The sequence below is a fragment of the Narcine bancroftii genome, chromosome 5 (assembly GCF_036971445.1).
Source record: "Narcine bancroftii isolate sNarBan1 chromosome 5, sNarBan1.hap1, whole genome shotgun sequence".
NCBI lineage: Eukaryota > Metazoa > Chordata > Chondrichthyes > Torpediniformes > Narcinidae > Narcine > Narcine bancroftii.
The window spans coordinates 196,937,453-197,081,631 of NC_091473.1; the positions used below are offsets into that span (position 1 = coordinate 196,937,453).

Here is a 144,179-nt window from a genome sequence, read left to right on the forward strand (position 1 = left end):
TGCTGTTCTGTTTCCTGCTGCCTGTTCCTTTTTTGTCTAGAGTCCTGAGCCCTAAGGCGGGCCTGGCATTGTTGTTCTGTTTTGTGCTTCCTGCTCCTTGCATGTCTGGAAGCATCAACAGCGAGGGACGAGACTAATGTTCCTCTGCTATATCTTGCTTTCTCCTTTATCTAACTCTATCGGCTTGTGAAGAGCTTCTGCGAATGTTGCCTCACATTTTTGTGCCCATTTGAACTGGGTTTTGTTTCCAAATGTACATCGACATACAGCACTGTATCTAATTGAGGTGTCCCCAGTGCAAGTTCAATGTTTTTTATTTTTGAACTTCATATGACCTTAAAGGTTAAATTCAACATGGTCATGACATTCAACATCAAATGTTATCCCTGACTGAACTTCCTTGGACATTTTTAGAGTGCTCCATATTGATTTGCCTGGAGAACAGTCTTACATGCACAAATAGACATTAGATTATGTGACAATCCTGAAAAAGGAACCTTTCAAATATGCCCTGGATCAGTGATGTGACAGGTTGAAAGAGCCTCACGGTGTCCAACCCTGCTGTTCTGCACCCTGTACATCCCTGGTGGCGCAGACAAGTTTGGCACCAGTGCATCCCACCAACTGAGCAAAGAAGACACCGGCGCTTTTGGCCGTTGATCAGGAAACGACAAGGCATAATGTTGGACAAAGTTCAAGAATATGAACAGCCATCTTTCTCAGGACATCAACAAGACCAAGGAGCTTCTTGTGGGCTTTCAGGAGGGGTGGCAAGAGACCAGGCACCTGTTCGCATGATGGGACGGCAGTGGTGTGTCAGTGCCTTCGGGTCCATCGGAATCCACACTTTGGGAGGACCGTTCCTAGAGTCTGCACATTGAGCCCACTGTGAGGCCCACCAACACCTCCCCTTTCTCAGATGTCTGGGGAAATTTGGCACATTTTAAAATGATCAAATCTTCCCAGATGTGCTGTGGAAAATGTATTGACTGGTTGCATCACAGCCTGATTTGAAAACTCGAGCGATCAGGAACGCACAAGGTCTCAAAGAATGCCAGACCTCACTGGCTCAGACCTCCCGTCCACTGAAGGCGTCTCCATGAGGCGCTGCTTCAAGTTGGCTGCCGACGAGGAGTCACGTGATGGAGTCGTGGCCGGTAGGGGAACTCCAGTCCTCTCCAGAAAAGTAAAAAAGGTAGATAAAAAACAAAGTCACTAACACAGAAACCATAACAAATTGAAAGTGAAAGTGTGGAGAAAATGGCAGCAAAGAAAGAAAAACCAAAAACAATGGGAAGAAAAGAAGAAGGAAGGACGTCGGAGGAGGAAGGTGAAGGCCTTACTGGTACGAGGAGGCCCACTGTGGAGAGAGAAGCCCGCTCCCTGAGGTCAGTGGAAACCCCGAACTCAGGACTACAAAGATGGCTCACAGAGTCAAACAAAAGTGCGCAACCGCGCATGCGCGAGGATGCACAAAACAAAAACAACACTGACGGGAGGGGGGACCAGCTGAGGAGTAAATCTCCATAGCCGAAACAGACAAGTATAACACAACAGCAAGACTCTCAACAGGAAAGCATAGAAAACAACGGGAACAAGAAGGAAGAGAATAAAAATAGGAAATCAAAGAAACAACAGATGACCAACCCAGAGGAAGAAGACCAACACCAAGACACTTCTAATAAAAATAAGAAGAACCAAAATACCCAACAAAATAAAACAAACAACTCAACAAGAAAACCAGAAGACCCCTCCATAAATCTTCGTCCGCGAAGCCAAGCCAAAGAAGAAGAAAGGACACAGATCCTGGAGTGGACTCAGAAGAAGAAGAGGAAGAACACAGAGAAATGGAAGATGAAGGGAAGGGCAAGACAATGGATATTTTTTTTAAAGAATATATGGAATCAGTAAAAGAATGGCAGTCACAAGAATTCAGTGAAATAAAAAGAAGAGTAAAAAGTACAGAAGAAAGTGAATAGATTAGAGATGATCATGTCAGATATAGGAAAAAGAGTGGACAAGGTGGAAGAACGAGAAACAGCCGTAGAAATGGAAGTAGATGACTTTAAAAAGAAATTAGAAGAATCTGATAAAAAAGTTAAAGAGACACAAGAGCTGTTAGCTCAGAAGATAGATATAATGGAAAATTATAATAGAAGAAACAATACAAAGATAGTGGGCCTTAAGGAAGATGAAGAAGGCAAAAATATGAAAGAATTTATAAAAGAATGGATCCCCAGGGTCCTAGGAAGACCAGAATTACAGGAAGAAATGGAAATAGAAAGGGCACACAGAACATTAGTCCCTAAACCACAACCACAACAAAAACCAAGATCCATTCGAGTAAAATTCCTAAGATATACAACAAGAGAAAATATATTGGAGAAGGCAATGAAGAAAATAAGAGAAGACAAAAAACCACTGGAATACAAGGGTCAAAAATTTTTTTTCTATCCAGATATAAGTTTTGAACTCCTGAAGAAGAGGAAGGAGTTTAATGCAGCAAAAATGACCCTATGGAAAAAAGGTTATAAATTTATGTTAAAATACCCAGCGTTACTTAAAATAGTTATTCCGGGGCAGCAAAGCAAACTATTCTCGGATCCGGAAGAAGCACAAAAATTTGCAGAACAACTACAAAACAGACAGAGATGAAGAGATGTATCAAGAACAAAAATGACAATAAACTAGATATGTATATATATTTAAAAATAGAGTATAAGTAAGAACTAAGAAGGGAAAGAAAGGGAAGAAAGGAAGTAAGGAGGGAATTAAGAGAGTGACCTTTGTTATATATGAAGATTAAAATCTTTTCTGGGGTGAGTGGGTGGGGAGAATAACAGTCACTGCGAATTCAGTTGACGCTTGCAAGCAGATTCGCAAATCCAAATGGAGAGGGGAGATGTGGTTGTCCAACAAGGGACAAAGGGCAACACAGAAAGGGGAGGGACTATTGGGGTTAAAGGAATTTTAGATATGAGAATAGTTGAAATATTTTATGTTTTAGAAATGTTGTCTTATAATGTGTTCAAAAAAAGAAAGCAGAAATGGATAAGAAGGGAAGGTGGTGATGAGGAAACGGAAAGGAAAGATAAACAAAGTATGATATGACTATGTTGAACTATATGACTTTAAATATTAATGGAATACATAACCAAATCAAAAGGAAGAAACTGTTAAATTTACTGAAAAAAGAAAAAATTGATATAGCATTCGTACAAGAAACACATCTAACTGAAATGGAACACAAGAAATTAAAGAGAGATTGGATAGGACATGTAACAGCAGCATCATATAATTCAAAAGCCAGAGGAGTAGCTATATTAATCAATAAAAATGTACCAATCAAAATAGAAGAGGAAATAATAGATCCAGCAGGGAGATATGTAATGATAAAATGTCAGATATATTCAGAATTTTGGAATTTACTCAATGTATACTCAACTAATGAAGAAGATCAAAAATTTATGCAAGATATCTTTTTGAAGATTGCAGATACGCAAGGGAACATACGAATAGGAGGGGATTTTAACCTTAATTTGGACTCAAACATGGATAAAAATGGAAAAAAAACTAACAGAAAGAACAAAGTAACCAAATTTATAATTAAATCGATGCAAGAAATGCAACTTTTGGATATATGGGGGAACCAACACCCAAAGGAAAATAAATATTCATATTATTCGGGTAAACATACTCAAGGATAGACCTATTCCTGTTATCAGCCCACATTCAAGGGAGAGTTAGGAAAACGGAATATAAAGCTAGACTATTATCGGATCACTCACCCCTGTTTTTGGCAATAGATCTAGAGGACATCCCACCAAGAATGTATACACGGAGATTAAACTCCATGCTACTTCAAAGACAGGATTTTAGATAATTCATTGAACGACAATTAAAATGTACTTTGAAATAAATACGGAATCAGTGAAAGATAAGTTTATACTATGGGACTCAATGAAAGCGTTCATCAGAGGGCAAATAATAAGTTATGTAACTAAGATGAAGAAGGACTACAATTGGGAAACAGAACAGTTGGAACGGGAAATAACAAATACAGAAAAAGAATTAGCAATAAAGGAAGATACAACTAAAAGAAGAGAATTGGCAGATAAAAAAATAAAATATGAAACACTACAAACATATAAGGTGGAAAAGAACATAATGAAGACAAAACAGAAATATTATGAACTAGGAGAAAAAACACACAAAATTCTAGCGTGGCAGCTTAAGACAGAACAAACTAAAAGAATGGTATTGGCATCAAGGAAAAAGGACAAGCAAATTACATATAATCCAACGGAGATCAATGAAAACTTCAGGGAATTCTATGAGCAACTATATCAAACTGAAAACGAAGGGAAAGAAGACAAAATAGATTAATTTCTAACTAAAATTGAACTACCGAAATTACAAACAGAGGAGCAAAATAAATTTAAAAAACCATTTGAAATAGAAGAATTACAGGAGATAATAAAAAAAACTACCGAACAATAAAACACCAGGAGAGGATGGATTCCCAATAGAATTCTACAAAACATTTAAAGACTTATTAATTCCTCCCCTTCTGGAAGTAATCAACCAGATTGATAAAACACAAAGCATACCAGATTCATGCAAAACAGCAATAATTACACTAATACCAAAGACAGGGAAAGATCCATTAGCACCAGCGTCATATAGACCAATATCTCTACTTAACACAGATTATAAGATAAAAGCTAAAGTATTAGCAAACAGATTGGCCGATTATGTACCAAAAATAGTAAATCTAGACCAAACTGGATTTATTAAAAAAAGACGAACAACGGACAATATCTGTAAATTTATTAACTTAATTCATGCAGTAGAAGGAAATAAAACTCCAACAGTAGCGGTTGCTTTAGACGCAGAGAAGGCCTTTGACAGAGTAGAATGGAATTATTTATTCGAAGTACTACAAAAATTCAGCTTACCAGAGAAATATATTAATTGGATTAAAGCATTAAATAAGGGCCCATGGGCGAAAGTGACAGTAAATGGATATATATCAAAACAATTTAACTTGAGTAGATCAACAAGGCAGGGATGTCCACTATCTCCCTCACTGTTCATGTAAGCTATAGAACCACTAGCAGAACTGATAAGAACAGAAAATAAAATAAGAGGGATAAAAATAAGAGAAGGAATATAAAATCAGTCTATTTGCAGATGACGTTATAATATACTTAACAGAACCAGAAATATCAATAAAAGAATTACATAGGAAATTGAAGGAATATGGAGAAGTGCAAGATCAATGCAAATAAAAGTGAAGCAATGCCAATGAATAATGCGGATTTCACAAAGTTTAAGAAAGAATCACCATCTAGATGGCAAACACAAGCAATGTGATACCTAGGTATACAACTAAATAAAAATCTTGGCCATCTTTCTAAACTAAATTATCATCCATTAATGAAAAAATTACAAGACGACTTAGAGCATTGGAAAGACTTACCACTAACACTGATAGGAAGGATAAACTGTATTAAAATTAACATTTTCCCAAGGATACAATACCTATTTCAGTCATTACCAATTCACCTAACAGAGAGATTCTTCAAGGAGCTAAAGAAAATAATAAGGAAATTCTTATGGAAAGGGGGGAAACTGAGGATAGCACTAGATAAATTAACAGAATGGTACAAACAAGGAGGCTTACAACTACCAAACTTTAAGAATTATTATAGAGCCGCACAATTAAGATACCTATCAGATTTTTATCAAACAAGGGAAAAACCAGATTGGACCAGATTAGAACTAGATAAAATAGGAGAGAAGATACCTGAACATATACTATATAAATGGGATGAAAAATTGTTGCAACATAGGGAATTCACCGGTATTGCATCATCTGCTCAACATTTGGAAGAAGATTCATGTAGAAAGGAATAAAACAAATTACCAACTACCAAAACTAATATTGATGCAAAATCAGCTAATCCCTTTTACAATAGATAACCTTTCCTTTAGAGAATGGGAGAGAAAAGGGATCAAAAGAATAGAAAATTGTTTTTCAGGAAATAAATTATTATCCTTTGAACAAATGAAGGATAAATATAATATAACTCATGATACAATGTTTGCATACCACCAACTGAAAACCTACTTGAAGGACAATTTGGGAAACAGTCTGAGGTTATCAGAGGGAAGTAATTTTGAATATGTGATTACAGACACAATGATAATTAAAAAATTTATAACAAACATGTACATCAAACTGCAAGAAAAGGAGAACGAGGAAACAAACGGTAAACCTAAACAAAAATGGGAACAAGATCTAAACATAAAGATAAAGAATGAAACATGGGAAAAACTATGCTCCGGAACTATGAGAAGTACAATAAACACGAGGTTACGCATGATACAATATAACTGGATACACAGGCTATACATCACTCCTCAAAAGTTAAATAAATGGGACCCAACAGTATCAGACAGATGTTTTCACTGTAAAAAGGAAATGGGAACAATAATTCATGCAATTTGGACATGTGAGAAAATGAAAAAATTTTGGGAAAATCTAAACCAGATATTAAATAAAATCACAAAAAGCAATATACCAAAAAACCCAGAGATCTTCCTCCTAAGCAATATAAGAAATAAAGAATTTGGACTCGATTTGGATGGAGCACAAAAAAGATTTGTTATGATAGCCCTAGCTGTAGCAAAAAAATGTATTATGTCAACCTGGAAATTAGAAGACAACTTGAGAATACAACAATGGTACATAGAAATGAATAAATGTATTCCATTAGAAAAAATAACATATAATTTAAGAAATAAAATCACAATATTCAAACAAATATGGGAGCGATACATGAAACACAATAGAGAAATCCTACCGTGGACTTCCACCACCAAAAATGACAGAAGGAGAAGATAACGAAAAGAACTGACTCAGTAAAATTTCTTGTTTATTTTTATTAAGTGACAACATTGTTTAACGGGTTTAATGTATCTTATCGATTGAACTTTAAATAAATGGGAAAGGGAGTGAGGGAGGGAGGAGGGAAAAAGGGGGAGAAAATGACACTATATATATACAAGAGATAAAATGTCTGTCTGTATCTTGGTCAATATGGTTTATAGTGTGAAAAATAAAAAATTTAAAAAAGATGGCTGCCGACATCATAAAGGGGCCCATATCACCCTGGTCACAATCTCGGTTCACTGTTACCTTCGGGAATTAGGTATGGATGCCTGAAACTGACACCTCTCAGTTCAAGGACAGTTTATCCAAAAGCTCTTGAACCTCGCCGTTCGACCCTCACCATGAGAGATGTCTGAACTGAAATGGCACATTTTGTTCTTGCAGAAACTGTAACTGTGAACATTTTTCAATCCATCTTATTTATTACCCTCTTTCCATCCTGGAGTAATTAAATGTTTTCTGTTGTACTTGCTTCATTTACACATCTGTTTGGCTGCAGCAAGAAAGCATTTTGGACCCACTGTGCTGACATGAATGCTTTATCACCTATGGAGTGTATGATGGGACGGTGTGGAGGGAGCTCCACTCTGTCTTACCCCGGGAGTGTGTGATGGGATGGTGTGGAGGGAGCTTCACTCTGTGTCTGACCCCAGGAGTGTGTGATGGGATGGTGTGGAAGGAGCTCCACTCTGTGTCTTACCCTGGGAGTGTGTGATGGGACGGTGTGGAGGGAGTTCCACTCTGTGTCTGACCCCAGGAGTGGAAGATGGGACAGTGTGGAGGGAGCTTCACTCTGTGTCTGAACCCGGGAGTGTGTGATGGGACAGTGCGGAGGGAGCTTCACTCTATGTCTGACCCCGGGAGTGAGTGATGGGATGGTGCAGAGGGAGCTTCATTGTGTCTGACCCCAGAAGTAGAAGATGGGACAGTGTGGAGGGAGCTTCACTCTGTGTCTGACCCCAGGAGTGTGTGATGAGACGGTGTGGAAGGAACTTCATTGAACCTGACCTGGTCTGAGAGCCTTTGACAGGACAAGGCAGTGGATGGTTTTGTTTCAGATGCAAACTTTGATGCAGGATCCTAAGGAGTATTTGAGCTCAAGCATTTTTAAAAATAACCATCGAGAAATAGCAATTAGGTCAGTGAAAGAAACTGTCACATACAGGATTAAAACAAAGCCAGAAGAGGCCCTGATTGGAGTCGCTGAGAGTCTGCAAACTCCCTGCTGCAGATGTGTGGCCTTTTTGTGCTATGTCAGCTGCAGTGGCCTGGCGTTTTGCAGATGTGAAGATCCCTCTCACTCACTCACAGAGGAGATTCTCCAACCATGCTCCCCACCCCCCTCTTTGCTGGGAGAGATGCTCAGAACTGGGAGGGCATTGGGTTTCCCTCGTGGGGGAGGTAGGGTGGCTCAGTCATGAGCAGAGTGGGGTGAAGGCGCACCTCCTCTCGTTCTGCTGCCCCAAGGGAGGCACCGAATGCACGGGAGAGGAATCCAAACAGCAGATGATGGACTATGGGGTAGAAAAGCAGAAGAGGAACTGCAGTGAGAGCTGTATCGGTGGGACAGAGGGCAGAGTGCTGAAGAGTCCAGGGAAGGGGGGGGCTCAGCGGAGGATAAACTACGCACCGAACAGCAGTGACTGCTGCTTGGAGCAGAGTCTGAGGGTCTCCCCGTGGCTGCAGTTGCGCCTGTTCCTCTCAGCAGTCCCTCAGGACAGAAGAAAACAAACACGGGGGAAGAGGGAAAGACAGAGGTCGATGGACGCCACACACACGGTAAACGCTGGAGGAACTGAGCCAGTCAGTAGGAGGAAAAGACTTTGTCACCGACGTTTCGGGCCTGAGGCCTTCCTCAAGGTGTAAGCAAAAGGCATTCAGGGATCTGAACAAGGACTGGAGGGAGAAAGGGGGAAGAATGGGAGAAGGTGGAGGCCCGACTAACAGACGAAAGGTCTTCATTGGAGATGATGAGAGGAGAGGTGAGAATTGATAGGGAAGGGGATGGGTTTGGGATCTGTCAAAGGAGACGGGGGGAAAGGGAGAGAGAGAAGAGGGAAGGAGAGAGGGAGTGTGAGCTGCGGGAAAAGGAGAGAGGGGAAGAAAATGGGAGGGGGGGGTTTAATGGAAACCGGAATTAATGCCGTCCGGTTGGAGGAGGCCCAGACGGATGATGATGTGTTGTCCCTTCAATTTTGTGGGTGGTTTCAGTCTGGCTGTGCATGGTTAAGAACAGCTGGAAAGTGGGGGGTGGGGTTTGGAAGGGAAGGAGGAAGGAGACTTGGGGGGGGTGGGCTGGTCGGTGGGGAGGTTGGGTGGGGGGGGAGAGAGAAAGAGAGCGTGAGCATCTTCCACACAGGACCTCTGCTGCCCTCTGTCAGCCAAAGAGGAGGGAAACAATTATCAGTCATTAAGTACTGTACTCCTGGGGTTAGACACAGAGTGAAGCTCCCTCCACACCGTCCTATCACACAAACCCGGGGTCAGACACAGAGTGAAGCTCCCTCCACACTGTCCCATCGCTCACTCCCGCGGTCAGACACAGAGTGAAGTTCCCTCCACACCATCCCATCACACACTCCCCGGGGTCAGAGACAGAGTGAAGCTCCCTCCACACCATACCATCACACACTTCCAGGGACAGACACAAAGTGAACCTCCCTCCCTCCCCACTGTCCCATCACACACTCCTGGGGTCAGACACAGAGTGAAGCTCCCTCCACACCGTCCCATCACACACTCCCGGGGTCAGACACAGAGTGAAGCTCCCTCCGCACCATCCCATCAAGCACTCTCAGGGTCAGATAGAGTGAAGCTCCCTCCACACCATCCCATCATACGCTCCCAGAGTCGGACACAAGTTGAAACTCCCTCTGCACCATCCCATCAAGCACTCCCGGGGTCAGATAGAATGAAGCTCCCTCCACACCATCCCATTACACACACCCGGGGTCAGACACAGTGTGAAGCTCCCTCAACACCGTCCCATCACAATCCCAGGGTCAGACACAGAGTGAAGTTGCCTCCACACCATCCCATCACAAATTGCTAGGGTCAAGTCACCGAATGAAGCTCCGTCCATAATGTCCAATCACACTCCCGGGATCAAGACACGAATGAAGCTCCCTCTGCACTGTCCAACCAAGATTGGGAGATGGACACACAATATCAATTGAAGGAGTCAGACACTGTATGAGAGAGGGCACATAGCAGACGCCTTTTATTTAGCTTCAGATGGGGATTTCCTCGTGAGGCATCGTCAGGGCCTGGCTCCAAGCTCCCCACACTGACCACGGCTGTGGCTGCTGGCTCCCGTCCTCCACCCATGATTGTCCCTGCCACAGCCCTCACACGCTGAGGGGACTTCACCCCATGCCCATCATTCTGCCCCACTCCATCTCCAGGACCCTCACCCCTGCCTGTCCTTCATCTGGCATTCTTCCATGAGGAATCGATGCCCACTGATATCTGCGTGACAGGCAACCTCTCCCAGCCCCGACTCCAGGAATCTCAGAGCTGAGTCTTGTGCACTCATGGAGAACCAACTTTCAACGCACGCCTCCCAGCTCTCCTGTGGCAGCTGACGGCCAAGTTCAACATCACCGGGGTATCAGGCAGGACTGTCGTCTCAACCCATTCCTCATCCAGTGACCTGAATCCCAATCCCAAGTGGTGCCTGGAGCAGAGAAACTTGGGAGATCTAATCAAGGGTCATTAAATATAAATTAAGACGTACAACACAGTCATTTGTGCCGTCCATTTACACCTATAACCCCAGTACCTTTTGAATGGTGGGAGGAAACCAGAGTGCAGAGACAGGGAGGGGTGTAGGGGACTGGAGGGAGTTAGAGAAACCAGTAGGGGTGTAGGAGACTGGAGGGGGGGGGGTTACAGAGACAGGGAGGTGCGTAGGGCACCAGAGGGAGTTACAGAGACAGGGAGGGGTGTCAGGGAGACCAGGAAATTCATCCCATTGCAGAGAAAGATTAAGCTGGAGGACAAAGATTTTGGGTAATGGAGGAGAGATTTGGAGGAGAGGGGAGGGGTACTTCTTCACCCAGAGAGAGAGTAACGGACAGCGTTCATGCCTTGACTGGTATAAAAAGCCAGGTGCCATGGGATGGAATTAGAAGGTGGGAATGGGGGGAGGTCATTGGTTAGCATGGGGCATGAGGTGTCGAATCGACTGTTTCCGTGCTGTTTGGCTCGATGACTTCTTACACTAACTGGCAGTCTAACCAGCGAGAGCAGTGGGGTACATATGCAGTGGAACCACATCATGGAGACAAGGTAGAGGAGGTTCTCAGAGGGTGGGGGGTGGTCTCCAACCCTGGTCAAGAGTGGGTGCTTTAACTGATCCCGGGACACTCAGTGTGGGTGATGCAACCTGGCCCCATCCAACATCTCCCCTCCGACCCCGGCTGGGTCACTGGGCTATCTGGTTCCGGATGAAGTCCAACAGGGGTTGCAGTTGTCGATCCAGCTCCTGAGGGTCTCCGTCATTGCTCAGGATCCAGTCCCAGTGGACCCCCTCATCCAGACCGCACTCCGACTCTGCGTCATCGACACCTGATTGGGGGAGGGGGGAAGGAAAGGAATACATGTTACTGACTGCAGACTTCAGGGTAGGGTGCATATCACTGGGTGAGGTGGGGGTGGGGGGAGTTGATGGAAGGTTCAAGGTTACAGAGACAGGGAGGGGTATAGGGGACTGGAGGGGATTACAGAGACAGGGAAGGGTATTGGGGACCGGAGGGGGTTACAGGGACAGGGAGGGGTGTAGGAGACTGGAGGGGGTTAGAGACAGGGAGGGGTATTGGGGACCAAAGGAAATTACAGAGACAGGGAGGGGTGTAGGGGACCGGACGGGGTTACAGAGACAGGGAGGGGTGTAGGGAACTGGAGGACATTACAGAGACAGAGAAGGGTGTGGGGAACGGAGGGAGTTACAGAGACAGGGAGGGGTGTTGGGAACTGGAGGGCATTACAGAGACAGGGAGGGGTGTAGGGGACTGGAGGGCGTTACAAAGACGGAGGGATATAGGGGGTTGGTAGGCGTTACAGAGACAGAGAGTGGTGTAGGGGTCCAGAGGGTGTTGTTACAGGGACAGGGAGGTGTGTAGGGGACCGGAGGGGGTTACAGAGACTGGGAGAGGTGTAGGGGATCAGAGGGCATTAGAGACAGGGAGAGGTGGAGGGGACCAGAAGGAGTTACAGAAACAGGGAGTGGTGTAGGGGACCAGAGGGTGTTACAGGGAAAGGAAGGGCTGTAGGGGACTGGAGGGAATTACAGGGACAGGGTGGGGTGTTGGGGACTGGAGAGGGTTACTGAGATAGAAAGGTTTGATAATGAAGCTGGGAATTTGGAACTTATCCCTGGCATTTATCCCTGGCCGTGCAGTGTGGGAAATCGATGCTCACTCTCAACTCCCAAGATTCTCACACCTCAGCATGGTGACGAGACACCATCCCGACTGCGGGGAACTGCACCCTGGTCTCACGCTGGTTACGGAGCAGGCAGTGTACATCGGACAAATAAACTCGAACCTGCCCCTTGTAGGGATGTGGGTGAGACCAGAGCCCCGGGAGCACGGGAACCTGCACAGCCAATGAAGGAACGTGTATGCTCCTCACAGACAGCGCCAGAGTTGAGGATCAAATCTGGGGCCCTGGTGCTGCCAAGGCAGTGGCATGAACTGCCGTGCCACTGAATGCAGAAATAAAAAAACACAAGAAATAGCAGCAGGAGTCGGTCATCCGGCCCGTCAGTGATCATTGTGATCTGATGATGGGCTCGTCTCCACCCACCTGCCTTTTCCCCATGTCCCTTAATTCCCCTACTATGTAAAAATCTATCCAACCTTATCTTAAATATATTTACTGATGTCGCCTTCAATGGGCAGCGAGTTCCACAGATTCCCACCCTCTGGGAAAAGCAGTTCCTCCTCATCTCCGTCCTAAATCTACTACCCTGAATCTTGAGGCTCTGTCCCCTCGTTCTCCTCTCCCCCACCAATGGGAACAACTTACCTACCTCAATCTAATCTATGCCTTTCATAACTTTATACATTTCTAGAAGATCCCCTCTCATTCTTCTAAATTCTAGCGAGTGCATCCCAGACGACTCAATCTCTCCTCATAGGCTAATTAATCCCTTCATCTCTGGAATCAGCCCGGCGAACCTCCTCTGTACAAACACAAAAGCCAGTCCATCTTTTCTCCAGTAAGACCAGAACTGCACGCAGTTCTCCAGATGCATCCTCACCAGGACCTTGTACAGTTGCGGCATCACCTCCCTGCTCCTAAATTTAATCCCTCCAGCAATGACGGCCAACATTCGATTTCCTTCTGATAACATGCTGCACCTGCAACCTTTTGCGATTCATGCCTAAGCCCTCCCAAGTCCTTCTGCATGGCAGAATGCTGCAATCATCTGTCCATTTTCCCTTCTAAAGTGGATAACCTCCCATCTGCCCTCTCACTTAACCTCTGCACAATTTGCTTTTCCACTCAATTTAGAGTCATTTCTGATTATCCGGCAACAATCCAACAGCTGCACAGTTGCGTTGGGTTGAGATCCAGCCCTTTTCATGCACCACAGCACATTTAACAAGCTCAAGGGGTTGTGACACACAGGAGCCAGCGGATGTAGATGGCTCTCTCAAAGCAGGAGACAGGACAGGCTGAGTGGTCTCCTGCTGCATGGGAGGTTCTCTGTTAAGTGGCTGGGGCGGGGTGGGGATTCGTGCCCTCCTCACTGTGAGTCCAGCAGGAGGAGTCCTTGGCCAGCCATACCTAGGGTGAAGGTCCAACCCCTCTGTCTGCGCGTCTCCTGGGAGGCCTTGACCCGCACTGTCTGGGTCACGGCTGCAAAATGCGTCCGGAACCACTCCACGTCTGTGAGACGCCTGGCGTCGCTGATCAGCTGCTGGGAAGGAAGATGGGCTGATGGGTCACACACCCTCCCTCCTGATGTGCGCCAAATTTCCTGCACGCACACACGCACACCCCTTTCTCCTCCCGCGTGCACCTGCTGCATGCCAGTCGTCTTTGTGTACACACTCCCTCCCTCCTCTCGCAAATACACTCCTTCCGTCTGCAAGTCACCCTGCATGTGCACTCCCTCCTACTGCATGTCAGACCTTCAGCATGCACACACACTCCTTACCCCCCCCCACACATACCACCCCCCCCCCCCCTGCGCGAAAGATGCTCTTTCGTGCACGCACGCACACCCAGTTCTGGCTAATTTGCTGGGGGATTTGAAGCTCACAATGAACTGTGTGCATTTAGTGGACATGCAGTTTATCCCAGTTGGAGCACTCCATTACTGCAGTGGTTCAGGAAGGGTGCTGGCAATGAGCACACCCGCTCCTGACAACTCATTCCATCTGACCTAGGTTCCTTGGGTGCACTCGATGCTGACCCCAGCCCCAAACCTTTTCCTCCCTCAGTGCAACGTAACCCTACCTCGATGCTCCTCCCTCGGCTTTTCCCCCTCCCTCATAACCGCCCCTCCCTCAGCACAGAGTTGCCTTGCTGTCCCTTCCCCGCCGCAGCCCCACCAAGATTGGGCCTTACCCAAACAGGCACAGTCACGTCCTTCACAATTAAACGACAGAAGTACCCTGGATCATGAGCACGCTTCTCCTCCCCCCACCGAATCATCTCTGCCCGGTAGCGTTCCTTGTACCCGCTGGAGCCCAGTAATTGCTCGAGGTCCAGCCCATGCTCCTGAGGGAAGGGAATCGTGATCATCATGTACAGGACACCAGCCGCAACTCCTTCTGAAACATCCGTCTCCCCCACGCTTCCACAGGCCAGCCTCAGATCCCACACCCACAGGCCAGGCTTAACAGATCCCACACTCTCACAGGCCAGGCTTCACAGATCCCGTGTCCCACAGGCCAGGCTTCACAGATCCCATGCTCTCACAGGCCAGGCTTCACAGATCCCGTGCTCCCACAGGCCAGGCTTTACAGATCCCGTGCTCTCACAGGCCAGGCTTCACAGATCTCGCGCTCCCACAGGCCAGGCTTCAAGCCTGCATTCCCACAGGCCAGACCAGCCCTGACAAAACGATGCACTTGCTGCTTTTTCAAGCGGCCATTCTCAACCCTTTCCCAGTACTGGACTCTGCTCAAAGTTAATGGGTCCCCTGCCCTGTGTAGCAGCCAAGTTTAGTTGGTTTCTTCAAAAATATTTTATATCAGGCCGTGGCCCCGGCTGAGAATGCAGCCTCTAGGCAGGTCTGCTCAGCCTCAACGTGAGACTTTAGCTGATAGTGATGCCTCCTGTCGGCACGAAGCTTCATGAGCTCCACACTAGGGAGCACCAATCGGATTCAGGGCCCAGGTATTTTGAGTCAGCGTAAAAATGATGCACCTGCACTTCCTACTGAGGAGGGCAAGGCTACCAGAACCCATCTTATTGTCATCTGACTGTACAAGTGTAACATGACGAAACAGCGTTCTCCGGACTCCAGTAGAGATATCACATAGACATACAAACAAACAATACATATGCAGGACAAGTTTTTCATCCACACAAATAAATAGTTTCATGAGGGTCTCGGAGGGTGAGTGTGAGCAGGTTCTTTGGCTGTTCAACATTCTCACTGCTCATGGGACGAAGCCATTCCCCAACTTGGTGGTGCTGGCACTGATCCTCCTGAGAGCAGCTGGCTGTTGGATTAGGGGAGTTTTACTGAATTATGGCTGAGCACAGGGCGAAGGAGTGGGAGCCAGTTGGAAGACAAAGCCACGGGGCGGGGGGGGGGGGGGTGCACGAAGCCGGGAGTAAGGCCAAACCTGCCTACCTTGGCAAACTGCTCCTTAATGGGGGCCGATAACCTCAGAATGGCACAATTCTCAACACCCAACCTGCACAACAAAGCAAAGAGACATTTAATGCCACACATGCATATGCTGGTGCACAAGATGACCCCAGAATTTCCACTTGCAATGTAGGTTTTGAGCTGTCCTCATTGTATTAGACAACCCCAAGTCTTACTGTCCCAGATGCCCTTTACCAACCATCCCACTAACCAGTAGAGGGATGCTGTCAGAATATTTTAAAAACAAATCACCCAGTAAAGGTTTAAATTCTATTAGCGTATTTTAAACTAAACTACCATCGGCTCCTTTAACAGGCTGTTTAAAGCCCGCACAGGGCCGACAGCAATCGGACTAGACGGATGGACCCGACGGGGGGAGCGCTGAGACCTCACTGTTCGTCAGCTGCTGCAAATGGCTACTGGGGCCAGCTGCCAGCTTCCTTTGCTGTGCTGTTAGACAGATTTATAATACATTTTTATCGTTTTAATACAAAGGCGGCCCGGTTGGTGTGGTGGTCAGCACAATGCTGTCACAGCGCCAGCGAGCGTGTCCGGGGAGAGTCCAAATCTCACACTGTCTGCAAGGTGTCTGTACGTTCTCCCCATGTCTGCATGGGTTTTCCACGGGGGGCTCCAGTTTCCTCCCACCCTTCAAAATTGGGCTCGTGGGTCGAAATGGTCTGCTACTGTGATGATGTATGGCTATACCTGTTTTACAAATGCTCGGTTTATGAAAGGATTTTTGCTTTCATGAAAATACCCTCCAATAGTAGTGAACGGGTCTTCCCTTTACGTCATTTCAGCCTATGAAAGGTTTCATGGGAATGCTCTTGTTTCGTAAAGTGGGTGTAATGGAGAGATCGTGGCTACTACATTGTGGCACCGCCGGGCTCCTATTCGGAGGACACATCGCATGGCCAATCAAGGCCAGACTCGCCCCAAGCCATCAAGGTGACCCTCGTGATTGGCCCGTTCAAATGACCAGGTACTGGACTCCAGGCAGCTTGCTGGGACTTAGCCCTCACCTTCACCCAATTGGCCCAGGTGAATCACCTGGGCTGATCCCTGCCGAGCTCCTGCACTTGGCTTCGAGCTGTTGGTCACAGCAGCCAACGGGGCCCAGCCTGCCCCCCGAGTGATTGGCCACCCAATAACTGCTGCAGGATTATAAAGGACCATGTGCCCCTTTGCTCTCTCTCTTGACTCCTCGTGGCCCGTGAGTATCACCTTTTGTATTGGGTTGAGGTGAGTTCTGAGGCCAGTTAGTTAGAGCCGTGTCCGTACAGATCAAGGGGTGGGGGCATGTAGCGTTACCTTTATCTGATTGTTTACTGTATATGTGTTTGTGCCATTCCAAAGTTCTGTCGGTTTTCCCTCATTAACCGCAGAGTTTATCCATCCCCTTACGACTGTATGTTTAAATTAATTTACCATTTAGATTCCACTGTTCTATCTGCATCCCCTGAGAATAAACTTGTGCTTTGTACCTCAATCTCAGTCTGGTTCTTAACCTGTGGGACCCATACGAACCTTCACTGACAACAGTGGGATATACCTGTGTGTCTAAATTTAAAATTTATAACATCACTATTAATCCAGCTTATCAAATGCAAGATTCAGTGGAAATTGATTTAACAGTAGGACCATAGGAGTTATGAGAATGTTTTATGCTGCTATTCATCGCCACGGGGGACATTCTAAACCACAGGATAATAAGGCTCGGCTTTTATAAGACGACCTCTGAGGTTCAAATAACGTCTTATCGCATTTCAGATTTATTGTCAGAGTAGATACATGACAACACATATGTCCCTGAGATTCCTTTTCATGCATCTTATACGCCGACATATGCCGTAGTTGCCAACTCAAAAACACACAGGATGCACGAGGAGGTTGTAACACTGGGTTGTAAATTCATCAGTTCAACTGGCTGAGGTGGGGGGTGGGGTGTCTTCAATCCCAATGACTGCAGAACTTTGACCCCCAGTGGGGATGTGACAGGCAATCATTAACCAAAAAGAGACTTTATTTATAATAAATTACATTTTGGGGTGTATTTTTGGGATTTTGGACTGGTGATCAATTGGGTGAAATTACCTTAATTTTTCCCTATTGTGCACCATTTATTTTAGATAAAATATAACAGGAAATCACAAAAATAAGTTGTAACTCTACTAATATATTGCCCACAAAGCAAGCTGGTTTGGTCAGTCCAAGCATGAAAATGTCTTAGGCCTGTGCATGCTTAGTCAGGATAGATGCAGACAGGCTATAAAAGCAGCTCTCATGTACGGATGCTGTGCGTTACATTGGTATAGAATGAACGCACGTTGAGGCACATGTTCTTCAGGCAAAAGCAGGGTGAGTGTGCTTAACAATCGCATTTATTGTCTTCAGGAAGATTCGCTACAGTTGCAATCCACTCTGTTACATTTGGCTCAATGACGCAGCCTGACTGCACTTATTAAGAAAGCCGATGAGCTCTACTTCGGTTGTGAAATTGGTGAGCTGGACTGCACATTTGTTGTGCAACATGTGCAATCAACCCTGGAGCTTGGCTCAGAGGGACATTAACCGTGTTAAATTCAATTAAAGTTAATTTTCTGTTTCTTCAACTTCCCATGTGATTAAACAAATATAAAATTATTTATCTATCCCAAATTTTTATCCTCCAGGAAGCCAACCTTTTGAAAAAAATTTGTTGTCCTGTGTTACCATATTTTCAAAAAGAAAACCATTCCAAGTCTCTTCCCGCCCTAAGTGTTGTTTCCATCACTGTACACTGTTCCATTCATTTTTTATTTACCACATTACCATGCCTGTGGCACCTCAACCTGGGACTTACCTCAACCCAGCCATCAAGGTGACCCTCACGATTGGCCCAGGTGGATCACCTCGGATCACCCCTGCTGAGCCCCTGCACTTGGCCTTGAGCCATTAGACGCAGCCACCAACAGGGCCCATACGAGCCGTGTGATTGGCCCCTCAACTTTGCCCCCAGAACCATAAAAGGACCATGTGCTCCTTTGTTCTGTCTCTATGGACTCCTCATGGATGGTGAGTATCACCTTTTATACTAGGTTGGGGTGAGTAGTTGGGTTGAGGCTAAGTTGCAAGAGCCATGCCCATGCAGACGAAGGGGTGGGGGCACGTCCAATCACCTAGAGCGTGTGCGTTGAATGTGTCTGTTACTGTAACTCTGTTAGTTTTGTCGGTTATCCCTCGTTGCTCCAGTGTATATTTTCCCCCTACGTACTGTGTGTATGTGTTTAAAGGTCTACTTGATAAACCAACTCCACTGTTTCCTCTTTTATTCCCGAAATAAAAGTTTGTTTTGTACCCTCCACCTCGGTCTGGTTCTTAACCTGTGGGACACACCCAAACCCGAACAACAGGGGTCCACGGGCTGAAATCATAAAATATTTTTAATGTTTTGCTGGTTTCTTGAATTCTGGATACCAGGGGCATCATCACAGTTGGTGGGAGAGAAGTAAGGAAGAAATTAAACTTGACAGCTTCACAGGGAAGGGAACCCATAAACTTTGAGCAGGGTCCCAAAGGGGCCATAGCCAAAAAAAAGAGAACAGTAGGTCTAGACTGTGGTCCTTCCCCACAGCGCCCTCGCATTGTCCGTGTCAAGCCTCAGCACGTACTCCTGCAGGCTGGAATGTGCCACATTGACACCTTCATGTTGGCGGTCTTCCAGCAGTTCTGGATCCGGGGCAAAAGCGTCACACAGAGGGTGGTGGGTGTGCAGATCAAGGTGCTGGAGGAAGCAGTGGAGGCAGGGATAGTATTGGGGTTAACACACCATTACAGCATCAATGGCCCAGATTCAAAACTGTAAGGAGTTTGTACGTTCTCCCAGTCTTTGTGTGGGTTTCCACCGGGCTCTCCAGTTTTCTCCCACCCTCCAAAAATACACAGGGTCGGTGGGTTAACTGATTACAGGGATGTCATTGGGTGGCATGGGCTCATGGGCTGGGTTAGGGTCTCATGTACGTCTACTTTAAGCTGGCTGCATGAGTGACTCACTGGAATGGTCACAGAGTGCCCACTTCTCAATGTAGCAGGCATAACGAGGCAATAAACCTGGCCCAAGCCCAGCCAGAGCAGAAGGAATTATAGGGATGGAACCTTCCTCTGGCCAAGGTGCCCCGTCAACATCCCAATCCACCCCACCCCAACAAGAGCCTTGTCCATCCCTTCCCCCGCCCCGTTAGCCACCCTTATCACAGGAGAGCCTGCCCTCACCCCACCCAGAAACAAATCCCACCCATCCTGCGACGGACACCAACACCCCACCGCCCATCCTGGGATGAACACCAACACCCCATTCGTGGACGGACACCAAGCCCCCCCATCCTGGGATGGACACCAAGCCCAACATCCTGGGATGGACACCAACCACCCCCCCCCCCCCCCCAATCCTGCGACAGACATCCCCCCTTCCCCATCCTGGGACGGACACCAACATCCCATTCAGGGACCAACAACACCCTCCCCAATCCTGAGACGGACACCCCCCCTACCCCATCCTGGGCCAGACACCACCACCCCACAATCCTGGAACGGACGCCCCACCTTCTCCATCCTGAGACGGACACCAACCCCCGCCCCATTCTGGGACAAACCACCCCCACCACCACATCTTGGGACGGAACCCCATCATCCTGGGACAGACATCAAAACCCCGATCCTGGGACGGACACCAACTATTCCCCCCGCACATTCTGGGACCGACATCACCCCCATCATGGGACAAACACCCCCATTCTGGGACAAACAAACCACCCAATCCTGGGACAGACCACAACCCACCCCAATCCCTGGGACGGACACCAACCACCCACATCCTGGGACAAACCTGGGACGGACACAAACCCACCCCAATCCTGAGACTGACACCTACCCTTCCCCCCCCCCAACTATCCTGGGACGGACACCAACACCCCATTAAGGGACTGACAACACCCCCCCCCAATCCTGGGATGGACACCCCACCCTTCCCCATCCTGGGACGGACACCAACCACCCCACAATCCCGGAACGGACGCCCCACCTTCTCCATCCTGGGACGGACACCAACTCCCCCCATCCTGGGACAAACTCCCCCCCACCACATCCTGGGACTAACACCAACCACACCCGCATCGTGGAACAGACGTACGGACACAAAACCCGATATCCTGCGACGGACACCAACCCCCCACCCCTAATCCTGGGACGGACACTAACCACACCCACCTCCCCCCCCATTCTGGGACCAAAATCAAACCCATCATGGGACCAACACCCCCATTCTGGGACAAAGGCCCACCCACCACATCTTGGGAAGGACACCAACACCCCCCCCCATCTTGGGACGGACACCAACCCTCCCCCTCTTCTTGGGATGGACACCAACCCCATTATCCTGGGACAGACACCAACCCACCCCAATCCTGAGACAGACACCTACCCTCCAACTATCCTGGATGGACACCAACACCCCATTAAGGGACTGACAACACCCCCCCCAAAATCCCGGAACGGACGCCCCACCTTCTCCATCCTGGGACCGACACCAACTCCCCCCATCCTGGGACAAACTCCACCCCACCACATCCTGGGACGGACACCAACCACCCCCCCATCTTGGAACAGACAACAACCCCGCCCGCCATTCTGGTACGGACACAAAACCCGACATCCTGCGACGGACACCAACCCCACACCCGATCCTGGGACGGACACTAACCACACCCACCCCCCCCATTCTGGGACGAAAATCAAACCCATCATGGGACCACACCCCCATTCTGGGACAAAGGCCCACCCACCACATCTTGGGAAGGACACCAACCACCCCCCCCCCCATCTTGGGACGGACACCAACCCATCCCCCCATTCTTGGGACGGACACCAACCCCATTATCCTGGGACAGACATCAACAACCCGATCTTGCAACGGACACCAACCATTTCCCCCCCGCATTCTGGGACTTACATCACCCCTATCATGGGACAAACACCCCCATTCTGGGACAAACAAACCCCCCAATACTGGGACGTACACCAGCACCCCATTCAGGGACCGACAACTCCCCCCCAAATCCTGGGATGGACACCAACCCCACCCCCCTCCTTGGGACGGACACCAAACACCCTCCATCCTAGGACAAACCTGGGATGGACACCAACCCACCCCAATCCCTGGGACAGACACCAACCCACCCCAATCCTGGGACAGACACCAACCACCACCCCCACCAATCCTGGGACGGACTCCCACCCTTCCCCATCCTTGGATGGACACCAACCACCCCCATCAGAGATCGGTCACCAACCACCCCCCATCTTGGGACGGACACCAACCACCCACCCATCTTGGGACGCGCACCAACCACACCCCCATCTTGGGACGGACACCAACCACCACCCCATCTTGGGACGGACACCAACCCACCCCAATCCAGGGGACGGACACTAACCCACCCCAATCACTGGGACAGACACCAAACAACCCCAATCCCTGGGACGGACACCAACCTGCACCCATCTTGGGACGGACACCAATCACCCCCCCCATCTTGGTACGGACACCAACCCCCCCTTCTTGGGACGTACACAAACCCCCTCATCCTGGTACAAACATGGAACGGACACCAACCCACCCCAATCCCTGGGATGGACACCAACCCACCCCAATCCCTGGGACAGACACCAACCCACCCCAATCCTGGGACGGACACCAACCCCCCCCCCACCAATCCTGGGACGGACTCCCACCCTTCCCCATCCTTGGATGGACACCAACCCCCCCATCAGAGATCGGTCACCAACCACCTCCCATCTTGGGACAGACACCAACCACCCCCCCATCTTGGGACGCGCACCAACCACACCCCCATCTTGGGACGGACACCAACCACCACCCCATCTTGGGACGGACACCAACCCACCCCAATCCGGGGGACGGACACTAACCCACCCTAATCACTGGGACAGACACCAACCAACCCCAATCCCTGGGACGGACACCAACCAGCACCCATCTTGGGACGGACACCAACCACCCCCCCCCCATCTTGGTACGGACACCAACCCCCCCTTCTTGGGACGTACACAAACCCCCTCATCCTGGGACAAACATGGAACGGACACCAACCCACCCCAATCCCTGGGATGGACACCAACCCACCCCAATCCCTGGGACGGACACCAACCCACCCCAATCCTGGGACGGACACTAACCCCCCACTTCTTGGGAGGGACACCAACCCCCTCATCCTGGAACAAACCTGGGACGGACACCAACCCACCCCAATCCCTGGGACGGACACCAACCCACCCCAATCCTGGGATGGACACCAACCCACCCCAATCCTGGGATGGACAGCAACCCACCCCAATCCTGGGATGGACAGCAACCCACCCCAATCCTGGGACGGACACCAACCCCTCAATCCTGGATCGGTCACCAACCACCCCACAATCTTGGTACAGACACCAACCCACCCATCCTGGGACAAACCTGGGATGGACACCAACCCCCCCCAATCCTGGGACAAACACCCCCCTTCCCCATCCTGGGACGGACATCAACCCTCCCAGCCCACGATCCTGGAATGGACACACTCCCCTTATCCATCCTGGGACGGAACCAAACCAACCCACATCCTGGGACGGACACCAACCAGCCCCCATCTTGGGACAGACACCAACCACCCCCACCCATCTTGGTACAGACATCAAACCCCCACCATTCTTGGGACAGACACCAATCCCCCCATCCTATGACAAACCTGGGATGGACACCAACCCACCCCAATCCCTGGGACGGACACCAACCCATCCCAATCCCAGGGACGGACACCAACCTACCCCAAACCCTGGGACGTACACCAACCCACCCCAATCCTGGGATGGACACCAACCCGCCCCAATCCGGGGACGGACACCAACTCACACCCCCATCCTGGGATGGACACCATTCAGGGACTGACAAACCCCCAATTCTGGGACGGACACCAACCCCTGATCCTGGGTCGGTCACCAACCAGCCCCCCATCTTGGGACGGACACCAACCAGCTCCCCAATCTTGGGATGGACACCAACCTCCCCCCCCCCCTCCTTGGGACGGACACCAAACACTCTCCATCCTAAGACAAACCTGGGACAGACACCAACCCACCCCAATCTGTGGGACAGACTCCAACCCACCCCTATCCCTGGGACAGACACCAACCCACCCCAATCCTTGAGACAGACACCAACCCACCCCAATCCTGGGACGGACACCAACTACCTCCCCACACATCCTGGGACAGATATCAACACCCTATACAGGGACTGACAACCCCCCCCCCAATCCTGGGACGGACACCAACCCCCCCAGCAATCCTGGGACGGACACCAACCACCCCCCTATCTGGGGATGGACACCAACCAACCCCCATCTTAGGCCAAACACCAACTCACCAATCCTGGGACGGACTCCAACCACCATCCCCCCCATTCTGGGACCAACATCACCCCTATCATGGGACAAACAGCCCTCCCAATCCTGTGATGGACATCTACCCACCACAATCCCTGGGATGGACATCAACCTACCCCAATCCGGGGGACGGACACTAACCCACCCCAATGACTGGGACGGACACCAACCCAACCCAATCCCTGGGACGGACACCAAACAGCACCCATCTTGGGACAGACACCAACCCACCCCAATCCCTGGGACAGACACCAACCCACCCCAATCCTTGGGACAGACACCAACCCACCCCAATCCTGGGTCGGACACCAACTCCCCCCCCCCCCCACATCCTGGGACAGGTATCAACACCCCAAACAGGGACTGACAACCCCCCACCCCAATCCTGGGACGGACACCAACCCCCCCAGCAATCCTGGGACGGACACCCACCCTTCCCCATCCTGGGACGGACACCAACTCCCCCCATCATGGGTCGTTCACAACGACCCCTCATCTTGGGATGGACACCAACCACCCCCCCATCTTGGGACGGACACCAACCACCCCCCCATCTTGGGACGGACACCAACCACCCCCCCATCTTGGGACGGACACCAACCACCCCCCCATCTTGGGACGGACACCAACCACCCCCCCATCTTGGGATGGACACCAACCACCCCCCCATCTTGGGACGGACACCAACCACACCCCTATCTGGGGACGGACACCAACCAACCCCCATCTTGGGCCAAACACCAACTCATCAATCCTGGGACGGACTCCAAACACCATCCGCCCCTATTCTGGGACCAACATCACCCCTATCATGGGACAAACACCCCTCCAAATCCTGCGATGGACATCTACCCACCACAATCCGGGGGACGGACACTAACCCACCACAATCACTGGGACGGACACCAACCCAACCCAATCCCTGGAACGGACACCAAACAGCACCCATCTTGGGACGGACAAGAACCACCCCAATCACTGGGACGGACACAAACCCACCCTAATCCCTGGGACGGACACCAACCAGCACTCATCTTGGGACGGACACGAACCACCCTCCCCATCTTGGGACGGACACCACGAACCCACCCCAATCCTGGGACAGACAGCAACCCACCCCAATCCTGGGACAGACACCAACCCACCCCAAACCTGGGACGGACACCATCTCCCCAGCCCCCATCCCGGGATGGACATCAACACCCCATTCAGGGACTGACAACCTCCCCCCAATCCAGGGACGGACACCAATATCCCCATCATGGGTCGGTCACAAACCACCCCCCGTCTAGGGAAGGACACCAACCAGCCCCCATCTTGGGTCGGACATCAACCACCCCCCCCCCCATCTTGGTACAGATACCAACACACCCCCTATTTGGAACGGACAGCAACACCCCCATCCTGGGACTAACCTGGGATGGACACCAACCCACCCAATCATGGGACAGACACACCCCTTCTCCATCCTGGGACGGACACCAATCCCCACATCCTGGGACGGACACCAAGCCACCCACCCAATCCTGGGACGGACACCAAGCACCCTCCATCTTGGGATGGACACCAACCAACCTCTCATCTTGGGACGGACATCAACACCCACATCCTCAGACAAATCTGGGACGGACACCAAACCACCCCAATATCTGGTACGGACACCAATCACCCCCCCCCCCCATATTGAGACAGACACCAACCACCCCCCCATCTTGGGACGGACACCAACCACCCCCCTATCTGGGGAAGGACACCAACCAAACCCCATCTTGGGCCAAACACCAACTCACAAATACTGGGACGGACTCCAACCACCATCCCCCCATATTCTGGGACCAACATCACCCCTATCATGGGACAAACACCCCTCCCAATCCTGTGATGGACATCTACCCACCACAATCGCTGGGATGGACACCAACCCACCCCAATCACTGGGACGGACCCCAACCCAACCCAATCCATGGGACGGACACCAAACAGCACCCATCTTGGGATGGACACCAACCCATCCCAATCCCAGGGACGGACACCAAGCTACCCCAATCCTGGGACGGACACCAACCCCCCACTTCTTGGGACGGACACCAACCCCCTCATCCTGGAACAAACCTGGGACGGACACCAACCCACCCCAATCCCTGGGACGGACACCAACCCACCCCAATCTCTGGGATGGACACCAACCCACCCCAATCCTGGGATGGACAACAACCCCTCAATCCTGGATCGGTCACCAACCACCCCCAAATCTTGGTACAGACACCATCCTGTCCCATCATGGGACAAACCTGGGACGGACACCAACCCCCCCTATCCTGGGACAAACACCCCCTTTCCCCATCCTGGGACGGACACTAACCCCCACATCCTGTGAAAAACCCCACCCTCCCCCATCCTAGGACGGACACCAACCCGCCCCAATCCGGGGACGGACACCAACTCAACCCCACCATCCTGGGAAGGACATCAACACCCCATTCAGGGACTGACAAATCCCCCAATCCTGGGACGGACACCAACCCCCGATCCTGGGTCGGTCACCAACCAGCCCCCATCTTGGGACGGACACCAACCAGCTCCCCCATCTTGGGATGGACACCAACCCCACCCCCCTCCTTGGGACGGACACCAAACACCCTCCATCCTAGGACAAACCTGGGATGGACACCAACCCACCCCAATCCTTGGGACAGACACCAACCCACCCCAGTCCTGGGACGGACACCAACTCCCCCCACCCCACATCCTGGGACAGGTATCAACACCCCATACAGGGACTGACAACCCCCCCCAATCCTGGGACGGACACCAACCCCCCCAGCAATCCTGGGACGGACACCCAACCTTCCCCATCCTGGGACGGACACCAACACCCCCCCCATCATGGGTCGTTCACAACGACCCCTCATCTTGGGATGGACACCAACCATCCCCCCATCTTGGGACGGACACCAACCACCCCTCATCTTGGGATGGACACCAACCACCCCCCCATCTTGGGATGGACACCAACCACCCCCCCATCTTGGGACGGACACCAACCACCCCCCTATCTGGGGACGGACACCAACCAACCCCCATCTTGGGCCAAACACCAACTCACCAATCCTGGGACGGACTCCAACCACCATCCCCCCCTATTCTGGGACCAACATCACCCCTATCATGGGACAAACACCCCTCCCAATCCTGCGATGGACATCTACCTACCACAATCCCTGGGATGGACACCAACCCACCCCGATCCGGGGGACGGACACTAACCCACCACAATCACTGGGACGGACACCGACCCAACCCAATCCCTGGGACGGACACCAAACAGCACCCATCTTGGGACGGACACGAACCACCCCAATCCCTGGGACGGACACCAACCCACCCTAATCCCTGGGACGGACACCAACCAGCACTCATCTTGGGACGGACACGAACCACCCTCCCCATCTTGGTATGGACACCAACCACCCCTTCTTGGGACGGACACCACGAACCCACCCCAATCCTGGGACAGACACCAACCCACCCCAATCCTGGGACAGACACCAACTCCCCAGCCCCCATCCCGGGATGAACATCAACACCCCATTCAGGGACTGACAACCTCCCCCCAATCCAGGGACGGACACCAATCCCCCCCATCCTGGGTCGGTCACCAACCAGCCCCCATCTTGGGTCGGAAATCAACCACCACCCCCATCTTGGTACAGATACCAACCCACCCCCTATTTGGAACGGACACCAACCCCCCCATCCTGGGACAAACCTGGGACGGACACCCCCCTTCCCCATCCTGGGACGGACACCAATCCCCACATCCTGGGACGGACACCAAGCCACCCACCCAATCCTGGGACGGACACCAAGCACCCTCCATCTTGGGATGGACAGCAACCAACCTCTCATCTTCGGACGGACAGCAACCCCCCCATCCTCAGACAAACCTGGGACGGACACCAAACCACCCCAATCCTGGGACGGACACAAAGCCCCCCCAATCCTGGGACGGACACCAAGCCCCCCCAATCCTGGGACGGACACCAAGCCCCCCCAATCCTGGGACGGACACCAAGCCCCCCCAATCCTGGGACAGACACCCCCCCTTCCCCATCTTGGGATGGACACCAACCCACCCACACAATCCTGGGATGGACACCCACCCTTCCCCATCCTCGGAGGGACTCCTACCACCCCTATCCTGGGATGGAGATCACCTCCCCCCCAATTCAGGGATGGATAACCCCCGATCCTGGGACAAACACCACCCACATTCTTGGACAGACACCAACCCACACTTATCCTGGGACGGACACCAACCCACCCCAATCCCTGGGACGGACACCAACCCACCCCAATCCCTGGGACGGTCACCAACCCACCCCAATCCCTGGGACGGACACCAACCCGCCCGACCTGCTCCGAACGGTGTCGGTGAGGAAATCCTTTCCCGACTTTCTCTTGCCGCTGAACAGCAGCAGCAGCGCCGGCGCCGCCATTGGGACCCCTCCACTCTCACCCGGGGAGAGTGATGGGGAGTCTCTCCTAAGGCCCCCACCCTAGAGACCGAGATCTCTCTTGAAAATCCTCCCATTATCTTTTTCAGTTATTATAACATTAAGCAGATCTCCTAACGCCAGCATCGATGGTGATATCTGGATGTCCACCTTTTTCACGCATTGGATCCCCCTTCTTTCCAATGGTGGAATCCACAACGATGCGTCCTCTGATAAAAGGTCCGGGATGGTCCTTTTACAGAAGGCGAGAATATTTGTTCCGCTTGTACGAATATTATAGATACATACAGCACGGAATCAGCCCCTTCGACCCAACGTCCCATTAATTAATAACTTAATTATAATGATCATTCATTATAAACCTTTTCTTTCCATATATCCGTCTTTTAAATGTGGAAATATTTTGGTCTTCATTGGGAGACAATGTGATTTCCCCACACTGTTTTTGCCTGCTGTTTTTGAAATAAAGGTATTAAATTATCAACTACAATCTAATAATGTGCTGAATTGCCTTGAAACTGAATCGTATAAAAGTTTGCAAGAGCAAAGGTGAATTTAAACTCCAACAGGGTCATCCAGTTTGACACGACGGTCGTTGGCCTCATTAGCAACAATGGTGAGTTGCTCTACAGAGAAGAGGTGGAGAATCTCGTGATGTGGTGCGAGAGCAACCACCTGAGTCTCATTGTGGACAAGATGACGGAGATGATCGTGGGCTTCAGACATGACCACCCTCCACTACAACTTGTTTCAAGCCCAGAGGACTCCAAAACCCAGCAGCAATAGAAATTCACCAAGATAATGCACACTTAAACAAAAGTTGCTTTTCATTTTCTTTAAACATAATAACAAGATCAATCTTAAACTTATTACTATTAATTTAACCTAACAACCCCCTTCTAATTCTAAGCACATGTGTATGTAATGAATGTATAAGTTCAGAAAAGTTCTTTAATTCACAGTCCAATCTCACTTCTCACTTCTCCAAGTTCACCGATATCAGGCAATTCTTATACTGTGCATAGAATTTAACATTTATGAATCTTCACCAGGCTCTGCTGCTTAAAATTAAATGGTTACCACTCAGGAACGTTCTTGTTGGTTTCAGAGAGAGACTTGTTGCTTGTTGGACCCACACAAACTGATTTCCTCTTCAGTGCCTTGCTGAAAAAACTTTCCCCATCATGGGTTTCCAAATGATAACCTCTTCTTCCAGGTCAACACAAAGTTCTTTTTGTTTTCCTTATTTCAGGAGAAACACTCCAGCCAGCCATTTCCTCTTGTAAGAACTACAAGGTTTTTTTAACAGGCTGAACTCAGAACTCACAACCTGTCTTCAAAATGGGGTTTTCAACAAGCTTGCTAGCTCGCCATGTTGCAGCTTCAACTGCTACTGTAGAAGTGACTTCCCTCTCTCTCTCCAAAAGAGAAATTACCTGTTTGTTTTTCCTCTCTCGCTTGTAAGAACCATATGAGTTTAATTATTGGAGGACTCCAAACCTGATCTTTGAAAGACCTTATCAGCATCTGAGCCTGGACTTTGTTCTATTTGCATCTCCTCAAAGTTCTTTCCAAAGCAGTTCCATTGTCTCTGCAAAGTCACTGGTGAATCCATGTCTCACTTCAGCAAAGCTCTTGCATTTTAAATGAGATGTCTTTTGTGATGTGTTACTCTGTTTGTTGTTAAGAATCACCTTCACAAAATCCCAATAATCTCTTTTAAAGACACATTTTACCCATAACTATTCTAACATATCCCAGAACAACATCAACAACTCTGTAGTGGAGACAGTAAAGAGAACCAAGTTCCTTGGAGTTCACTGAACTAGTGACCTATCATGGACACAACATCTCCTCACATCAGAAAAGTGCAAAAGCATCTGCATTTCCCGAGAAGACTGAAGTGGGCAGGGCGACCGGCCACCATCATGTCAATCTTCTACAGAGGCTCTATCCAGAGCGTCCTGCATCACAGTGCAGGGAAGGTCACTGCAGAGAAATGGATTGGAGGTCCACATGGCCATAAGAGTGGCAGAGAGGATCAATGGGGACTCCCCCACCCCACCCCTACCATTGACATGATCTACCAGGATCGTTGTCTGAAGAGTGCACATAAAATCATTGAGAACCCCTTCCCCACCCCGAACACAGCATCCTCCAGCTGCTCCCATTGGGAAAGGGATACAGAGGTTTTAGAGGCAGCACCACCAAGCTGGGGAACAGCTTCTCTCTAACCCAGGGGTCCCCAAACCTTTTAGACTATTGACCCCTTCATGGAATACTTGATCCCTCATCAACCCCCAAGCATGGAATTCCAGTGCTGGTCAGGGAGTCGGGGGAGGGGGGGGAGGTGGTGCTGGATGGGGAGGGGGGGGTGACCAAAGGTACAAAGAACACACACGTCTTCCTTCTTCGCTCCGTCCGTCCTCCTACCTGCTCTCAACTGATTCAAAGGCCGAAGGCCGGCCACTGAGGCCCGCTCTCGCGAGATGTTGTCCACCTGCTGCCACAGGCGCTATTTTCCATTGATCCGCCCCTGCTTTCCACCGCTAAAGTTCAATCAACATTTCCCCCCCCCCACCGCACCCCTGGCATTATCAACCCCCTGATATTTATTGACCCCTTGGATTGTCCCACTTTGTAGACCCCTGCTCTGACTGGATGGCATTGACGTCGACTTCTCCAGTTTCCGCTAACCTACTCCCCATTCTCCCCCTCCCATCCCTTTCTCTTGGTCTCCTTTCCTCCAGCTCTCCACCCCCTTCCCTCTCCATTCACAGAGCCACCCCTTCCCCCCCCCCCCATTTGCAGCTGGCCCCTCCCTCCCTTCTCCACCTATTACCTCCTGCCTTTGGGACCATGTTCCTCCCCCCCACCATTTTGTTTGGGTGCCTGCCAACACTTAATTCTTATCTTGATGAAGGGCTCAGGCCCGAAACATTGGTTGTGCATCTTAATCTTTGCGAAATAAAGTGCGTTATTTGACCTGCTGAATTTCTCCAGCGTCGTGTTTTACTTCATGTGGTGCAACCATTGTACAGTACGTACTGTATGGACTGGCCCTGTGACTCCTCCCTCCCAAATAGCCCCATAAAAGCCCAAACCCCTCCCTCAGTACCCGCCTTGGAACTGGGCCAGGCAACATGGGAGATGTGCTAATGTCTTAAGGTGATTAAAGCCTATTGATCGCAACTCTCTGTCTAATGTGGTTGATCGATGGCACTACAATTTAATCGGCTTAAATTTTTGGGCTATGGATAAATTGGACACCGACCTTGGACACCAAAGGCCCCAGTCAAATTCGATCAATGGCTGCGCTGCCTCAATGCCTTCAGAAGACGCAATGACGTGCAGAGAGAGGAAGACAAATGAGATCTGCTCTTTGCTCAGGTCACTCACTGAGTCTTCCAGATGATCAGAGACTGCTCGACTTAATCGGCCGCAATGGAGCTCCTGCAGAGATGGTATCGGACCCCGATGAATGTCATTTATGCCAGGTACCTTCTGAGCAGTCAGAGACAAGCGTCTGGTGAGTTGGTCGGTGAGTACATGTGGGTCCTGTGGGAGCTGGGGTGAGCCTGCAACTGCAGAGATATCTCTGCTGCTGCCCATCAAGAAGGCCTGATATGTGATGCATGCGTAGCTGACGTCAGGACCCCGTGTCGTTGGAGCGTCGGCCTCAGTTGGACAGTGTTCCCCATCTTCCCGTTGTGTAGAGGTCACCTGGGACGGTGGCCGATGTCACCCCCAGGTCCCCTGTTCATCGGCCATTTTGTGGGCCAGTCCACATCTCCGAGCACAGGCCAATACAACATGATGATAAAGAAATCTTGAACATTGTAATTGTGTGTATGGCAATAAACTCCTGATCATGTAGCAATAATTAAACTCATTATAATATATTTTTTTAATTATCTACAGATTAGAGATTATTTTATGATCTCAATTACCTACATTTCCGAAGAGGACTGATAAAAATGTAATTGATGTAATTTACAACCTTTCTATAACAGTTCAATATCTAACATTTATGATATGTTGTTGGGAATAAGAGAGGCTTCCTCAGATAAAATTTTAAAAGCCCAGGAACAGGACATACAACTTTTCATTCCTTTTTTTAAATTTTTTTATTTTTCACACTATAAATCATATTGACCAAGATACATACAGACATTTTTCTTCTTAAATATATACAGTGTTGTTTTCTCCCCCTTTTCCCCCTCCCTTCCCTCCCTCCCTCACTCCCTTTCCCATTTATTTGAAGTTCAATCTATAAGATACATTAAACCCGTTAAACAATGTTGTCACTTAATAAAAATAAACAAGAAATTTTACTGAGTCAGTTCTTTTCATTATCTTCTCCTTCTGTCATTTTAGGTGGTGGAAGTCCATGGTAGGATTTCTCTATTGTGTTTCATGTATGGCTCCCATATTTGTTTGAATATTGTAATGTTATTTCTTAAATTATATGTTATTTTTTAAAATGGAATACGTTTATTCATTTCTATATACCATTGTTGTATTCTCAAGTTATCTTCTAATTTCCAGGTTGACATAATACATTTTTTTGCTACAGCTAGGGCTATCATAACAAATCTTTTTTGTGCTCCATCCAAATCGAGTCCAAATTCTTTGTTTCTTATATTACTTAGCAGGAAGATCTCTGGGTTTTTTGGTATATTGTTTTTTGTGATTTTATTTAATATCTAGTATAGATCTTCCCCAAATTTTTTCACTTTCTCACATGTCCAAATTGCATGAATTGTTGTTCCCGTTTCCTTTTTACAGCGAAAACATCTGTCTGAAACTGTTGGGTCCCATTTATTTAACTTTTGAGGTGTGATGTATAGCCTGTGTTTCCAGTTATATTGTATCATACGTAACCTCGTGTTTATTGTATTTCTCATAGTTCCGGAGCATAGCTTCTCCCATGTTTCATTCTTTATCTTTATGTTTAGATCTTGTTCCCATTTTTGTTTAGGTTTACCATTTGTTTCCTCGTTCTCCTTTTCTTGCAGTTTGATGTACATGTTTGTTACAAATTTTTTAATTATCATTGTGTCTGTAATCACATATTCAAAATTGCTTCCTTCTGGTAACCTCAGACTGTTTCCCAATTTGTCCTTCAAGTAGGTTTTCAATTGGTAGTATGCAAACATTGTATCGTGAGTTATATTATACTTATCCTTCATTTGTTCAAAGGATAATAATTTATTTCCCGAAAAACAATTTTCTATTCTTTTGATCCCTTTTCTCTCCCATTCTCTAAAGGAAAGGTTATCTATTGTAAAAGGGATTAGCTGATTTTGCGTCAATATTAGTTTTGGTAGTGGTAATTTGTTTTATTCCTTTCTACATGAATCTTCTTCCAAATGTTGAGCAGATGATGCAATACCGGTGAATTCTCACGTTGTACCAATTTTTCATCCCATTTATATAGTATATGTTCAGGTATCTTCTCCCCTATTTTATCTAGTTCTAATCTGGTCCAATCTGGTTTTTCCCTTGTTTGATAAAAATCTGATAGGTATCTTAATTATGAGGCTCTATAGGACCATCGCCTTCCCAAGATTGTGTTATATGGCGAGCTCTCCACTGGCCACTGTGACAGAGGTGCACCAAAGAAAAGATACAAGGACTGCCTAAAGAAATCTCTTGGTGCCTGCCACATTGACCACCGCCAGTGGGCTGATAACGCCTCAAACCGTGCATCTTGGCGCCTCACAGTTTGGCGGGCAGCAACCTCCTTTGAAGAAGACCGCAGAGCCCACCTCACTGACAAAAGGCAAAGGAGGAAAAACCCAACACCCAACCCCAACCAACCAATTTTCCCCTGCAACCGCTGCAACCGTGTCTGCCTGTCCCGCATCGGACTTGTCAGCCACAAACGAGCCTGCAGCTGACGTGGACTTTTTACCCCCTCCATAAATCTTCGTCCGCGAAGCCAAGCCAAAGAAGAATAATAATTTTTAAAGTTTGGTAGTTGTAAGCCTCCTTGTTTGTACCATTCTGTTAATTTATCTAGTGCTATCCTTGGTTTCCCCCCCTTTCCATAAAAATTTCCTTATTATTTTCTTTAACTCCTTGAAGAATTTCTCTGTTAGGCGTATTGGTAATAATTGAAATAGGTATTGTATCCTTGGGAAAATGTTAATTTTAATTCAGTTTATCCTTCCTATCAGTGTTAGTGGTAAGTCTTTCCAATGCTCTAAGTCATCTTGTAATTTTTTCATTAATGGATGGTAATTGAGTTTATATAGATGGCTGAGGTTTTTATTTAGTTGGATACCTAGGTATCGCATTGCTTGCGTTTGCCATCTAAATGGCAATTCTTTCTTAAACTTTGAGAAATCCGCATTATTCATTGGCATTGTTTAAATTTTATTTGCGTTGATCTTGTACCCTGACACTTCTCCATTTTCTTTAATTTCCTATGTAATTCTTTTATTGATATTTCTGGTTCTGTTAAGTATATTATAACGTCATCTGCAAATAAACGGATTTTATATTCCTCCTCTTTTATTTTTATCCCTCTTATTTTATTTTCTGTTCTTATCAGTTCTGCTAGTGGTTCTATAGCTAACGCGAACAGTGAGGGAGATAGTGGACATCCGTGCCTTGTTGATCTACTTAAGTTAAATTATTTTGATATATATCCATTTACTGTCACTTTCGCCAATGGCCCCTTATATAATGCTTTAATCCAATTAATATATTTCTCTGGTAAGCTGAATTTTTATAGTACTTTGAATAAATAATTCCATTCTACTCTGTCAAAGGCCTTCTCTGCGTCTAAAGCAAGCGCTACTATTGGAGTTTTATTTCCTTCTTGTCTTGGGTAAACTTATACCTCTCATTTTGTTCATTTTAGATTGGTCACAGTGTTTGAGCTACCAAAAGAAAATAGACACACACACCGAGAGCAGTTCAGTTTATACAAATGTTTATTACTAATTCAAAAGCTGATTTCACACTACAATATGCAAGCCCTTCCCAACTATACTTATCAACGCTTGGACTGGTCCCAACTGCCGAAGCAAGGCAACGACTGCACACTTGTAGTAGGTTGTCAGGGCGCTGGTAGCAGCTTCTCCACCTCCCCCGACCGGGACGTTGCTTGGACTCTGGCTGTTCTTCCTTCTTGACAAGGGGTGTTCCCACCCCTCGGAGAATCTAAACTTCAGCAGCAGGACCACAGGCTTATATACCCCAAAAACAATTAATCATGCGCCTACTCCTTCTAATATTTTTCCATCAAAATCAAAAATGAAAATTACATTCTACAATTTAGAAGATTAATTATTATGGAACCAGGATGTTATAATTTCCTGGTTTATCTCGTAGATACAAAGACTTATTAAAACTTCTCGAGCAAGACAGGTTGTGACCAATTCGTCAATTTCAAAGTGTTGCATTTGACAACTGCTTTCCCTGGGCCTCACAGTGGAATTCCATTTCAAAGTGTATCTTCAGATAAGTCCCCATGGCTGAGTTTAATTACATCTGCTAGTTCTGAAAGTAAGGTGACCTGCGTGTGGACCCAGTGTCGTCAGTTCCACATAAGCAAAAAGCATCTGGGTACATGGTTTTAATCCTCCATTACACTTCTACAGGTAAATTTACAGGTATTGTCTGTTGTTCGTCTTTTTTTAATAAATCCAGTTTGGTCTAGATTTACTATTTTTAGTACATAGTCGGCTAATCTGTTTGCTAATAGTTTAGCTATTATAATCTGTGTTAAGTAAAGATATTGGTCTATATGACGCTGGTGCAAGTGGATCTTTCCCTGTCTTTGGTATTACTGTAATTATTGCTGTTTTGCATGAATCTGGTAAGCTTTGTGTTTTATCAGTCTGGTTAATTACTTCCAGGAGGGGAGGAATTAATAAATCTTTAAATGTTTTATAGAATTCTATTGGGAATCCATCCTCTCCTGGTGTTTTATTGTTCGGTAGTTTTTTTTATTATTTCCTGTAATTCTTCTATTTCAAATGGTTTTATTAATTTATTTTGCTCTTCTGTTTGTAATTTCGGTAGTTCAATTTTAGTTAGAAATTAATCTATTTTGTCTTCTTTCCCTTTCTTTTCAGTTTGATATAGTTGCTCGTAGAATTCCCTGAAGTTTTCATTGATCTCCGTTGGATTATATGTAATTTGCTTGTCCTTTTTCCTTGATGCCAATACAATTCTTTTAGTTTGTTCTGTCTTAAGCTGCCATGCTAGAATTTTGTGTTTTTTCTCCTAGTTCATAATATTTCTGTTTTGTCTTCATTATGTTCTTCTCCACCTTATATGTTTGTAGTGTTTCATATTTTATTTTTTTATCTGCTAATTCTCTTCTTTTAGTTGTATCTTCCTTTATTGCTAATTCTTTTTCTATATTTGTTATTTCCCTTTCCAACTGTTCTGTCTCCTGATTGTAGTCCTTCTTCATCTTAGTTACATAACTTATTATTTGCCGTCTGATGAATGCTTTCATTGCGTCCCATAATATAAACTTATCTTTCACTGATTCCGTATTTATTTCAAAGTACATTTTAATTTGTCGTTCAATGAATTCTCTAAAATCCTGTCTTTTAAGTAGCATGGAGTTTAATCTCCATCTATACATTCTTGGTGGGATGTCCTCTAGCTCTATTGCCAATAACAGGGGTGAATGGACCGATAATAGTCTAGCTTTATATTCCGTTTTCCCAACTCTCCCTTGAATGTGGGCTGATAACAGGAATAGGTCTATCCTTGAGTATGTTTTATGTCTGCCCGAATAATATGAATATTCCTTTTCCTTTGGGTGTTGTTTCCTCCATATATCCAAAAGTTGCATTTCTTGCATCGATTTAATTATAAATTTGGTTACTTTGTTCTTTCTGTTAGTTTGTTTCCAATATTATCCATGTTTGAGTCCAAATTAAGGTTAAAAACACCCCCCTCCCCATTAGCATGTTCCTTTGCGTATCTGCTATCTTCAAAAAGATATCTTGCATAAATTTTTGATCTTCATCATTAGGTGAATATACATTGAGTAAATTCCAAAATTCTGAATATATCTGACATTTTATCATTACATATCTCCCTCCTGGATCTATTATTTCCTCTTCTATTTTGATTGGTACATTTTTACTGATTAATATAGCTATTCCTCTGGCTTTTGAATTATATGATGCTGCTGTTGCATGTCCTATCCAATCTCTCTTTAATTTCTTGTGTTCCACTTCAGTTAGATATGTTTCTTGTACGAATGCTATATCAATTTTTTTCTTTTTTCAGTAAATTTAACAGTTTCTTCCTTTTGATTTGGTTATGTATTCCATTAATATTTAAAGTCATATAGTTCAACATAGCCATTTCATACTTTGTTTATCTTTCCTTTCCGTTTCCTCATCACCACCTTCCCTTCTTATCCATTTCTGCTATCTTTTTTTGAACACATTATAAGACAACATTTCTAAAACATAAAATATTTCAACTATTCTCATATCTAAAATTCCTTTAACCCCAATAGTCCCTCCCCTTTCTGAGTTCCCCTTTGTCCCTTGTCGGGCAACCACATCTCCCCCCTCCACTTGGATTTGCGAATTCACTCGCAAGCGTCAACTGATTTCGCAGTGTCTGTAATTCTTCCCCACCCAGCCCCCCCCAGAAAAGATTTTAATCTTCATATATAACAAAGGTCACTCTCTTAATTCCCTCCTTACTTTCTTTCTTCCCTTTCTTTCCCTTCTTAGTTCTTACCTATACTCTATTTTTTTTATATATACATATATAGTTTGTTGTCATTTTTGTTCTTGTTACATCTCTTCATCTCTCTGTCTGTTTTGTAGTTGTTCTGCAAATTTTCGTACTTCTTCCGGATCTGAGAATAGTTGGCTTTGCTGCCCCAGAATAACTATTTTAAGTACTGCTGGGTATTTTAACATAAATTTATAACCTTTTTTCCATAGGGTCATTTTTGCTGCATTAAACTCCTTCCTCTTCTTCAGGAGTTCAAAACTTATATCTGGATAGAAAAAATTTTTTTGACCCTTGTATTCCAGTGGTTTTTTTGTCTTCTCTTATTTTCTTCATTGCCTTCTCCAATATATTTTCTCTTGTTGTATATCTTAGGAATTTTACTAGACTGGATCTTGGTTTTTGTTGTGGTTGTGGTTTAGGGGCTAATGTTCTGTGTGCCCTTTCTATTTCCATTTCTTCCTGTAATTCTGGTCTTCCTAGGACCCTGGGGATCCATTCTTTTATAAATTCTTTCATATTTTTGCCTTCTTCATCTTCCTTAAGGCCCACTATCTTTATATTGTTTCTTCTATTATAATTTTCCATTATATCTATCTTCTGAGCTAACAGCTCTTGTGTTTCTTTAACTTTTTTATCAGATTCTTCTAATTTCTTTTTTAAGTTATTTACTTCCATTTCTCTGGCTGTTTCTCGTTTTCCACCTTGTCTACTCTTTTTCCTATATCTGACATGATCATCTCTAATCTATTCACTTTTTCTTCTGTACTTTTTATTCTTCTTTTTATTTCATTGAATTCTTGTGACTGCCATTCTTTTATTGTTTCCATATATTCTTTAAAAAAATATATCCATGTACTTGCCCTTCCCTTCATCTTCCATTTCTCTGTGTTCTTCCTCTTCTTCTGACTCCACTCCTGGATCTGTGTCCTTTACCTCTGTCTCTTCTGGTTTTCTTGTTGGGTTGTTTGTTTTAATTTGTTGTGTATTTTTGGTCTTCTTATTTTTATTAGAAGTGTCTTGATGTTGGTCTTCTTCCTCTGGGTTGGTCATCTGTTGTTTCTTTGATTTCTTATTTTTACTCTCTTATTTCTTGCTCTTGTTATTTTCTATGTTTTCCTCTTGCTGTTGTGTTGTAGTTGTCTGTTTCAGCTGTGGAGATCGACTCCTCAGCTGGTCCCCCCTCCCGTCAGGGTTACTTTTGTTTTGTGCATTGCGCATGCACGAGGATTCGCGCATGCGCTGTTGCGCACTTTTGTTTGGCTCCATGAGCCATTTTTGTATTCCTGAGTTCGGGGCTTCGACTGACCTCAGGGAGCGGGCTTCTCTCTCCACGGCGGGCCTCCTCGTACAGGTAAGGCCTTCACCTTCTTATTCTGACGTCTTTCCTTCTTCTTTTCTTCTCGTTGTTTTTGGTTTTTCTTTCTTCGCTGCCATTTTCTCCACACTTTTACTTTCACTTTGTTTTGATTTTTATGTTTGTGCCTTTGCTTTTTCTCTATTTTTTTTAACTTTTCTGGAGAGGGCTGGAGTTCCCCTACCGACCGGCCACTACTCCATCACGTGACTCCTCCCCCCAACTTTTCATTCCTGAAGAAACTTGGAATGTAATTTTCAAATTGGTGATTACCTCTTCTTTATGTGCCCTTCACTCTCTACTACAATTTAAATAGGGCTCACATGTCCAAAGTCAAACGATCTTGTTTTTATCTCCTCATTGTGATAAATGTAACAATGGTGATGCTTCATTAATTCATATGTTTGGGACATGTTAGAGTCTTGAGAAATTTTAGATCAAAATATTTCAAGTTTTCTCTGCACTTTTTAAAGTTCATTTTAAACCAAATCACTTAATCGATTTATTTGGTTGTGTTGGAGAGAGTAGCTCGTAGCAGCACTACAAGTTCCAGTGAACTGGCAGCCGAACATCATGACATCATGTCATGAAATTTGTGGTTTTGCAGCAGCTTCACAGGGCAAACATTTATATAAACTAAAATAAATAAAAATAGTGCACGAAAAGTCAAGGCAAGTCTGGTTCATTGCTCATTCAAGAATCTGATGGCAGAGGGGAAGAAGCTGTCCTTGTCCCACTGAGTGCTTGTCTTCTGGCTCCTGGACCTTTTCCCCGATGGTAGCAGAGTGAAGAGGGCAGGGCTTGGGTGGTGAGGGTCCTTGAGGGTAGAGGCTGCTTTTTTACGACACCGCCTCGGGTAGACATCCTCGATGGTGTGAAGACCGGCGGCCGTGATGCAGCAGGCTGAGTGAACCACCCTCTGGAGCCTTCCTCTCATCCTGTGTGTTGGCACCTCTGTACCAAGCGGCGATGCAACCGGCCAGAATGCTCTTCCGCTGCACGCCTGTGGACATTTTCGAGAGTCTTCAGCGACATACCAAATCCCCTCACAAGGTGTAGCTTTCTTCATTATTGCAATAAGCGACTCTGAGACAGGCACATGGATGAAATAAAAATAGAGGGTTATGAAGTCAGGAGGGTTCAGCTCTCCATCCTCAGAACACTTCCAATCTCTTTTCAGTGCCAACTGCTCAGTCCAAGATTCCGCCCTGCTCCAGCTCCCTCAACAGCCTCTAAGGCTAGAGCTGGATGAGGTCCTCACCCGGGAAGAGACATATAAGGCAATTGAACAACTAAAAAGTGGCAAAGCAGCAGATATGGATGGAATCCCCCCAGAGGTCTGGAAGGCTGGCGGCAAAACTCTGCATGCCAAACTGCATGAGTTTTTCAAGCCTTGCTGGGACCAAGGAAAACTGCCTCAGGACCTTCGTGATGCCATCATCATCACCCTGTGCAAAAACAAAGGCGAGAAATCAGACTGCTCAAACTACAGGGGAATCACGCTGCTCTCCATTGCAGGCAAAATCTTTGCTAGGATTTTCCTAAATAGAATAATACCTAGTGTCGCTGAGAATATTCTCCCAGAATCACAGTGCGGCTTTCGCGCAGAGGAACCACTGACATGGTCTTTGCCCTCAGACAGCTCCAAGAAAAGTGCAGAGAACAAAACAAAGGACTCTACATCACCTTTGTTGACCTCACCAAAGCCTTCGACACCGTGAGCAGGAAAGGGCTTTGGCAAATACTAGAGCGCATCGGATGCCCCCCAAAGTTCCTCAACATGGTTATCCTCTAAACTGTATTAAAGTGAACATTTTTCCAAGGATATTATACTTATTTCAGGCATTGCCAATACAACTGACAGAAAAATTCTTCAAAGAGTTAAAGAAAATAATAAGGAAGTTTTTATGGAGAGGGGGGAAACCGAGGATAGCACTAGATAAATTAACAGAATGGTATAAACAAGGAGGCTTACAATTGCCAAACTTTAAAAATTATTATAGAGCCGCACAATTAAGATACCTATCAGATTTTTATCAAACAAGGGAAAAACCAGACTGGACGAGATTAGAATTAGATAAAATAGGGGAAAAGATACCTGAACACATCTTATATAAATGGGATGAAAAATTGGTACAACATAGAACTTCTCCAGTATTACATCATCTCCTCAATATTTGGAAGAAGATTCATGTAGAAAGAAATAAAACAAATTATCAAATACCAAAACTAATATTGACGCAAAATAAGCTACTCCCTTTTACAATAGATAACCTTTCCTTTAGAGAATGGGAAAAAAAGGGATTAAAAGAATAGAAAATTGTTTTTCAGGAAGTAGATTCTTATCCTTTGAACAAATGAGAGATAAGTACAATATAACTGGAGATACAGCGCTGGCATATTACCAACTGAGATCCTACTTGAAGGATAAATTAGGAAGCAATTTGAGTTTGCCAGAGGGAAGTAACCTTGAATATGTGATTACAGATACAATGTTAATCAAAAGATTTATAACAAATATGTATATTAAACTGCAAGAAAAGGAGAATGAGGAAACAAATGGTAAAACTAAACAAAAATGGGAACAAGATTTAAATATAAAGATAAAAAAGGAAACATGGGAGAAATTATGTTCTGGAACAATGAGAAATACAATAAATACGAGGCTACGTATGATACAATATAATTGGTTACACAGACTATACATTACACCGCAAAAGTTAAATAAATGGGACCCAACAGTATCTGATAGATGTTTTCGATGTAAAAAAGAAATGGGAACAACAATTCATGCAATCTGGACATGTGAGAGAGTAGAAAAATTTTGGGAAGATCTCAATCAGATATTAAATAAAATAACAGAAAACAATATACCAAAGAATCCAGAGATCTTTCTCCTAAGTAACATAAAAAACAAAGAATTTGGAATTGATTTCGAGGATGCACAAAAAAGATTTGTTAAGATAGCCCTAGCCGTAGCAAAAAAATGTATTATGTCAACCTGGAAATTGGAAGATAATTTGAAAATACAACAATGGTATATAGAAATGAATAAATGTATTCCATTAGAAAAAATAACATATAGTTTAAGAAATAATATTGAAATATTCGAACAAATATGGGAGCCTTACATTAAATACAATAGCGAAAACCTACCGGGGACAAACATTACCTAAGTTGATGGAAGGAGAAGGAAAGAAAAGAATGGACTCAGTAGAATTTCTGGTGTATTTTTGTTGAATGACAACATTGTCTGACTGGTTTAATGCAACCTAGATTGTATACCTAAAATGGATGGGAGGGTGGGGTGGGGGGTGGCTTGGGAGGAGGGAGGGGGGGGGACAAAAAGCCACTGTATATGTGTGAAAAAGAAAAAGTGTGTATCATGGCTAATGTGATTTATGGCTTGGCTTCGCGGACGAAGATTTATGGAGGGGGAAAAAGTCCACGTCAGTTGCAGGCTCGATTGTGGCTGACGAGTCCGATGCGGGACAGGCAGACACGGTTGCAGCGGTTGCAGGGGAAAATTGGTTGGTTGGGGTTGGGTGTTGGGTTTTTCCTCCTTTGTCTTTTGTCAGTGAGGTGGGCTCTGCGGTCTTCTTCAAAGGAGGTTGCTGCCCGCCGAACTGTGAGGCGCCAAGATGCACGGTTTAAGGCAATATCAGCCCACTGGCGGTGGTCAATGTGGCAGGCACCAAGAGATTTCTTTAGGCAGTCCTTGTTTGGCTCCGAATCATGGGTCCTCTACCGGCACCACCTACGGCTCCTAGAACGCTTCCACCAGCGTTGTCTCCGCTCCATCCTCAACATCCATTGGAGCGCTTACATCCCTAACGTCGAAGTACTCGAGATGGCAGAGGTCGACAGCATCGAGTCCACGCTGCTGAAGATCCAGCTGCGCTGGATGGGTCACGTCTCCAGAATGGAGGACCATCGCCTTCCCAAGATCGTGTTATATGGCGAGCTCTCCACTGGCCACCGTGACAGAGGTGCACCAAAGAAAAGGTACAAGGACTGCCTAAAGAAATCTCTTGGTGCCTGCCACATTGACCACCGCCACTGGGCTGATAACGCCACAAACCGTGCATCTTGGCGCCTCACAGTTTGGCGGGCAGCAACCTCCTTTGAAGAAGACCGCAGAGCCCACCTCACTGACAAAAGGCAAAGGAGGAAAAACCCAACACCCAACCCCAACCAACCAATTTTCCCCTGCAACCGCTGCAATCGTGTCTGCCTGTCCCGCATCGGACTTGTCAGCCACAAACAAGCCTGCAGCTGACGTGGACTTTTTATCCCCTCCATAAATCTTCGTCCGCGAAGCCAAGCCAAAGATGTTATTTTTTCTAATGGAATACATTTATTCATTTCTATATACCATTGTTGTATTTTCAAATTATCTTCCAATTTCCAGGTTGACATAATACATTTTTTTGCTACGGCTAGGGCTATCTTAACAAATCTTTTTTGTGCATCTTCCAAGTCAATTCCAAATTCTTTATTTTTTATGTTACTTAGGAGAAAGATCTCTGGATTCTTTGGTATATTGTTTTCTGTTATTTTATTTAATATCTGATTGAGATCATCCCAAAATTTTTCTACTCTCTCACATGTCCAGATTGCATGAATTGTTGTTCCCCTTTCTTTTTTACATCGAAAACATCTATCAGATACTGTTGGGTCCCATTTATTTAACTTTTGCGGTGTAATGTATAGTCTGTGTAACCAATTATATTGTATCATACGCAGCCTCGTATTTATTGTATTTCTCATTGTTCCAGAACATAATTTCTCCCATGTTTCCTTTTTTATCTTTATATTTAAATCTTGTTCCCATTTTTGTTTAGTTTTACCATTTGTTTCCTCATTCTCCTTTTCTTGCAGTTTAATATACATATTTGTTATAAATCTTTTGATTAACATTGTATCTGTAATCACATATTCAAGGTTACTTCCCTCTGGTAAACTCAAATTGCTTCCTAATTTATCTTTCAAGTAGGATCTCAGTTGGTAATATGCCAGCGCTGTATCTCCAGTTATATTGTACTTATCTCTCATTTGTTCAAAGGATAAGAATCTACTTCCTGAAAAACAATTTTCTATTCTTTTAATCCCTTTTTTTTCCCATTTTCTAAAGGAAAGGTTGTCTATTGTAAAAGGGAGTAGCTTATTTTGCGTCAATATTAGTTTTGGTATTTGATAATTTGTTTTATTTCTTTCTACATGAATCTTCTTCCATATATTGAGGAGATGGTGTAATACTGGAGAAGTTCTATGTTGTACCAATTTTTCGTCCCATTTATATAATATGTGTTCAGGTATCTTTTCCCCTATTTTATCTAATTCTAGTCTCGTCCAGTCTGGTTTTTCCCTTGTTTGATAAAAATCTGATAGGTACCTTAATTGTGCGGCTCTATAATAATTTTTGAAGTTTGGCAATTGTAAGCCTCCTTGTTTATACCATTCTGTTAATTTATCTAGTGCTATCCTCGGTTTCCCCCCTCTCCATAAAAATTTCCTTATTATTTTCTTTAACTCTTTGAAGAATTTTTCTGTCAGTTGTATTGGCAATGCCTGAAATAAGTATAGTATCCTTGGAAAAATGTTCATTTTAATACAGTTTATCCTTCCTATCAGTGTTAGTGGTAGCTCTTTCCAATGCTCTAAATCGTCCTGTAATTTTTTTCATTAGTGGATTGTAATTGAGTTTATATAATTGGCCTAGATTTTTGTTTATTTGCACACCTAGGTATCTTATTGCCTGCATTTGCCATCTGAATGGGGATTCCTCCTTAAATTTTGATAAATCCGCGTTATTCATAGGCATTGCTTCACTTTTATTTACGTTTATCTTGTATCCCGACACTTCTCCATATTCCTTCAATTTCTTATATAGTTCTTTTATTGATAGTTCTGGTTCTGTTAAGTACACTATCACATCATCCGCAAATAGACTGATTTTATATTCCCTGTCTTTTATTTTTATTCCTTTTATATTATTATCTATTCTTATCGATTCTGCTAGTGGTTCTATAGCTAGCGCAAACAATAATGGTGATAGTGGGCATCCCTGCCGCGTTGACCTGCTTAAGTTAAATTGCTTTGATACATGTCCATTTACTGTCACTTTCGCTAACGGTCCCTTATATAATGCTTTAATCCAATTAATATACTTCTTCGGTCAACTGAATTTTTGCAATACTTTGAACAAGTAATTCCATTCTACTCTGTCGAAGGCCTTCTCTGCATCTAAAGCAACTGCTACTGCCGGTGCTTTATTTCCTTCTACTGCATGAATTAAGTTAATAAATTTACAAATATTGTCTGTTGTGCGTCTTTTTTTGATAAATCCAGTTTGGTCTAAATTTACCATTTTCGGTACCTGTTCTGCTAATCTGTTTGCTAATAGTTTAACTATTATCTTATAATCTGTGTTTAGCAGAGATATTGGTCTATATGACGCTGGTGAGAGTGGATCTTTCCCTTGTTTTAGTATCACTGTAATTATTGCTGTTTTACATGAATCTGGTAAGTTTTGTGTCTCATCAATCTGGTTGATTACATCCAGGAGGGGCGGTATTATTAGATCTTTAAATGTTTTGTAGAATTCTATTGGGAGTCCATCCTCTCCTGGTGTCTTATTATTTGGTAATTTTTTTATTATCTCTTGTATTTCTACTGTTCCAAATGGTTCTGTTAATTTATTTTGTTCCTCTATTTGTAGTTTTGGTAGTTCAATTTTAGTCAAAAATTCATCTATTTTCCCTTCTTTCCCTTCGTTTTCAGTTCGGTATAATTGTTCATAGAATTCTCTGAAGTTTTCCTTAATTTCTTTTGGATTATATGTAATTTGTTTGTCTTTTTTCCTTGTTGCCAATACCATTTTCTTAGTTTGCTCTGTCTTAAGCTGCCATGCTAAGATTTTGTGTGTTTTCTCACCTAGTTCATAATATTTCTGTTTTGTCTTCATTATATTCTTCTCCACCTTATATGTTTGTAATGTTTCATATTTTATTTTTTTATCCGCCAATTCTCTTCTTTTGGTTGTATCTTCCTTTATTGCTAATTTTTTTTCTATGTTTATTATTTCCCTTTCCAACTGCTCTGTTTCCTGATTATAGTCCTTCTTCATCTTGGTTGCATAACTTATTATTTGTCCTCTAATGAATGCTTTCATTGCGTCCCATAGTATAAACTTATCTTCCACTGATTCCGTATTTACTTCAAAGTACATTTTTAATTGTTTTTCAATAAATTCTCTAAAATCCTGTCTTTTAAGTAGCATGGGGTTTAATCTCCATCTATACATTCTTGGAGGGATGTCCTCTAGCTTTACTGTCAGTATTAAGGGTGAATGGTCCGATAGCATTCTCGCTTTATATTTTGTTTTTCTTACTCTGTCCTGCATACTAGCTGATAACAAAAATAGGTCTATTCTTGAGTATGTTTTATGTCTAGTCGAGTAGTATGAGTATTCCTTTTCTTTTGGGTTTTGTTTCCTCCATATGTCCACAAGTTTCATTTCTTGCATTGATTTAATTATAAATTTGGTTACTTTGTTCTTCCTGTTATTTTTTTTCCCCGTTTTATCCATATTTGGATCCAAATTCAGATTGAAATCCCCTCCTATTAGTATGTTCCCTTGCGTATTAGCTACCTTCAAAAAGATATCTTGCATAAACTTTTGATCTTCTTCGTTAGGTGAATATATATTAAGTAGATTCCAAAGCTCCGAATATATCTGACATTTTATCATAACATATCTCCCTGCTGGATCTATTATTTCCTCTTCTATTTTAAATGGTACCTTTTTGCTAATTAATATAGCCACTCCTCTTGCTTTTGAATTATACGATGCTGCTGTTACATGTCCTACCCAATCTCTCTTTAATTTCTTGTGCTCCAATTCAGTTAAGTGTGTTTCTTGGACAAATGCTATATCTATTTTTTCCTTTTTCAGTAAATTTAGTAGTTTCTTCCTTTTAATTTGGTTATGTATTCCATTAATATTTAAAGTCATATAGTTCAGCGTAGCCATTTTATATTTTGTTTATCTTCTCTTTCCGTTTTTCCATCATTACCTTTCCTCCTTTTCCATTTCTGTTTTCTTATTTTCAACTCTTTACCAGACAACATTCCTACAACATCCAACATTTTCCTTATTCTCCTATTTCTATCTTCTTTATCCCCAATCTCCCCTTCCCCTCCTGAGTTGTCCTTTATCCCTTGTCGGACAACCACATCTCCCCTCTCCATTTGGATTTGCGAATCCACTCGCAAGCGTCAACTGATTTTGCAGTGACCGCTCTTTTCCCCCACCCAGCCCCCCCCAGAAAAGATTTCACTTTTCATATGTCACAAAGGTCACTCTTTTAATTCCCTCCTTATTCTCTCTATTCCATTACCTTCCCTTATTAATTCTTGTCTATACTACCTATGTTTTCCTCTAATTACAGATACTTTCACGTATGCCCATTGTCTCTATTCACTCTTATACCTCTTTACCCGCATACATATCAATCGTGGTCATTTTTATCCTCATTACCCGTCTTCATCCCTCAGTCTATTTTTGTCTTTACCCACATACATATCAATCGTGATCATTTTTACTCTCATTACCCGTCTTCATCCCTCAGTCTATTTTTGTAATTGTTCTGCAAATTTTCGTGCTTCTTCTGGATCCGAGAACAGTCTGTTTTGTTGTCCTGGAATAAATATTTTCAATACCGCAGGATGCTTCAGTGTAAATTTATATCCTTTCTTCCATAAAATCGCCTTTGCTGTATTGAACTCTTTTCTCTTCTTTAGGAGTTCAAAACTTCTATCTGGATAAATGAAGATTTTTTGCCCTTTATACTCCAGTGGTTTGTTGCCCTCTCTTACTTTTTCCATTGTCTTCTCCAGTACCTTTTCTCTTGTAGTATATCTTAGGAATTTTACTACAATAGATCTTGGTTTTTGTTGTGGTTGTGGTTTAGGGGCCAATGCTCTATGTGCCCTTTCTATTTCCATTTCTTGCTGTAGTTCTGGACATCCTAGGGCCTTAGGGATCCATTCTTTTATAAACTCCCTCATATTCTTGCCTTCTTCATCTTCCTTAAGGCCCACTATCTTTATGTTATTTCTTCTGTTATAATTTTCCATTATATATATTTTTTGAGCTAGTAATTCTTGTGTCTCTTTAGTTTTTTTATTAGATTCCTCCAATTTCTTTTTTAAGTCTTCTACCTCCATTTCTGCTGCTATTGCCCGTTCTTCCATCTTGTCCATTTTTTTCCCCATTTCTGTTAAGGTCATATCCATTTTATTTATTTTCTTTTCTGTGTTGTTTATTCTTCTTCTTAAATCATTGAATTCCTGTGTTTGCCATTCTTTAAATGACTCCATGTATCCTCTAACAAGAGCAAGTATATCCTTTACCTTGCCTTTCCCTTCATCTATTTCACTGTATTCTTCCTCTTCTTCTTCCTCTGGGTTGGCCATCTGTTGTTTCTTTGATGCCCTTTCCTCCTCTTCTTTCTTGTTTCCATTGTCTTCTGTGGTCTCTTCTTGCTGCAGGTGTTCTGCAGCTGTCGTTGCCGGCTGTGGAGATCGACTCCCCAGCTGGTCCCCCCTCCCGTCGGTGTGTTTTTTTTCATGAGCATCACGCATGCGTGAGGAGTCGCGCATGCGCGGTTGCGCACTTTTACTCGGCTCTGTGAGCCATTGTTGTAGTTCTTTTTCTACCGACCTGAGGTAGTGGGCTCCTCTCTCCACAGCGGGCCTCTTCGGACAGGTAAGGCCTTCACCTTTTTCCTCCGTTGTCTTCTCTTCCTCTCTTCTTTCCGTTGATTTTGATTTTTCTCCTTTTGTCTCCATCTTCTTTCCACCTTTATACTCACTTTTCTTTAACTTGTATTTCTGTGCCTTTGTATTTTCTCTTGTTTTTCCCGACTTTTCTGGAGAGGGCTGGAGTTCACCGTCCGGCCACTACTCCATCACGTGACTCCTCCCGGCAACAACCTCCTTTGAAGAAGACCACAGAGCCCACCTCACTGACAAAAGACAAAGGAGGAAATGCCCAACACCCAACCTGTGAGGGATACTGGAATGTTAGGAGTCCAGAGATACTGGAAGCAAGTGCCAATTAAGAATAAAGTATTATGAAGATCCAGCTGCGCTGGATGGGTCACGTCTCCAGAATGGAGGACCATCGCCTTCCCAAGATCGTATTATATGGCGAGCTCTCCACTGGCCACCGTGACAGAGGTGCACCAAAGAAAAGGTACAAGGACTGCCTAAAGAAATCTCTTGGTGCCTGCCACATTGACCACCGCCAGTGGGCTGATAACGCCTCAAACCGTGCATCTTGGCGCCTCACAGTTTGGCGGGCAGCAGCCTCCTTTGAAGAAGACCGCAGAGCCCACCTCACTGACAAAAGGCAAAGGAGGAAAAACCCAACACCCAACCCCAACCAACCAATTTTCCCTTGCAACCGCTGCAATCGTGTCTGCCTGTCCCGCATCGGACTGGTCAGCCACAAACGAGCCTGCAGCTGACGTGGACTTTTTACCCCCTCCATAAATCTTCGTCCGCGAAGCCAAGCCAAAGAAAGAAGATTATGGATTAACTTAAGGTGAAGGGATACTGGAATGTGAGGAGTCAAGCAAGTGCTCATTAGAGATGAAGTATTATGGGTTAAATCAGGGTGAAGGGATGCTGGAATGAGAGGAAGGGTTGTAAAAGTGTAATAAACTAAGGATCTTCAAAACAGGATAACAAGTAGATAGCTTTAGCAAGTCTTAGGGATTGATTAATGAGTGAAGAACAAAGACATGATACTTCTCTGGCTAACAAGTTTGCAGGAAGACACATAAACTGATAAGAAGTTAGAATCCACGTGGGCAGAATTACCTAATGCTAAACCAATCCAGGAGGCAGAAGAATGTTAGGGTGAAGGTATCTCTGTACTGAAATGAAATGTATAAAAGTTGGGTCAGCCCCAGTATCTGTGTGTATTCCCAGGGTAAGGGGAAGCACCCAACTTTGCATTGTTGTAATAGTATAATAAAAGTTCTTTGTTCTCAATTTTTGTCTCGAGCAAATTCTGTGAAGGTACTTCTGTTTCTCACCCAACCCCAACCAACCAATTTTCCCCTGCAACCGCTGCAACCGTGTCTGCCTGTCCCGCATCGGACTTGTCAGCCACAAACGAGCCTGCAGCTGACGTGGACATTTACCCCTCCATAAATCTTCGTCCGCGAAGCCAAGCCAAAAAAGAAGAAAAAAAAGAGATGTATGGGTCAGTACGACATTGGGGGCTGAAGGGCCTGTAGGGTGTTTTATGTAAACTCGAAAATACCCTTGCAAGTAAAGAAATGCATAAGCTGAGAAGCATTTCAGGACATCAGAAGGGCGAGGACGGCCAATACTGACAGCCCCTCCAATCTCAGGGACCACCTGAGGTGCCAAAGACGTAATTGCAGAACCACACGCCTGTCAATCAAACGCGCGATGACGTCACGGCGCGTTTCACGTCGGCACCCGGATCACGATTGGCCGCGGCGTGGCAGCCAATCAGGCGGTAGCGGCGTCGAGGGCGCCGAAGGACGGTTGCAGCTCATTCTTGTTCCCGAGAAAGGGGGCGGCTCGAAAAATATATATATAAATCTAATCGAAACGGAGAATAAAGATGAGGTAAAGTAGTCCGAGATGGTAGGAAAAGGTGGACTGTCACAGGGATTTAATGCAGTGGCTAAGGGGAAGGCGTGAGGTACCGAGGCCTGAGGCCTCGTCCCTCGTGGAGGCTTCTTACAATTAACCGTCCATTTTGGCGCCGTGTATGGTATATCCATTTATATTTGTAGGGATCTGGTGTATCTGTAAGTATTATACGTTAATATTGTAGGAAGGTTTATGGTAGACACCATAGTTCAGGCTCTTTGGCCCTGGATGTGGTACCAACCTATATATTCCTTTTAAATAGCACTAAACCCTTCGTCTTTCATCCATGTCCCTGTCTAAAGCCCCTTTCTCACCATCAACCCTCCTAGGAAACGGGCAAGCTGACCCCCGGAGCCTTTCCCACTGCACCATTGCTTGCAGGTAATTCTGCAACCCGGGATTTTAAAGCGGGGGGGTCCCTCACCTCACCTCCCCTCCATTGATGGCCATGCGATAGCAGGTGGTGCTAAAGCACCACCAGAAGGCGATTGGCAAGTTAACTTGCTCTGCCACTTGCTCGCTCCATGTATCAGATCCTGGTTGACATCTACTCACCATGCCCGGTTATGTCATTTCACACTGTGTGATTTGACCTGTGATGTTGGTGGGTTAACTCCGATGTAGTCGGCGGTGTCACTTAAATGGCCCTGATGTTTCAGCCTTCATCACTGCCCCTGGCAAGGCGTTCCAGGTACCCATAACTCTTTAAAAAAAAGTAGTTAACCATGATGTCTCCTTAAATTTCCCTCCCTTCACTTTGTCCTCTGGTATTTGTTTTCCCCCCACACCACTCGCGAAAATGGTGCCAGCTGTCCACCCTGTTTGAATCAGGTATGTTTTTTTTTTAAACACCAGAGTTGTGAGTGCTTGGGGTGGAGGCTGGAACATTAGGGGCTTTTGGGAGACTCTTGGACAGGCACATGGATGCAAGGACATTTATGAGGTTGGGAGGGTTTTGTTTTTTTCTCATATGGGTGATTGTAGTACTGCAGTGTTCTGTTATCCAAGACCTGCTCTCTTCCTCGATTGTGCTCTTCTAAATTGTTCAGCTCTATGCATGTTAGAATTATCTTAGTGGACTGCTCATGGAACAACCCCTACGGTACCAGGTAACGTGAGAAATGAAGCAAGTGGGTACATGACTGAGGCCCAGTCCCTCATGGAAGCTTTTAATGCCCTCACATACAATTAACCGGCCATTTTGGTGCAGTGTGAGGTGCATCTGTATGTAATTATGAATTTATTATCATAAGACAAGTTTTGAGGAGGCATCAGGGTTAAGATGCTTTCTACAGAGAGTTGTGGGTGCCTGGAATGCATTGCCAGGGGAGGTGGTGGAGGCTGGAACATTAGGGGGATTTAAGAGTCTCTTAAACAGGCACGTGGATGAAAGGTAATGGTTATGAGTTAGGGAGGGTTTAGCTTTTTTCTGGTAGGAGTATATAGGAAAGCCCAATGTTGTGGGCTGAAGGTCTGTACTCTTCTGGTGCAGTGTGAGATTGATCCATTTGTATTGCGGCTGTTTTTCCCAGTTGATTCTATTTGTAGATGTGATAGTAACTATTATCGACATAGAAATGCTGTCTGGACCGCAGAAAAAGAATCTCGGGGTTGTATGTGATGTCATGTATGTAAATTTGACCTTTGACTTGGACAAAATACTTTAAATGTTTATGACAGTAGTCTCTTTTTATCCTTGTCTCACTCTTCTCTCACCTCCCACTGGGGTGAAGGTTCAAGTGTGTGAAAATTCAGCACTAACTGGTTCCTGAATGACCTCCAAAAGTGCTTCCTTACTATGTACTAATATTGTTCTTTTTATACGCTGCTCTCGTTATTGCGATCTTCTGAATTGAATTTAACTCTATGTACGTTAGGAGTTAACTTGCTGCATTACTCGTGGAAGAACCTTTACAGCACCAAGTATAACTTGACAAATGAGGCAAGTGGCTGTGAGACTGAGGCCAAGTCTCATGGAGGCTTTTAATGTTAACCATCCTTTTTGGTGCAGAGTGACCCCAATACTATTCTTCCCAGTTACTATTATTTGCAGATGTAATAGTATCCTTGAATATACATGTGTTACCTGCATGGGAATTCTGTCTAGACTGCAAGAAAAAGTCTCCTCTTAATGCTTAATAAACTCCTAATTACATACGCCAGATTTATCACAATATAAATGGATCTACCTCACACTGCACCAAAATGGCTGGTTAATTGTATGTGAGGACATTAAAAGCTTCCATGAGGGACTGGTGCCTCAGTCATGCACTCATTTGCCTCATTTGTCACATGATCTGGTACCGTCAGGGTTGTTCCCTGAGCAGTTCACCAAGAGAACTCTGACAATCAATTTGACCTTTGTCTTGGTGGAGAAAAAAAGAACGTCTCATTATCCCAGATTTAGTCTTCTCCCTCCTCCCATTGGGGTGAAGGTTCAAGAGTGTGACATTCAGCACCATCAGGAGAGTGCCTTCCCTGCAGTTATCAGGCTCCTGAATGAACCTCACAAATGTGTTTCATTGCTGCCCTTGCTATGTACTAATTGGTGTTTTTCTGCACTACACTCTGCTCTTCTAAATTTTATGGCTCTATGCATGTTAACTTGCTGGACTGTGGCAGAACCCTTCTTGTGTTAAGTAAAATTTTACAAATGAGTCTTTGAGATGGGTGAATATTCAGTGTTTGCAGGGATGAGGATCATGTGTAGGCAGCAGGGTATTAATTTATTTGGGCTTCTTGTTTGACGCGGACATTGTGGGGTGAAGGGCCTGTGCTGTATTGTTATAAGTTTGCATTAAAATTCTCTTTCCCTGCTCTGTAAGATGTGAGATCGGACCAGGGACCTGACCTGTGAATATGGTTTCTCTCGGGTTAGTGGAGTTTAAAAAAAAAAATACTGCTGGAGGTGCTCAGTAGGTCAAAAAACATCTGCAGGGAGGGGCGGTAAGGAATTGACGTTTCAGGTTGAGTCCCTCCAGTTAGGTGGGGGCACAGTTAACAACACTATTGCAGCGCCAGTGACTGTGGTTTGAATCCGGAGTTGTCTGTAAGGAGTTTGTACATTCTCTCTGGATGCTCTAGTTTCTTCCCACCATTCCAAAAAAATACTGGGACTGTAGGACATTTGGGTGTAAATTGGGTGGCACGGGCTCATGGACTGAAAGGGCTTGTTACTGTGCTGCATGTCGACATTTTAAAAAAATAATTAAATTGAGATTTATTTCCCCCTCCCCACCACCAAGCTACTGGTCAATCTCTGGAATTAGTTCAGTGTTTTTTTTTTTGGCTCCATTGTCCAGCATCTGCAGTTTTCCCTCAGATTAGTGCCAGCATTTCTTGTTATCCAGCCCTCCTTTCATACTTTACCTACCCACCTTCTCCGTTTCTTTTCTTCTGATTTGGGGACTGGAATCTTGTTGGAAAGTGGGGTTTGCATAGAGATGACAGATAAATCTGTGAAGGAAAGATTAGGGGTGTTAAATGGCTGTCTAGAGGAAACTCATTTAAATCCACAAAATGGTAAGATGGTCCGACAGTCCAAGGTTAGATTCAATTTGCTCTGACCTCCTCTACATTGGTGAGACCAAATGAAGATTGTAATTGGTAATTGATTTACCCATGCTCTGTGGGTCTAAACTTGAACTGTGTAGGTAACCATTTTAACTTGCTCAACTTGCAGAGGTATATCTGTCCTTGACCTCGTACGTTGTCAGGCTGAGATCAGAGACTTGAGGGACAGCACATCACATACTGTCTGGATAGCCTCATACCTAACAACGTGATCATTTTTTTCCTAATTTTAGATAACCCTCCCTCTTCCTTTCTTTCCTTCTCACACATTTTGTCCTATATCATCTGTGAGCCACTGTCCCACTTCTTTCCTCCTTTAGATATGTAGTTTTACATTTTTTTAATCTCTGTTCATAAAGGGATCCAACCCAAAATGTTGACTGGCCATTTTTACTTGTGGATGGCATCTGACCTGCTGAGTTCCACCAGTGGTTCACTGTTGAAGAAACCAGGCTATTTTAGTTCTAACAGGATTAATTTATGATCTTCCAGTTAAGGAGAGAATGGTGACAATAGGTGAATTTTGCATAACATTTGGCAATAGTTTAATATGAAGCATGTGTTGGCCATTGTAGGTGGTGAAAGATAAAAGGTATGACAACAGTTGAATAATAGTTAACATTAATATGCAGTTCACAAGTAATGTATCAAATAGGATAGAGACTGTTGGAAGATGTTGTCTTATGTCAAAGGAAAAGCCAAAAAAAAAGCAGGAAAAGTTGCATTTGGGAACAGAGATAGTGAATCTATTTTGTCCATCTTTATGAAGAGACGGAACCTGTCAAATATTTAGAGGGAATGAGGAGCTCGATTCTGAATCCTGGCAAATGTTGTGGACAATCACTATTCACTTCAAGTGAATGGAAGAGGATACAGGTGCACAATTCTTTATCCGGACATCTAAAATCCGGCAAGTGGGGAGAGAGACGGCAGGGCGAGAAGTGGGGGGGGGGGGGGTGGAGACCGGCAGCGGGACTGGAAGGGAGTGGGGTGGATACGGCAGCACAGTTTGGGTGGGCTTAAATCTGGCTTTTCAAAATCTGGAAAAATCCGAAATTCGGAACACACTGTCCCCCAAGGATTCCAGATAAAGAATTGTGTACCTGTACTCTGAAAGATGTACCTTCAGAAAACGAGTAGAGTGATTTTTAAAGATTAATTATAATGGAAGTTACATGAACTGGAACTAAATGTTTCACACGGAAGAATTTGAGCAATAAATCTTGACTTTAGTTATATTTTAAACCAATACAAGTAATGAGATTGGTTGGTGTATGTTTGTTGTGCAACATTTGGGGTGGATAGATTCTTTTGCTTATTCCTGCTAGGTTTTAATAGCTCCATAATGTTTCATAAATACAGATGCATTTCAATCCAGAATTTGGTTTGCTTTATTGTGTTATTGAGTGGCACAGGTTTGAATGGCTGGAATTAGCTTCTACCATTTTGTAAATAAAATTTTAAAAAATTACATTTTTGGCATTGGGAGCATGGAATATTCAGAACTAGGACTCACTATGCAACTATCCACCTTAACACCACTTCCAGGTGATTGCTCGTTTGTTCTCCAAAGGTCTTTTATTCATTTTAGCCGCCCATTCATTTTCTTTCTATTGCAGAGGCGACAGAGGACGTGGCCGCGGACGCTTTGGCGCAAGGGGTGGCCCAGTTGGGGGGTATGTGTTATTTGAGATGTTTCAGATTGAAGTTTCCTTTTATTGTCATAAAAAAGTATACGGAATACTTTGACTTCTGTGTGCCGTAAGACAACAGCGTGTCCATGAGTATTGCCAGTGCCCCAAACAATAGGAGAAAGAGTCCCTTGAGAGACACTGAGTGTCTGTAGATTAAACCTCCAGAGCTTCTGCAGCTGTACAGACTCTTCTGCAAGCCATTGGGAACCCAAGCTCCAGATCCAAACCTCAGATACGATCAGGAAGCTTTCAGTGTCTGAGGCCCTTTGGGGGCCCTTCTTGGCCTCAGTGCCCTTGTGTATCTTGGTTCCAATACCTTGTTTCCATGAGCTGGTCATCTGGAGTTCTTTGACCGCAAGTTGCCCACAGCCTGTGTGAGTCCTTTGGCCGCAAGTTGCCCGCGGCCTGTGTGAGTCCTTTGGCTGCAGGTTGCCCGCGGCCTGTGTGAGTCCTTTGGCCGCAGGTTGCCCGCGGCCTGTGTGAGTCCTTTGGCCGCAGGTTGCCCACGGCCTGTGTGAGTCCTTTGGCTACAGGTTGCCCGCGGCCTGTGCGAGTCCTTTGGCCGCAGGTTGCCCGCGGCCTGTGCGAGTCCTTTGGCCGCGGGTTGCCCGCGGCCTGTGTGAGTCCTTTGGCCGCGGGTTGCCCGCGGCCTGTGTGAGTCCTTTGGCCGCGGGTTGCCCGCGATCTGTGCGAGTCCTTTGGCCGCGGGTTGCCCGCGGCCTGTGCCAGTCCTTTAGCTGCTGAAGCCCTCACTATTTAAGATGCTGCTCTTTGAAATCCAAATGTAATTAATTTGAAACCTCTTTCTTTTTGTCACACAAACAGGTTCAGACCTTTCGTTCCTCACATCCCATTTGACTTCTATGTGGTAAGTTCCAAATTGTCTTTTATAAAGGTGTTTATTTTTGTTGGGCATTGAATTTGTTGAGCGTGCATCTTCATTATCTAACCTGATGACCATTCTGTGTATTGTAGCTGAACAATTTTTAATATCTGGGGTGGATTACACATAAGTCCAATTATGCTATCTCTTGATTTTGGTAAACCACCAAGTATAGCAACATGCTGGTCAAGCTGGACAGCTGCTATACAAGCCCCAACATAGGACCTTGGAAGTTAAATTCAAGTTACTTAATAATTGGAATTAAAAAAAAATTGCAAACTACACACAGCAATTTTTTTCAGCAGCGGTGCCCCAGATTTGAATCTGTCTTGACTGTAAGGAGGATGTAAATTCTTCTTGTGACTTGCTTGGGTTTCCTTCCAAGCATTTGTATTTGTAGTTGAATTGTTAAATTTGGGTGGCACGGGCTTATGGGCCAGAAGGGCCTGTTACCGTGCTGCAACTTTCAATTACAAAAAAAATTATTTGTGATATTGAATTGTAGTTGGAAACTCACCTGATTTTGTAATATTATTCGGAGAAAGGATAGCTGCTATGTTGAAGCATTACAACTCTTGTTTGAGTGATGACGTGGATAAGATCCAAAACTCCTATCGTAGCAGCAGGTCTGTGGCGAATGCCATCTCACTGGCGCCCACAAACCCCTGGATAGCAAAGGAGCATTCATCAGGATGTTGGTTATCGACTAAAATTCAGCATTTAACACCCTCATCTCCTCAAAACTGATCTGCAAACTCCAAGACCTGGGATTTTACACCCCACTGTGTAATTGGATCCTGGATTTCCTCACCTCCAGACCACAATCTGAGGATTGGTAAGAACATCTCCTCCACAATCTCCATCAGTACCGGAGCACCGCAGGGCTGCGTTCTTTAACCCCTGTTCTACTCTCTTTACAGCTATGACTGACTTGCTACAACAATAACACCACCTATAAATTTGCTGACAATACCACAGTAGTGGGTTGTATAAAGAAAGGTGATGAGTCAGCATACAGGAGGGAGATTTAAAAACTTGGCTGGATGGTGCACTAACAATTATCTTGCACTCAATGTTACCAAAACAAAAGAGCTGATTGTTGACTTCGGATAGGGAAAGCCAGAGGTATATGATCAAATGATCATTGGGGATCAGAATTGGAGAGGGGGAGCAAATTTAAGTTCTTGGGAGTCATTATCTTGGAGGATCTTTCCTGGGCCCAACACACTAATGGCATAGTGAAGAAAGCATATCAGCACCTCTACTTCCTCAGGAGTTTGTGGACATCAGAAACTCTGGCAAATTTCTACAGATACGTGATAGAAAGGCTGCATCGTGGTCTGGTATGGGGACATCAATACCACGGAGTGTAAAAGGTAGTGGACACAACCTAGGACATCACAGGCAAACTCCTCCCCACTATTGAGAACATCTATAGGGAATGATGCCATCAGAGAGTAGCAGCAATTGTTAAGGATCCACACCACTCAGTACACACTCTGTTTTCGCTGCTAGCATAAGGAAAGAGGTGTAGGTGCCATAAGGCTCATGCCACCAGCGTCAGGAACAGCTGCTGCCCCTCAACAACAAACTCAATCAGAGGCTTATTCAAGGACTCTTACTTGTGCACATGACATGGGCTGAATTTTCACAAGTCAGTGTAGGGAGATGTTTCACACCCTTCTAACAAAGTGAGCTTGGAGGGAATTCTATTTTGACTACAGCTCAGCTTTCAACACCATCATTCCCTCAGTACTGGTCAACGAGACTCACCCTGGGCCTCTGCAACTGCATCCGTGACTTCCTCATCAGAAGACCACGGTCAGTACACATTGGAAACAAAGTCTCCTCCTCACTGACCTTAAGGACGTGTGATTAGCCCACTACTCTACTCACTCTACACCCATGACTGTGTGGCTGAGCACAATTCAAATTTTCTGATGACACCACAGTTGTCAACAGGATCACAGGATTGCAATGAGGAAGCGTACAGGAGTGTGTGAGATCAGCTGGTTGAGTGGTGCCACAACAACAACCTTGCAGTTAAATCAAAACTGAGGAGCTGATTGTGGACTTCAGGAAGGAGAAATTGGGCGAACATATCCAGTTCTCATTGAGGGGCCAGCTGCGGAAAGAGTTAAGAACTTTAAATTCCTGAGTGTCAACATCTCTGAAGATCTATCCTGGGGCCTTCATGTTGATGCAGTCACGAAGAAGGTTCACCAGCGTTTGTGCATCGTGAGGAGTTTGACGAGATTTGGTATGTTACCAAAGACTTCTACTCGTGTACCGTGGAGAGCATTCTGACTGGATGCATCACTGTCTGGTATGAAGGTGCCAATGCACAGGACAGAAAAAGGCTTCAGAAGTTGTGAACTTGGCCGGCACCATCACAGGCACCAGTCTTCATTCCATTAAGGACATCTACAAGAAGCGGTGTCTCAGGAAAGTAGTCCCTATCTTCAAGGACCCCCACTACTCTCACTGTTATCAGGAAAGAGGTACAGCAGCCTGAAGAGGTACACGTGTAGAAGTCTTTGGTGACATACCAAATCTCGTCAAACTTCTCACGATGCACAAACGCTGGTGAACCTTCTTCATGACTGCATCAACATGAAGGCCCCAGGATAGATCTTCAGAGATGTTGATGCTCAGGAATTTAAAACTATTTATTGGTTTAAAACTATTTATTCCCTCCACTCTAATTCTAAATGGACAAGTAATTTCATTTTTCTATTCACTGGCACTAATTTATTAATTAAAAAAAAAAATTGTAGCAATTTTGCACCAACGATGCTGCCACAAAGCGACTAGTTTCATTATGTATGGTCATAACAAGAAATTCTGATTCCATGGAGACGTCTACCACCTGGAGATTCACCAAAGAACCACAACCAGTTTTGTTTTTGGAGAGGGTGGTAATTTGCGAATTGCAGAAGGTATCTTTGTGTGCAAGGCTTCCGTACACTATTTGTTTTTTTTTCTGAATACCACAATAATAGTTACATGGATGCGGTGTCCAATGGTCTAGCTGACGTTTTGAACTGATGTTTGTATCCACCCAAAAGGGCAGCTTACTTAACATCTCATTTTCAGGATGTCAGTTCTAGTGTTGCAGTGGACAGGCCTTTATCAGTCTAGATGTTTTTTGTTGCTTCTGGAGCAGAACTTGAACGTACAGAAACCTCTCTGGTTTATCTGCCGGTAATATGGTAATTATCTCGGCCTCGCTAATTATTCTCGCTAATTTCTGTCATCTTCAACAGGATCCCACCACCGGACACATCTTCCCCTCTCAGCCTTCCTCAGGGACTGCTCCCTCTGTGACTCGTCCACTCATCCCTTCCCATTAATCACCCCCCTTCGGACCTCACCCAGGCAGCCACAGGAAGAGCCTCATTTGCCCCCACACCACCTCCCTCGCCATCAACTGGGGCCCCAAACAGCCCTTCCAAGTGAGGCAACACTTCGCTTGTGAATCTTCAGGGGGGTCATCTGCATTCAGTGCTCCCATGGTGGCTGCCTTTACATCGGAGAAATCTGGATGCAGACTGGGAGAATGCTTCACTGACTACCTTAGTTTTGTCCTCATCAATGACCGGGATCTCCCAATGGCCAACCATTTCAATTCTGCGCCCACTCCCGCGCCCACTCCCACGCCCACATGGCCTCATGCATTGATTGCCAAACCAGGCCCCCCCATAAATTGAAGGGGTAATACCTAATATTCTGTCTGGTTACTCTCCAACTGGATGTCATTGACAATGATTTCTCCAGTTTCTGCTATCCCATTCCTTGTTCTCCCTCCTTCCCTCTGTCTCCTTTCCTCCAGCTCTCCATCCCCTTCCCTGTCCATTCAGAGCTATCTCCCTTTCCCCTGTTTGCTCGTGTGCCCTCCCTCCCTTCCTTACCTACCTATTACCTCTTGCCTATGGGCCTGTGCTCCTGCAACTTGCCCCACCATTGTGTACGGGCACCTGCCTACATTTTGTTCACACCTTGATGAAGGGGTCATGTCTGAAATATTGGTTATGTATCTTTTATATAAAGTACACTGTTTGACCTGCTGAGTTTCTCTGGCATAGTTTTTTCTATGATAATGGCTAATCGGGATCAGCCTGCTTCATTCTGTTATTGTGAGCTTCATACACAGCAGTAGGTTTATGTTACGCTTGTGTAAGGACATTTGCTTGCATCTGGAATTGTCTTATTTGCACTGGTTTCCATTTGTGTGAGAATTTGGGGCCAGAGGGCATATCCTCAGAATAGAAGGATGCCCCTTTAATACAGTGATGCTGAGGTATTTCTTCAGCCAGTGGAACTTTTCCCCCCCCCACCCCCCCAGTCAGCTGTGGAAGCCAAGTGATTGGGTATATATAAAGTAGAGGATGATGGGCTTTGGATTAGTAACGGTGTCAAAGGTTATGGGGAAAAGGCAGAAAAATGTGGTTCAGAGGAAATATTCACCATCTATGATTAAAATTGCAGCAAACTCGATGGACCTAATAGCCTAATTCTGCTCCTTTTGGCCATATCATTTGTCGCATTGTTCAGAAAGGTAAAAGATAAAAGGTAAAGGTTCCATTATTGACACTTAATACTACATTTAGAATGTAATATACATGACATTTTAAAAAAACTTTTTGTCTACCGTAAGGCAGACAGAGTCACCACTTTGTTCAGCGCCCCTCAGAGATACCTACAGCACCTGGTGTTCCTGGGCGGTCTCCCCTCCAAGTACTGACCAGGCCTGAGCCTGCTTAGTTTCCGAGATCAGATGATCCCAGGCGTATTCAGGCTATTAGGCTTCTATGGTGATAAACCAGTGACCCAATTGGGGAATAGATTGACAGTTTCCAAGCCATCAATTAAGATGAATAAACAGTTTAAAACATTATTTCATTCACAGTGCAACGAGTGTCAGTGAATTTCAAAATTGCTATAATTAACATAAAGTGCCTTTGAAATGTTTTGATGTATTATAAGATGTTATGTAAATTATGGCATATTTTTTCATATAATCACAAATGGTCTGACCTTGGTGAATCAGCTCATTGCTTAATCTTGCGCTTTTATGCTGGAGAGAGAGGCTGCTTTTGTGTTGTGTGGAGTTTTCCTGTAATGTATAAAATATTCTTTTGAGTGGCCCAGTGAGTCCATGATTGTTTAATTTTTTATTATTAGGATTTTGCTGTGAGTATATATGGGTATTGATCCCCTGGAATTTGAATTATTGTTCTGTGATCAGTTTTTTAAATAAAGAGAAATTTAATTTAGCCTAGTATTAGTCCATAAGATAAGAGCAGAAATACCATATATTGCCGTTGAATAGAGTGATCCTCGAAACTTGAAACTTTCACCTTAAAATCATGGATGTCCTATACAAAGAGTCTAAAATTCTAGACGGCAAAGTTTCCACACCACTGTAGTCTTCCTGCCGGCTCCGTTGCAATCTCTCGCATATCCCGTTAGTTATTTGCAAAGCCTCTGTGTTCAATCCGCCCAGTTTGACTGCTGTTGGGTCTGTACAAGTTTTAAAAGGACTATTCTGCGAGGCGATGATGGTTTATTTTAAAATATCCAAATAAAATTAAAACCTTTAAATGATAATTTGTTATTTAAAAGATTGTAATTTGACTTTGAACAGCATCTTATACAAAGGGTATTACTCAAAACCAACATTTTAGGTCGAAATTCCAGGGTCGGCCGACATACGAGTCATCCTATACAATGGCATATTCAGTAGGGTATTCAGCCCATTGAGTCTACCTGCCATTTAATCATGAGTTGATCCATTTCCCCACTAGCCCCCAATTACAGGAGATGTAGCTAAAAATTAACAGTTAGGCTCTTCAAATATGAGATAAAAAGTTGTGCACCTGATGAACATGCTGGAAGCTATTCCTAAATGGCTGCCCTTCTGTGTGCCTTGGATTCAGACAGCCTACAGTTGGTATCTAAAACCACTAGCATAATCTATTCAAAATCCTCCAAATTGATTGAGAGGAATGGTGAATTATTAGGCCATTTCAGATAGTCCAAAAGTTGTGCAGGGAGGTGGGACTAGAAAGGGGTGTTTGGTTCGGTGCGGACTAGAAGGGCCTAATGGCCTGTTTCCGTGCTGTAATTGTTATGTTATGTTATGAGATGTAAAGGCAGAGAAACTCAGGCAAAATGCAAAATCCCCTACCTTTCTGAATATGCAGAGATGGTCTCCGAGCTGCATATTCTAACCCCTCTCTAAGAGGGATAATCTCCACAGCACAGCCCTCCACTGATCAATCTGAATGTACAGCCGCGCTAAGCGGCTGTTATGGGGTGAGCTGATGATGCTGACAGCCCATGTCCCATCTCCCCACTTATCTATCTCCCTCCAAGTCCGGGGCGGATGGGAGCCGTTGGGGCAGCGGGAGCTGTGGCGATGGGCGGCTGAGACAGCCTCACTGGGCTACTTCGGTCTTTGGGGCTGTTCTTTGCGGCTCAAAACGCGGCAGAGCAATGGCCATCTTCCCTACCCATAATCCCCCACGCAGCTGCGTGGGGGATTATGGGTAGGGAAGATGGCCATTGCTCTGCTGCATATTGATGACAGGTGGCGCTACGGCACCAGTCGCCCCACCTCCATCGGATTCGAAGGGCTCTATGAGGCGCCTCTGGATACGAATGGGACGCTGGAGCTGCTTTTTAGGCCTGCTGTCTGAAAGGTAAGTTTCCATTTTTCTATCTGCTCCGTAGCTGGTCTCAAGGTGGGGGCTTGACATGAAATGGCATAGAGTCAGCTTCTTCTCTTGGGCCAATGTCAAAATCATTGTCTCCAATCAAACAATCCATTGTGGTGAATGCATGCCTCGCATAAGACTCCCAAAGCAGGAACTGCTCTCTGAGATTAGGAGGGGGCTGATAATAGGAAGAGATTACCAGATGAACAGAAAATAAATAAATTAAAAATAAAAGTTAAGGTTTCATTATTGTCATGTAATACTACATTTAAAACATTAAATTATTTAACTTTTGTCTACCATAAGGCAGACAGAGAGTCGCCACTTTGACGAACACCCTTCACAGAGACCTACAGTACTTGGTGTTCCTAGGCAGTCTCCCCTCCCATCTATTGACAAGTCTTGTCCCTGCTTAATTTCCGAGATCAGACAATCCCAGGCGTAGTCAGTCTCTAGTGCTCTCAAATTCATCTTTGAAATCTTAGATTTTTTGAGGCGGTTGCCAGAAATGTTGAAGGAAAGGCTGTGGATTTGTCTACATGCCATTCATAAGGTCTTTGTCCTTCACATTGAAGGTTAGTCAGGAAGGTTCAGATGCTCAGTGTTTGTGGTGAGGTCATGGCTGGATGGTAACTGGATTCTACATTGGCGATACGGGAGAAGCTAGAGAGTGGAAGTGAATGATTGCTTCTCAGACTGGAGGCCTGTAACTAGTGGTGTGCCTCAGGGTTCAGTGCTGGGACCATTGCTTGATATCTGTATCAATGAATTGGACCAGAAAGTTTGCAGGTCACACTAAGATCGGAGGTGTTGTGGAGAGTAAGGAAGGCTTTCAAAGTTTGTAGAGCGATCTGGACCAGCTGGAAAAATGGGCTGTAAAATAGCAGATGGAATTTAATGCAGACAAGTGTGAGGTATTGCATTTGGGAAGGACGTGCATGGTAAATGATTGGGCACTGAGGAGTGCAGTAGAACAGAGGGATCTGGGAATACAGATGCGTAATTCCTTGAAAGTGGGGTCACTGGTCGATAGGGTTGGAAAGAGCTTTTGGCACATTGGCCTTCATAAATCAAAGTATTGACTCGAGGAGTTGGGATGTTACGGTTAAGTTGTATAAGGCATTGGTGAGGTTAAATTTGGAGTATTGTGTGCAGTATGGGTCACCTAACTTTGGGAAAGATATCAATAAGATTGAAAGATATGATTTACTAGAATGTTGCCTGGACTTCAGGAACTGAGTTACAGGGAACAGTTAAACAGGTGAGGACTTTATTCCCTGGAGTGTAGAAGAATGAGAGGAGATTTGATGAAGGTTCAAAATTATGAGAGGTATAGACAGAATAAATGTAGATAGGCTTTTTCCACTCAGGGTAGATAAGATGCAAACCAGAGGACATGGGTTAAGGGTGAAAAGATGCAAACCAGAGGACATGGGTTAAGGGTGAAAAGATGCAAACCAGAGGACATGGGTTAAGGGTGAAAAGATGCAAACCAGAGGACATGGGTTAAGGGTGAAAGGGGAAAGATTTATTTAAATTTTAAATTTAGACATACAGCACAGTAACCAGACATTTTGGCCCATGAGTCCATGCCGTCCAATTTACACCCAATTAACCTAGACCCCCGGTGCGTTTGGAATGGTGGAAGGAAACTGGAGCCCCCTGAGGAAACCCACACAGACACAGGAAGCATGTACAAGCTCCTTACAGACAGTCCCGACTGCTGGCACTGTAAAGGTATTGCGTTAACCATTGTGCCAACCTTGCTGCCAAAGGAAAAAAAATCAATGCAGACACGGGGAGAATGTACAAACTCCTTGCAGACAGCACGGGATTCAAACCCCAGTCCCGATCGCTAGCGCTGTAACAGTGTTGTGCTAATTGTTAACGCCACATTGGGGGGAACTTCTTCACCGTGTAATAGGAGTGTGGAATGAACTGCTAATTGAAGTGGTGAACGTGGGCTCAATGTTAACATTTAAGAATTTGGACAAGTACATGGATAGGAGAGGAATGGATTGGGCACAGGCCAGTGGGACTCGGCAGATTAGTTCGGCACAGACTAGAAGGGCTGAAGATCCTGTTTACTGTAATGTTCTGTTCTAAATGTACTATAGCTGTTTCATACTTGCTGACCCTGCCTCTGACCACTCAAAAGAAAAAAAGAGGGATATTCGGGAATGCATTGAACATCTCTGGTCTCTACAACAGAAGTTTACAGAGGCATGAAATGGAGGAATATCCTAAATCTCCACCTACAATACCCCCTGCTGCAGAAATCACCACTGGAGTCTGCAAGTCTTGCATCGACTTTTCAACCTGGAACCCCCTTGGTTTGGCAAAAGAGAAAGTGCCATCTGGGTTGGCCTTTGTTCATTTGTGTCTTTCCTTTAACACGTTTGGGGCTGCACGCTGAGTCCCAGCCGTGACTCAACAACGGTTTTGCACAGTTTGCAGTCTCCCTGCTCTTTAATTTCATGCCTCAGTAATAAAGGGATGCCTTATGTTGACTTAATTGGCTTATTTTCATGCACTGTGCTTGCAGGGATCTGTCAGTATGTCCTCCAATCTATCTCTAATTTCTCTGCACTTTTTGTAATCCCACTCATTACTGTACCCCTTGCTATATCTGCCATCCCCAAGTGGATACATCAGCTACTGGCCCACCTGACCAGTTCATTAGTGGGTTCTTGTGAATTGTAGCTTGCCTCCTTAATGTAAAATTAGTGTGGATAGTTGATCTTCAGCTGATGTGGATTTAATGAACCATGCAGCCATCTGTGCTGCAAATGTTCTTAAGCTTGTGGCTCTTGATGCCAGCCAGCTATCTTTTGCCTCTGGTGACCACTTTAATCATGTTCCCTATAGTTTCAATTATTGTTTGTCAGAAAGCGCAAACAAATTTCCTTCAAAATATGACTGGGGAAAATAGTCCTCTTTTACTAAATCTCTAGTCAACTGTTACATATTTCTTCTTTCTACCACCCGAAAAAATTTTTGGATTCTATGGGATCTGAAATAAAGGTGGAAAGACTAAGTTGATCAGGCAAAGTTAATAGAGATTTAAGGTCGATAACCATTGGAATGGTAATCCATTTGAAAAGTTTGTTCTCACTGCAGATACTGCCTGACTGGCAGAATATTTCCATTATTTTTTATTTTTAACTTGAATCCCAAGACCTTTCATTTTGTCTGGTCTGCTGTGTGGGACCATGTAAAATACCTCACTATAATCCATGTCTTCTTCTTTGGCTTGGCTTCGCGGACGAAGATTTATGGAGGGGGTAAAAGTCCACGTCAGTTGCAGGCTCGATTGTGGCTGACGAGTCCGATGCGGGACAGGCAGACACGGTTGCAGCGGCTGCAGGGGAAAATTGGTTGGTTGGGGTTGGGTGTTGGGTTTTTCCTCCTTTGCCTTTTGTCAGTGAGGTGGGCTCTGCGGTCTTCTTCAAAGGAGGTTGCTGCCCGCCAAACTGTGAGGCGCCAAGATGCACGGTTTGAGGCGATATCAGCCCACTGGCGGTGGTCAATGTGGCAGGCACCAAGAGATTTCTTTAGGCAGTCCTTGTACCTTTTCTTTGGTGCACCTCTGTCATGGTGGCCAGTGGAGAGCTCGCCATATAACACGATCTTGGGAAGGCGATGGTCCTCCATTCTGGAGACGTGACCCATCCAGCGCAGCTGGATCTTCAGCAGCGTGGACTCGATGCTGTCGACCTCTGCCATCTCGAGTACTTCGACGTTAGGGATGAAAGCGCTCCAATGGATGTTGAGGATGGAGCGGAGACAACGCTGGTGGAAGCGTTCTAGGAGCTGTAGGTGATGCCGGTAGAGGACCCATGATTCGGAGCCGAACAGGAGTGTGGGTATGACAACGGCTCTGTATAGGCTTATCTTTGAGGTTTTTCAGTTGGTTGTTTTTCCAGACTCTTTTGTGTAGTCTTCCAAAGGCGCTATTTGCCTTGGCGAGTCTGTTGTCTATCTCATTGTCGATCCTTGCATCTGATGAAATGGTGCAGCCGAGATAGGTAAACTGGTTGACCGTTTTGAGTTTTGTGTGCCCGATGGAGATGTGGGGGGGCTGGTAGTCATGGTGGGGAGCTGGCTGATGGAGGACCTCAGTTTTCTTCAGGCTGACTTCCAGGCCAAACATTTTGGCAGTTTCCACAAAGCAGGACGTCAAGCGCTGAAGAGCTGGCTCTGAATAATCCATGTAGACTGCATCAAACTGACTCCCTCAGCTTCTCTGCAACCCCCCCCTCCCCCCACTAGCTTCTAAAGAAAATTCATCTTAATCAATCCAGGCTTTCTAAAGTGCATTGTTTTGCCTGCTGAGTTTCTCCAGCATTGTGTTTTTACTTCAACCATGGTGTCTGCAGCCTCTTGTGTTTTACCTTCGTCTGCTTCTGTTCTGAATTTCAACTGCAAAGGAAGCAACTGTACTTGGGACCAAATGAAATCCACTAGCCTTCAAATCCAGATATCAATGGGACAAATTGATATTGTACTCTAACCTTTTAAGGCACAATAGAATCTAGCCAAAGGTTAGGGCACTGGAAACACAACCTGTCCCTGCTTGCTTGAGATAAGGGCCTCCATTTTCTTTGTGACTGTCATTCAAATTATTGAGCCTTGGTTTATTGGACACTTTTCAGTTCCTCTTCATCTTGTTTTGTTGTCCTTGATCTTTCTCGTGTCATCAGTGAGGTGAGAGAGAGGGATTCCTGTCAGCCTAAACTGCAGATTAAGTCCTCTTATCAAAGACCAATGACCTAGCTTTGTATCAGGCCACACCAAGGTACTTCTGAACAACCTTCGGTCAGGTGTTGGGCAATAAGCTATTGCTGGTGTTAATCTGGGAATAGCCAGAACAATTCATTGATCGAGTGTGCCATTGCCAGCACCAATGATTGCTGCCCAAACATAAAGAAGAATGGTGATACTTTGCATGCACTGGGGAAAGTAGCCTGAAGATATTAAGAAAAAAAATGCCATGTTCCTGACTTTGTGGTCTCTGAGACAAGTTTCCTTAAACATCTCTGCACCTCGCATTCCAATCCTTTGTTACTGAGCCAAGGATTCCAATTTAGCCGCTATTCTCTCACTGCATCCATGTGGACTAAATATCCTGTTGGCAGGCTATTCAACTATGTGTGGCAATGTAACTGAGATTCATTTGCTTGTTTAAAGAGATCCTATTGGCTTGGATTCAAAATGGATTAACTTGCATCTCATGTCAGTAAACGTCTGCCAATTTTCTTCTCATTCCCTGAATTCATTTACATTTGGAGCTCAGCTTCACAATTTAGTTGGCTCATGATGTAGTATCATCTCCAACCCTGGTTGCACAACTCTCATCCATGTCACTGATTTACATTGTAAAAATCTTTTTCTTTGGGACTTCTTAATGTGACACCTGAATCATTCCTCCTTGAGCCTGCAGAAAAAAATGGAAACCATTAACTCAAGTCATCCATGTCTCTTGAAAGTGTGTTTAAAATAAATAAATAGATAGCATTCTGCAGCTGCTGTAAATCTGAAATAAAAGTAGAAAATACTGGTTGCACGGATCAGGCAGCATCTGTGGAAATGGTTCTGACGAAGGATCTTCGACCTGAAAAAGTATTCTGTTCCTTGTTTCACACCTGTTGCTGAGTATTTACAGCATCTTCTGTTTTGATTACTTGTTTTTTTCTCAAATGATCATTGCAGTCTTTGTCTGTAACGGACCGAATTTCCAAGTTGTCTAGATTTTCTTCTCCATAACCTCAACTTTGTTTGCAAAGGGAATCATTTAGTTGTTTTGAAGTGACCACCCAACTTCAGAGGGTGTCCATGCTATGTGCAGTGACTTAGTAGGGAATGGTTTTTAACAAGGTTTAATTGTAAATGTATCAGGTCACTCGTTGGAGTGCTACTGGTACCATGTAACCCAATACTGCCTGTCACATGGTTGGGTGGTTGGCGACTCGACCGGCTCCCTCACCAGGCTTGCCTGGTGTGGAGGGTGGCTTAAAATAAGACCAGTCGGTCAAAGGGCGGATGAACCCTCTACTAGGGTCGTAGGGTCAGCACGTGCCGTAAAGCGTGGAAAGGGCATCTCTTGCATCAAAGCTTGGTCTGGCCATTCACTTCACAGAACTTCCAGCCGTCTTTGGACCTCACCATGCCACTGGATCTGGAAGGGGATGTCGAGAGGGTGGGTCTGGACCTGTGCAACCCCCTACTCACCTAAAATCCATCACGCACACGTTATTCCTCATATCAAACTCCACAAACAGACTGAAAGAATCCATCATCCTATGGGATGGAGTCAGAAGAAGAACTGTTAATATTGCACTGTGTAGCTTTTGTATTGATTTGGCCTTTCTTGATGTTTCTGTTGGGAACAAACTGGTTGCTTGATTTATCCCTGCCCCCTCATGTTTCCTTCTCCAAAATTGGTATCTTGTTCCTTCACAGTGTGAAATGGCTTTCCCCCGGGTGAAGCCAGCCCCAGATGAAACCACTCTGAGTGAGGCATTACTGAAGCGAAATCAAGATTTGTCCCCAACTCCTGCTGAACAGGTAAGCACTGGTATAATATTCACGAAGGCACATAAGAAATAAGAGTTGGCCATCCGGCCCATCAAACCTGCTCCGTCATTCAATGAGATATGGGTTATCTGATGATGGGCTCATCCCCACCGACCTGCCTCTTTCCCATATTCTTTCATTCCCCAACTATGTAAAAATCTATCCAACCTTGTCTTAAACATATTTACTGAGGTTGCCTCCATTGCTTCAATGGGCAGCAAATTCCACAGATTCACCAGCCTCTGGGAAAAGCGGTTCCTTCTCATTCATCCTAAATCTACTACCATGAATTTTGAAGCTGGTGTCCCCACCAATGGGAACAATTTGCAACCTCTATCTTAACTGCGCCTTCCATAATTTTATGCGTTTCTATAAGATCCCTTCTGAATGCTCTTCTGAATTCCAGTGAGTACTCTCCCAGACGACTCGATCTCTCCTCATCGTCTAACCCCTTCATCCCTGGAACAAACCTGGTGAACCTCCTCTGCACCACCTCCAAAGAAAGGAGACCAGAACTACCCGCAATTCTCCAGATGCGGCCTTACCAGGACCTTGTCCAGTTACAGTATAACTTCCCCACTCTTCAATTCAATCCCTCTAGCAATGAAGGATTTGCCTTGATAGCCTGCTGCAACTCCAAACCAATCTGATCAGACCATGTGCAGCTGGTGTCATCCCAGGCTCTTCAGAACTCCCACTGTGGATAACCGGCACAGTAAATTCTTAGAGAAATTTACAGCAGGACTCCATTTTTTCATCCCCTCCGTCATACACTTTTGGTTCAGGGATTTTATACCAACGTCCTTGATGCTAAATTTTGCATTGACATTCTTCTTGATTGTGGGTTGGATTTTCAGCTGAGCCTGGCATGCATTTCCCAGCTAGAATCGTAAGACAATAGAGGCAGTAACTCTGTGCCATTGGTCCTCTTGAAACTCCCTCAATCTACAAACCCCCATCTCCACCCCATTTTCCAAACTGTAACTCCCCTCCTGCTATGTGTAAAACCAGTGGTTCTCAACTTTTTTTTAAATCTTCCCCACTCACAAACCACCTTAACCTCTTACTAACCACAGGGAACCTACGGCATAGGTTGACAACTACTGGAAACCATCCCATTCAGTATAGATCATGAATTAAGCCATTGAGATTCCACGGCAAAGCGGCACTAGGGGCTGCAGAAGTTAACTCCGCCTTCTACACTGATCCTGCTTGGAAGGGAACTGGCTCCTCTGTAACAGCATCTTGATTATAAAATACTTGGGGTGTCTCTCTCGGGTGATATTAAAATTACTTCATTCCACGTCCTTCATTACCTGGACAAGGGATAGTATTGTCTTTGATAAATCAGTGGATGAAAGAAAAATGGGCCAGACCTGTGATCCAAGGGCTGGTGATGCATTTCAGTTGTCAAGAAGTATTTTTCCCCTGGATTTTCTTGATTTATAATTCAATTTATTGTCATAGTAATAAAACCGTGTCCAATTACCTGAAATTCCTTTTTGCCTGCTGCAAGGCAGACAGATTTGCCACCGGCAGGAATTGCCTGAGCACCCCTTTCATTTCTTACAGCCAGACTCTCGGAGAAAGAGAAGCAAAAGAGTGTCCATAGATTCACCTCCAGCGCTTCCACAGCTCCTGCAGAGTCCTGTCCAAACCATTGGCGACCCAAGCTCCAGACCTGAACCTCTGACAAGGTTGGGGACCTTTCAGTGCCCTCGGCCCCTCCTTGTATCCCGCTTCCAATACCTGGTACTTCTCTGGCCAGCTTGAGCCCGATCCAGCAGTGCGCAGCCCATCATTGCATCTTGTCTCCTTGCAATGAATGGAGCAGCCTTAGAATCGAGAGGAGTCATGCTTGCTGTCTGAGTTGTCACTGTTGTGCCTCCTTGGTGAAGTAGGGATTTTAGATGAAAGCTTGAATCAGTAAAATCCCCGGCTTCTGACATCGACAGGGATTGCGGATGCTGGATATGCAAGTTTTCCGGATGCCTGAGACACACTCTTACAATGCCTAACTAATAATCTTGCATTAAGAATAAACATTTTAAAGACAAAAAAACAAAGCAATAGATATGGTCATTTGGAAAAAAAAGTATTGTAGTCCTTTACTATGTAAAGTTCACTTTAAGCAGGTAATTCCCATAACTTAGAAAATTAAAATTTGAACCCTGGTTACTGGCTCTGTAACTGCTAAGCTAATCATGCCACAGCCATAATTCCACTCCCCCCACCCCCCCCTCCCCCCTTGCAAATATAATAGTTATTAAGACTAACCAAGCAGGGTTAGGGAGCCACTTTTGGAGAGTCATCCCATCATTCTTGACATTGCGATTTCATTCAAACACCACTTTAAAACTATTCAAATCACTGCTGTGGTTGTGAGTGGCATTGGCTGGACCTTCATCCCAGGCGATGGCATTGTATTCAAACGTAACTTTATTCAAACTTTGTTCAAATGGTTGCTGCGGGCAGGGCATGACGGGCACTTCGCAGGCTGAATGTTTGCTCCCATTATCACCAACGGGTTGTGTTACTTCGGAAAACATTTACTTTTAGAATTTTAAACTTGTATTAAAATTTTTAATTTTTTTTAAATTTAAAACTTTTAAAAAAATTTCCTCAATATTTTTGTCATTGTTTGAATTCCAGATGCTGGGGATTTTACAGTAGAAATTTGAGGTGTCCCTCTGCTAATGAAGATGCTGTTGTTTTTCTAGGCTTCAATACTGTCTCTGGTTACGAAGATTAACAATGTCATTGATAATCTGATTGTGGCTCCAGGCAACTTTGAAGTGGTAGGTTCAGCAATCTCTGGCGGCAACCTTTGGAACATAGAAATCTACCACACCGTACAGATCCTACAGCCAACAATGTTGTGCCAACATTATAATCTATTCTACCAATTGCCTAGTATTTTCCCACAACACCACCCTCCTTTTTGCTCTGTTCCACGTACTTGTCTAACAGTCTCTTCAAAGGTCCTATTGTACCTGCCTCCACCATTGCCAACAGCACATTCCATGTGCCTACCATTCTCTGTGTGAAGAACTTGCCTCTTCCATCCCTACTGTACATCCCTACAAGCACCTTAAAACAATGCCCCCACACGTTAGCCATTTCAATCCTGGGGAAAAAGCCTCTGGCCACCAACACAATTCCTCTTGTCATCTTCTACACCTCTATCAGGTCACCCCTCGTCCTCCATTGCCACAAGGAAAAAAGACTCCAGTTCACTCAGTATACTCTCCAATCCAGACAGCGTCCTTGTAAATCAAGTCTCCACTGCATCCTCTCTCCCACAGCATCCACATCTTTTCTGTAATGGGGTGACCAGAACTGGGGCCTAACCAAGGTCTTGTATAGCTGTAACGTGACCTCCCAGCTCTTGAACCCGATCTCACGGTTAATGAAGGCCAGCATGTGTACACCTTCTTAACAACATTATCAACCTGTTCAGTAGCTTTGAGTGTCCTATGGACACAGACACCAAGATTTCTCGGTAGGTCCATGCTGCTCAGCATTCCTATTAACATTGTATCCTGGCTTCAAATTTGACCATCAGAAATGAACTTTTGTGGGCTAAACTCTCCATTCTGGCCCTAGAAAATGTCATTACCTAGAGCTAAAGACCCTCTTCCACACTGTTAAAAATCCTGCCATTAACCATGTAATCTGCCTTCAAGTTTGACCTACCAAAATGCATAGCTTGTAGTCACACTAGGCACACAACGAGTGAAAGAACCACACACAGTCGAAAGTGAGTTGAACTCTCTTGTTCGCTTAAATTCCTCGGAACTTGATGCTTGCGACTCCCGGGACCTTTATGACATCAGCCGCTAGGCTGTGGGCTTCCCCTGCACCCGGAGCTCTCACAGTCAGACCTGCGGCGGACTTGCCCGCGACTCCGTGAGCCGGTTCGCCTGTCACGTGGGTGAGCTGCTGCATGCTTCACATTCATCCGGATTGAACACCATCTGCCACTTCTTCGCCCAACTCTGCATCCTGTTGGAACCTACGACCACCTTCTAAACGATCGACACCACCTCCAACCGTGGTGTAACCTGCAAGCTTATTGACCCGTCCCTCTATTTCTTTGTCCAGGTCATTTGTAAAAATCACCAAGGCAGGGCTCCCAGAACAGATCTCTGCAGAGCTCAGCTGGTCACTGACCTCCAGGCAGGATATGATCATTCAGCTACTACCCTCCACTTTCTGAAAGAAAGCTAATTCTGAATCCACACAGCCAAGGTTCCATGGATCCTATGCCCCATGACTTTCTGAAAAAGTCTAACATGAGGAATTTGCCAAATACCTTGCTAAAATCCATATAGATCACATCTACCACCCTTCATTCATTGATTTATTATTTTTTATAAATCCTCAACAAAATTCAGACCCCTCTTCAAAATCCCTGACGGTTCTCCTCAGCTTAAGTACAAAGGTTTCTCACAAGTCATCACGTGTGATTGATGCTGTGGATTGATCTGCTGTTGGAAGCAGGAGACTAGCCCTGGGCCTCTACATCAGAGAGTCATGAGGAAGACTGGGAGATCGCTTCAATGAGCTTTGCTCTGTCCGCATCAGTGACAGGGATATCCCGGTGGCCGACCACTTCATTTCCATGCCCCATTCCCACGCTTAAATGTCTGTCCATGGCCTCGTGCATTGTCAAACCAAGACCACATGTAAATTAGCAACCCCTAATATTCTGTCTTGACACACTCCAACTGGGTAGCATCAACATCAGTTTCTCTGGTTTCTGCTAGCCCACTCCCTGCTTTCCTTCCCATTCCCTCAGTTTTCTTTCCTGCAGCTCTCCACTCCCCTCTCCATTCACAGAGCCATCCTCCCTCCTTTATCTGCCTGTTATCTCCTGCCTATAGGCCTCTGCTCCTTTCTTCCCCCTCTTCCCCCCCCCCCCCCCCACCCCCATCCCAATTATTTTGCTCATACCTTCAAACCTGGAACATTGTTGATGAGGACAGAATTATCACGTTTGGAGGTGACTCTCAAGTACCAAGAATGCCTCATTGTCACCACAGACCTTGCGACATGCATCAAGAACAATTTCCCTTGCGTCGTGCTGAGCCAATTTGTGCTCGTATTTTGTTGTGAACACATTTTAAGCTTGTACTGTCTTTCTCTCCCCCCGCCCCCCCACACACGTTCCCCAAAGCAAATAGAGGAAGTGCGTCAAGTTGGCTCGTATAAGAAGGGGACGATGATGATGGGTCATAATGTTGCCGACCTTGTGGTTATCCTGAAGATTTTGCCAACCTGTGAGTGTTGTAAACAAATTGAGAGAACGCCGATTGAAATTCCATTTGTTACGTAAATAGTTATTTGGGGCCTTTTTCACGACTTGTGCTGTCAAGGCACTGAATTTTATGTTGTTCTGCATTCTAAGAAACCCTGATGCATATTTTAAATAGAACACTCATTCTGTTGTCCTGAATTTGCTGAAGTCATTGGTACCCTGGCTCTGGGTGCACTACTGGTTTAAAGGAGATTGTTTGTGTGACATGGTGCTCTTGTTTGGGGATGAAAATAAAGGCCTACAGCTTTCAAGCCATCAGTCAGTCAGAATCATTCTGCTCTTCCAGCAGCCACCTTCAAAATAACCCCGGAGATTTGGTTCTCTTCACTGTAACATACAACATTACAGCATAGTACAGGTCCTTTAGCCCACAGTGTTGTGTTGACCTGCAAAACAAAAAAATGGAACCCTCCCTACCTCTTAACCCTTTTTCTTTCATCCCTGTGCCTGTCTAAAGGTCCTTTTAGGTGGACCCTCCTCCTTGAGGGCGGCGGCAGGATCAGATCTTAACTTGCAGACTCACCTTTCAGGTGGCAGCCCTAAAAGGCTGCTGCAGCATTGCCTGGTCCACCTGAATGGGCCTAAATATCCAGAGGTGCCTAGCAGCGTCTCCGGATCTGATGGAGGCGGGGCGACTGGTGCCGCAGAGCTATCCGTCATAAATATGCGGCATATCTTCCCTTCCCATAAACCCCCATGTGGGTGGAACTGCTCTGAACAGTTCCAGCTACATGGGGGATTATGGGTGGGGAAGTCTGCCATGGCTATGCTGCGTTTTGAGCCGCAGAGAGCGGCCCCGGTGCGGCCAGCTGGGCTTAACAGCTGGTGCACCAGCTGCCCCCCCCACTGTCTGCCCCTGCCACGCTGGCGTGGTTGTCGGGCAGTGGGAGTTGGGTTGCAGGCTGATGGAGTCATCAGCCCAGCCCCCAGACAGCTGCTTACAGCGACCGCACATTCAAGTGCGTCAGCAGAGCATGGTACTCCACTGATCATCCCTCCTGGAGGAGGGTTGGTGTTGGCGCCTCGGAGGCGCTTCTGCTGCATTCAGGTGAGTATGTCTTTAGTGGCAAGGGGGGGAGATTATGCGGCTTTACACTGTGGTGTTCAGGCCATCTGAAAGGGACTTAAGAATCACTTAATGTTCCAGCCTCCACCACCACCCTTGGCAATGCATTCCAGTCACCTACACCTCTCTGTGTTTATATTTAAAAAAAAAACCATTTGCCCCTGCCATCTCCCCTGAACTTTCCTCCCTCCATTTTGTACAGATGCCTTCTGGTGTTTGCTACTCCTGCCCTGGGAAAAAGTTGCTGACTGTCTCATAATCTTATAAATGTCTATTAAGTCGCCTCTCATCTTCTCTCCAAAGAGATATTTTACAAATCTAATAAATCTCTGCACCCTCTCCATTGTTTCCACTTCATTCCTGCAGTGAGGTGACCAGAATTGAACGCGATATTTCAAGTATGGTCTCACCAGAGATTTATAGAGCTGCAACCTCACCTCTCGATGCCTGAACGCAATCCCCCAATTAATGAAGCCAAGGCCGCCTTAACTGTCCTATCGTCCTGAGATGTATGGATTTGAACCCCAAGGTCTCTCTGTTCTTCTACACTGTGAAGTATCTCACCATTAACCATGTACTCAGCCTTCAAGTTTGACCTACCAAAATGCATCACCTCACCCTTATCCGAATTGAACTCCATCTGCCACTTTTTCCGCCCAGCTCTGCATCCAGTCTGTATCCTATCGAAACCTACGACAAACTTCACATCCTCTGCAAATTTACTGACCCATCCCTCTACTTTGTCTAGGTCATTTATTTAACTCACAAAGGGCAGGAACACTGCTAGTCATTGAACTGAATTACTGACGTTAATTTCTTTGTGCAACATTTGCTGTGTTGAAAGCACTCTGTCCAATCCTGGCTCTGTTGTTAAATCAGTTTGACGTAATTTTCATTTCCATTACCTATGCAAAGCTGGGTAAATAGTAAGATGTATGCAATTCACTGCTCTTTTTTCATGGCTCATTCATTTGTATTTTGCATCAATCCTGCTGTTTTATCGCTCTCTAAAATACAGCTCGACTTTTTGACTACAGCAAGATGTCTTTGCAAACACATCAGTATCAGAATTTATTGCCATGAACAAGTCACTAAATTTGTTGTTTTATGGTAGTATCATAGGGAAAACCTTTGTATAAACCACCTTAAAAAAGAAACTAGTGCACAAAGTCAAAGTAAATCTGTGTTAATTCAGGAGTCTGATGGCAGTGGGGAAGGAGCTGCCCTAATGAAGAAGGTGGGGGTCTTTGAAGATAGAGGCTGTTTTTTTTTAAGATGTCCCCTCTTGTAGATGTCCTCAATGGAGTGAAATCTGGTGTCTTTGCTGTCTCAAGCCGAGTTAAAGACTCTCTAGATTTTTTCTTGTCCTGAGAGTTAGCATCTCCGTACCAGTGATGTAACCAGCCAGAAGGTACCTGCAGAAATTTGCAAGAGTCTTCATTGATGTACCGAATCTCCTGAAGTCTCCTGAACACCTCATGAAGTCTAGCCACTGGCGGGCCTTCTTTGTGATTGCATCAACATGGAGACTCCAGGTCAGATCTTCAGACATGTTGACACCCAGGAGTTTGAAGTTCCTGACCCTCTCCACTACTGAGCCCTCGATGAGGTCTGGGTCATGTTCCCCTGACTTCCTCCTGAAGTCCACAATCATCTCCTTGGTTTTGCTATTGCTGGTGCAAGGTTGTTGGTGGGAGACCACTCAACGAGCTGATCTATCTCCCTCCTTTGTACTTTTTCATTGCTGTCTGTGATTCTGCCGACAACTGTGGTGTCATTGGCAAATTTGTAGATACCATTGAATAGCCTGGCCAAACAGTCACGAGTGGATAATGTGTAAAGCAGTGAGCTAAGCATGCATTCCATTTCTTACTGACTGGTCTTTGATGAGGAAGCCAAGGATTCGGGTTGGTGGTGCAGAGGCCCAGGGTTGTTGACCAGCACTGAGGGAATAATGATGTTGAAGATTGAGCTGTAGTTGAAGAGCACCCATATGTATAAATTTCTGTTTTTGGGGTGATCCAGAGGTGAGTGGAGAGCTAGTGATAATGCGTCTGCTGTGGAGTGATTGTGACCTAGGATTGCAAGTTATTTGTTAATTTTGTAACCTGCAATTTAGCCTTCGTGTCATCCCAAAGTCTCTTATAATTGTTTTGCATTGTCTTGCAGTGGAAGCTGTGGCTGCTTTGGGAAACAAAGTGGTGGAAACCCTCCGGACTCAGGAACCTTCTGAAAGTGAGTGCTAGCTAAATTCTTTAGGCCAAGTGAGATCTTTGCAAGTTACTGTCCAATTGGAGGAGATGGAAATCCTGCATTTCATGTGACTTTGAACAAAGTATACTTTGCCCGTGAGTCCTATAGCTAAGCTGAAGATTTAATCTTTAGTGTCTAGTTTCTGTCTCTCTCGTCATCCCTGAAAAGTGGGTGGTATATCTTTATCTTCTATTGATGCTGCGAGACCTGCCGAGTTCCTCCAGCAGATGTGTTTTTACTACAATCACAGTGTCTGCAGAGTTTTGTGTTTCACTGTATGTGCAATTGAACTATCAGCCAACAGAGTCTGCTTGACATCCCAAACGAGGACAGCTGGAGAGTGCCAATCATGCCCCAGTGTTTGCAGAATCTCATGGATGGGAATGAATGTGAATTGTTGAGCTACTTGCCAAATAGCCAAAGGGCCTCAAGCAGTGATCTGTAATGATGAGTTTGAATCGTATTGTGGTAGCTGGGGAATTTGAAGGGAATAAATTGCTTGCATTAATATTGGTGACTTAGCAAAACGATTTAATTTCTCAGGAAAGGATATCTGGCATTCTCACCCAGGGTGTTTGAAAAATGACTCCCAGACATCTCAATATGACAGCCTCTTCAATCCCTTCCAAAATGCATGAATATACCATTGGTTAGGGGCAATTAAACATCGATTAAAATGTTTGAACAACTGTCAGGGGGATTGTTAGACGTGAGACATTGTGAAAAGCTTGGTGTTCCTGCAGTCAAACTTGACATCTTATTTCCTTCCCAGCGCTCACCATGATCACTAACGAGACTGGGTTTGAGATAAGTTCACCAGATGCCACAGTTAAAATTCTCATCACCACCGTACCGCCCAACCTACGCAAACTGGATCCAGAGCTCCACTGTAAGTATTCTTGATCGGAATGTTTTCAACGCCTTGGTTTGAGTAATGCTGCCTGCTCTTCAGCCTGCAGTGAGATTCCCAACAACCTGGCTGCTTACCAGAGTGGATGTCATGTGAAGTGAATGGTCCAAAGTAGCGGAAACACTGCTGCTCCAACTGAGATGAAAACCCAAGTCCGGATTGATGTACCCAGTGGTTGAAATTTTAAATGAAGACATCCAGCACGTTAATGGCCCTTTCTGGCCCATGAGCCCAAACCACCTTAATGTCCCAATTAACCTGCAGCTCCTAGATGTTTTGAAGGGTGGAAGGAAACCAGTGCACCTGAAGGAGAGCCACTAGGAGAAGATGCAAACCCCTTGCAGATAGTGCAGAATTCGAACCCGCTGCAATGGTCATTTGAAAACCCTGTGATAGCGTTGGGCTAACCATGCCGCACAGTCATTTTTCAAATTAAAAATTCAGCACAAATCATGAGCCATTTTTGCCCCCACCACACCCCTTGCAATTTGAAGTGGGAAGATAGTGTTGTCAAATTCCAGTTTGTTTATGCACAAGTACAACCCAAAAGGGACCCAAAGTTGTAAAACACACAACCAGACATAACACACATACAGCCAAACTGACAATATACACAATACGTACTATTTAAGTAAATAGTAGAGTCACGGAGGGTTTGGGTGAGCAGTTCACCAGTCACTCAGCAGTCTCACTGCCCGTGGGAAGAAGCTGTTTCTCAACATGTGTATCTCGTCCCCGACGGGAGCAGCTGTAAGATGCTGTGTGCAGGTTGGAACTGGTCTTCAGCAGGTTTCCCAATCCTCTTTGGACAACTATCCCAGTTGATCAAGTCAATGGGGGCGCAGAAGACACCAGTGATCCTCTCTGCCGTCTTCTGTGGTCCTGTTTGACCTCTGATCTGATGCTTTTCAGTAACCGTCCCACACTGTGCCGCAGCTGGGCAGGACGCTCTCAATAGAACTCCTGTAGAAGGTTTACATAATGGTGGCCTCAGTCTTCTCAGGAAGTTCAGTTGCTGTTGTGCCTTCCTGACAAGTGAGGATATGTGTGTCTACGATAGGTCACTTCAAATGGAAGTCATGCAGAGTAGAATGGGCAGTCATACCCATCAGTTTTTAGTTTTTATTTGTCACATTATACCTGGTGCAGTGAGAATGGTTCTGCTGCAAGCAGTCTAACAGGTCACCTCATTCATACAGCCTTGTAAAGTAGAAGGGCAAGTTCAAAAATAACATTATAGAATTACAATGAAAAGATCAATTTATACAAAAGAGTCGGGACTAAGGTCATCCTGGCAGTTCAGCCCCTAAGTTTGAAGCTCTGAAGCTGGCAGAGCCGATCATGTATCACAATTTATTGTTGGTCCAATAATTTGGTCAGTCATAAAACAGTGCATGAGCCGTTACTCTTGGAACAGTGAGAGTTGATGTGTTTGGCATGTGCTGCTGACATCTTTCTTCCTTTTCTTTCCAGTGGATATCAAAGTGTTGCAGAGTGCTTTGGCAGCGATCCGTCATGCTCGCTGGTTTGAGGAGAATTCATCTCAGTCCACGTAAGTTGTTCAAGTTTATTTATCATCCAATTATATCAGTACAACCTGATGAAACAGTGTTCTCCATTCCATAGTTCAAAACATACAGACATAATGTTGGTACAGCCAAACGATAAATAGACACAGAACCTAAATACGTGCATTAAAATAAATACCGTTGTATAGAACAATCCTGAAACTTAAAAAATTTCACCTTATTAAAATTGGGTCATCCTCTTCCAAGGGTCTAAAATTCTTATGACAGCGAAGATTCATCACCGCTGCTGTCTTCCCGCTGGCTCCGACGCAATCTTGCATGTCCCCGTTAGTTATATGTGAAGTCTCAGTGCTCCTCCGCGGGGTCCATCCAGTATCAGTTCTGAGCAGGCTTGTTATTAGGAGCCGAGAGTGGTTTATTTTAAAATATTATGATTTGCTATTAACAGCATCCAGATGGCATTAAATGCCAGATTTGGGGTCGTCTTATACAAAGGGTAGCACTCAAAACCACCATTTTAGGTAGAAATTCTGGGGTTGTCCTGTGCACGAGTCTGCCTGTGCAGCGGTATTATTAATAGATAGTAGAACCCAGAGAGTTGTTTTAGCTGTTCATTCAGTCTCACTGCCTGTGGGAAGGAGCTGTTCCTCAGCCTAGTGGTTCGGCTCTAATATTTCTCTATCCCTTTCCCGTCGGAGATAGCTGGAAGATGCAGTGTGCAGGGTGGTAAAGACCCTCTGATTTTGTGAGCCCTCTTTAAACAACAGTCCCGGTAAATCACATTGATTGGGGGGTGGGGAAGAGACCTTTTTTGCGAGGGGGGGGCTGTGTGCCAACTTAAACCAATATTCTCTACATCGCATTCTCTGCATCTGCACCGGACAAATGATTGAGCTTTTGTCCAGCCAATTAAATGTTGCAGATCTTTGTTATCCTAGCTTGGTGTTGACACTGATGTGAAAGTTATCTTCCTGTGGAAATCGCTCAGTGAAGAGAGGATGTTGGTGGATCAGAATGGAGTCTGTAGGATTTATCTGCCCATTGTCAGCAAGACTGCACTGAATTGGCTCTTAAATATCCCTATGTTCAAGATTCCTTTGTTGTCATGTAATAGTACAGAACATGTAATGTTGCACAAAATTGCCTGCTGCAAGGCAGACCAAGAGTTGCCATTAATGTTGCCTGGTGCCCTTTACAGTATGAGAGGAAAGAAAAGCTAAAGAGAGTCCCTTCTAAATCACCGAGTGTCCGTGGATTCTCCTCTCGCGCTCCCACAGCCTCCGCAGCCCGCACAAACTCCTGTTCGATCTGAGGGCAAACTCAAATCTCCGACGCAATCCGGAAACCTTCAGCACCCTCTTGAATCCTGCTTCCCGTGAGCCAGTCTCCATCAGGCCGCAGCCCGTGCGGCTCCCCTGACCCCATCACCTGCAGCTGCTGAGCCTCTCCCTGGTAACAGCCTATGCTGTTTACGCCAATGCTGTTGAACAAGTGATCCTAGGGCAGTTACTGCACAGTTTAGCCAAATAAATCATCCTTGACTGATGTGCATTGCTGTGGATGTATTAATGGAAGTAACTGATTTTAAGCCAAGACTCCCTGCATTTAGTTATATGTCACTGACAATTAACTCATAAGTGATTAGAATAACATCTTGTCCTTTGATCTCAGAGTTAAAGTGCTTATTCGCCTAATGAAGGATTTGAGGTGTCGTTTTCCTGGATTTGAGCCTTTAACACCCTGGATTATCGATCTATTGGTATGTGATCAGAATTTATTGCCATGAACGTATCACAAATTCATTGTTTTGCAGCAGCGTCACAGATGCAAATATTGCCAGAAATTACTTGTATATGTTAAAAAAATGTCTGATTCATTGTCCATTCAGAAATCTGATGGCAGAGGGGAAGAAGCTATTTTTGTACCGTTGGGTGTTCGCCTTCGGGCTCCTGTCCCCCCCTTCCTGATGCTATCCGTATGGTTGGGTGGTGAGGGTCCTTGAGGATAGAGGCTGCCTCTTAAAGATGTCCTATGATGGTGCTGGCTGAGCTCAAATCTCTTTTCCTGTCTTGTGCATTGGCACCTCCATACAAGACAGTGATGCAGCCAGTTAGGATGCTTTCCGTGGTGCACCAGTAGAAGTTTTCCAGTCTCTGGTGACATGCCAAATCTTACAAAGTGAGTTTTCTTCATGATTGCATCATTATGGGGGCTCCAGGATAGATTTTCAGAAATGTTGACACCCAGGAATTTGAAGTCCTGAGCTGCTGACCCCTTGATGAGAGCTGGTTTATGTTCTCCTCCTGAAGTCCACAATCACCTCCTTGGTTTTGCTGATGTTGAGTCCAGGGTGGTCATTGTGACACCGCTCCACCAGCTGATCTATCCCCCTCCTATATGCTTCCTTGTTGCCGTCTGTGACTGCTGGCAGTTGAATTTCTGATTACATCACGGATGACATGGGTGTAGAAAGAGTAGACGTAGCATGCATCCTTGAGGTGCACCTGTCTTGATTGTTAGTGAGGAGGAGATGCTGTTTGCGATTCATCCTGATTATGGTCTTCCAATGAGGAAGTCCAGGATTAGGGTGCAGAGGCCCAGGGTTTGGTGCTTGTTGACCAGCACTGAGGGTATGATTGGTGCAGAAAGCTGAGCTGAAATATCTTACAGGGAGACCATGATGCTTGTGGTTCCTCACTGAATTAATCTAGTTTGAGGTTGAGGCCACCACAGACTGGGAAGGTTGTGATTTATTTCCGAATTGATGCCGTGCTGATTTTAAGTAAAATTAGCAAACCTTAGCGTCTCCGAATGAGGGAAGTGAAAGTTGGTGAGCAATTCCCTCCGATTATAAATCAGTGAGTGTTGCATGTATTTCTGTGAGAACCTATTGGGAGTAAAAGTTGGTTAATGAATTGTGCCATGGCACCATAAATTGTTGGTTGAATAGAATCAAGTTGAGTTTTGGGGGAAGGAAAGTGGTTACTGAACAAACTGTTTTGTGTTCTTGAATGTAATTCAAAAGGAACTTGCCCAAGGGTTACAGGAGAAGACTCAACAGGTTAGGACTTTATTCCCTGACATGTAGAATGAGGGGAGATTTGATAGAGGTATACAAAATTATAATGGATATAGATCAAGTAAATGTAGGTAGGCTTTTTCCACTGAAATTGGGTGAAATACAAGCCTGAGGACATGGGCTGATGGTGTAAAAGGAGTTTGAGGGGAATAAAGCAGTGAGTGATGGGAGTGTGGAACGAGCTGCCAGCTGAAGTGGTGAATGCAAGCTTATTTTTAACATCTAAGAAAAATTTGGACACGTACCTGGATGGGAGGGGTATAGACCAGATGCAAGTCAGCGGGACTAGGCAGAATAATAATTTGGCACAGACAAGATGGGCCAAAGGGCCTGCCTTCTGTGCTGTCATGTTCTCTGGCTCTAGTGGTGTTGGGTATGTGAGACGGTATCACAGGAAGTCTCTAAGGCAGGTAGTATCACTGCAGGTAAAGGAATACCAGAAGAGAATAGAGGATTGCAATGAGAAAAGACAAGATAGGGGTCAGTGGACCATGGATGACAGCCTGGGTTTGTTAGACAAACAGTCTCGATACTGAGCATTTCTGGTCACCACGCTTGTAGGAAGGACGTGGAAGCTTTGAAGAGGGTACAGAAGTAGTTCACCAGATTGTTGCCTGGATTGGAGTGCATGAGTTACAAGGAGAGATTGGACAAACTTGATTGTTTTTAATTGAACGTCGGAGGCAGAGGAAAGACCCGATGAATTGTATGAAATTATCAGAGACATGGATGAGGTTTTTTCCAGCAAGGAACCATTAAATCCTAGAAGGCATAGATTTGGCAGATTTAAAACCATTTTGAGAGGCAAGTTTCTTAGAGAGTGGTGGGTGCCTAGAACATGCTGCCGGAGGAAGTGGTGGAAAAACTATACAATTGCAGTCTTTGAAGAGGCATTTAGATAGACTCGTGTTCAGGCACAGAATAGCAAGATGCAGACTAAGTGCAGAGAGATGGGATTGGTTAGATCGGCATCGTGGCCAACACAGACCTGGTGGGCTGAAGAGTCTGCCTTGTTCTATACGTTTGCATTTATAAAATCTCTCTCCACTTGATCATTCTGCTCCTGGTTCCCTTAGCGATGCTACTTCACCCCTCGTGTGGCACAACAGCAAGATCATACATTACGATCGTGAATACATTTTGATAAAGATGGTTTTATTTTGGCTTTTGTTTCCTCCTGGGTTGGACGAGTGGAAAGGTAGGCTGTCTATTTTTAGGAAGGGCCGATCTAGTTAGTTACCCAATCCTGGATAAAAGAAGGGAGCAATAGGACAAGGTGACATTTGAGTGCCTTGTGCCAGCATTTAAATTGTATTGCTAAAGTTGAATGTAGGCCATAGGCCACTGAGAGGTAGAAAAACCAATAAATGCTCAGTGACAGACAATGAGTTGAGTGGTGCTGCTGAGGGAGTCGGGTACAATAGAGATCTTTCAATCACATCACTCCCACGTGGCCGGGAAAATGACACCCAGGTAAATGTCTTTGTGCGGCAGTTACATCACTGAGCGAGATTTTTTTTAACCTGTCGGGTCCTTGCCTTGAGTTCACATTCGAATAGTGTTTGCCGAATGAATTCTGGCCCACTTAACTCGTGCGCCATCCTGGGAAATGCAGAATGGATGGGCTAGTCCTTCGGTTCTGTGACCTTGTGTCGAATAATTAAATTTCAATCTTGTCTCCTTTACAGGGAGGTTCCAGTTCTATTTTACTTGATTCAATAGCCATCACTCTTGTGGACCCCGCTGGAGGATTCTTTTCTCCTTTCATTCTTCTAGTTATGTTACAGTATATTTTTAAAATATTTTTATTGATTTTAATAAAGAACTTGCACAAAGAAGAAAAATTCAATAAGAGTGTAAGGACAGTTACATAAACTAAATAAGATATTCCCTATATCACTAACAAACACAAATTATTAATCCATAATTCATATTCTAAATTTGGGGGGAGAAAACTCTAATAATATGTTTAAAATAAAAGGAGGATAGGAGAAGATAGTAGAGGAGAAAAATTCGAACCGTGTTGCCCGAGTCGCGTCATTTATTTTGCCTCTCTTTTGGGGAGGCATGCGGTTTTACTGAAATGGAAGGATGTTGCCCCTCCTGCACCTGATCAGTGGTTGCGTGACATCAGGTCCTGTTGGACTATGGAAAAGATTTGTTATTCAGTTAATAATTCAAATATAAGATTCCAGAAGTTATGGGGGTCACTTAATTTTACTCCAATGTTGTTTGACATGTATCTTTTCCACATTCCTTGTATTAAATTTTTAAACCTTTGTTTTTTTTTAATACTAGTCATATATAGCATCTGGTATACACGTTACAGTATTGCAACTTTCTCTTCATCTCCTTGATCTCCACTCTCTCTCTATTTTCATAAGATTACCTTTGTACAGTCCTTAACTGTGACTGCTTATGCATGATAGCTCTTGTCAGTGGTTCCAGGCAATCCTACTCTCCTTGGATTTTGGCCAAATGAATGCTGAACTTTAATAACCTCTATATTGTTGCCGTAAAGCTCTGCGGTCTAATTTGCTTTTTGTTTAAAGCGTTGTGTATCTGCATTTCTAGGCCTCTGCCCTTCACTCTCGAATGTTGCCAGTTGGACACTGCCTTTCCCCAGAGCGTGCTTTTCCTCTTTTTCTCCCTGCAGCAACATTTCCAGCTGCAATTTTATTTGGTTTCGATTTTCAATCCTTTTTTGCAGCTGTCTGTCCCAGTAGACTGTGCCTATTAAATGTTGATGACTTTTGTGGCCCTGTTTTATTTAAACTCTCAGGAATATCTAATTTGAGCACAAGGAAACAGGATTGAAATTTAATTACTCTACACAAGGATGTGAGATGGGGCTGTGACACCCAATTTTCCTCTTGGGAATGGATGTTGCATTAAGTTACGCACGTCTAATTGCAGAGACAGACCTGATGGTCCTGTTGGCCCTTGCAGATGCTTGTGTTCCACATGAACCTCTGCCATCAAGCCTAGTCACTCTGTCATACTTTTCCATTCTATCTTGCGTGTTTATCTAGCTTCACCTTAAAGACGTGTCAGTTTTTCTTTTCATTTCAGTCCTGCCCATAAGAAAACGGTTCCAAAACCACCTCTCTGCTCAACGAGATGTCTCGAATTTTTTGAAACGTGTGTTCCTGACTGTCTTATATAAATGGTTCTGGGGAAATTTATGGAGGGGTATGTCCACGTCTGCTGCAGGCTCGTTGGCGACTGACAAGTCCAATGCGGGACAGGCAGGCACGGTTGCAAGGGAAAATTGGTTGGTTGGGGTTGGGTGTTGGGTTTTTCCTCCTTTGTCTTTTGTCAGTGAGTGGGCTCTGCGGTCTTCTTCAAAGGAGGTTGCTGCCCGCCAAACTGTGAGGCGCCAAGATGCACAGTTGGAGGCGATATCAGCCCACTGGCGGTGGTCAATGTGGCAGGCACCAAGAGATTTCTTTAAGCAGTCCTTGTACCTCTTCTTTGGTGCACCTCTGCCTTGGCGAGTCTGTTGTCTATCTCTTTGTCGATCCTTGCATCAGATGAAGTGGTGCAGCCGAGGTAGGTAAACTGGTTGACTGTTTTGAGATGTGTGTGCCCGATGGAGATGTGGGGGGGCTGGTAGTCATGGTGGGGAGCTGGCTGATGGAGGACCTCAGCTTTCTTCAGGCTGACTTTCCAGGCCAAACGTTTTGGCAGTTTCCGCAAAACTGAATCACAGTGTGGCTTTCGCATAAACAGAGGAACTACTGACATGGTCTTTGCCCTCAGCTCCAAGAAAAGTGCAGAGAACAAAACAAAGGACTCTACATCACCTTTGTTGACCTCACCAAAGCCTTTGACACCGTGAGCAGGAAAGGGCTTTGGCAAATACTAGAATGCCTCGGATGCCCCCCCCCCCCAAGTTCCTCAACATGGTTATCCAACTGCATGAAAACCAACAAGGTCGGGTCAGATACAACAATGTGCTCTCCGAACCCTTCTCCATTGACAATGGCGTGAAGCAAGGCTGCGTCTTCGCACCAACCCTCTTTACTATCTTCTTCAGCATGATGCTGAAACAAGCCATGAAAGACCTCAACAATGAAGACGCTGTTTACATCCGGTACCGCACGGATGGCAGTCTCTTCAATCTGAGGCGCCTGCAAGCTCACACCAAGACACAAGCAACTTGTCCGTGAACTACTCTTTGCAGACGATGCCGCTTTAGTTGCCCATTCAGAGCCAGCTCTCCAGCGCATGACGTCCTGTTTTGCGGAAACTGCCAAAATGTTTGGCCTGGAAGTCAGCCTGAAGAAAACTGAGGTCCTCCATCAGCCAGCTCCCCACCATGACTACCAGCCCCCCCCCCCACATCTCCATCGGGCACACACAACTCAAAACGGTCAACCAGTTTACCTACCTCGGCTGCACCATTTCATCTGATGCAAGGATCGGCAAAGAGATAGACAACAGACTCGCCAAGGCAAATAGTGCCTTTGGAAGACTACACAAAAGAGTCTGGAAAACCAACCACCTGAAGAAACACACAAAGATCAGCGTATACAGAGCCATTGTCATACCCACGCTCCTGTTCGGCTCCAAATCATGGGTCGTTTACCGGCATCACCTACGGCTCCTAGAACGCTTCCATCAGCGCTGTCTCCGCTCCATCCTCAACATTCATTGGAATGACTTCATCACCAACATCGAAGTACTCGAGCTGGCAGAGTCTGCAAGCATCGAATCCATGCTGCTGAAGACACAACTGCGCTGGGTGGGTCACGTCTCCAGAATGGAGGACCATCACCTTCCCAAGATCGCGTTATATGGCGAGCTCTCTGCTGGCCACCGAGACAGAGGTGCACCAGAGAAGAGGTACAAGGACTGCTTAAAGAAATCTCTTGGTGCCTGCCACATTGACCACTGCCAGTAGGCTGATATCGCCTCCAACCGTGCATCTTGGTGCCTCACAGTTCGGCGGGCAGCAACCTCCTTTGAAGAAGACCGCAGAGCCCACCTCACTGACAAAAGACAAAGGAGGAAAAACCCAACACCCAACCCCAACCAACCAATTTTCCTTTGCAACCGCTGCATCCGTGCCTGCCTGTCCTGCATCGGACTTGTCAGTTACCAACGAGCCTGCAGCAGACATGGACATACCCCTTCATAAAACTTCATCCGCGAAGCCAAGCCAAAGAAAGAAGAGATCGAGTCGTTAACTTTCAGATGGAGAGCCACTTTCTCGTATCCATATAGCCTGAGGAAGCCAGGTGCTGGCTGTATACATTCTGCTACGTGTAGGTGCATGCAAGCCCAATGCACCTATGTGTTCGCATTCAAATTTATTTTCAAGTCGTGACATCAACGCAGCCCTGAGATTCTTTTTCCTGCGGGCCAGACAGAATTTCTAGTTACCCATAACTGTAATTATGGCACAGTTAGAATAGCAATTAGTGGAACACTGTTACAGTGATGAGGACCGTATTTGAATCCTACACTAAGGAGTTTGTACATTCTCCCCGCATCTGAGTGGCCCCCCACCACCCCGACTTTTTTTGATAGGGCACCTGCCGACATTTTTCCATGAACGGCCTGCTGAGTTTCTCCAGCGTTGTGTATTTTTACTTCAACCACGGTGTCTACAAATTTTTTTTTTTAATTTAATTTTTTATTTTTCACACTATGAACCTTACTGACCAAAGTAGATTTTCGTGTTTTACACTGTTGGTCAATTGGGGGTGATTGGGCAGCATGGGCTCGTTGGCTGTATGCCCTGTTACTCTTAATTTTAAGAGCTGTTGCATGATCAGAGATTGACCTTCAGTTGAATTGAACTCTTTTGCAGGGTCACTCCGCTGTTATGAATAACCCATCCAGGCAGCCGCTCGCCCTCAATGTCGGCTTCAGGTACATGCAAGGGTACTTTACAGGGTAGTGAGGTGTCTTGTGTTTGGCAAGAAATCTTCGACCTGCTTTAATGTAAAAATGCCAGAGTCCACTGCTGTGTACGGAATTCTCCAGGGGTGAATTCAGGTGGGATAACCTTCAGAAAAAGAGTGAGCCACTGAGACGATTAAAAGATCTGAGGAAGGTTGGTGGTAGTGGGCTCAAAGCAGTAAAAACCGAGAGGGAAGGTGGATGGGATGGAAATTGTCGAATGTAACTCGAGTGAGGGCTCCAGGTTCTCAATTTTCCCCCGAGCAGTGGATAAAATTGATCGGAATTGCCCTGGTCTTGCAAACCTTTCTGTTCAAACTGATGTGAGGCTTAATCATTTGACCTCCTGGATTCTCACAGACGCTGCCTGCAGCTCCTCGCAGCAGGATTGTTCTTGCCTGGATCAGTCGGAATTACAGACCCCTGTGAAAGTGGGAACTTCCGTGTGCACACCGTGATGACTCTCGAGCAACAGGTAAGTCTTCAGCTGATCGCCAAAGCCGTGCCCCATGAGGCTCTGCCATTGCAGCACGTTCCCTCAGTCTGCACTGCACCTGGTGAGTGGAGGTGATCTTTTCTCCGAATCAGTGCAGGAGGAGGGCCATTAGGGCTGCTGAATCTCCACTGGCCTTAGATCCGCGATTGCTTATATCCTCTGTGGTCTCTGACCATCTCAACTGCTCTGTCTGTGTTATTGTTTTCATCCGTCAATATCTGTTGAATCAAGATCCATTTATTGTCATAATAAATTAGGTGTAATATTACAAGAAATTTACCTCAGTCTGCCATAAAGCAAATAGATTTGCCATCAGCAGATATTGCCGGGTGCCTCTTAGAATTAAAGAAAGAGGAGAAAAAGGAAAGCACCCCCCCTCCCCCCAGAGTCACCTCCAGTGCTCCCTCAGGCTCCGCAGCGCACAGATGCTGGTTCAAACCACAGGCAACCCGAACCCCAGATCCTCACCTCCGACACGATCAGGAAGCCTTCAGCACCTTTTTGCATCCTGGTTCCAATACCTGCTATCCCTTCAGACAGTCTCCAGCCTGGTGTGAGTGATTTGACTGTAGTCACCCGCAGCCTGTGTGGGTTCCTCGCCTTAAGTCTCTTTTAAGTCTTTCGCCTGTATGTTCTTCAGCCGCAGAGCCCGTGAATGGTCCATACCACCTTCCCCCCCATCAAAATACTATACAGCATTGTCTTCCATCACCATTTTGTGGTCCTCGCTCTGCCCTCCACGATTGCCAGTGATTCTACATTTGCAGCCGCAGGTTTTCCACGCATTTGCCAGAGGGGATAGTTTTTCCTCTATCAAACTCCTATACATTCTTCTCTATTCCCGGGGGGAGGGGGGGGGGGGGGGGCAATTTGAAAATTTCCCCTTTATTACTAAAATTCCCTCACCAGTCATAACATCTTAATATTTCTCCCTTTTTAATATCTCGTAGAATCACAGAATGGTTCTAGCAGAGGGGCAGGTCTCTCTGTGCAACTCCATAAGAGCTGGCTCCACAGATTTTCTTCCAGCATGTTGACCTGTGTGCTATATAAATAAATAAACGGAACTCTTCGGCCCTGCAGTGAGTTGGTCTCCCCTTTCCTGCAGGGCATTTGACACTTGTATTTTTCTGAAATGTATTTACTCCAGCTAACCCAGAAAGTTGAAGAGGGTTTTGTATTTAATATTTATGGAGTCAAGTAACCAGGACATGCATCTTTTAACCATCTTAATGGATATTTTAACTATCCAAATCGCTTTGTCCATGCTGACTGGAGAATTTGATCTTCTCCATCTTTCCAACAAGGCATCAGTATAATCACTTGTATTGTCTGCTTCAGAGCTCTTGCAGGTAACTTGCTTTTGTTCTGCCTTTTTTTTTATATAGGCTTGTGGCTTTATATATTTGAAATAATTCTTTCATCATCAGTATAACCTTCCTTAAGTAGAGTCCAGACATGTAGGTGACATTCAAATGCATTTTCATGGGGGCTCTTTGTTGTTAGAGAAATTGTACCCAGTTAAACAAAAATATCTGCACACCCTGTGATTGCGGTGCAATACACAAGTGCTGGAGAAACTCTGCAGGTCACGCAGGGGCTGCAGGAAGCAGACCAACGTTTCGGGCCTGAGCCCTTCAGCAAGGTATGAGCGAAAAGCAGGCAATGAATGACTGAAATGGTGGGTGGGCGAGGGAGGAAGGGGCAGAAGGAGGAGCACAGGCTAATGGACAAGAGGTCGTAGGTGGATATGGGTGAGAGGGCAGAATAGAAAGAAAAATGGATGATTGGAGGGGGGGTTTAGTGCCGAATGGAGAGGGAAGAGGATGGGGAGCTGAAGGGATAAGGAAAGAAGAGGAGAGGCAGGGAAGGCGATTAACGGAAACTGGAGATGTTAGTGCCATTCAGTGGGAGAGTGCCCAGACAATTTGCTCAGTTTGGCAGTGCACGAAGCCATGGACAGACGTGTCTATTCAGGAATGAGGTGTAGAATTAAAATGAGTGGACACTGGGAGGACTCTAATCCACTTTTCAACAAAGACCTTCCTGTTGTTTATCTTTCTGATTGCTTGTTGAAACTGCACCTCGTGCACTGTGTACAAGGACACACGGTCCACGTGAACACTGCCACCGAAAGGGTCTTTGACCAGAACTGTAAAACTCTGTTCCTTTTTCCAAAGAGGCTGCCTGCACTGCTGACTGTTTTCAACATCCTCTGTTTTTTATTCAACTCTGTCCAATTCTGCTCTTACTTGCTCCAGCATTTTCATCACCAGTCTAACTGGTCTATAGTTTCTGGGTTTTTTTAAAAATTGCCTCTTAAATAGTGGGATTTGCATTTGCTGCCATCCAATCATTAGGAATCATTCTTGAATCTCTGGAATTTTGGTAATTTGCTGCCTTTTAGACCCACTTACTCCTCTAGCATTTTGGTTCAGACTGATCGTTGTGTTGCCCTTGTTCACTCGAGACCCTGTTCCCAATATTTTTCAGCACCAACTGTAATAGCAAATTATCTGACTTTTGCCATTTCTTTTTGCCCCAGTTTACTTTATATATATATATATTATATATACACATATATATATATATATATATATATATATATATAGAGCCAGCTCTTCAGCGCTTGACGTCCTGCTTTGCGGAAACTGCCAAAATGTTTGGCCTGGAAGTCAGCCTGAAGAAAACTGAGGTCCTCCATCAGCCAGCTCCCCACCATGACTACCAGCCCCCCCACATCTCCATCGGGCACACAAAACTCAAAACGGTCAACCAGTTTACCTATCTCGGCTGCACCATTTCATCAGATGCAAGGATCGACAATGAGATAGACAACAGACTCGCCAAGGCAAATAGCGCCTTTGGAAGACTACACAAAAGAGTCTGGAAAAACAACCAACTGAAAAACCTCACAAAGATAAGCGTATACAGAGCCGTTGTCATACCCACACTCCTGTTCGGCTCCGAATCATGGGTCCTCTACCGGCACCACCTACGGCTCCTAGAACGCTTCCACCAGCGTTGTCTCCGCTCCATCCTCAACATCCATTGGAGCGCTCACACCCCTAACGTCGAGGTACTCGAGATGGCAGAGGTCGACAGCATCGAGTCCACGCTGCTGAAGATCCAGCTGCGCTGGATGGGTCACGTCTCCAGAATGGAGGACCATCGCCTTCCCAAGATCGTATTATATGGCGAGCTCTCCACTGGCCACCGTGACAGAGGTGCACCAAAGAAAAGGTACAAGGACTGCCTAAAGAAATCTCTTGGTGCCTGCCACATTGACCACCGCCAGTGGGCTGATAACGCCTCAAACCGTGCATCTTGGCGCCTCACAGTTTGGCGGGCAGCAGCCTCCTTTGAAGAAGACCGCAGAGCCCACCTCACTGACAAAAGGCAAAGGAGGAAAAACCCAACACCCAACCCCAACCAACCAATTTTCCCTTCCAACCGCTGCAATCGTGTCTGCCTGTCCCGCATCGGACTGGTCAGCCACAAACGAGCCTGCAGCTGACGTGGACTTTTTACCCCCTCCATAAATCTTCGTCCGCGAAGCCAAGCCAAAGAATATATTCTTTGGCTTGGCTTCGCGGACGAAGATTTATGGAGGGGGTAAAAAGTCCACGTCAGCTGCAGGCTCGTTTGTGGCTGACCAGTCCGATATATATATATATATATATATATATATATATATATATATATATATATATATATATATATATATATATATATATATATATTATTTATATATATATATATATATATATATATTATATATATATATATATATATTATTTATATATATATATATATATATATATATTATTTATATATATATTTATATATATATATATATATTTATATATATATATATATATTTATATATATATATATATTTATATATATATATTTATATATATATATATATATTTATATATATATATATATATATATTTATATATATATATATATATTTATATATATATATATATATTTATATATATATATATATATATATATTTATATATATATATATTTTTATATATATATATATATATATTTATATATATATATATATATATATATATATATATTTATATATATATATATATTTATATATATTTATATATATATATATATGTTTTGTTCTGTATTTTGGCCTGCAAGGGACAAAATTTCTCTTTTTCATATTTATAGAATTTCTGCCATCAGTTTTTACGTCTGAGCAGGTGTGTTGTGTTCAACTTGCCCTCCTTTTTAATTTTAAATGTTTAAAATGAATTTTAAAATTGGACATACAGTATGGTAATAGCCCTTTCAGCCCATGAGCATGTGCAGTTCAATTACATCCAATTAACTTTAACTAATTTCCCCCCCCCCCGTATGTTTTGAACAGTATGGGAGGTAACTGGAGCACTTGGAGGAAACCCACACAGATGTGGGGAGAACGTACAAACTCCTGCAGAAAGCATGGGATTCAAACCCCGTGTCCTGATTGCTGGCGCTGTAATAGTGTTGTGTGAACCGTGCCACATTCATCAATGCCTTTCTGAATTCTGACAAGTTCCCAGTCCTCAGTCTGACTGTTTTCTGGCCATACAAGCCTTTTCCTTGGATCTAATACTATGTTTTTTTAAACTTCTCTTGAGAGCCATGGTTGAACTTTTTTAATTTGACTTGGAGATGGGTATGTCTATGGCCATTAATCCCACTGGAGGCAACCTCAGTTGATAATTAATTCAAAGCTGCTTCCTTCAGGTAATCTCAAGCTGTTTCCCAATTTATCCTTTAAATAAGCTTTCAATTGATGATATGCAAATATTGTTATTCCATATTTGTACTTCAACTGTTCAAATGTTAATAAATTATTTCCCAAAAAACAATTTTCTATTCTTTTGATTCCTTTTCTCTCCCATTCTCTAAAGGAAAGGTTGCGTATTGTAAAAGGGATAAGCAGATTTTGCGTCAATAGTAATTTTGGAATTTGGTAATCATTTTTTTTCCTTTCTAAGTGGATCTTCTTCCAGGTATTAAGTAAATGATGCAATACTGGTGAGTTTTTATATTGTACCCGCTTTTCATCCCACTGATAAAGTATATATTCCGGTACTTTTTCCCCTATTTTATCTAGTTCTATCTTAGTCCAGTCTGGTTTTTACCTTGTCTGGTAAGAATCTGATAAATACCTCAATTGTGCAGCTCTATAATAATTTTTAAAATTTGGAAACTGCAAACCACCTAGATTATACCTCTCTGCTAATTTATCTAACGCTACCCTTGGATTCCTCCCTTTCCACAAGAATTTCTTTATTATTCTCTTTAGTTCATTAAAGAATTTTTCTGTTAAAGGAATTGGTAATATTTGAAATAAGTATTGTATCCTTGGGAACACGTTCATTTTAATGCAGTTTACACACCCTATCAACGTTAGCAGTAATTCTTTCCATTGTTTTAAGTCTTCCTGCAATTTCTTTATTAGTGGCTGATAATTTAGATTGTACAAGTGGCTTAAGTTATTATCTAACCTGATCCCTAGGTATCAGATTGCTTGTGCTTCCCATTTAAATGGTGATTCTTTTTTAAATTCTGTATAATCTGCATTACTCATTGGCATCACTTCACTTTTATTTGCGTTGATCTTGTACCCCGATATTTCTCCATATTCCTTCAATTTCTTATGTAATTCTTTTACTGATACCTCTGGTTCTGTTAGATATACTATGATGTCATCTGCAAATAAGCTGATTTTATACTCCTTCTCCTTTATTTTTATCCCTTTTATTTTATTTTCTATTATCAGTTCTGCCAAAGGTTCTATTGCTAAGGCAAACAATGAGGGGGATAGTGGACATCCCTGAATAGTTGACCTACTTAATTTAAAGTGACTTGATACATATCCTTTTACTGCTACCTTCGCCAACGGTCCATTATACAATGCTTTAATCCAATTTATATTTTTCTGGTAGATTGAACTTCTATAATACTTTAAATAAGTAGTTCCACTCTACTCCGTCAAAGGCTTTTTCTGGGTCTAGAGCAACAGCCACTGTTGGTTTCTTATTTCCTTGAACTGCGTGGATTACGTGGATTAGATGAATAAGTTTGCAGATATTGTCCGCTGTTCATCTTTTCTTAATAAATCCAGTTTGATCTTGTTTTACTATTTTAGGTGCACAATCGGCCAATCTGTTTGCTAATAATTTCACTATTATAACTCTTATAGTCTGAGTTAAGTAGAGATGATGCTGGTGTTAATGGATCCTTCCCCGTCTTTGGTATTACTGTAATTATTGCTGTCTTACATGAATCTGGCAATTTTTGTGTTTCTTCTATCTGGTTCATTACTTCCAGGAGAGAAGGAATTAATAACTCTTTAAATGTTTTATAGAATTCTATTGGAAATCCGTCCTCTCCTGGTGTTTTATTGTTCGGCAGCTTTTTTAATATATCCTGTACTTCCTCTTTTTCAAATGGATTTATTAGTTTGTTTTGTTCCTCCTTGCAATTTTGGCAGTTCAATTTTAGCTAAAAATTCCTCTATTTTATCATCTTTCCCCTCGTTCTCAGTTTGATACAATTGTTCATAAAATTCCTTAAAAATTTCATTAATCTCTTTGGATTATATGTAATTTGTTTGTCCTTTTTCCTTGATGCCAGTATCGTTCTTTTAGCTTGTTCTGTTTTAAGTTGCCAGGCTAATATTTTATGTTTTTTTCTCCCAGTTCGTAATACTTTTGCTTTGTTTTCATTATGTTCTTCTCCACCTTGTATGTTTGTAATATTTCATATTTAGTTTTTTGTCCGCCAGTTCTCTCCTTTTCGTTATATCATCCCTTTTTACTAATTCCTTTTCTGTACTTACTATCTCCCTTTCCAACTGCTCTTATTTCCCGATTGTAATTCTTTTTTCATCTTTGTCGCATAACTTATTATCTGCCCTCTAATGAAGGCTTTCATTGCGTCCCATAATATAAATGTCTTTCACTGATCCTGTGTTTATTTTAAAATGTGTTTTAATTTGGCATTCAATAAACTCCCTAAATTCCTGTCTTTTAAGTAGCATGGAGTTTTACCTCCATTTATATGTCCTTGGTGGGATGTCCTCCAGTTCTATTGCTAATAATAGGGGTGAATAATTAGCTTTATACTCAGTTTTCCTAACTCTCCCTTGAATATGGGCTGACAACAAAAACATATCAATCCTTGAGTAAGTTTTGTGCCTACTCGAATAATAAGAAAATTCCTTCACTCTTGGGTGTTGCCTCCTCCATATATCCATAAGTTTCATTTCCTGCATTGATTTAACTATAAATGTGGCTACTTTATTCTTTTTACTTGTCTTTTGTCCAGTTTTATCTAACATTGGGTCCAAATTAACGTTAAAATCCCCCTCCTATCAATATATTTCATTGTGTGTCTGCAATCTTCAAATAAATATCCTGCATAAACTTTTGATCCTCCTCGTTAGGTGAATATATATTGAGCAAATTCCAAAATTCTGAGTATATCTGACACTTTATCATTACATACCTCCTTGCCGGATCTATTATTTCCTCCTCTATTTTGATTGGTACATTTTTGTTAACTAATATGGCTACACCTCTAGCTTTTGAATTATAGGATGCTGCCGTTACATGTCCTACCCAGTCTCTCTTTAGTTTTTTATGTTCCACTTCAGTTAGATGTGTTTCCTGCACAAATGCTATATCTATTTTTTCCTTCTTCAATAAATTTAGTAGCCTCTTCCTTTTAATTTGGTTCTGTATTTGTGATAGTACAAATTCTATCACCAATGTGTATATGTACAGATTCTAGTGTAGGATGACTGTGATTGGCTGAGAGTGTAGGCACACCTACTGGCAGGTCTTAAAGGATTGCTCCTAGCCAGACCAGGTCATTCTGGACTGGTCAACCTACTTGTGATATGCTCCAGTCTTTTAGTTAATAAAAACCTGGGTTTGGATCAACAAGTCTTTGGTTCTTTCGATGCGCTCTGCATTATTCCATTAATGTTTATAGTCATATAGTTCAACATGGCCATCTTATATCTTGCATACACCTCTTACCCACCTCCATCCCCCTTTTCCCCTTTTCATCTCTTAGTTTTCTCTATTACACTTAATGTACGACAACACATTTAAGATATAAAGTATCCCCGCAGTTCCCACATTTACTAATACCTTAACCCCACAAGTTCCTCCCCTCTCTGGGTTGCCCCATATCCCTTGCCAGGCAACCACAACTCCCCTTTTCATTTGGGTTGCAATCTTGTTCGCAGCGTCAACTGATTTTGCAGTGACAGTTATTCCCCCTCTACCCAGCCCTCTCCAGAAAACACTTTTTTTAAACACATATAACAAAGCTCTCTCTTCTTTTCCCCTCCCTTCCTTCCCTTCTCTTTTTCCTCTAGTTCTTTACATATACATTGTTTTTGCGTCTTTATATATACTTTATCACCGTTCTTCATCCTTGTTACATCTCTTCATCTCTTCTCCTGTTCTGCAAATGTTCTGCGAATTCTTGCGCTTTCTCTGCATCCAAGAACAGTCTGTTTTGCTCCCCGGGTATAAATATTTTAAGCATGGCTGGATGTCTTAAAATGAAATTGTAACCTTTTTTCCAAAAAGTTGATTTTGCTGTATTAAACTCCTTCCTCTTTAAGAGTTCAAAACTTGTGCCTGGGTAAAAAAAAAAAAAAAAAAAAAAATTGTCCCTTGTATTCCAATGGTTTATTATCTTCTCTAACTTTATTCCTTGCCCGTTCCAGTATATTTTCTCTTGTCGTGTATCTCAAAAATTTTACTAAGATGGATCTTGGTTTTTGATGTGCCTGTGGTTTCGGAGCTAATGCTCTGTGAGCCCTTTCTATTTCCATTTCTTCTTGCATTTGTGTCGTTCCCAGGACCTTCAGGATCCATTCTTTTATAAATTTCATGTCTGTGCCTTCTTCACCCTCCTTCAAGCCCATGTTGTTATGTTGTTTCGCCTACTATAATTTTCCAACATATCAATTTTCTGAGATAACAACTCTTGTGTTTCTTTAATTTTTTTGTCACTTTCTTCCAATTTTCCTCTTAAGTCATTTACTTCCATTTCTACAGCCGTTTCCCGCTCTTCCACATTCTCTTTTCCCTATTTCTGTCTTCACCAGTTCTAACCTTTGCATTTTATCTTCTGTTCTCTTCATTTTCCTTTTAATTGCATTAAACTCTCATGGTAACCATTCTTTTAGTGATCTCATTTGTTCTTCAAAAAAGACTTCATCTATATTTTGTTCATCAGTTTTACCTTCTATTTCATCTTCTGTATCTGTGTTTGTTTTCTTCTTCTCTTTGTGTCTGTGTCTCTTCTGTTTTTCCTGATGAGCTGCTTGTATCTCTTTGTCGGGCCTCTTGTTGCTGGTCCTCCCCTCCTGGCTGGTTGTCTGTTGTGCTTCCTGACGGTGATCTTCTTGTCGGTCATCCCTCCGTCTATCTCCCTCGTCTGTTTCATCGCTCCTTCTTCTGCTGCTTTCCTTGTCCTCCAGCTGAGCGCCCTGGTGTCGGGTGTCCCTCAGTTGTTTGCTCTGTGACAACCCACTGCTCTGCATAGCACCCCTGCCAGTGTCCTCTTTCTCCTTTGATTGTGCAGTTGCACACTTTTGTTTGGCTCCGAGAGCCGTTTTTGTAGTTCATCGGCTGATGGGTCATGACTCCGCAGGGCAGGCACTGACCTCAAGGGTCGGGCGCTCCTCGCCACCACAGCGTCCTGTTCCTTCGTACAGACAAAGCCACCTTCTATCTTCTCCAGCGACTTTTCTACTTTTTTTTTCCAGTTGTTTTTACTTTCTCCTTCTTGGAAGCCATCTTCTTTCTTTTCTCTGTATCTTTATCTTCTATTTTTTTTGTACTCTATTTCTGTTATATGACCAGGACTTAAAGATTATGGGCCCCTCCCTATGAAACAGTCAAGTTTTGGTTTCTTCCGCACTTCTCTCCTATGGACTACATTAAAAATATTGATATTGTGAGAGGCGAAAAGAAAACTAGACTTTTACTTAATGTACTGTGGCCACAAGGGGCCCTGTTGAAAATCCTGCCCTAAATTCCCTTTCTACGTGCAATCCCCAGTAGTGTTTCTGCCACTCGCTGTCTCTTAACCCCAGGCAGGTCCTACCCTGTTAGCCCCGTTGGTTTGGGGGCCTGCCATCCTTTTTCCATATCTCGATGAAGGGCTGAAGCCTGAAACATGGGTCATGATGTATTTTTATCTATGCTACCTAAAGAGCACTTGTTTGACCTGCTGAGTTTCTCCAGCATTGTGTTTTCACATCAACCACGGTGTCTGCAGACTTTTATGTTTTAGGCGGGTTGGATTTTACACTTTTTAGAGTTGATCTTTCTTCGTGTGAGGCGACCCACACCTTTTCCACTTTGCCATCCTCCTTTTAAAGGCCAAGTAACTGGGAATATTTAATTCCCACTTTGACCAACTGCAACCACCTCAGTGTGATGGCTATTAATTGTTCTATTTTATTTCTATTGATGTTTTGGTGTGTCTGATGCTTATAAACATCCATTTGGATAGAGAGCTTTGAATTTTATCTTTTCCCTGAGGGATGGCAGAGTGCTTGCAGGGTCCTGGATAAATTTAATCCGGTAAACAGCTTCACTTTATCAGGAAGACATTAACTGAATATACATCTCATTGCTCCCTCATGGGATATTGGTGCATTTCCTGTATTACATCAGTGATTCCGTTTTGAAAGTGTTCCGCGCATGATTTAAATGCAAGTTTGGTCTATTTCTGTGTTGTTCCTTGGCGTAACCAAGTGCTATTTCTGAGTCTAGGACATGGTGTGCTTCACAGCCCAGACCCTGGTCCGCATTCTCTCTCATGGCGGCTATCGGAAAATCTTGGGACTTGAAGGAGATGCCAGCAGTAAGTCAGATCAGATACTGTTTATTGCCATGTAATAAAACAGAAATGTAATGTTACACGAAATTGCTGTTCGTCTGCCATAAGGCAAAAATTTGCCATTAGCATTGCCCGGCGCCTCTTCACAGTCAGAGAAAGAGAAGCAAAAGAGAGTCCCCTCAGAATTATTGAGTGTCCGTGGATTCGCAAAAGACTCCAGTTCAGTTCAAACTATCGACAACCTGAGCCCAGACAAACGATGAGGAAGTCTTCAGCACCCAGGGTATTTCTCAGGGGTCCTTCTTGCCCTCAGCATTCTCGGTTCTGATGTCTCATTCTCCAGCAGCCCTCAGCTTGGTGTGACTCCTTTCATCTCAAGTCACCTGTAGCCTGTGTGAGTCCCCTTGCCTGCATTGCCAACAGCTGTGGGTGCCCCTGTTCTTTCCGTTTCTGGTGACTTGACCCAGACCGCTGCTCCCCTGGACTCTGCAATCCCTTGTGGCAGTTGCCGAACCCTGTCGCCACCATCTTGAGCCCAGACCTTTGTGGTTGCGTGATTTTAAACAAAATACCATCAGCTCCCATTACAGGCTGTTTGAAGCCTCTGTGGAGCTGTTGGCAGTATGACTGCGGTAGGACCCCATAGGGGAGCACTGTGACTGATCCCCGCCCTCCCTGGGTCCACTCCGGCAGTACTGATGCGTTGAACTTACTTTTCCATCACCTCTCTTCAAACTCCTCATCTCTCCACCAAACCCCTGACATGTTAGGCTAATCGAGCAACTGTACTTTCCACTCTGATGACGACCCACGGTCAGCTTTTGAGTTGCAGGCCTGCAATGAGCTCGCTGATTGCACCCAATAAGGTGTCCACAACCTTGCGCTATTGAGTAAGAGCACTGCTGATCCCATTCTGCTGTTGTAACTTTATCCCTGCTGGAATGTGGAAGTAGGTAGACAGCAGCCTTGGTTGTGGCACACCTAGAATGCTACAGCACAGAAAACAGCCATTCAGCCCTTCTAGTCTATGCCAACCATTATTCCGCTAGTCCCATTGACCTGCTCCCATAATCCCCTCGACCTCTCCCATCCACGTATCCATCCAATTTAATCTTAAGATCGAGCCCATATTCACCACATCAGATGGCAGCCCATTCCACACTCCCTCCTGAGTGAAGAACTTTCCCCTAATGTTCCCCCTAAACCTTTTCCCTTTTCAGCTTGAAACTATGACCTCGCGTATTGATCTCCCGCGTCTAAGTGGTAAAAGGCCACTCCCATCCACTCTGTCCGTACCTCTCATAAATCTTGTAAACCTCGATCAAATCTCCCATAATTTTCCTTCGCTCCAAGGAATAAAGTCCTAACCTGTTTAATCTTCTGCTGTAACTCCTCAAGTCCCGGCAACATGCTAGTAAATCTTCTCTGCACTCTTTCAATCTAAGAAGGAGTAAAATCAAACGCTGCAGATTCTCCGGCAGTGCCCGCTTCTCTCCCCCAGACTTGCACAGTGCTTCTGGCATTTTCTCTTGTTTGGGTTTGAGTGTCTGTCGTGTTCAGTTGCCGAGAGGAAATTTGAAAGACTGGTAGCGTTTAGATGAGGCGAGGAAAGAATCTCCCATGTGCCTTTTCCTCACTCTTGGAGTCGTAATCACTGGCAGAATTGAGTGGGAGGTTAATCCCGTTCTATATTTTTCCATTATGTAATATTAAAAGTGATGTCGCTGAGGAATGCTGGCAGCATTTTTTTTTTGCAGAGCACATTCAAACATCAGCAAGTAGCCCTGCTCTCAGCGAACCTCTGCTTTGATGTGCTTATTTGTTGGAGCAATGATGCAAATCCAGAGCATTAATTCCCCAGCTTGTTGATAGTTTGAGGTTGAATATCTTTTGGTTTGAGGTCCACAGCATGATCCCACCCCCCGACACAGCTTCCCCTCTCCACTTCTGCAAGGATCACTCACTCCCTCTATTCTCACGAATAGCTCTCTTCCCCACCCCCGGGTCCCTACCCCTCTGACTGCAGGAAGTGCACCTTCCCTCCACCCCTGCTGCCATTTGGGGCCCCCATACAGAGCTTCACTTGTGAGTCAGCAGGGGTCATCCACTGTTCCCATTGTGGCCACCTCTACCCCGGAGAGTGTACACAGACTGAGAGGTCGTGTTGTTGAGTACCTTCTCCCTGTCTGCTGCAATAACCAGGAATTACAACGAACAACCATTGTCATTCCACACACCATTCCCACACTGATCCATGACCTTCTACTCATGCACTGCCAACCGAAGCTCCCTGCAAATTGGAGCCCTGTGCCTCGCACCCTCCGACCAGGCTTCTCTGGTTCCCGAATCTCTTTGTCTCTGTTCTTCTGTCTCCTTTCTTCCAGCTGCCTTCCCCTTCCCTCTCTATTTAGAAATCTACCTCCTCTCCCTGTCAACTTTTTTTCCCCCTCTTGCACCCCCTCACCTACACTTGTAGGCCTGCACTCCCTCCTCACCTTCCCCCACCTTCTTAATTCAGGTGCCTGTCTACTTTTTTGCACATACCTTGGGAAAGGGTTCAGGCCTAGAACATTGGTTTCCCTTCTCTTTGGATGCTGTGTGATTAGCTGAGTGTTCCAGCATTGCCATATAACGATACTCACACTGATTAAAGGTCCAGCCATTCTCAACCTTTTTTTGGCTGCAATCCCCTTGGGTCTCTGCTCTAAGTTTATGGGCCCCCTTCCCTGTGAAGCATTCAAGTCTAGTTGGTTTCTTCAATACTTCTCTCCCATCGACTACATAAGAAAACTTGAAAAAATATTAGAAATAGATGGGCAGAAAAATAAAAGCTCCGAAGTGCAAAGGGACTTGGGAGTCCTCGTGCAGGATCCCCTAAAAGTTGACCTCCAGGTTGAGTTGGTGGTGAAGAAGGTGAATGCGATGTTGCTGTTCATTTCTAGAGGGTTAGCAAGAGAGTACTCCCCTTGGAATCAGGCCAACAGCATGCAAAATTATGCTGTAAATTTATACCAATTAAAGCCTATTAATCTCACTCTGGTCTGTCATGTCTAATTGATAGCATTACAAGAAATTACAGCATTACAGAAAGAAGGAGGCGGTGGCGGCCCCGATCCGGGCAAAAGCGAAGGGGAGGCGGCGGCCTCGGTCGAGTGAGGCAGGCGGAGGCCCTGATCCGGGCAAAACCGAGGGGGAGGCGGTGGCCCCGGCCTCGGTCGAGTGAGGCAGGCGGAGGCCCCTGTCTGGGCAGAAGCGAGGGGGAGACGGAGGCCCCGGCCTCGGTCGAGTGAGGCAGGCGGAGGCCCCTGTCTGGGCAGAAGCGAGGGGGAGACGGAGGCCCTGGCCTCGGTCGAGTGAGGCAGGCGGAGGCCCCAGTCTGGGCAGAAGCGAGGGGGAGATGGAGGCCCCGGCCTCGGTCGAGTGAGGCAGGCGGAGGCCCCGGCCTCGGTCGAGTGAGGCAGGCGGAGGCCCCAGTCCAGGCAGAAGCGAGGGGGAGGCGGTGGCCCCGGCCTCGGCAGAGCGAAGCAGGCAGAGGCCCCGGTCCGGACAGAAAGAAGGAGGCGGCGGCCCTGGTCTGGGCACACGGAAAGCAGCAGTGGCCCCGGCCCCTGTCCAGGCAGTATGGTCTGATCTAGGAGGGGAGGCAGGCCGCTCCAGTCCGGGTAAGAAACCTGCATAGGAGAAGGCCACTCCGATATAAAACCTACGACCCAAGGACCTCGCTGTCACGTCCCAGCTTGCTTGGCCACGGAACACGAACCATGGGTGTAAAGGGTGGGGCCAGTACTGCGCGCACTGCACTCCACCTAAAAGCTCCTTTGCGCAGGCCCGAGTACAGGTCCACGTCCTCCCCCTCCACGTCCTCCCCCTCCACGTCCTCCCCCTCCACGTCCTCCACCTGAACGTCCTCCCCCTCCACGTCCTCCCCCTCCACGTCCTCCCCCTCCACGTCCTCCCCCTCCACGTCCTCCCCCTCCACGTCCTCCCCCTCCACGTCCTCCCCCTCCACGTCCTCCCCCTCCACGTCCTCCCCCTCCACGTCCTCCCCCTCCACGTCCTCCCCCTCCACGTCCTCCCCTCCACGTCCTCCCCCTCCACGTCCTCCCCCTCCACGTCCTCCCCCTCCACGTCCTCCCCCTCCACGTCCTCCCCCTCCACGTCCTCCCCCTCCACGTCCTCCCCCTCCACGTCCTCCCCCTCCACGTCCTCCCCCTCCACGTCCTCCCCCTCCACGTCCTCCCCCTCCACGTCCTCCCCCTCCACGTCCTCCCCCTCCACGTCCTCCCCCTCCACGTCCTCCCCCTCCACGTCCTCCCCCTCCACGTCCTCCCCCTCCACGTCCTCCCCCTCCACGTCCTCCCCCTCCACGTCCTCCCCCTCCACGTCCTCCCCCTCCACGTCCTCCCCCTCCACGTCCTCCCCCTCCACGTCCTCCCCCTCCACGTCCTCCCCCTCCACGTCCTCCCCCTCCACGTCCTCCCCCTCCACGTCCTCCCCCTCCACGTCCTCCCCCTCCACGTCCTCCCCCTCCACGTCCTCCCCCTCCACGTCCTCCCCCTCCACGTCCTCCCCCTCCACGTCCTCCCCCTCCACGTCCTCCCCCTCCACGTCCTCCCCCTCCACGTCCTCCCCCTCCACGTCCTCCCCCTCCACGTCCTCCCCCTCCACGTCCTCCCCCTCCACGTCCTCCCCCTCCACGTCCTCCCCCTCCACGTCCTCCCCCTCCACGTCCTCCCCCTCCACGTCCTCCCCCTCCACGTCCTCCCCCTCCACGTCCTCCCCCTCCACGTCCTCCCCCTCCACGTCCTCCCCCTCCACGTCCTCCCCCTCCACGTCCTCCCCCTCCACGTCCTCCCCCTCCACGTCCTCCCCCTCCACGTCCTCCCCCTCCACGTCCTCCCCCTCCACGTCCTCCCCCTCCACGTCCTCCCCCTCCACGTCCTCCCCCTCCACGTCCTCCCCCTCCACGTCCTCCCCCTCCACGTCCTCCCCCTCCACGTCCTCCCCCTCCACGTCCTCCCCCTCCACGTCCTCCCCCTCCACGTCCTCCCCCTCCACGTCCTCCCCCTCCACGTCCTCCCCCTCCACGTCCTCCCCCTCCACGTCCTCCCCCTCCACGTCCTCCCCCTCCACGTCCTCCCCCTCCACGTCCTCCCCCTCCACGTCCTCCCCCTCCACGTCCTCCCCCTCCACGTCCTCCCCCTCCACGTCCTCCCCCTCCACGTCCTCCCCCTCCACGTCCTCCCCCTCCACGTCCTCCCCCTCCACGTCCTCCCCCTCCACGTCCTCCCCCTCCACGTCCTCCCCCTCCACGTCCTCCCCCTCCACGTCCTCCCCCTCCACGTCCTCCCCCTCCACGTCCTCCCCCTCCACGTCCTCCCCCTCCACGTCCTCCCCCTCCACGTCCTCCCCCTCCACGTCCTCCCCCTCCACGTCCTCCCCCTCCACGTCCTCCCCCTCCACGTCCTCCCCCTCCACGTCCTCCCCCTCCACGTCCTCCCCCTCCACGTCCTCCCCCTCCACGTCCTCCCCCTCCACGTCCTCCCCCTCCACGTCCTCCCCCTCCACGTCCTCCCCCTCCACGTCCTCCCCCTCCACGTCCTCCCCCTCCACGTCCTCCCCCTCCACGTCCTCCCCCTCCACGTCCTCCCCCTCCACGTCCTCCCCCTCCACGTCCTCCCCCTCCACGTCCTCCCCCTCCACGTCCTCCCCCTCCACGTCCTCCCCCTCCACGTCCTCCCCCTCCACGTCCTCCCCCTCCACGTCCTCCCCCTCCACGTCCTCCCCCTCCACGTCCTCCCCCTCCACGTCCTCCCCCTCCACGTCCTCCCCCTCCACGTCCTCCCCCTCCACGTCCTCCCCCTCCAAAGCTGGCGGCAAAACTCTCCATGCCAAACTGCATGAGTTTTTCAAGCTCTGCTGGGACCAAGGAAAGCTGCCTCAGGACCTTCGTGATGCCATCATCAACAACCTGTACAAAAACAAAGGCGAGAAATCAGACTGCTCAAACTACAGGGGAATCACGCTGCTCTCCATTGCAGGCAAAATCTTCGCTAGGATTCTCCTAAATAGAATAATACCTAGTGTCGCCGAGAACGTTCTCCCAGAAGCACAGTGCGGCTTTCGCGCAAACAGAGGAACTACTGACATGGTCTTTGCCCTCAGACAGCTCCAAGAAAAGTGCAGAGAACAAAACAAAGGACTCTACATCACCTTCGTTGACCTCACCAAAGCTTTCGACACCGTGGGCAGGAAAGGGCTTTGGCAAATACTAGAGTGCCTCGGATGCCCCCCAAAGTTCCTCAACATGGTTATCTAACTGCACGAAAACCAACAAGGTCGTGTCAGATACAGCAATGAGCTCTCTGAACCGTTCTCCATTAACAATGGCGTGAAGCAAGGCTGCGTTCTCGCACCAACCCTCTTTTCAAACTTCTTCAGCATGAGGCTGAAACAAGCCATGAAACACCTCAAAAATGAAGACGCTGTTTACATCCGGTACCGCACAGATGGTAGTCTCTTCAATCTGAGGCGCCTGCAAGCTCACACCAAGACACAAGAGCTACTTGTCCATGAACTACTCTTTGCAGATGATGCCGCTTTAGTTGCCCATTCAGAGCCAGCTCTTCAGCGCTTGACGTCCTGTTTTGCGGAAACTGCCAAAATGTTTGGCCTGGAAGTCAGCCAGCTCCCCACCATGACTACCAGCCCCCCAACATCTCTTTCGGGCACACAAAATGGTCAACCAGTTTACCTATCTTGGCTGCATCATTTCATCGGATGCAAGGATCGACCACGAGATAGACAACAGACTCGCCAAGGCAAATAGCGCCTTTGGAAGACTACACAAAAGAGTCTGGAAAAACAACCAACTGAAAAACCTCACAAAGATTAGCATATACAGAGCCGTTGTCATACCCACACTCCTGTTCGGCTCCGAATCATGGGTCCTCTACCGGCATCACCTACGGCTCCTAGAACGCATCCACCAGCGTTGTCTCTGCTCCATCCTCAACATTAATTGGAGCGACTTCATCCCTAACATCGAAGTACTCGAGATGGCAGAGGCCGACAGCATCGAATCCACGCTACTGAAGATCCAACTGCGCTGGGTAGGTCACGTTTCCAGAATGGAGGACCATCGCCTTCCCAAGATTGTGTTATATGGCGAGCTCTCCACTGGCCACCATGACAGAGGTGCACCAAAGAAGAGGTACAAGGACCGCCTAAAGAAATCTCTTGGTGCCTGCCTCTTTGACCACTGCCAGTGGGGCTGATATCGCCTCAAACCGTGCATCTTGGCGCCTCACAGTTCGGCGGGCAGCAACCTCCTTTGAAGAAGACCGCAAAGCCCACCTCACTGACAAAAGACAAAGGAGGAAAAACCCAACACCCAACCCCAACCAACCAATTTTCCCTTGCAACCGCTGCAACTGTGTCCTGCCTGTCCCGCATCACGTGGACATTGCCCCTCCATAAATCTTCGTCCGCGAAAGCCAAGCCAAAGAGAGAAGAAGAGCCAAGAAGAGCAAGGGATGTGATGTTGAGACCTCACTTGGAGAACCAAAAAGTTTTGGTTGCTTTTTTGAGAAAAGACCTGCTGGCGTTGTGGAGGGTTCAGAGAAGATTTACTGGAACTGTACCAGGAATGAAAGGATTAGCAGATGAGGAACGTGTGTCGGCTCTTGGACCGTGCTTGTTAGAGTACAGAAGGATGAGCAGGGGAGTGGGGGGAGGAGACTTCATGGAGGCATTTTGAATGCTAAAAGGCCTGGACAGAGTAGATGAGCCAAGGATGTTTCCACGGAAGGGAAGTTGATTTAAAGCAGATGCAGGGGGAATGTCTTTCGTCAGAGGATTGTGAGCCTGAACTTGCTGCCACAGGCGGCTGTGAAGTGAGGTTGTTGTGCGTATTTAAGGCAGAGATTGACGGGTACTTGATTAGTCAGGGCATCAAGGGTTACAGGGAGAAAGCTGGGAAGTGGGAGGATGGATCAGCTCATGAGAATGGTGGAGAAGTCTTGATGGACCAGTAGACCGACTTCTCCCGTATCTTGTGTCTTGAATATTTTATGCTTTCGGTCTGCCTCACCTAGCGAAATGTGCTGTGTCCTGGGGGTACTGTGTGACCCATATGAGAATGACTGGTTTTGGCATTGCTATGCTGTTGTTCCCATCCTCCTGTGTGTGATATTGGTTACATTTCTTCATGTGGAAAGTATTTGGAACAAACAGCCAGAAGTTTGGGTAGCGGCGGGTACGTTTGCAAGGTTCAAATAGCATTCGGATGGATACATTGGCAGCAAGGTTCAGGCAGGATGGGCCAAGCACAACTTGCTGAAGAAGGTAACTTGGTCCAACACGAGGTTGGGCTGAAAATTAAAAAAAAGGGTCTATTTTGCAAATTTCACTGTCCCCGGTTTAAGTAAAATCACAAAGCCAGAGAAACTCAGCTGGTCTAACAGTGTACTTTATTTAGTGAATATAGAAGTACATAACCAACATTCAGCTTCAGCTCTTCATCAAGGATTCCTTGATCATGTTGGTTATGTGTCTTTATCTTTTGTAATGTTCAAGATTTCCCACTCCTGGAGTGGAAGGGCAGTTTGTTCCAAGTCAATGATGTCGTGCTGACATAAACCTACTCCACATCAATTTAAATCCTCCTCCCTCACAGCCCATTGCCTTCCATTTCTGTACATGCATCTACTGGTTAAGAGCCTTTTAAATGTCCCTGTTGTATCACCCTCAACCACTATCCCTGTCAGTGCACTCCAGGCACCCACCACGTTTTAAAGGAAAAAAATACCCACTTACCTCTGATGTCTCTCAAACCTTCCTCCAATCACCTTAAACTGATGTCCTCTGATATTAGCCGTGTCTCCTTGAGAAGAGCTGCTGGCTGTCCCACTCTGAGTAGATAACATTGGTCACAGCAAAGTGCTTCTGGAGAGTGGAATCTTGCACCAGAGGCTTTGCATTGGCTGTTGACCTGGCCCAAGCATCTGGTTGTGAACCTGTTGAGAAAAGTTGCTTGTTGTGCACCTCGGCTCGGCTCTGTCTGCTGTAATAGTGGGGATCTCCACCCATTTCAATAACCCATCCCATTCCCTTTGCAAATTGAAAGAACAGCACCTCATCTTGCATCTGGGCACCCTCCAACCAGATGGCATTAGCATTGCATTACCAGTTTCCCCTTGGCCCCAACCTTCCCTGTATAATCTTTTCCCTCATCTCTTGCCATCTCCTCTCTCTCCGCCTGCCTTCATTTTGCTTCTACCTGAAGGACTGAAACAGGCCCGGTAATATATCTTTACCTCCTATAGACATTGACTGCATTTACTGTGTGGTTTTTTCTTACCACCACAGTATTTGTAGACTTGTGTGTTTCACTCTGTGAACCTGTTGATGCCTGGTCTCGAAACCTGAAGGGCGTTAAACTGTGTTAAACGTTGGCCGAGAGTATCTCTTGGTGTTACTCAAAGAAGTGTGGGACAAACCAGAAATTTGTGATGCAATATATCCTCAATAACACTGCCTTTTGTCTCCTTGGAGAGCTAGTGAAGCCATGTTAGAATGAGGGAGATGCAATGGGGTTTGGTGATTTGAGAACTGGCTGTTTGAACTTCGATAATGACCTTGCATGCAACTTACACCAGTGTTGGTCAGCGATTAGCGTCTTGATCATGCCCACTTTTCAGTTGAGACTTGCAGACCTGTCTGCTGCGCGGCAGAGGATCCCTGGACCTGCACAGGCAAACCTCCAAGAGAAGTCACTGAGATGGTGATCGCTTGCTTTGATTTCCAGGTCTGGCTGTTGAAATGTCCACCTGGGATGGTGTGATCGTGACACCGTCAGAGAAAGCCTATGAAAAGCCACCAGAAAAAAAGGAGGGAGAGGAAGAGGTGACAGAAGGAGCAGAGGAGGAGGAAGAGAATATGGAAACGACAGAATAAAGGAATGTTGGGCATCATTTCATGGTAAGTGTATCCCACGTTCTTCTTCTTGTCACCAGAACAATTTAACCTTGGAACTGCCCCAAGTCGCCCACTGGGTGCTGCTACAGCCGCAAGTGCATCAACCCCATGTTATAAGGCTTGGGCGTAGGGTTCAGTTAGAATGGCATGGCAAAGAGTTTCACACAGTTGAAATGGGTGGCATTGCACCCCTGTCATTACGCTGGACTCCGTAGTGTTGGCAGGTGTTAAAGTTGAATGGACGCGAGTAATATAAGCACCACTTTTTTTTAAAATCCAAGAATAATGGTTATGCTGCACTGGCTGACGTGATCAAAATGCGCAGTCAGCAGGCGAATTTAACTGAATCACTTTTACTGAAGGGTCACTGTATTTTTGCTGGTCTGTGATAAAGCTCACTGAACATTGGGAGTCTCTTTAATCTATTTTTAAATTTAGAAAAAAAAACCTCACTTGGCTGCATGTGTCGATCATAAAAGATAGGATAACATCACTGAGGGAGGGAGGAAGGAAGGGAGGAGGGCAGCATTGTTTCCGACAGCAAACATTAAACTGAGCCTCCACCTGCCTATTCACATGGAGATTCTGTGGCACGGTCAGAAGAACATGCAGTTCTCGTAGTTGCCTGTCTCAAGTAGTGCTATCAGATAATCTTGTTCAGCAAGTCATGAGGCATGGGATCCATGGAACTTTGGCTGTGTGGATTTAAAAAAAAAAGAATTGGCTTGAATGTAGAAAGCAGAGTCGTCGTATTCTGCTTGGTGTTCAGTGGCTCATGGAGTTCTGCAAGGATCTGCCCTGGGACCCCCCCGCTCTTTGTGAACTTTATAAATGACCTGGATGAAGAGGCGGAAGGATGGGTCAGTAAGTTTGGGGATGATATGAAGGTTGGAGGAGTTGTGGATGGTGCTGAAGGTTTTTGTAGATTATAAAAGGATATTGACAGGATACAGAGTTGGGCGGAAAAATGGCCGATGGAGTTGAATCCGGGTAAGTGTGAGGTAATGCTTTTTGGAAGGACAAACCAGAAGGCTGAGCACAGGGTTACTCAAGAGTGTGGATGAACAGAGGGACCTTGGGGGTCAAAATCCATACACCTCTCAAGGTCGCGCACAGGTTGATAGGACAAATAAGAAGGCCTATGGGATGCTGGGCTTCATTAATGGGGGGGGGGGGGTTGAGTTCAAAAGTTGAGAGGTCAAGTTGCAACTCTACAAATCTCTGGTGAGACTGCATTTGGAGTATAGTGTTGTGTTCAGTTCTGATCACTTCATTATAGAGGCTATGGAGAAGTTGCAGAGGAGATTTACCAGGATGGTGGCTGGATTGGAAAATAAGTCTTGTGAGGCAAGGTTAGCAGAGCTGGGGCTTTTCTTTTTGAAGGATGAGAATAGTCTTAAGAGGTCTACGAGATTGAGAGGCATAGATAGGGTGGACAACCAGTGCCTTTATCCTAGGGCAGGACAGCAAACATCTGAGGATATGTGTACAAAATGAAGGGAGGGAAGTTTAAGGGAGACATCGGGGATAAGTTTTTTAATAAAGAGTTATGAGTGCCTGGAATCCATTGCCAGGGACGGAGGTGGAGGCTGAAATTTTAGGGGTATTTAAGAGATTTGGACAAGCACATGGGTGAAAAAAAAGTTATGAGATACGGAGAGTTTAGTATGGGTTTAAGGAATATATAGGTCAGCACAACATCGAGGGCTGAAGGGCCTGTACTGTAGTGTTGTATAATACTTGTGCAAGCCACTGTCTGACCATGGAGACATGAAGTACAGTGAATATAGTCACTCATGTCTCGCACACCCCTATCAAACCAATGCAGACTGAAAGTAATTTTCTTCTCGCCGCCAACCCCACCCCCCCCCCCCCCCCCCCAGTTTCTCTTTCAGGTCTGTGTCCAGGAACTGAGAAGCAGATTAAACACACGTCAGCCTTGGCATTGGATCAGATGGCCTCCCTGAACCTTTTCTTACTTTTCGACCTGTTCTTTGTGCTATTTTTGTAGTCTGTTCCAATTGTAATAAACCTTTCTTTGATGTAAATTTTCTGATCTGTCAGTGAGGTGCGTGAGTGTTCTGTAATAGAGTGGCAGGCATGTACCATGTATTGGGTCACTACCCCGTGGCTGCAGTGTGATGGCAATGAAATTGGTACACCTTGATGATACATGAGGTACAATAGTATAAATTAAATTACCACAATTTTGCCAAGACAAAAAAAATATTTAAAATGATAAACAGTGGAATTCAAGCAACTGTTTTTCTTTAAATAAATAGGTAAAATATCTTTAAGTTTAAAATTGGCACGCCTTGCTGTTAGTTTACCAATCAATGTACACAATCAGAAAATTAATTTATCTGGTATGCACTAATCCCCATGAGTGTCGGATGTCGGGTTTTGCACACGCATGCACCCACTCCTCCATGTTTGCGAAAAAGACATCTTTTTCCTTTATTTTTCCAATGAGCTTCACAGCTTTAAATTTGTAATCAAACCATTCACACGTGATTAAAGTGCACATTCAGATTTTATTCCATGTTTGCATTTTGGTTTGACTATGTAGAAATTACAACATTATATAGTTCCCTCATTTCAGGACACCATAATGTTTGGGACATGGGCTTTCACAGGTGTTGGTGTATGTTTAATTGCTTCGTTGGTGCAGGAATAAGAGAGCTGGGCTTGCTTCTAAGCTTTTGATCATCTTTGGGGGTCTGTAGCTGCCAACTTTTCAACATGAGGGCCAGAGTTGTGCAATGAAAGTCAAAGACATCATTTGAGGCTGAAAAACCAGAATAAAACAGTAAGAGACATCGCCCAAACCTTAGAATGACAGTTTGGAATATTGTTAAGAAGAAAGAGGGACTGGTGAGTTCAGTAATCGTAAAGGGACTGGTGTTACGAGGAAGACTCCACTGCTGATGACGGAATGATTCTCATCACAGTGAAGAAAAATCCCTGAACGAACGTCTGACAGATCAGAAAAGCTCTTCAGGAGGTGGGCGTGAATGTGTCAATGACGTCTGTCTGCAGAAGATTGCATGAACAGAAATACAGAGGCTACGCTGCAAGGTGCAAACCATGGCAAACGTGAAAGCCTTTGGACCTTGGGCAGTTCCATTCCTCCTCCACACTTTGCTCTGGCCATCACTCTGATACAGGTTCATCTTGGTCTCATCTGCCCACAAGTCCTTTTCCTAGAATTCTGCAGGCTGTTTGAAATGCTTCTTGGCAAACTTTAATCTGGCCACCCTTTCTGGCGAACTAGTGGCTTGCATACGCAAAAATAGTTTCATCGTTCTCGGTGTCTCGTGATTTGCTCAGCTTTCTCATCAAAGGGACCAGTCCAGTGATCTTTTTAAGCCACTTAAATCCAACCCTGAGCAGGAGGAAATGTACACGAGTGAGGTAGATGTTGAGTGGGTCACAAAAACAACTTTGCACTCATAACGGTTCTGTTATGGTCCCATAACACATTTAGAAAAGTAACATGCATGAAATTCCTTAACTCTTCCGTAAGGCAGAGAGAGTCACCACTTTGTCCAGCGTCCCCTCACAGAAACCTGCAGCACCTGGTGTTCCCAGGCGGTCTCCCCTCCACGTTTTGACCAGGCCTGACCCTTGCTTCACTTCTGAGATCAGATAATCCCTGGTGTCTTCAGGCTATAAGGTGTTAGCAGAACTAAATTGATTGTGGACTTCAGCAAGGACAAACCAGGAGAGCACATCCAGGGATCAGCAGGGGAGAGGGTGAAGAACTTCTGATTCCTGGGTGTTGACATCTTGAAAGATTGATCCTGGGGCCATACAGTCGATGCAATCGTGAAGAAGATTTGCCAGCAGCAGCCATATCCCATTTGGAGTTGGACGAGATTTGGTAGGCCATCAAATATGGAAAAAATTAACATAATTGCTGCACGTGTGGTCGTTCCCAGTGAGTGCCTTTTTAAACTGCAAGTACCCGAGTGCAAGTCGTGGTAGTTGGATGTGCAGTCGAGTGGATGACGGGCAACAAATTTTTTGGTATGATTTACTCTGCAGGCTTCTTCCAAAAAATTGTAGGGGTCCTGCAGGATAAATCACGGCACAGGAATTGACTCCAAATTCCTTGATTGTTCCGTTGCCGTACCTGCAGATGTACTGTGGAGAGCATTCTGACTGGTCACATCGCTGTCTGCCAATCCACAGGGCAGAAAAAGGCTCCAGCGGGTTGTGAACTCGGCCAGGAGCATCACTGGCACCAGTCTACTCCATCGAGGACAGCTACAAGAGGTGTCGTCTCATTGAAGTGGCCTCTGCCCTCGAGGACCCCCACCACCCAGCCCATGTCTACCATGTCATCGGGAAGGAGGGACGGGAGCCTGAAGATGAACAGCCAGCGGCACCAAAGGAGAAGATGCCATTAGCCCGACCTTTGCCTCCACCATCAGATTTCTGAGTGGGCAATGAACCAGTGACCCCATCTCACTTCTTTCCCCTGTTTTGCACTGATTTTTAAATTGTCTATTTAAGGAAATATATAGCAATTTTTGCACCTTTCATGAATGCTAATGTTGGTGTAAAGCAATAAATTTTGTGGCACATGTTCATGACAATGAAGCTGATTCTGAAACGTCACCTGCTGAAGCAGGAATCTCATCAACAAAAAATTATAACCACTTTCTTGCTCTTGCAATCCATACCCCTCTGAACTTCCGTTGCTTTTTTTTCCCCCCTCTCTTGCTTCTGTCCTCCGGGCAGCTGTTTAAAATAAAGCAGCTTGATATCCATAACCATATAACTAATTGCACGTGTACAGGCCAGTTCGGCCCTTTGAGTCCAGGCTGAACATCACCTCCCACATAGTCCCAATGATCCGCACCCACACCATAACCCTCTCTCTTCCATATACCTATCCAATTTTTTCTTAAATATTAAAATTGAGCCCGCATGAACCACTTGGGCTGGAAGCTCATTCCACGCTCCCACCACCCTCTGAGTGAAGAAATTCACCCCCCCCCCCTCCACGTTTCCCTCTTCCATCTTAAACCATATCCTCTTGCACGAATCTCTCCTTTCGGTGGAAAAAGTTTGTCTGCATTTAATCTGTCCCCCTTATAATGGGGTGTTCTTTGCAGCTGGCGTGCTGTGAAGATAGACCAGGGTGTGTCAACCTATACTAAGTCTGCAGAGATGTGGCTGCCATTTCCTTCATTATTAGAGATTGCTGCTTGGTCATAGGCCCTTCCCGGCCCACAACCCCATGCCCCTCAGTCTCCCTAATTTTACAAACTCTTTAGAGACAGCACCGCATTCGAACCCGAGCCACTGGCACCGTGTGGCTGGTTACCCAGATATGAAGAAAACAAGTTCAAGGCTGTTGCTTGGTGCTCCCTCAACTCAAAGGTGCATGTAGTCAAGTTTATTGCCAGCTGATGGCACAAGTGTGACACGGGGTTCTCCAGTCCTCGGTGCAAAAGCATGGCCAAACATAATACAGAATGCATATTCATATATGCAGATAAATATTGTTTGGTAAAATATGAGAGTCTTTGTGTGAGCAGTTCCCTTGGTTGGTCAACATTCTCACTGCCCATGGGAAGAAGCTGTTCCTCAGGCTGCCAAAGCCGCTTCAAGTGGCCAGTGTTCCCATGGGCCAAAAGTAAAGGCATCTTGTGGATGAGGAAAAGGTAACACATTTTGAGTGCTGGGTCCATGCATGTAATCCTAACGTGGACATTCCGACTCCTTATGCTGATTTATGAACCTCTTCTGTGCTGGGAAAAACAAGAAAGCATCCTGGATACCAGATGTGCAGTTCCATCTATCCTGGCTGCATCTGGATTTGGTGATTGGTGGACAATGCAAAAGATCACAAGAAGTGCTCTGTCGGTGGTGAATTGGTTGAGGGACCCTTTCGGTCCACAGGCTCGTGCTGCCCAATTACACCAAGTAACCTGCATACGTCGTGAATTTTTTTGGAGGGTGTGATGTAACCGCGCAGACAGAACATATAAACGGCTTGGGATCTGAACCCAGATCACTAACCGCTACTCTAACATTGCTGCCCTGTTTCAATCCCAGGCAAGCTATTGTTACCTGAGACTGGTGCTCTTCTTGAAAACTTTGCCCACCGTTCGACGTAGTTGGATTCTGCTCTCTGCGTAGTAGTGAATGGGGGTGCGGAAACTTTTGGAATTCAATACTGGAGGTTCCAGAATTGTGCCCTGGGACATCTGCAGGCCCTGCACCATGAGGCTCAGTTGCTTCCATGCAGGACCTCTGCAGATCAGTGGGTGTTGCAGGCCTGGTGACGAGGTCACGTTTACTAACCACTGCCTGCTGGAAACTATCCATAGACTGCCTAGGGAGCTCAAATGTCAGCATGGCATGGAGAGGGATTGAATTTAGGAGCAGGGAGGTTGTGCTGTGACTACAAGGTCCTGGTGAGGCCCCATCTGGAGAACTGCGTACAGTTCTGGCCTCCTTACTTGAGGAAGGAGGAATGGCTTTGGAGGCGGTGCCGAAGAGGTTCACCAGGTTGGTTCCAAAGATGGGATTGGCCTATGAGGAGAGATTGAGTCGTCTGGGACCGGACTTACTGGAATTTAGAAGAATGAGAAGGGACCTTATAGAAACATAAAATTAGAATGACATAGATAAGATGGAGGTAGGTAAGTTGTTTCCATTGGTGGGGGAGACCAGAATGAGGGGACTTAGCCTCAAGATCCAGGGGAGTAGATATAGGACAGAGATGAGGAGGAACTGCTTTTCCTAGAGGGTGGGGAATCTAGAATTTGCTGCCCATTGAAGCAGTTTGACCCCAGTAAATATGTTTAAGACAAGGTTGGATAGATCTTTTACATAGTAGGGGAATGGGGTAAAGGGTAGGCCACGATTGTATTGAATGGCTTGACGGGCTGATGGCCGGCCCCTGCTTCTATTTTTCATGTTCTTATGCAGCCTGACCTGAGTTCTTCCACCTGCTCATTTGTTTCCAGATTTCAGCTTCTTAGCTATGTTCGTAACAGAGCTTTTCCTATCTGCAGCCCCACACTTCTATCTGTCCTTTAGAACCTATGCTCACTGTACACCTATGACTGTGGCTTGGTATGACAACAAATCCATCTACAAATTTGCTGGCAATACCATGGCATCAGTGGGTTGTATAAAAAGGGTTGATGAGTCAGCACATAGGAGGGAGAGTGAATGGTGCATGAACAACAACCTCACACTCAATGTCACCAAAACCAAGGAGCTGATTGGTGGAAGAATTAAAAGATGAATGTCTGCAGATACCGTGGTTGAAGTAAAAACACAACGCTGGAGAAACGCAGCAGGTCAAACAGCAGGTCCCTTATGTAGCAAAGATAAAGATACAGAACCAACATTCCAGGCTTGAGGCCTTCATCAAGGTGTGGTTGACTTCAGGAAAGGAAAACTGGAGGTCTACGATCTAGTGATCATTGGGGAGAGGGTGAGTAAATTCAACACACCAATGGCATAGTGAAGAAAGCACATCAGTCATTCCTCTCCCTTCCCCCCCCCCCCCCCCCCCCCCCACCCCCCGACTTCCTTAGGAGTTTGTGGAGCTTCAGTATGACACCAGAAGCCCTGGCAAATTTCTACAGCAGTGTGGTGGAAGTGCGGTGACCTACTGCATCGACACCAACTCCCCTGAGCATAAAGCCTAGTAGTGTTCACAGTCCAGGATGTGACAGGCAAAACCCTCCCCACCATTTATAGGGAACGCTGCAAGCGGAGAGCTCTACCCAGCGCACGCTCTGTTCTCGCTGCTGCCATTAGGAATGAGGTCTTGGTGTCACAAGATCCGCACCCACTGGGTTCAGGAACAGCTGCCACCCTGCCACATCAGACTCCTCAACGACAAACTCAATCAGGGGCTCTTGTGCCCTTCATTGATTTTTTTTTCTCTCTGTGTTTCACAGTCGGTTTACATTTCTTTGTTTGTCTACATTAGGTATAATATTTTTTTGCATTCCCAGCAAGTGTTAACTCTGCATCACCCACAGGATAAAGGATCTCAGGGTTGTATGTGATGTCATGAATGTTCTCTGACAATAAATTTGAACTTTAGATGCAAGAGCCAGCAGTTCTTATTTGTAATTATTTACATGACATTTTAATTCAGCTAAGTGGGGTCATGTCTACTTGGACTGCTTGCAGCTTTTTGCCATTTAAAGACGTCTTTTTTAATGTCCCATTTTTCTTTGGAGTTCAAGCTAATTGTGCCTAGACTCATCCTGCGAGGTCAGTGATCTCAGGAAGTGCATGAAGAGTTTTGAACGAGGATGATAAATCACCACAGCCACTGTATCATGGTGACCCACCAGGTGGCAGTGCCTCTCAGCAGATACAAATTCTGCCGTGGTTTCCCCTGCCCCAATGTAAATTTGTAAAATTGTCCTGTTCTCTGGGGTGGGGGGGGGGGGGGGGTGGGGGAAGAAAACCAAACACAGTGGCACTGGTGAGACCTCACTCAGAGTGTTGTGAACCATTCTGGGTCCCTCATTTAAGGAAGGACACGCTGACGTTAGAGAGGAATCAACTTCACAAGGCTGATTCTGGGAATGAAGAAGGGGTTATCATATGAGGAGCATTTTGGCCTGTCCTCATTGGAATTTACGAGAATGAGGGGGGAATCTCATTGAAACATTTTGAATGATGAAAGGTGTGGACAGAGTAGATGTAGAAAGGTTGTTTCCCACGGTGGGAGAGTCTAGGGCAAGTGGACACAACTTCAGGATTGAAAGACGTTAGCTTACAGCAGAGATGGGGAGGAATTTCTTCAGCTAGAGGGTGGTGAATCTGTGGAATTTGTCAGAGGCTGGGTCATTTGGTTTATTTAAGGCAGAGATTGATAGGGTCTTGATTAGCCAGGGCATCAAAGATTATGGGGAGACGGCCGGGCAGCGGGGCTGAATGGGGAAATGGATCAGTTCATGATTGAATGGCAAAGCAGACTTGATGGGCTGAGTGGCCCATTTCTGCTTATGGTCTTGTATAGATCAGCTCTTCTAAACTTTATTTCTCAGCTATGGCTCAACAGAATTTATTTGCCATGAACAAGTCACAAAATCCATTTTCCTTTTCAATCTTTTTTATCAAGTTTCAGGTTAGTAAAGGTGACAATAACACAGAGATCGGGATTGTGTTAATAACTGTTACACTAGTACAGACATCGAGCAGCACATAGAAACTGAGCCTCCTCATCTCTTAGAAGCCAAACATGAAAAAAGGAATCAAATTTAATGAAAAAATATCCCCCTAACTCAAAACAAAAACAACAAAAAGAGAAAACGAAAGTTGGGCAACTATATTTCACCGGTTAAACAATAATCTTGTCATTAACTTGACTCAAATAAAAGTTTAGGGGATTCAGAAAGGATCAACTTGCATCATATAAAGATGTGGAATAAATGGTCTCCATGTTTCTTCAAATTTAACCGAAGGATCAACAGAACCGCTTCTGATTTTTCTAAGTTTAAACATGCTCTAGTTTGGGAAAACCATGGAAATGTAGTGGGTGGTGAAGGGTCTTCCCATTTGAGTAGAATGAATCTCCTGGCTATTAAAGTAGTAAGTGCGACCATGTGATCAAATTCCTGGTCAAGTCACTCGGCTGGATGCTACTAGTACCATGTAACCCAGTACTACCTATTGGATGGTCGGGGACTAAACTGGCTCTCCCAATGGGACGGTCAGGGATTAAACTGACTCTCCAACCAGGCTTGCCTGGTGGTGGAGGGTGGCTGGACACCCTGCAGGATGAAAAGGAAGACCTGTCAAAGGGTTGGTGAACCCTCTCCCAGGGTCAATGGCAGTCTAGCAAACACGTGCCATGAAGCACGGAAAGGGCATCCCTTGCATCGAAGCTTGATCTGGCCATTCACTGCAACAGAACCTCTTCCCCCCCCCCACCTCCAGCTGACTTGCCGCTGGACCCGGGAGGGGATGTCAAGAGGGTGGATCTGGACCTGTGCAACTCCCTACTCACCTAAAATCCATTCACGCACACGCTGTTCCTTTCGGAGGAGTGGGGGTATCGGTCCAAAACTGGTCATCCAAAAAGTGCAGTCATAGGATGAGGTTGTAGGTCATTGAGCAAAACTGTTGAACTAATATCAAAAATATCTTTCCAATATTTTTTTCAGGGAAGGGCAAGACCAAAACACGTGTGTCAGGGAAGCCCCCTCAGATTGACATCTGTCACAGATAGGGTTTATATGGGAGTAAAAATTAGCTAGCTTGGACATCTGGGCTCTATGAACCACCTTAAACTGTATCAGAGAGTGTCGAGCACACATTGAGGAAGTGTTAACTAATTGAAGAATTTTCTCTCATGTCTCTATAGGTAAAGGTATCTGAAGTTCCCTTTCCCATTCATAATTTTATCAGATGTGGTATCGGAAATGTAGATAAAGTGGCATTTAAAAAGTTCGTAATCTCTACATACCTGAAAAAATGTGATCGAGGAAAATTCTATTTATTAGGCAACTAAAGACATGAGACAGTTATCCATAAATAAATCAGGAAAACATACTATTCCCTTCGCATTTCATAAAAGAAAGGCTTGATTAACTCGAGATGGTTTGGAAGGAAAAATTAGGACTTGACAGGATAAATTTGTTCAGTCCCAATAATTTACAAAATTGAAACATATTCATATTGAAAGTTTAATCATGGGATTCGTCGTTTGTTAAAAGAAGGGGTTTGCAGTGGCATAATAGATGTCTTTTCCTGTATAGAGGAACCTCCGTACCAGGCAGTGGTGCCATCAACCAGAAGGTTTAATGTCAAATTCTCCTCAAAGTTCATGGTCTCCCTTCCCAGTGAAGGTATCATCTGTATTTCTCTCTACCGACTACATAAAAAAATATTTATGCAACGTGAGGTGAAAAGAAAACAAGGCTTTCACTTCAATGTGCCGCGGCTCCCAATGAAAGTGGCTGACATAGGCCACAGGAGGGGCGGTCAGCGATCATTCTGACTAAGGCTTGGTTCAACCTGTATTTGTCTTTACTTTCACCAGCACGGCCGCCATCCAGACCCAGGTTCGTCACACCCCATACACTCTCTCATGTATGGAGAGTGTGAAATCTCACACCAAACAATTCCTACCCCATGGACATCAGGTTCCAGAATGAAACCCCACAACCGTTCTCTCTTCATGCCCTTGGTTTGGGGCTATTGATCCTTTCGATGTAGCTCCACACTCTGTAATTTTTGAGTTCTACTTCAGAGTTGACCGGTAGCTTGAGACTGCATGCTGTGTGACTGGTGAACTAAAACCGAGGCGCGGGAATATTAAACGTGTTTTTTTTTTAACCTATTTATTATCCTCTTATTTTTTTGCCAGTTGGTAGAAGCCACTGGTTGCCTGAATTCCAGATAACAGAGGTTTTCTCACCTCCTGTGGATGCCGCGAGACCAGCTGAGTTCCTGCGGCGTTTCTACAATCACGGTGTATGCAGATGTTCGTGCTTCACTCTGATCCAACAGAGGGTGGATGTTGAGAGTCCTTCCCCAAGGGTAGGGGAATCTAAAACAAGACGGCAGAGAGTTAAGTTGTGGGGGAAATAATCAAGATGAAAGCTGATGGTGAGTATGCAGAAGGGGGCTGGAGAGATGGTGCATTTCCAGGGTCTTAAAAATATCTGGTGAGATGCAGAGATAGGGAAGGTTCCTTGGGATATGTCACGCAAGACTTCACTCTATCGAGGACCTCGACACGAGGGGGTGCCTTGAAAGCAGCACCTATCCTCAAAGACTCCACCACCCCAGTGACACTCTGCCACCATTGGGGGATAAGGCCCAGGAGCCTGAAGATGAGCGCGAGGAGAGCTTCTTCCCCACGGCCATCAGATTCCTGGATGATCAACGAAACACAGACACGGCCTGACTTTCTCTGCACGATTATGGTGAATATTTATTTGGTAAAAATAGTTTTACCTCAGCAAAACACCAAATTTCATGACAATAAACTTCAGTTCTGATTCTGGTTCGGGTTCCAGCTATGGTTCCAGTTCTGATTCTGGTTCTGGTTCTGGTTCCGGCTCTGATTCTGGTTCTGATTCTGGTTCTGATTCTGGTTCAGGTTCTGGTCCTGATTCTGGTTCTAGTTTTGATTCAGGTTCTGGTTCTGATTCGGGTTCTGGTTCTGGTACTCGTTCTGATTCAGGTTCTGGTACTGATTCGGGTTCTGGTTCTGGTACTCGTTCTGATTCATATTCTGGTTCTGGCTTTGGATACGGTTTTGAATTGGGTTCTGATTCCGGTTCTCGTTCTGATTCTGATTCTGGTTCCGGTTCTGATTCTAGTCCTGATTCTGGTTCTGGTTCTGATTCTGCATCTGGTTCTGGTTCTAATTCGGGTTCTGAATATGGTTCTTATTCTGATTCTGATTCTGGATCTGGTCCTGTTTCTGATTCAGGTTCTGATTCTGGTTCTCGTTCTGATTCGGAAACTGGTTCTGATTCTGATACTGGTTCTCGTTCAGATTCTGATTCTAGTTCTGCTTTTGATTCTGGTTCTGGTTCTGCTTCTGGTCCTGATTCTGGTTCTGATTCTGGTTCTGGTTCTGGTTCTGTTTCTGATTCGGGTTCTGGTTCTGTTTCTGATTCTGGTTCTGATTCTGGTCCTGATTCTGGTTCATGTTCTGATACTGGTTCTGGTTCTGGTCCTGATTCTGGTCCTGAATCTGGTTCTGGTTCTGATTCTGCATCTGGTTCTGATTCTGATTCTGGTTCTGATTATGATTCTACTTCTGGTTCTGGTTCTGGTTCTAATTTTGCATCTGGTTCTGATTCTGATTCTGGTTCTGATTATGATTCTGGTTCTGATTATGATTCTGGTTCTGGTTCTGGTCCTAATTCTGGTTCTTATTGTGATACTGGTTCATATGCTCAATCATATTCTGTTTCTGGCTTTGGTTACGGTTGTGATTCCTGTACTGATTCTGGTTCTCGTTCTAATTCTGATTCTGGTTCTGTTTCTGATTCTGGTCCAGATTCTGGTTCTGGTTCTGATTCTGCATCTTGTTCTGATTCTGATTATGGTTTGGATTATGATTCTATTTCTGATTCTGGTTCTCGTTGTGATTCTAATTCTGGTTCCGGTTCTGATTCTGGTCCTGATTCTGGTTCTGGTTCTGATTCTGCATCTGGTTTTGATTCTGATTATGGTTCGGATTATGATTCTATTTCTGATTCTGGTTCTCGTTGTGATTCTAATTCTGGTTCCTGTTCTGATTCTGGTCCTGATTCTGTTTCTGGTTCTGATTCTGATTATGGTTCTGATTATGAATCTATTTCTTGATCTGGTTCTGGTTCATATTCTGATTCATATTCTGGTTCTGGCTTTGGTTACGGTTGTGATTCCTGTTCTGATTCAGGTTCTCGTTCTAATTCTGATTCTGTTTCCGGTTCTGATCTGGTCCTGATTCAGGTTCTGGTTCTGATTCTGCATTTTGTTCTGATTCTGATTATGGTTTGGATTAGGATTCTATTTCTGATTCTGGTTCTCGTTGTGATTCTAATTCTGGTTCCGGTTCTGATTCTGGTCCTGATTCTGGTTCTGGTTCTGATTCTGCATCTGGTACTGATTCTGATTATGGTTTGGATTATGATTTTATTTCTGATTCTGGTTCTCGATCTGATTCTGATTCTGGTTCCAGTTCTGATTCAGGTCCTAATTCTGGTTCTGGTTCTGATTCTGCATCTAGTTCTGATTCTGATTATGGTTCTGATTATGATTCTATTTCTAGATCTGGTTCTGGTTCATATTCTGATTCATATTCTGGTTCTGGCTTTGGTTACGGTTGTGATTCCTGTTCTGATTCTGGTTCTCGTTCTAATTCTGATTCTGGTTCCGGTTCTGATCTGGTCCTGATTCAGGTTCTGGTTCGATTCTGCATCTTGTTCTGATTCTGATTATGGTTCGGATTAGGATTTAATTTCTGATTCTGGTTCTCGTTGTGATTCTAATTCTGGTTCCGGTTCTGATTATGGTTTGGATTATGATTTTATTTCTGATTCTGGTTCTCGATCTGATTCTGATTCTGGTTCCAGTTCTGATTCAGGTCCTGATTCTGATTATGGTTCTGATTATGATTCTATTTCTGGTTCAGGTTCTGATTTGCGTCCTGATTCTGGTTCTCATTATGATTCTGGTTCTAGTTCTGTTCCTGATACTGGTTCAGATTCTTATACTGGTTCTTGTTCTGCTTCTGATTCTAGTTCTGGTATTGATTCTGGCTCTGGTTCTGATTCTGATTCTGGTTCTGATTATGATTCTATTTCTCGTTCTGGTTCTGGTTCTAATTCTGCATCTGGTTCTGGTTCTGATTCGGTTTCTGATTCGGGTTCTGATTCTCGTTCTTGTTCTGATTCTGGTTCTGGTTCTGGTCCTGATTCTGGTTGATGTTTTGATACTGGTTCTGGTTCTGGTTCCGATTCTGATTATGGTTCTGGTTCTGGTCCTTATTCTGGTTCTGGTTCTGATACTGCTTCTTCTTCTGGTTCTGATTATGGTTCTGATTCTGATTCTGGTTCTGGTTCTGGTTCTGATTCGGGTTCTGGTTCTGATACCGGTTCTTCTTCTGGTTCTGATTCTGGTTCTGATTCTGATGCTGTATCTGGTTCATATTATGATTATGGTTCTGATTATGATTCTATTTCTGACTCTGGTTCTCGTTCTGATTCTGATTGTGGTTCCAGTTCAGATTCAGGTCCTGATTTTGTTTCTTGTTCTGATTCATATTCTGGTTCTGGTTTTGGTTCAGATTCTAGCCCTGATTCTGGTTCTGGTTCTGATTCTGCATCTGGTTCAGATTCTGATACTGGTTCTGATTATGATTCTATTTCTGGTTCTGGTTCTGATTCTGGTTCTGGTTCTGGTCCTGATTCTGATTCTGGTACTGATTCTGGTTCTGGTTCTGGTTATGATTCTGGTTCTGATTCTTGTTCTGATTGTGATACTTATTCTGGTTATGGTTCTGATTCCGGTTCTGATTCTGGTTCTGATTCTGATTCTGGTTCCAGTTCTGATTCTGGTCCTGATTCTGGTTCTGGTTCTGATTTGCATCCTGAATCTGGTTCTCCTTCTGACTCTGATACTGATTCTGCTTCTGGTTCTGCTTCTAGTTCTGCTTTTGGTTCTGCTTCTGCTCCTGATCCTAGTCCAGGTTCTGATTCAGGTTCTGGTTCTGATTCGGGATCTGATTCTGTTTCTTGTTCTGATTCATATTCTGGTTCTGGCTTTGGTTCAGATTCTGGCCCTGATTCTGGTTCTGGTTCTGATTTTGCATCTGGATCTGATTCTGATTCTGGTTCTGATTATGATTCTATTTCTGGTTCTGGTTCTGATTCCGGTTCTGGTTCTGGTCCTGATTCTGATTCTGGTTCTGTTTCCGGTTCTGATTCTGGTTTTGATTCTTGTTCTGATTCTGATACTTGTTCTGGTTCTGGTTCTGATTCGGGTTCTGGTTCTGGTCCTGATTCTGATTCTGGTTCTGGTTCTGGTTCTGATTCGGGTTCTGGTTCTGATACCGGTTCTTCTTCTGGTTCTGATTCTGGTTCTGATTCTGATGCTGTATCTGGTTCATATTATGATTATGGTTCTGATTATGATTCTATTTCTGACTCTGGTTCTCGTTCTGATTCTGATTGTGGTTCCAGTTCAGATTCAGGTCCTGATTTTGTTTCTTGTTCTGATTCATATTCTGGTTCTGGTTTTGGTTCAGATTCTAGCCCTGATTCTGGTTCTGGTTCTGATTCTGCATCTGGTTCAGATTCTGATACTGGTTCTGATTATGATTCTATTTCTGGTTTTGGTTCTGATTCTGGTTCTGGTTCTGGTCCTGATTCTGATTCTGGTACTGATTCTGGTTCTGGTTCTGGTTATGATTCTGGTTCTGATTCTTGTTCTGATTTTGATACTTATTCTGGTTATGGTTCTGATTCCGGTTCTGATTCTGGTTCTGATTCTGATTCTGGTTCCAGTTCTGATTCTGGTCCTGATTCTGGTTCTGGTTCTGATTTGCATCCTGAATCTGGTTCTCCTTCTGACTCTGATACTGATTCTGCTTCTGGTTCTGCTTCTAGTTCTGATTTTGGTTCTGCTTCTGCTCCTGATCCTAGTCCAGGTTCTGATTCAGGTTCTGGTTCTGATTCGGGATCTGATTCTGTTTCTTGTTCTGATTCATATTCTGGTTCTGGCTTTGGTTCAGATTCTGGCCCTGATTCTGGTTCTGGTTCTGATTTTGCATCTGGTTCTGATTCTGATTCTGGTTCTGATTATGATTCTATTTCTGGTTCTGGTTCTGATTCCGGTGCTGGTTCTGGTCCTGATTCTGATTCTGGTTCTGGTTCCGGTTCTGATTCTGGTTCTGATTCTTGTTCTGGTTCTGATACTTGTTCTGGTTCTGGTTCTGATTCGGGTTCTGGTTCTGGTCCTGATTCTGATTCGGGTTCTGATTCTGGTTCTTTTTCTGATTCTGATTCTGGTTCTGGTTCTGATTCTGGTTCCAGTTCTGGTTCTGGTCCTGATTCTGGTTCTGGTTCTGATTCATGTTCTGGTTCTGATTCTGCTTCTTGTTCTGATTCTGCATCTGGTTCTGATTCTGATTATGGTCCGATTATGATTCTATTTCTGGTTCTGGTCCTGATTATGATTCTATTTCTGGTTCTGTTTCTGATTTGGGTCCTGATTCTGGTTCTAGTTCTGATTCTGATACTGGTTCAACTTCTGGTTCTGATACTGGTTCTGATTCTGATTCTGGTTCTCGTTCTGATTCTGATTCTAGTTCTGGTCCTGATTCTGATTCTGGCTCTGATTCTGATTCTGGTTCTGGTCCTGATTCTGGTTCCAGTTCTGATTCTGGTCCTGATTCTGGTTCTGATTCTGGTTCTTTTTCTGATTCTGGTTCTGGTTCTGGTCCTGATTCTGCACCTCGCTCTGATACTGGTTCAACTTCTGGTTCTGATACTGGTTATGATTCTGATTCTGGTTCTCGTTCTGATTCTGATTCTAGTTCTGGTCCTGATTCTGATTCTGGCTCTGATTCTGGTTCTGGTTCGGGTTCTGTTTCTGATTCGTGTTCTGTTTCTGATTCTGGTTCTGATTCTGGTCCTGATTCTGATTCAGGTTCTGATTCTGCATCTGGTTCTGATTCTGATTCTGGTCCCGATTATGTTTCCATTTATGGTTCTGGTTCTGATACTTTTTCATATTCTGAATCATATCCTGGTTCTAGCTTTGGTTACGGTTGTGATTCCTGTTCTGATTCAGGTTCTGGTTCTGATTTTGGTTCTGATTCTGGTCCTGATTCTGGTTCAGGCTCTGATGCTGGTTCTGGTTCCTGTTCTGATTCTGGTCCTGATTCTGGCTCTGGTTCTGATTCTGATTCTGGTTCTGATTATGATTCTATTTCTGGTTCTGGTTCTGGTTCTAATTCTGCATCTGGTTCTGGTTCTGATTCGGTTTCTGACTCGGGTTCTGATTCTCGTTCTCATTCTGGTTCTGGTCCTGATTCTGGTTGATGTTCTGATACTGGTTCTGGTTCTGGTTCTGATCCTGATTATGGTTCTGACTGTGATTCTGATTCTGATTCTGATTCTGATTCTGATTCTGGTTCTGGTTCTGGTCCTTATTCTGGTTCTGGTTCTGATACTGGTTCTTCTTCTGGCTCTGATTCTGGTTCTGATTCTGATTCTGATTCTGATTCTGATTCTGATTCTGATTCTGATTCTGGTTCTGGTTCTGGTTCTGATCCTTATTCTGGTTCTGGTTCTGATACCGGTTCTTCTTCTGGTTCTGATTCTGGTTCCACTTCTGATTCCGGACCTGATTCTGGTTCTGGTTCTGATTGTGACTATGGTTCTGTCTGTGATTCTGATTCTGATTCAGATTCAGATTCTGGTTCTGGATTTGGTTCAGATTCTGGCCCTGATTCTGGTTCTGGTTCTGATTCTGCATCTGGTTCTGATTCTGATACTGGTTCTGATTATGGTTCTATTTCTGGTTCTGGTTCTGATTCCGGTTCTGGTTCTGGTCCTGATTCTGATTTGGGTTCTGGTCCTGGTTCTTTTTCTGATTCTGATTCTGGTTCTGGTTCTGATTCTGGTTCTGATTATAATTCTATTTCTAGATCTGGTTCTGGTTCATATTCTGATTCATATTCTGGTTCTGGCTTTGGTTACGGTTGTGATTCCTGTTCTGATTCTGGTTCTCGTTCTAATTCTGATTCTGGTTCCGGTTCTGATCTGGTCCTGATTCGGGTTCTGGTTCGATTCTGCATCTTGTTCTGATTCTGATTATGGTTCGGATTAGGATTCTATTTCTGATTCTGGTTCTCGTTGTGATTCTAATTCTAGTTCCGGTTCTGATTCTGGTCTTGATTCTGGTTCTGGTTCTGATTCTGCATCTGGTACTGATTCTGATTAGGGTTTGGATTATGATTCTATTTCTGATTCTGGTTCTCGATCTGATTCTGATTCTGGTTCCAGTTCTGATTCAGGTCCTGATTCTGGTTCTGGTTCTGATTCTGCATCTTGTTCTGATTCTGATTATGGATCTGATTATGATTCTATTTCTGGTTCTGGTTCTGATTTGCGTCCTGATTCTGGTTCTCATTATGATTCTGGTTCTAGTTCTGTTCCTGATACTGGTTCTGATTCTTATACTGGTTCTTGTTCTGATTCTGATTCTAGTTCTGGTACTGATTCAGGTTCTGGTTCTGATTTGGGTTCTGATTCTGGTCCTGATTCTGGTTTAGGCTCTGATACTGGTTCTGGTTCCTGTTCTGATTCTGATTCTGGTTCTGATTATGATTCTATTTCTGGTTCTGGTTCTGGTTCTAATTCTGCATCTGGTTCTGGTTCTGATTCGGTTTCTGATTCGGGTTCTGATTCTCGTTCTGGTTCTGGTTCTGGTTCTGGTCCTGATTCTGGTTGATGTTTTGATACTGGTTCTGGTCCTGGTTCTGATTCTGATTATGGTTCTGACTGTGATCCTGAATCTGATTCTGATTCTGGTTCTGGTTCTGGTCCTTATTCTGGTTGTGGTTCTGATACTGGTTCTTCTTCTGGTTCTGATTCTGGTTCTGATTCTGATGCTGCATCTGGTTCATATTCTGATTATGGTTCTGATTATGATTCTATTTCTGATTCTGGTTCTCATTCTGATTCTGATTGTGGTTCCAGTTCAGATTCAGGTCCTGATTTTGTTTCTTGTTCTGATTCATATTCTGGTTCTGGTTTTGGTTCAGATTCTGGCCCTGATTCTGGTTCTGGTTCTGATTCTGCATCTGGTTCTGATTCTGATACTGTTTCTGATTATGATTCTATTTCTGGTTCTGGTTCTGATTCTGGTTCTGGTTCTGGTCCTGATTCTGATTCTGGTTCTGATTCTGGTCCTGGTTCCGGTTATGATTCTGGTTCTAATTCTTGTTCTGATTCTGATACTTATTCTGGTTCTGGTTCTGATTCCGGTTCTGATTCTGGTTCTGATTCTGATTCTGGTTCCAGTTCTGATTCTGGTCCTGATTCTGGTTCTGGTTCTGATTTGCATCCTGAATCTGGTTCTCCTTCTGACTCTGATTCTGATTCTGCTTCTGGTTCTGCTTATAGTTCTGCTTTTGGTTCTGCTTCTGCTCCTGATCCTAGTCCAGGTTCTGATTCAGGTTCTGGTTCTGACTCGGGATCTGATTCTGTTTCTTGTTCTGATTCATATTCTGGTTCTGGCTTTGGTTCAGATTCTGGCCCTGATTCTGGTTCTGGTTCTGATTCTGCATCTGGTTCTGATTCTGATTCTGGTTCTGATTATGATTCTATTTCTGGTTCTGGTTCTGATTCGGGTTCTGGTTCTGGTCCTGATTCTGATTCGGGTTCTGATTCTGGTTCTTTTTTCTGATTCTGATTCTGGTTCTGGATCTGATTCTGGTTCCAGTTCTGTTTCTGGTCCTGATTCTGGTTCTGGTTCTGATTTGCATCCTGAATCTGGTTCTCATTCTGACTCTGATTCTGATCCTGCTTCTGGCTTTGCTTCTGGTTCTGCTTTTGGTTCTGCTTCTGCAGCTGATCCTGGTCCTGGTTCTGATTCAGGTTCTGGTTCTGATTCGGGATCTGATTCTGTTTCTTGTTCTGATTCATATTCTGGTTCTGGCTTTGGTTCAGATTTTGACCCTGATTTTGGTTCTGGTTCTGATTCTGCATCTGGTTCTGATTCTGATGCTGGTTCTGATTATGATTCTGGTTCTGGTTCTGGTCCTAATTCTGGTTCTTATTGTGATACTGGTTCATATGCTCAATCATATTCTGTTTCTGGCTTTGGTTACGGTTGTGATTCCTGTACTGATTCTGGTTCTCGTTCTAATTCTGATTCTGGTTCTGTTTCTGATTCTGGTCCAGATTCTGGTTCTGGTTCTGATTCTGCATCTTGTTCTGATTCTGATTATGGTTTGGATTATGATTCTATTTCTGATTCTGGTTCTCGTTGTGATTCTAATTCTGGTTCCGGTTCTGATTCTGGTCCTGATTCTGGTTCTGGTTCTTATTCTGCATCTGGTTTTGATTCTGATTATGGTTCGGTTTATGATTCTATTTCTGATTCTGGTTCTCGTTGTGATTCTAATTCTGGTTCCGGTTCTAATTCTGGTCCTGATTCCAATTCTGGTTCTGATTCTGCATCTGGTTCTGATTCTGATTATGGTTTGGATTAGGATTCTATTTCTGATTCTGGTTCTCGTTGTGATTCTAATTCTGGTTCCGGTTCTGATTCTGGTCCTGATTCTGGTTCTGGTTCTGATTCTGCATCTGGTACTGATTCTGATTATGGTTTGGATTATGATTTTATTTCTGATTCTGGTTCTCGATCTGATTCTGATTCTGGTTCCAGTTCTGATTCAGGTCCTGATTCTGGTTCTGGTTCTGATTCTGCATCTAGTTCTGATTCTGATTATGGATCTGATTATGATTCTATTTCTGGTTCTGGTTCTGATTTGCGTCCTGATTCTGGTTCTCATTATGATTCTGGTTCTAGTTCTGTTCCTGATACTGGTTCAGATTCTTATACTGGTTCTTGTTCTGCTTCTGATTCTAGTTCTGGTATTGATTCTGGCTCTGGTTCTGATTCTGATTCTGGTTCTGATTATGATTCTATTTCTCGTTCTGGTTCTGGTTCTAATTCTGCATCTGGTTCTGGTTCTGATTCGGTTTCTGATTCGGGTTCTGATTCTCGTTCTTGTTCTGATTCTGGTTCTGGTTCTGGTCCTGATTCTGGTTGATGTTTTGATACTGGTTCTGGTTCTGGTTCCGATTCTGATTATGGTTCTGGTTCTGGTCCTTATTCTGGTTCTGGTTCTGATACTGCTTCTTCTTCTGGTTCTGATTATGGTTCTGATTCTGATTCTGGTTCTGGTTCTGGTTCTGATTCGGGTTCTGGTTCTGATACCGGTTCTTCTTCTGGTTCTGATTCTGGTTCTGATTCTGATGCTGTATCTGGTTCATATTATGATTATGGTTCTGATTATGATTCTATTTCTGACTCTGGTTCTCGTTCTGATTCTGATTGTGGTTCCAGTTCAGATTCAGGTCCTGATTTTGTTTCTTGTTCTGATTCATATTCTGGTTCTGGTTTTGGTTCAGATTCTAGCCCTGATTCTGGTTCTGGTTCTGATTCTGCATCTGGTTCAGATTCTGATACTGGTTCTGATTATGATTCTATTTCTGGTTCTGGTTCTGATTCTGGTTCTGGTTCTGGTCCTGATTCTGATTCTGGTACTGATTCTGGTTCTGGTTCTGGTTATGATTCTGGTTCTGATTCTTGTTCTGATTGTGATACTTATTCTGGTTATGGTTCTGATTCCGGTTCTGATTCTGGTTCTGATTCTGATTCTGGTTCCAGTTCTGATTCTGGTCCTGATTCTGGTTCTGGTTCTGATTTGCATCCTGAATCTGGTTCTCCTTCTGACTCTGATACTGATTCTGCTTCTGGTTCTGCTTCTAGTTCTGCTTTTGGTTCTGCTTCTGCTCCTGATCCTAGTCCAGGTTCTGATTCAGGTTCTGGTTCTGATTCGGGATCTGATTCTGTTTCTTGTTCTGATTCATATTCTGGTTCTGGCTTTGGTTCAGATTCTGGCCCTGATTCTGGTTCTGGTTCTGATTTTGCATCTGGATCTGATTCTGATTCTGGTTCTGATTATGATTCTATTTCTGGTTCTGGTTCTGATTCCGGTTCTGGTTCTGGTCCTGATTCTGATTCTGGTTCTGTTTCCGGTTCTGATTCTGGTTTTGATTCTTGTTCTGATTCTGATACTTGTTCTGGTTCTGGTTCTGATTCGGGTTCTGGTTCTGGTCCTGATTCTGATTCTGGTTCTGGTTCTGGTTCTGATTCGGGTTCTGGTTCTGATACCGGTTCTTCTTCTGGTTCTGATTCTGGTTCTGATTCTGATGCTGTATCTGGTTCATATTATGATTATGGTTCTGATTATGATTCTATTTCTGACTCTGGTTCTCGTTCTGATTCTGATTGTGGTTCCAGTTCAGATTCAGGTCCTGATTTTGTTTCTTGTTCTGATTCATATTCTGGTTCTGGTTTTGGTTCAGATTCTAGCCCTGATTCTGGTTCTGGTTCTGATTCTGCATCTGGTTCAGATTCTGATACTGGTTCTGATTATGATTCTATTTCTGGTTTTGGTTCTGATTCTGGTTCTGGTTCTGGTCCTGATTCTGATTCTGGTACTGATTCTGGTTCTGGTTCTGGTTATGATTCTGGTTCTGATTCTTGTTCTGATTTTGATACTTATTCTGGTTATGGTTCTGATTCCGGTTCTGATTCTGGTTCTGATTCTGATTCTGGTTCCAGTTCTGATTCTGGTCCTGATTCTGGTTCTGGTTCTGATTTGCATCCTGAATCTGGTTCTCCTTCTGACTCTGATACTGATTCTGCTTCTGGTTCTGCTTCTAGTTCTGATTTTGGTTCTGCTTCTGCTCCTGATCCTAGTCCAGGTTCTGATTCAGGTTCTGGTTCTGATTCGGGATCTGATTCTGTTTCTTGTTCTGATTCATATTCTGGTTCTGGCTTTGGTTCAGATTCTGGCCCTGATTCTGGTTCTGGTTCTGATTTTGCATCTGGTTCTGATTCTGATTCTGGTTCTGATTATGATTCTATTTCTGGTTCTGGTTCTGATTCCGGTGCTGGTTCTGGTCCTGATTCTGATTCTGGTTCTGGTTCCGGTTCTGATTCTGGTTCTGATTCTTGTTCTGGTTCTGATACTTGTTCTGGTTCTGGTTCTGATTCGGGTTCTGGTTCTGGTCCTGATTCTGATTCGGGTTCTGATTCTGGTTCTTTTTCTGATTCTGATTCTGGTTCTGGTTCTGATTCTGGTTCCAGTTCTGGTTCTGGTCCTGATTCTGGTTCTGGTTCTGATTCATGTTCTGGTTCTGATTCTGCTTCTTGTTCTGATTCTGCATCTGGTTCTGATTCTGATTATGGTCCGATTATGATTCTATTTCTGGTTCTGGTCCTGATTATGATTCTATTTCTGGTTCTGTTTCTGATTTGGGTCCTGATTCTGGTTCTAGTTCTGATTCTGATACTGGTTCAACTTCTGGTTCTGATACTGGTTCTGATTCTGATTCTGGTTCTCGTTCTGATTCTGATTCTAGTTCTGGTCCTGATTCTGATTCTGGCTCTGATTCTGATTCTGGTTCTGGTCCTGATTCTGGTTCCAGTTCTGATTCTGGTCCTGATTCTGGTTCTGATTCTGGTTCTTTTTCTGATTCTGGTTCTGGTTCTGGTCCTGATTCTGCACCTCGCTCTGATACTGGTTCAACTTCTGGTTCTGATACTGGTTATGATTCTGATTCTGGTTCTCGTTCTGATTCTGATTCTAGTTCTGGTCCTGATTCTGATTCTGGCTCTGATTCTGGTTCTGGTTCGGGTTCTGTTTCTGATTCGTGTTCTGTTTCTGATTCTGGTTCTGATTCTGGTCCTGATTCTGATTCAGGTTCTGATTCTGCATCTGGTTCTGATTCTGATTCTGGTCCCGATTATGTTTCCATTTATGGTTCTGGTTCTGATACTTTTTCATATTCTGAATCATATCCTGGTTCTAGCTTTGGTTACGGTTGTGATTCCTGTTCTGATTCAGGTTCTGGTTCTGATTTTGGTTCTGATTCTGGTCCTGATTCTGGTTCAGGCTCTGATGCTGGTTCTGGTTCCTGTTCTGATTCTGGTCCTGATTCTGGCTCTGGTTCTGATTCTGATTCTGGTTCTGATTATGATTCTATTTCTGGTTCTGGTTCTGGTTCTAATTCTGCATCTGGTTCTGGTTCTGATTCGGTTTCTGACTCGGGTTCTGATTCTCGTTCTCATTCTGGTTCTGGTCCTGATTCTGGTTGATGTTCTGATACTGGTTCTGGTTCTGGTTCTGATCCTGATTATGGTTCTGACTGTGATTCTGATTCTGATTCTGATTCTGATTCTGATTCTGGTTCTGGTTCTGGTCCTTATTCTGGTTCTGGTTCTGATACTGGTTCTTCTTCTGGCTCTGATTCTGGTTCTGATTCTGATTCTGATTCTGATTCTGATTCTGATTCTGATTCTGATTCTGGTTCTGGTTCTGGTTCTGATCCTTATTCTGGTTCTGGTTCTGATACCGGTTCTTCTTCTGGTTCTGATTCTGGTTCCACTTCTGATTCCGGACCTGATTCTGGTTCTGGTTCTGATTGTGACTATGGTTCTGTCTGTGATTCTGATTCTGATTCAGATTCAGATTCTGGTTCTGGATTTGGTTCAGATTCTGGCCCTGATTCTGGTTCTGGTTCTGATTCTGCATCTGGTTCTGATTCTGATACTGGTTCTGATTATGGTTCTATTTCTGGTTCTGGTTCTGATTCCGGTTCTGGTTCTGGTCCTGATTCTGATTTGGGTTCTGGTCCTGGTTCTTTTTCTGATTCTGATTCTGGTTCTGGTTCTGATTCTGGTTCTGATTATAATTCTATTTCTAGATCTGGTTCTGGTTCATATTCTGATTCATATTCTGGTTCTGGCTTTGGTTACGGTTGTGATTCCTGTTCTGATTCTGGTTCTCGTTCTAATTCTGATTCTGGTTCCGGTTCTGATCTGGTCCTGATTCGGGTTCTGGTTCGATTCTGCATCTTGTTCTGATTCTGATTATGGTTCGGATTAGGATTCTATTTCTGATTCTGGTTCTCGTTGTGATTCTAATTCTAGTTCCGGTTCTGATTCTGGTCTTGATTCTGGTTCTGGTTCTGATTCTGCATCTGGTACTGATTCTGATTAGGGTTTGGATTATGATTCTATTTCTGATTCTGGTTCTCGATCTGATTCTGATTCTGGTTCCAGTTCTGATTCAGGTCCTGATTCTGGTTCTGGTTCTGATTCTGCATCTTGTTCTGATTCTGATTATGGATCTGATTATGATTCTATTTCTGGTTCTGGTTCTGATTTGCGTCCTGATTCTGGTTCTCATTATGATTCTGGTTCTAGTTCTGTTCCTGATACTGGTTCTGATTCTTATACTGGTTCTTGTTCTGATTCTGATTCTAGTTCTGGTACTGATTCAGGTTCTGGTTCTGATTTGGGTTCTGATTCTGGTCCTGATTCTGGTTTAGGCTCTGATACTGGTTCTGGTTCCTGTTCTGATTCTGATTCTGGTTCTGATTATGATTCTATTTCTGGTTCTGGTTCTGGTTCTAATTCTGCATCTGGTTCTGGTTCTGATTCGGTTTCTGATTCGGGTTCTGATTCTCGTTCTGGTTCTGGTTCTGGTTCTGGTCCTGATTCTGGTTGATGTTTTGATACTGGTTCTGGTCCTGGTTCTGATTCTGATTATGGTTCTGACTGTGATCCTGAATCTGATTCTGATTCTGGTTCTGGTTCTGGTCCTTATTCTGGTTGTGGTTCTGATACTGGTTCTTCTTCTGGTTCTGATTCTGGTTCTGATTCTGATGCTGCATCTGGTTCATATTCTGATTATGGTTCTGATTATGATTCTATTTCTGATTCTGGTTCTCATTCTGATTCTGATTGTGGTTCCAGTTCAGATTCAGGTCCTGATTTTGTTTCTTGTTCTGATTCATATTCTGGTTCTGGTTTTGGTTCAGATTCTGGCCCTGATTCTGGTTCTGGTTCTGATTCTGCATCTGGTTCTGATTCTGATACTGTTTCTGATTATGATTCTATTTCTGGTTCTGGTTCTGATTCTGGTTCTGGTTCTGGTCCTGATTCTGATTCTGGTTCTGATTCTGGTCCTGGTTCCGGTTATGATTCTGGTTCTAATTCTTGTTCTGATTCTGATACTTATTCTGGTTCTGGTTCTGATTCCGGTTCTGATTCTGGTTCTGATTCTGATTCTGGTTCCAGTTCTGATTCTGGTCCTGATTCTGGTTCTGGTTCTGATTTGCATCCTGAATCTGGTTCTCCTTCTGACTCTGATTCTGATTCTGCTTCTGGTTCTGCTTATAGTTCTGCTTTTGGTTCTGCTTCTGCTCCTGATCCTAGTCCAGGTTCTGATTCAGGTTCTGGTTCTGACTCGGGATCTGATTCTGTTTCTTGTTCTGATTCATATTCTGGTTCTGGCTTTGGTTCAGATTCTGGCCCTGATTCTGGTTCTGGTTCTGATTCTGCATCTGGTTCTGATTCTGATTCTGGTTCTGATTATGATTCTATTTCTGGTTCTGGTTCTGATTCGGGTTCTGGTTCTGGTCCTGATTCTGATTCGGGTTCTGATTCTGGTTCTTTTTTCTGATTCTGATTCTGGTTCTGGATCTGATTCTGGTTCCAGTTCTGTTTCTGGTCCTGATTCTGGTTCTGGTTCTGATTTGCATCCTGAATCTGGTTCTCATTCTGACTCTGATTCTGATCCTGCTTCTGGCTTTGCTTCTGGTTCTGCTTTTGGTTCTGCTTCTGCAGCTGATCCTGGTCCTGGTTCTGATTCAGGTTCTGGTTCTGATTCGGGATCTGATTCTGTTTCTTGTTCTGATTCATATTCTGGTTCTGGCTTTGGTTCAGATTTTGACCCTGATTTTGGTTCTGGTTCTGATTCTGCATCTGGTTCTGATTCTGATGCTGGTTCTGATTATGATTCTGGTTCTGGTTCTGGTCCTAATTCTGGTTCTTATTGTGATACTGGTTCATATGCTCAATCATATTCTGTTTCTGGCTTTGGTTACGGTTGTGATTCCTGTACTGATTCTGGTTCTCGTTCTAATTCTGATTCTGGTTCTGTTTCTGATTCTGGTCCAGATTCTGGTTCTGGTTCTGATTCTGCATCTTGTTCTGATTCTGATTATGGTTTGGATTATGATTCTATTTCTGATTCTGGTTCTCGTTGTGATTCTAATTCTGGTTCCGGTTCTGATTCTGGTCCTGATTCTGGTTCTGGTTCTTATTCTGCATCTGGTTTTGATTCTGATTATGGTTCGGTTTATGATTCTATTTCTGATTCTGGTTCTCGTTGTGATTCTAATTCTGGTTCCGGTTCTAATTCTGGTCCTGATTCCAATTCTGGTTCTGATTCTGCATCTGGTTCTGATTCTGATTATGGTTTGGATTAGGATTCTATTTCTGATTCTGGTTCTCGTTGTGATTCTAATTCTGGTTCCGGTTCTGATTCTGGTCCTGATTCTGGTTCTGGTTCTGATTCTGCATCTGGTACTGATTCTGATTATGGTTTGGATTATGATTTTATTTCTGATTCTGGTTCTCGATCTGATTCTGATTCTGGTTCCAGTTCTGATTCAGGTCCTAATTCTGGTTCTGGTTCTGATTCTGCATCTAGTTCTGATTCTGATTATGGTTCTGATTATGATTCTATTTCTAGATCTGGTTCTGGTTCATATTCTGATTCATATTCTGGTTCTGGCTTTGGTTACGGTTGTGATTCCTGTTCTGATTCTGGTTCTCGTTCTAATTCTGATTCTGGTTCCGGTTCTGATCTGGTCCTGATTCAGGTTCTGGTTCGATTCTGCATCTTGTTCTGATTCTGATTATGGTTCGGATTAGGATTTAATTTCTGATTCTGGTTCTCGTTGTGATTCTAATTCTGGTTCCGGTTCTGATTATGGTTTGGATTATGATTTTATTTCTGATTCTGGTTCTCGATCTGATTCTGATTCTGGTTCCAGTTCTGATTCAGGTCCTGATTCTGATTATGGTTCTGATTATGATTCTATTTCTGGTTCAGGTTCTGATTTGCGTCCTGATTCTGGTTCTCATTATGATTCTGGTTCTAGTTCTGTTCCTGATACTGGTTCAGATTCTTATACTGGTTCTTGTTCTGCTTCTGATTCTAGTTCTGGTATTGATTCTGGCTCTGGTTCTGATTCTGATTCTGGTTCTGATTATGATTCTATTTCTCGTTCTGGTTCTGGTTCTAATTCTGCATCTGGTTCTGGTTCTGATTCGGTTTCTGATTCGGGTTCTGATTCTCGTTCTTGTTCTGATTCTGGTTCTGGTTCTGGTCCTGATTCTGGTTGATGTTTTGATACTGGTTCTGGTTCTGGTTCCGATTCTGATTATGGTTCTGGTTCTGGTCCTTATTCTGGTTCTGGTTCTGATACTGCTTCTTCTTCTGGTTCTGATTATGGTTCTGATTCTGATTCTGGTTCTGGTTCTGGTTCTGATTCGGGTTCTGGTTCTGATACCGGTTCTTCTTCTGGTTCTGATTCTGGTTCTGATTCTGATGCTGTATCTGGTTCATATTATGATTATGGTTCTGATTATGATTCTATTTCTGACTCTGGTTCTCGTTCTGATTCTGATTGTGGTTCCAGTTCAGATTCAGGTCCTGATTTTGTTTCTTGTTCTGATTCATATTCTGGTTCTGGTTTTGGTTCAGATTCTAGCCCTGATTCTGGTTCTGGTTCTGATTCTGCATCTGGTTCAGATTCTGATACTGGTTCTGATTATGATTCTATTTCTGGTTCTGGTTCTGATTCTGGTTCTGGTTCTGGTCCTGATTCTGATTCTGGTACTGATTCTGGTTCTGGTTCTGGTTATGATTCTGGTTCTGATTCTTGTTCTGATTGTGATACTTATTCTGGTTATGGTTCTGATTCCGGTTCTGATTCTGGTTCTGATTCTGATTCTGGTTCCAGTTCTGATTCTGGTCCTGATTCTGGTTCTGGTTCTGATTTGCATCCTGAATCTGGTTCTCCTTCTGACTCTGATACTGATTCTGCTTCTGGTTCTGCTTCTAGTTCTGCTTTTGGTTCTGCTTCTGCTCCTGATCCTAGTCCAGGTTCTGATTCAGGTTCTGGTTCTGATTCGGGATCTGATTCTGTTTCTTGTTCTGATTCATATTCTGGTTCTGGCTTTGGTTCAGATTCTGGCCCTGATTCTGGTTCTGGTTCTGATTTTGCATCTGGTTCTGATTCTGATTCTGGTTCTGATTATGATTCTATTTCTGGTTCTGGTTCTGATTCTGGTCCTGATTCTGGTTCTGGTTCTGATTCTGCATCTGGTACTGATTCTGATTATGGTTTGGATTATGATTTTATTTCTGATTCTGGTTCTCGATCTGATTCTGATTCTGGTTCCAGTTCTGATTCAGGTCCTAATTCTGGTTCTGGTTCTGATTCTGCATCTAGTTCTGATTCTGATTATGGTTCTGATTATGATTCTATTTCTAGATCTGGTTCTGGTTCATATTCTGATTCATATTCTGGTTCTGGCTTTGGTTACGGTTGTGATTCCTGTTCTGATTCTGGTTCTCGTTCTAATTCTGATTCTGGTTCCGGTTCTGATCTGGTCCTGATTCAGGTTCTGGTTCGATTCTGCATCTTGTTCTGATTCTGATTATGGTTCGGATTAGGATTTAATTTCTGATTCTGGTTCTCGTTGTGATTCTAATTCTGGTTCCGGTTCTGATTATGGTTTGGATTATGATTTTATTTCTGATTCTGGTTCTCGATCTGATTCTGATTCTGGTTCCAGTTCTGATTCAGGTCCTGATTCTGATTATGGTTCTGATTATGATTCTATTTCTGGTTCAGGTTCTGATTTGCGTCCTGATTCTGGTTCTCATTATGATTCTGGTTCTAGTTCTGTTCCTGATACTGGTTCAGATTCTTATACTGGTTCTTGTTCTGCTTCTGATTCTAGTTCTGGTATTGATTCTGGCTCTGGTTCTGATTCTGATTCTGGTTCTGATTATGATTCTATTTCTCGTTCTGGTTCTGGTTCTAATTCTGCATCTGGTTCTGGTTCTGATTCGGTTTCTGATTCGGGTTCTGATTCTCGTTCTTGTTCTGATTCTGGTTCTGGTTCTGGTCCTGATTCTGGTTGATGTTTTGATACTGGTTCTGGTTCTGGTTCCGATTCTGATTATGGTTCTGGTTCTGGTCCTTATTCTGGTTCTGGTTCTGATACTGCTTCTTCTTCTGGTTCTGATTATGGTTCTGATTCTGATTCTGGTTCTGGTTCTGGTTCTGATTCGGGTTCTGGTTCTGATACCGGTTCTTCTTCTGGTTCTGATTCTGGTTCTGATTCTGATGCTGTATCTGGTTCATATTATGATTATGGTTCTGATTATGATTCTATTTCTGACTCTGGTTCTCGTTCTGATTCTGATTGTGGTTCCAGTTCAGATTCAGGTCCTGATTTTGTTTCTTGTTCTGATTCATATTCTGGTTCTGGTTTTGGTTCAGATTCTAGCCCTGATTCTGGTTCTGGTTCTGATTCTGCATCTGGTTCAGATTCTGATACTGGTTCTGATTATGATTCTATTTCTGGTTCTGGTTCTGGTTCTGGTCCTGATTCTGGTTGATGTTTTGATACTGGTTCTGGTCCTGGTTCTGATTCTGATTATGGTTCTGACTGTGATCCTGAATCTGATTCTGATTCTGGTTCTGGTTCTGGTCCTTATTCTGGTTGTGGTTCTGATACTGGTTCTTCTTCTGGTTCTGATTCTGGTTCTGATTCTGATGCTGCATCTGGTTCATATTCTGATTATGGTTCTGATTATGATTCTATTTCTGATTCTGGTTCTCATTCTGATTCTGATTGTGGTTCCAGTTCAGATTCAGGTCCTGATTTTGTTTCTTGTTCTGATTCATATTCTGGTTCTGGTTTTGGTTCAGATTCTGGCCCTGATTCTGGTTCTGGTTCTGATTCTGCATCTGGTTCTGATTCTGATACTGTTTCTGATTATGATTCTATTTCTGGTTCTGGTTCTGATTCTGGTTCTGGTTCTGGTCCTGATTCTGATTCTGGTTCTGATTCTGGTCCTGGTTCCGGTTATGATTCTGGTTCTAATTCTTGTTCTGATTCTGATACTTATTCTGGTTCTGGTTCTGATTCCGGTTCTGATTCTGGTTCTCATTATGATTCTGGTTCTAGTTCTGTTCCTGATACTGGTTCAGATTCTTATACTGGTTCTTGTTCTGCTTCTGATTCTAGTTCTGGTATTGATTCTGGCTCTGGTTCTGATTCTGATTCTGGTTCTGATTATGATTCTATTTCTCGTTCTGGTTCTGGTTCTAATTCTGCATCTGGTTCTGGTTCTGATTCGGTTTCTGATTCGGGTTCTGATTCTCGTTCTTGTTCTGATTCTGGTTCTGGTTCTGGTCCTGATTCTGGTTGATGTTTTGATACTGGTTCTGGTTCTGGTTCCGATTCTGATTATGGTTCTGGTTCTGGTCCTTATTCTGGTTCTGGTTCTGATACTGCTTCTTCTTCTGGT

At 44.8% G+C, this 144,179-nt stretch overlaps 3 protein-coding genes across 7 annotated transcripts in view; 2 read left to right on the plus strand and 1 right to left on the minus strand.

Annotated features, from left to right (window-relative positions):
* Positions 1–10,151: 10,151 nt before the first annotated feature.
* On the minus strand, positions 10,152–28,789 carry pmvk (phosphomevalonate kinase). 4 transcript variants are annotated; one of them, XM_069940615.1, is made up of 5 exons: positions 28,694–28,789; positions 15,777–15,840; positions 14,540–14,692; positions 13,754–13,883; positions 10,152–11,527 (listed from the first exon to the last, which is right to left on the minus strand). In XM_069940615.1, the coding sequence occupies exons 1-5, from the start codon at positions 28,774–28,776 to the stop codon at positions 11,385–11,387; spliced, it is 573 nt and encodes a 190-aa protein (XP_069796716.1). In that variant the 5' UTR covers positions 28,777–28,789; the 3' UTR covers positions 10,152–11,384. The 4 variants fall into 4 exon arrangements, with proteins under 4 accessions (XP_069796716.1, XP_069796715.1, XP_069796714.1 ...); XM_069940614.1 differs by having other exon boundaries at positions 13,754–13,886; XM_069940613.1 differs by having other exon boundaries at positions 28,685–28,789.
* A 22,619-nt stretch (positions 28,790–51,408) lies between these two features.
* On the plus strand, positions 51,409–114,513 carry ilf2 (interleukin enhancer binding factor 2). 2 transcript variants are annotated; one of them, XM_069940616.1, is made up of 15 exons: positions 51,411–51,553; positions 56,773–56,829; positions 57,673–57,715; positions 70,912–71,016; positions 73,746–73,823; positions 76,205–76,307; positions 79,581–79,646; positions 80,437–80,553; positions 82,048–82,126; positions 83,775–83,862; positions 91,001–91,062; positions 91,453–91,567; positions 102,421–102,511; positions 112,296–112,468; positions 114,349–114,513. In XM_069940616.1, the coding sequence occupies exons 1-14, from the start codon at positions 51,549–51,551 to the stop codon at positions 112,442–112,444; spliced, it is 1,158 nt and encodes a 385-aa protein (XP_069796717.1). In that variant the 5' UTR covers positions 51,411–51,548; the 3' UTR covers positions 112,445–112,468; positions 114,349–114,513. The 2 variants fall into 2 exon arrangements, with proteins under 2 accessions (XP_069796719.1, XP_069796717.1); XM_069940618.1 differs by lacking the exons at positions 91,001–91,062; positions 91,453–91,567 and having other exon boundaries at positions 51,409–51,553.
* A 9,546-nt stretch (positions 114,514–124,059) lies between these two features.
* The window catches only part of LOC138765445 (fibroin heavy chain-like), a 22,290-nt gene continuing 2,170 nt past the window's right edge, over positions 124,060–144,179 (plus strand). The window contains exons 1-9 of the mRNA XM_069942485.1: positions 124,060–124,072; positions 124,653–125,000; positions 126,600–126,713; positions 130,379–130,726; positions 132,574–132,819; positions 137,241–137,588; positions 139,436–139,681; positions 140,682–140,795; positions 142,492–142,605. Of these exons, the coding sequence (XP_069798586.1) occupies positions 124,060–124,072; positions 124,653–125,000; positions 126,600–126,713; positions 130,379–130,726; positions 132,574–132,819; positions 137,241–137,588; positions 139,436–139,681; positions 140,682–140,795; positions 142,492–142,605 (1,891 nt within the window). The remainder of the gene's footprint in view (positions 124,073–124,652; positions 125,001–126,599; positions 126,714–130,378; positions 130,727–132,573; positions 132,820–137,240; positions 137,589–139,435; positions 139,682–140,681; positions 140,796–142,491; positions 142,606–144,179) is intronic.

Excerpts from the sequence above, each read along its gene's own strand:
- pmvk (XM_069940612.1), bottom strand. The coding sequence starts at position 28,776 with ATGGCGGCGCCGGCGCTGCTGCTGCTGTTCAGCGGCAAGAGAAAGTCG. Across the intron at positions 15,841-28,684 it reads GTTCGGAGCAGGTCGGGCGG|GTTGGGTGTTGAGAATTGTG; the intron begins GTTGGTGTCCGT and ends TTTGTTGTGCAG. Across the intron at positions 13,887-14,539 it reads ACGTGACTGTGCCTGTTTGG|CAGCTGATCAGCGACGCCAG; the intron begins GTAAGGCCCAAT and ends CTTCCTTCCCAG.
- ilf2 (XM_069940616.1), top strand. Across the intron at positions 76,308-79,580 it reads CCTGAAGATTTTGCCAACCT|TGGAAGCTGTGGCTGCTTTG; the intron begins GTGAGTGTTGTA and ends ATTGTCTTGCAG. Across the intron at positions 83,863-91,000 it reads CCTGGATTATCGATCTATTG|GGTCACTCCGCTGTTATGAA; the intron begins GTATGTGATCAG and ends ACTCTTTTGCAG.